General features: G+C 34.0%; 7 protein-coding genes and 2 long non-coding RNA genes across 13 annotated transcripts; 3 read left to right on the forward strand and 6 right to left on the reverse strand.

The window, feature by feature from the left end:
* Positions 1–21,475: 21,475 nt before the first annotated feature.
* LOC107917367 (stemmadenine O-acetyltransferase-like) lies at positions 21,476–22,777 on the reverse strand. Its single transcript, XM_041082835.1, has 3 exons — positions 22,329–22,777; positions 21,935–22,255; positions 21,476–21,662 (listed from the first exon to the last, which is right to left on the reverse strand). Exons 1-3 carry the CDS (start codon positions 22,775–22,777, stop codon positions 21,476–21,478), a joined length of 957 nt encoding a protein of 318 aa, XP_040938769.1.
* An 8,636-nt stretch (positions 22,778–31,413) lies between these two features.
* Positions 31,414–32,004, reverse strand: LOC107917369 (salutaridinol 7-O-acetyltransferase). The gene has a single exon (XM_016846727.1). It carries the CDS (start codon positions 32,002–32,004, stop codon positions 31,414–31,416), a length of 591 nt encoding a protein of 196 aa, XP_016702216.1.
* Positions 32,005–32,644: 640 nt separating this feature from the next.
* On the forward strand, positions 32,645–39,266 carry LOC107922064 (pentatricopeptide repeat-containing protein At1g76280). Of its 4 annotated transcripts, none has more exons than XM_016851894.2 (13): positions 32,645–32,929; positions 33,060–33,117; positions 33,254–33,447; positions 33,647–33,754; positions 34,078–34,260; positions 34,499–34,984; positions 35,183–35,278; positions 35,373–35,546; positions 36,137–36,364; positions 36,449–36,592; positions 36,692–36,880; positions 37,468–37,587; positions 38,353–39,266. In XM_016851894.2, exons 1-13 carry the CDS (start codon positions 32,864–32,866, stop codon positions 38,758–38,760), a joined length of 2,454 nt encoding a protein of 817 aa, XP_016707383.2. In that variant the 5' UTR covers positions 32,645–32,863; the 3' UTR covers positions 38,761–39,266. The 4 variants fall into 4 exon arrangements, with proteins under 4 accessions (XP_016707383.2, XP_040973445.1, XP_040973425.1 ...); XM_041117491.1 differs by having other exon boundaries at positions 32,685–32,929; positions 38,491–39,266; XM_041117511.1 differs by lacking the exon at positions 36,692–36,880.
* LOC107917966 (uncharacterized) lies at positions 39,214–42,731 on the reverse strand. Its single transcript, XM_041117570.1, has 7 exons — positions 42,228–42,731; positions 42,030–42,131; positions 41,358–41,438; positions 40,933–41,064; positions 40,100–40,318; positions 39,850–39,942; positions 39,214–39,609 (listed from the first exon to the last, which is right to left on the reverse strand). The coding sequence occupies exons 1-7, from the start codon at positions 42,447–42,449 to the stop codon at positions 39,448–39,450; spliced, it is 1,011 nt and encodes a 336-aa protein (XP_040973504.1). The 5' UTR covers positions 42,450–42,731; the 3' UTR covers positions 39,214–39,447.
* A 5,060-nt stretch (positions 42,732–47,791) lies between these two features.
* Positions 47,792–49,019, reverse strand: LOC121210924 (uncharacterized mitochondrial protein AtMg00860-like). The gene is made up of 2 exons (XM_041082929.1): positions 48,938–49,019; positions 47,792–48,090 (listed from the first exon to the last, which is right to left on the reverse strand). Exons 1-2 carry the CDS (start codon positions 49,017–49,019, stop codon positions 47,792–47,794), a joined length of 381 nt encoding a protein of 126 aa, XP_040938863.1.
* Positions 49,020–51,985: 2,966 nt separating this feature from the next.
* On the forward strand, positions 51,986–53,115 carry LOC107917679 (uncharacterized). Its single transcript, XR_001689794.2, has 2 exons — positions 51,986–52,380; positions 52,660–53,115. It is a non-coding gene; the product is annotated as an uncharacterized lncRNA (long non-coding RNA).
* Positions 53,116–61,291: 8,176 nt separating this feature from the next.
* On the forward strand, positions 61,292–75,234 carry LOC107917969 (O-fucosyltransferase 16). The gene is made up of 10 exons (XM_041117627.1): positions 61,292–61,709; positions 61,810–61,866; positions 61,984–62,074; positions 62,298–62,374; positions 62,948–63,036; positions 63,172–63,355; positions 72,861–73,045; positions 73,410–73,512; positions 73,913–74,244; positions 74,325–75,234. Exons 1-10 carry the CDS (start codon positions 61,542–61,544, stop codon positions 74,770–74,772), a joined length of 1,734 nt encoding a protein of 577 aa, XP_040973561.1. The 5' UTR covers positions 61,292–61,541; the 3' UTR covers positions 74,773–75,234.
* Positions 75,235–121,146: 45,912 nt separating this feature from the next.
* Positions 121,147–122,775, reverse strand: LOC121232166 (uncharacterized). Its single transcript, XR_005930406.1, has 3 exons — positions 122,495–122,775; positions 122,282–122,419; positions 121,147–122,208 (listed from the first exon to the last, which is right to left on the reverse strand). It is a non-coding gene; the product is annotated as an uncharacterized lncRNA (long non-coding RNA).
* Positions 122,776–124,196: 1,421 nt separating this feature from the next.
* LOC107916935 (uncharacterized) lies at positions 124,197–129,127 on the reverse strand. Of its 2 annotated transcripts, none has more exons than XM_016846310.2 (11): positions 128,462–129,127; positions 128,090–128,181; positions 127,761–127,954; positions 126,842–126,881; positions 126,598–126,679; positions 126,378–126,455; positions 126,149–126,274; positions 125,698–125,819; positions 124,909–124,948; positions 124,673–124,747; positions 124,197–124,583 (listed from the first exon to the last, which is right to left on the reverse strand). In XM_016846310.2, exons 1-11 carry the CDS (start codon positions 128,512–128,514, stop codon positions 124,442–124,444), a joined length of 1,044 nt encoding a protein of 347 aa, XP_016701799.1. In that variant the 5' UTR covers positions 128,515–129,127; the 3' UTR covers positions 124,197–124,441. The 2 variants fall into 2 exon arrangements, with proteins under 2 accessions (XP_016701799.1, XP_016701798.1); XM_016846309.2 differs by having other exon boundaries at positions 128,418–129,127.
* Positions 129,128–144,179: the final 15,052 nt, after the last annotated feature.

Raw genomic sequence — 144,179 nt, forward strand, 5'->3', positions numbered from 1 at the left:
CCGGACAGGTGATCCTATCTTGATATAGCCCTACCGAAGAATATGTGTAAAATGGATTTAGCCCGGACGGGTAATCCGAATTAGGGTCTGAATTTAGCCTGGACTGGTAATTCAGATCCAAGCTCATTAGAGTAATTGTCGTTGCAGGGGATTTAGCCTGGACTGGTAATCCCGACAATACTCTATGAGTTTATATTGTAGGGGATTTAGCCTGGACTGGTAATCCCACTGCAAGGTTGAGGTTCGTGGGAGTGTGCTCTCTGAAATGGAAATGTGCGCACATGAATATGAATTGACGGACCCGGAATTGTACAATAAAAGTGTACCTCTGAAAAATCAATCGAAATTCTGATAAATTCAACGGGATAAATATGGAAAAATAACAAGGAAATGGAAATCATGGTATTGATAAGCTCATGAATCATGGTAAATATTATTGGTACATGAAAATTATTGTAGTAACTTGAATGTTGAGTTTGTGCATATTAGGGTAATAATGCATTGAATGGATATATGAATGTTTATTGTATTGTATTGAAAATATTAGGTCAGTATAATTCTTGTTACATGAGCTTACTGAGCACGAAGTGCTTACCCCGTTTCCTTTTTCCATGTTTTGTAGTATTAAGAGCTCGGAGGTCAGATTTGATCGGAGACACATCACACTATCAACCTCAGGATTTCGGTATATAAAGAAACTTTATTTTGGAAATCAATGGCATGTATAAGCTAATAAAGTAAATGATTCTGTGAAATGAAAGTAAAATTAGTCATTGGTATAGCTAACAAATCTTGGTTTTGGGTATGTGATGACGTTATCTTATAAATATGCATGAATTTATCTTGAAAATATGTTGAATTGGTTTGGTTGAAGTTGATTGGTCTCGATTTAATATTGCAGGGAAGGTTAGATATTTATAAAAGGGCTATATTGAATATAAAAAAAATCGTAAACTCCGGTAATACCTCATACACTATTTCGACAATGAATACGAGTAGGGGTATTACATTTGTTGGTATCAGAGCTACGGTTTAGCCGGTTCTAGGACTGATGTAGCAAATACGGGATTAGCTATACATGCCATTTAAATTATTATTGATAGTGTGATATCTCCTGACCATTTAAAATGTGTTTTTCTTATAGTAAATGTTTACCGACCGAGCTCAATCTGAGGAAGCTGTGTGACAGTCCTAATTTGACCCTAGTCGGAATGTGGTTTCGAGACCACAAAACCGAGTCATAAAAAAATTTACTTTAATTTTAATTGCATATATTTAATGTGTAATAGTGTGTGTATGAAAAATTAATGTTTTAATTTAGTCTTAGGAATGTGAATTTTCTTGAAAGGACTTAGTTGAGAAACTTAGAAAAGATGATAGGTAAATTGTAAGGATCAAATAACAACAAGGTGAGAAAACTTGGGTTTGCATGTCAAGTAGCCCAAAACTCAAGTAGTGGCCGGCCAAGCAAGGATGATTCTTCCACTAAGTTGAATTTTTAATGTAATTCTTTTTATTAGTTAATGGTTAAAATAAATTAAAGAAAGGAATAATAAAAATAAAAATAAAAAAAGGAAGATGAATAAAATAAGAAAGCAAGAGAAAGTCTCCATCTTCTTCCTTTTGCAAGTGCCGTAAGATAGGAGAAAGAAGGAAGAAATTTTCTAAGACATTCGGCCATCCTAAGGGGTTGATTAAGGTAGGATTCATGTTAATTTTATTAAATTTTTTTGTGAAAATCTAGTTAGTAGCCAATGTCTTATTAAATCCCATATGTTAATTTTCTACCTAAATAGGTAATTAAATGGCATACGGTTAGGGGGAGGTAAATGCTAAGAGTATGGTGCTTTTGATGTTGTGAATGGAAATAGTAGAAAGGTGAAAGAAAATTTAGGTAGAAATGTAGTTATATGTGGATTTATATGATGTTACAAATAGATGTGAAGCTATGCTAGATTAGGAAAAATCCGGTCAAGTGTTCATGAGATGAAACTATGTGTTTAAATGAATTAAAAAAGATATTATAATTGATATTATATATATTCGGCCATCTAATTAAGTGTATAGGTGATGTTAAATCTAATTTTTGCACATTTGGCTATATAAGTATGCCCATTTGTGATATTACCTTTGATTGTATAAAATCGATTAAAATGAGTAATTAGTAAGGGTGGTTGCCGAATATACAAATATATATATCACCTTACTATCAATAATCCAATTACACATACATATATATATGTATGTGTAATTGGATTATTGATAGTAAGGTGATATTATATGGTTATTAGCCGAATGGCACAAAGGCATAAGGTAGAAAGATAAAAATTTACCATGTGTTTCTTATGATATGAAATCATTAATATTTTGATATAAATACTTAGCAAGATGGTTAAACTAGTTAATTTAAAGGAGGGGAATCAAGTAAGGGCAAAGCAAAGAACATCGAGTAGCCGAGTTGGAACCGTTTTACCAAACACAAGGTAAGTCATTAAGCAATTGTAAGGTTGATTAGTTTGTGCAAAATTAATATTAGTGAATCATGAAAGAATCCCTTTTGTAAAGTGTTCTTTTGACACGATATATATATAAATTGTTACTATGACCGTATATGTTAATTGAAGTAAGTTAATTGCCTTATTATAATGAATTAACATTGGCACTATGTGTGCAGAATTAAATGTCACTTTGTGTGCAGATTTTATATGCTATTCGAAGTAAGTTAATTGCCTTATTATAATGAGTTAGCATTGGCACTATGTGTGCGAAATTAAATGTCACTTTGTGTGCAGATTTTATATGCTATTCGAAGTAAGTTAATTGCCTTATTATAATGAGTTAACATTGGCACTATATGTGCAGATTTGAATGTCGATGCATAAGTGAAAATTTCAGGCACTATGTGTGCGGTTTAGTATGGCACTATGTGTGCGAGCTTAATTAGCACTATGTGTGCGAATTCGGGTGACAATATAATATGTGCAGGAAAAGAATAAAGTGATAGAACTATTAATTAAAATATCAAATTTGAGACATGAAATGTATATGTATGAATTTATCTAGTGCATCATTGCACCATGTGTTGAGAAAATGAATTTAGATCAATTGTGTCGTTTTGCTATTAGATTTAATAGAAGGACTTGTCTTGAAATTGAATTAATAATCTAAGTAACTAAGGTATAGTTCAGTATGGCTGGAGTAGTAAATCTTACATTATTTTCTTATGATCTTTTGTCAATGGAATATATTATATTGCTTATGATTTACTGAGATGAATACTCATTTGGCGTGTTTATTTGTCTTTTAACTAGATTTCTTCGGTCCATATTGTGTGCTCGGGTCCATCGTCGAAGTCATCACACCAGCTTGCAACTTTTTGGTACCCTCTTTTAGTTGATCTAGGTGAACATTACGGCATGTATAGGCTATTATGTTTTTGTTTGAACCTTGATATGTATATTTCAGCCATGTGAATATGGCTTAATTACTAAGTTTGAATTTGGTTATACTTAATCCTGGTTATAATGTTTAATGCTATTAATGAATGATATATATATGCTTGAGGGTTGAAAATGCTAAGAAATTTTGACTATGTATTTTTGGGGTGGTTCGATTATGACACATTTATATAAGTGATTAAGTTGCAAAGTAGCTATTGTATATGATCTTTTAGTTAAATCGAGACAGTATAATGGGTCGTCTGGTTATGTTTGAGCTTGAATATGAATAAGGATCGTGTATGGTAGTATATGGAATTATGCATTATTAAACATGAATATAGCGTATTGAAGATGTTAGAAATAAATGCGTGAAATTTTATTTTATTTGCTTCAGTAGTACCTCGTAACCCATTCCAGCGATGGAAATAGGTTAGGGGTGTTACAAGCTGGGAGTCATGCTCCGGCTTCAGTACAGAGAGAAGAAACTAGAAGTAGAAGGCCCGAGACAGAGGGTCGAGGGGAAGAGGCAAAAGCAGCCTTCTTTCAAATGATGAATGAATGGTTTAGTCAATACTTAAGAACTAACCCTGTAGTGCAGCAAGTTTAAGCTCCCCCTCCTACTCCTCCATCGGTTTCCGAAATCCCACAGGGTACAGGTACTGAATCTGTCAGAAAAGGGAAAGCTCCAGTAGATAAAATTTGAAAATATGGGGCCGAAGAATTTCGAGCAGCAGTTGATGATGATTCCGAACGGGTTGAATTCTGGTTAGAAAACACTACTCGGGTTTTAGAGGAATTATCTTGTACACCAGAAGAATGTTTGAAATATACCGTCTCACTGCTAAAAGACACAGCTTATCATTGGTGGAATACTAAAGCTTCAGTTGTTCCGAAAGAAGAAATTACATGGGAGTTCTTTCAGAATGAATTTAAAAAGAAATATATCAGCCAGAGGTTCCTTGACCAGAAAAGAAAAGAATTTCTTGAGCTGAAACAAGACAATAGATCGGTATCTGAGTATGAAAGAGAATTTGTTCGATTAAGTAAATATACTTGAGAATGGGTACAGTCAAAAGCTGAAATGTACAAAAATTCGAAGAAGGGTTGAATGAAGACATTAAGCTATTGATCGGAATTCTTGAAATTCGAGAGTTTGCTACATTGGCAGAGAGAGTTTATAAAGCAGAAGAATTGAGCAAAGAAAAGAAACAAGCTGAGAGGGAAGCTCGAATTTTTAGTAAAAGACCGATGGGAAAATCCCAGTTTTCTGCTTCAAAGAAATTGAAGAAGTACTAGAATCGTTCCAGCTCAGCCACTGGGTATTCGGGTAGAGAGCGAGGTTTTCAACGCATTAATAAAGCTCATTTTGGTGCATGTTGGCACTCCTAAGCCGAGATGCCAGTACTGTAATAAAGCTCATTTTGGTGCATGTCGATTAAAGAGCGGGGCTTGTTACCGATGTGATTCTTTTGATCATTCCTCAGAGATTGTCCAGAAAGGGGTGAAAAAGAAGCTGAACAGATATCGAAGCCGAGTAATCCAGTTTCGAGAGGTAGACCACCTCGACCATCTGGTAATGTCAGTGGTAGCCGAAGAGCTACGAAAGATATTGCAGGCAGGTCTGAAGCACGAGCACCTGCTAGGACATATGTCATCCGTGCCAGAGAAGATGCCTCAGCACCTGATATTATTACTGGTTCATTTTCTTTACTTGATACTGATATTACTGCATTGATTGATCCTGGTTCTACGCATTCATATATATGTGTTAAACTTGCAATTTTTAAAAATTTATCTGTTGAACCTACTGAATTTGTGGTTAAAGTCTCGAACCCCCTGGGCCAGCCTGTGTTGGTGGATAAAATTTATAAAAATTGTCCACTGATGGTAAGAGGTTATTGTTTCCTGGTTGATTTGATGTTACTGCCATTTGATGAATTTGACGTGATATTGGGCATGGATTGGTTAACCCAGCATGATGCGGTAGTAAATTGTAGACAAAAATATATTGTGCTAAAATATCAGAATGGTGAGTTGCTCCGGGTTAAATCTGATCAGACAGAAGGGTTATCTGATGTGATTTCAGTAATGGCAGCACAGACATATGTCAAAAAAAGGTATGATGCTTACTTGGCTTATGTACTCGACACCAAAGTATCTGAGTCAAGGATACAGGCAGTGCCAATAGTATGTGAATTTTCCGATGTGTTTCCAAAGGAATTACCAGGGTTGCCACCAGAAAGAGAAGTGGAATTTTCTATAGATTTGATTCCGGGAACTACTCCGATCTCCATAGCTCGTTACCAGATAGCTCGTGCTGAATTAAAGGAGTTAAAGACACAGTTGCAAGAGCTTGTTGACAGGGTTTTGTCTGACTGAGTCATTCACCTTGGGGTGCTCCGATTCTGTTTGTGAAAAAGAAGGACGGGTCTTTACGACTGTGTATCGACTACCGGCAGCTTAATAAAGTAACCATAAAGAATAAGTACCCGTTACCCCGGATTGATGATTTATTTGATCAGCTGAAAGGTGCTACTGTGTTTTCAAAGATTGATCTTCGATCAGGTTATTATCAGTTACGGGTAAAGGAGTCAGATATGCCAAAAATAGCCTTCAGAACCAGGTACGGATATTATGAGTTTCTGGTTATGTCGTTTGGGCTAACTAATGCACTTGCAGTATTCATGGATTTGATGAACCGTATATTCAGACCGTACTTAGACAGATTTGTAGTAGTATTCATTGATGATATTTTGGTTTATTCTCGGGATGAAGAAGAACATGCAGAACATTTAAGAATTGTGTTACAAATTCTGTGAGAGAAGCAGTTATATGCTAAATTTAGTAAATGTGAATTTTGGCTCTGAGAAGTGGGTTTTCTTGGACACATTGTATCTGCCGAAGGCATCAGGGTAGATCCAAGTAAAATCTCAGCTATTGTCAATTGGAATCCACCAAAGAATGTATCTGAAGTTAGAAGTTTCTTGGGTTTAGCTGGTTATTATCGGAGATTTGTATAGGGATTCTCTATGATAGCTTCTCCGATGACTCGATTATTGCAGAAAGATGTAAAGTTTGAGTGGACTGATGAATGTCAGCAGAGTTTCAACCGATTGAAAGATCTACTAACGAAAGCACCTGTATTAGTGCAGCCTAAACCGGGTAAGGAATTTTTTATTTATAGTGATGCCTCATTAAATGGTTTAGGTTGTGTCTGAATGCAAAAAGGTAAAGTAATAGTCTATGCTTCAAGACAACTTAAACTACATGAAAGAAATTACCCAGTACATGATCTTGAATTAACTGCATTGTATTTGCGCTGAAGATATGGCGGCATTACTTGTACGGTGAGAAATGTCATATTTATACTGATCATAAAAGCTTGAAATATTTGATGACACAGAAAGATTTGAATTTGAGACAGCGCAGGTGGCTTGAATTGATAAAGGACTATGATTTGATTATTGATTACCATCCGGGTAAAGCTAATGTTGTAGCTGATGCTTTGAGCCGAAAATTTCTGTTTGTTTTACGAGCTATGAATACCCGGTTGTCACTGATTGATGATGGTTCAATCATAGCTGAATTGAAAGCTAAACCGACATTTTTATAACAAATATGTGAAGCTCAGAAGAATGATGAGAAGTTACAGGTTAAACGAGCACAGTGTGAGTCAGGTAATGATTCTCAATTTTAGATTGGTTCTGATGGTTGTTTATTATTCAGAGGTAGGGTATGTGTACCTCAGAATTCAGAGCTTATATAGAAGATTCTACGCGAGGCTCACAGCAGTACTATGTCTGTACATCCGGGGAGTAATAAAATGTATAATGATCTGAAAAAAATGTACTGGTGGTTGGGAATGAAACATGATATCTCTGAGTTTGTATCAAGGTGTTTAATATGTTAGTAAGTTAAAGCTGAACATCAGGTACCTTCGGGGTTACTTCAGCCAATTACTATACCGGAATGGAAATGGGAAAGAATCACTATGGATTTTGTATCGAGGTTACCTTTGTCTCCGAGGAAAAAAGATGCTATTTGGGTGATTGTTGACCGATTGACAAAGTCAGCGCACTTTATTCCGGTACGTATGGATTATTCTTTAGATAAATTAGCTGAACTATACATATCTGAGATTGTCAGGCTACATGGAGTGCCTGTCTCTATTATATCAGATAGAGATTCCGGATTTACGTCTCGTTTTTGGGACAAATTGCAAGAAGCCTTAGGTACTCAGTTGTATTTCAGCACTGCATTTCATCCTCAGACAGATGGTCAATCTGAGCGTGTAATTCAAGTATTGGAAGATATGCTACGATGTTGTATACTAGAGTTTGAAGGCAATTGGGAGAGGTATCTACCTTTGATTGAATTTGCTTAAATAATAGTTATCAGTCCAGTATTAAAATGACTCTGTATGAAGCTTTGTATGGTAGAAAATGTAGAACACCGTTATATTGGACAGAACTCAGTGAAAGGAAGATACATGGGGTTGATTTGATCCGGAAAACAGAAGAAAAAGTAAAGGTTATTTGGGATAGTCTAAAAGTAGCTTCCAATCGTCAAAAATTATATGCCGACCTTAAACGAAAAGAAATTGAATTTCAAGTCGGTGACAAGGTATTCCTAAAAGTGTCTCCTTGGAAGAAAGTTCTTTGATTCGGTCGAAAGGGTAAACTGAGTCCAAGATTTATCGGGCCATATGAAATCATAGAAAGAATTGGACCGGTCGCTTATCGATTGGCATTACCACCGGAACTTGATAGAATCCATAATGTTTTTCATGTATCTATGTTACGACGATATCGATCAGATCCTTCACATGTTATTTCTCCGACAGAAGTGGAGATTCAACCAGATATGACTTACAATGAAGAACCGGTCAAGATATTGGCACGGGAGACAAAAGAGCTTAGAAATAAGAAGATAAATTTGGTGAAAGTATTGTGGCAAAAGCACGGGATTGAGGAAGCGACATGGGAACCGGAGGAGGCAATAAGGAAACAATACCCAAACCTCTTTACTGGTAAGATTTTCGACGACGAAAATCCTAAAGGGGGGGAGAGTTGCAATGGCCTATATTCAAGGTTATCGGAATAGTGGTTTCGTAACCACAAATCCGATTTAAAGAGAAATTTATTTCAATATTTTTGCATGAAAATTGATATGATAACAAAATCGTATGAAAATATTGATAGAAAAAAAAATTTACCGATTTAGCGGTTAGTTAGAAAAAGAAATTATTGAAGAAATTGGACAAAAACAAGGTATCGGGACCTCTATCTCGTAAAACCGAGTCAAAAATAATTTTATAAATATTTATGAAATGTTAGTAATGTGGTATTAAAATTTCGTTAGGAAGTTTTAATGTTTGGGTAGTCAATTAAATGAAAAGGACTAAATTGTAATAGGTGTAAAAGTTGCTAGAATGATTAAATAGCTTAAGAGTCTAATGAGAAAGGATTTAAAAGGAAATTAGACCCAAAATTTATTTGGGCTGAACGGCAAGGGCATGAAATCAGCAGGAAAATTGATAAATTAAGGGCAAAATTGGAATATTGCAAAATTAACTAAATAAAACTAGGACTAAATAGGAAATATCTAGATTTCTCTTCATTTCTCTTCAATTCCAGCAGCTAAAAATACCATAGGAGGGTTCTCTAAGCTGGTATTCCATAATTTTTGCACCAAGTGAGTTAATCCTTGCCTTTTTCTTGTAATTTTTGTGTTTCTAAGACTTTTACAACTAGGTCCTATTATTAAATTCATTAGTTTTTGATTTCATGGATGAAATTGAAGGTCACCATGGTTGAGTGCTGTAATTTTATGATGAAATAGAATGAAATTAAAGCTTTAATTTGTTTATGAGATGATTTTATTAGGTAATTTCAATAGAAATTAATTTTTAGGACCTAATTGTGAAAATGCTTGAAATTAAAGTCTATTGCTGAAATTCTAATTCCTAAAGGTTGTAAACTAGTTTAAGGTAATATAATAAAATTTTAATTGAGAAAAATCAGCTCAATTGAAAGGCTAATTGAGTAGGAACGAAATTATCATTTATTAAAAGCTTAGGGGAAAATTTGTAATAAACAGCTTGCACAAAAACAGTTTGGACAGCAGCAGTAGACTAACTTTGAAAAATCACCATAAATTTTATAAATCGAATTAGAATATGAAAAAAATATGGAATTAAATATTATTGAGTCTAGTTTCTCATAGAAGAAATAGTGTAAGAAATGGATTTGTAAATTTTGAGATATAATGAATTTTGTGAGACAAGGTGAGAATGAATTTGGGTTCCCCTGTTCTGACTTTGAAAAATCATAAAAAAAATTGAAGAAAAATAATTAGGGACTTAAATTTATATGTATAAAATCCTAAATGAGTCTATTTTTAATAGAAATAAACAAAAACATCATTTGAATCCTGTATGAAGAGATAATTATTTTTTAGTGAAGAAGAGTCAGAATTGTCAGACAGCAGAACAAGGGTGACTTTAAAGAATAAACTGTACTTATTGGCTAAACCAAAAATAATGAAAAGTTTATGGTAAAAATATATATGAGTCTAGTTTCAGGGAAAATTAATAGATCTTAATTTAGAGTTCTGTAGCTCGAGTTATAAATAATTTAGTTACTATGACTCAAATAGACAGCTTTGAATAAACTATAAATAATAATAGTTGAATTATAGAGAATGTTGCATATGAACATGAAATGTATTAAATTGATAATTAAATTTATTTATTTAGATCCAGAAGATTCAAATACGAAGTTAGATCGAGGAAAGGAAAAAGTTCGGGATTAGTAGATTTTTTTTTTTACAAACAAGTTTCAAGGTAAGTTCGTGTAACTTGAATTATATTCTTAAATGCTTGAGATTGTATGTTATTGATGTGAATATGATTTGAATGTTCATTGTATGAAAATTTATGAAACATTGATATATTTGATAAAATGGGAAGAAATCCCGGTTGAATGAAAAGAAAATTCGATGGATCTCTGAAAAGGAATTGACGGTAAAAAGGATCTAGCCCGGACAGGCGATCCTATCTTGATATAGCCCTGCCGAAGAATATGTGTAAAATGGATTTAGCCCGGACGGGTAATCCGAATTAGGGTCTGAATTTAGCCTGGACTGGTAATTCAGATCCAAGCTCATTAGAGTAATTGTCGTTGCAGGGGATTTAGCCTGGACTGGTAATCCCGACAATACTCTATGAGTTTATATTGCAGGGGATTTAGCCTGGACTGGTAATCCCACTGCAAGGTTGAGGTTCGCGGGAGTGTACTCTCTGAAATGGAAATGTGCGCACATGAATATGAATTGACAGACCCGGAATTGTACACTAAAAGTGTACCTCTGAAAAATCAATCGAAATTCCGATAAATTCAACGGGATAAATATGGAAAAATAACAAGTAAATGGAAATCATGGTATTGATGAGCTAATCAATCATGGTAAATATTATTGGTACATGGAAATTATTGTACTAACTTGAATGTTGAGTTTGTGCATATTAGGGTAATAATGCATTGAATGGATATATGAATGTTTATTGTATTGTATTGAAAATATTAGGTAAATATAATTCTTGTTACATGAGCTTACTGAGCACGAAGTGCTTACCCTACTTCCTTTTTCCCTATTTTGTAGTGTTAAGAGCTCGGAGGTCGGATTTGGTCGGAGACACATCACACTATCAACCTCAGGATTTCGGTATATAAAGAAACTTTATTTTGGAAATCAATGGCATGTATAAGCTAATAAAGTAAATGATTCTGTGAAATGAATGTAGAATTAGTCATTGGTATAGCTAACAAATCTTGGTTTTGGGTATGTGATGGCGTTATCTTATAAATATGCATGAATTTATCTTGAAAATATGTTGAATTGGTTTGGTTGAAGTGGATTGGTCTCGATTTAATATTGCAGGGAATGTTAGATATTTATAAAGGGGCTATATTGAATATAAAAAAATCGTAAACTCCGGTAATACCTCGTACACTATTCCAGCAATGAATACGGGTAGGGGGTATTACAGTAACCTGTCGTGTTGTCCACTAAAGTGTCGATATGAGGAAATGAGAAATTATCTTGCGGGCTGGCTTTGTTCAAATCTTTGTAGTCTACGCACATTTGTACTTTCTTATTTGTTAGGGACGGAGACAATATTGGCTACCCATTCTGAGTATTTAACCACTTGTAAGAAACCAGCATCAAATTACTTCTTGACTTCCTCTTTTATTTTTAGTAAAATATCAGGCCTCATCCTTCGGAGCTTCTATTGAACTGGCTTGTATTCTTCCTTCACGGGGAGCAGGTGTGCCACGATATCAGTACTTAAGCCTGGCATGTATTGATATGAGCATGTGAAAACATCCTTGAATTCTTGAAGCAACTGAATGAGGTCTCGCTTTATCTCCGTGGTAATGCGAGCTCCAATCTTTACCTCTTTTTCTTCTCCTAAGCTCACAATTTCTATAGACTCTTTGTAAGGCAGGGTTTGTTTCGCATCTTGTTCTACCATCCTTAACAAATCAGGAGATAGATCACAGGTTCAGTCATCTTCAAAATCTTGAGAATCCTCTATACACATATCTTACTCAAAAGGAGACTCTGAGTCAGTAGCAGCGTCGCTCATATCATTGATATCTGGAGACCTGTTATAGGGATGAAGGAAGATACAAAGAACAAAAGAATCTAAGAATAATGGTATGGTTACGAATAAAATGGAAAGAAAATTTGCTCAAGATGATACGCAAAGATGCATTTTATTGAAATACAAATGTTGGACATAAGCCTATTTCATAAAATGATTCTTATTGCTTTTAGACTTAGAGTAATAAGTGTGTTTTGAACATTACTCTGAATTAGCTCTAAAAACTATAGGAATCTCTTCCGCAGTCCAATTGTTTAGAACACTTCTAGGTTCATAGAGGCAGATGCCTGATAAATTTTTTCCCCCAATTCTTTCTTCGAAAATGGCATTGATGTTCAGATTCCCAATATTTCTTCAGCAGTTTCTTTTCTTGACATCTTCCATTTAGGGTGAATAGTTCCTCCTGACACGAAAGTTCTGGATATATGGGAAAGGTCATCGGTTTCCACTTGACCTTTTCCCTACTTAGCTGCGCTCTTCTTTTTCTTGTTTCTTCTCCAACTCTCTCTTTTTTTGCCTCGCATCTGGCTTAAATCCTAAACCAAAGCGGTCTCATTTGTCCCTCAACATCGGTGCTTCGACCTTTCCTTGTAGGCATTTTCCAAGTCCTCTCCCAGGCAAGGCTCATTTCCCAATCGTCAGTTGCAAGCCCATCCTTGTAGTTTTAGAGATTTTGAGCATTGGGATCGTGTTCCCTTTGATAATGAAAGTTGCATTCACAAATTCTAGCGATCAAAAGGAACATTCTATCGCTTCATCATATGCCCCTATATATGGCGCGTCACTGGTTACGGATGCAATAATGCCTTCTTCCATGTTTATCACTACCAGTCGACCCTCAGTTACCAACTTCAGCTTTTGGTGCAATGATGACAGCACTGCCTCAGCCGAGTGAATCCAAGGCCTCCTCAATAAATAATTATAAGAAGGCTTGATGTTAATCACCAAGAAATCTACTTCATACGTGTTTAGACCAATCAAAAGGGGTATTTCAATCCATCACATCATCCTCTTTTCGGTACCATAGAATGCTCTCACTATGTTTTGACACGTCTTCATATGAGAGCTATCCACAGGTAACCTATTCAGTATGGATAAGGGCAAGACATTCAGTATAGATCCATTATCAATTAACACCTCGGTAATATATATCCTTTACAGCGGGTGGTAATGTGCAGAGCCTTTGTAGATCCCATGCCCTCTGGTAGTATTTCGTCATCATTAAAGAATATGAAGTTTTCGGCACTTATATTGTTAACTAGGTAGTCTAGCTTGTTTACAGAGATATCATTAGTGACATAAGTTTCATTTAGCACTTTCATCAATACGCTACGATGAGTCTCTGAGCTCAAGAGCAAGGCTAGGACTGATATGTAAGCCGGTTGTTTGTGTAACTGTTCTACAACACTATACAAGCTATGCTTTAAAAATTTTAGGAATTTCCTAGCCTCGTTCTCAATTATCGGCTCGTTAACAGGCGATTCAAATATGACCATCTTTTCTTTCTTTTGTTCAACCGCCAAGGCTTTTCCTTTTAAAGGCTCAGCTCTTGCATTTGATGGATCATAGCATCTTCCACTGTGCGTGTAGAAACCCATATCTTGGCCTTCTTTTGAAGAACTAATTGAGTTCTCTTCTCCCAAGATCGTCACGTTGCAGTCATAATTTCAGGGAACCCTCTTGGTATCTTTTTAGGGAAAGGCTACAGGTTTCTGGATTATGACCCTTGGTGCAATTTATACTCTAGCTTCATTGCTTCTTGGTCGTGGAATAATAGCCACTGGGTGGTTGACCTTGTGGACCTTCTCCGTCGATTTTTCCTCTGAGGCGTATACATCTCCTTCTTCTGAGCTCTTAACCTCCTCATAAAATTCAATTTCTTTATTATCCATTAGATTTTGTACTAGGCCAGCCCTTACATTGCTGTTATGAACTGCCTCGATCTATACTGCCTCAACACAAATAGAGAAGTATATCCAACAACTCCCCAAATCCCAAGTAAAGGAACCCAGTTGAAATCTCCACACCGGTACAGAATCTCATCGGGGATCATCCAAGGGGCTCTCCATTCAACGTCCTTATCTTGGAGATTCTGGAGTATCGTTATCCATTTTTCTTTCGAAATGTCATCTCGCATCGGTCTAGTCACTAATTCTTTTAATGAAAAGTAGTTCTCGAAGAATACTCGATAAGAAACTTTTTCTACCCTCCAAAAGTGGCTATGAAACCATGCCAACAAGAGTTACGCACATCCAATGAATCTTCCTTCACCCATTCTCTGACATGCATTCAAAGGTCTAAATGTTTCGGCCAAAATTGCAGGGACGGACGTGACCTTCTTATCAAGTCTGCCGAATAAATCTGAAACTGCCTCATCTATGTTCCCTAATGCTTTAGAGAAAATAACTAGCCCGTAAATACTCAAAGCAAAGACATCGACCCTTTTCTTCATATCTGGGTGTACCAAAATTAAATCTCGCAAACTATTCCAATGGATACATTTACTATCTCCCTTTTGCTTGATTCGGGCTGCGACCCATTGCTCACTCATCCACGTGAAATTCATTAGTTTCTTTAGGAAAGTCAGGACATTGGCGGCTCTAGAATAAACCTTATTGGGTTGAATTTTAGGGGAACGAAGTAAGGTCGTGTATTCTTCCACAGTAGGTGCAAAATCTACTTTTCCAAAAGTAAAGCAGCTGTAGGCGGGATTCTAAAATTGAGCCAGAGCTCGAAACAAATGCTTGTCCACTTTGATATCGAATAGATAGAGCAAATCACTATAATTATTGTAAAATAGTTGCTTGATTTCATCATCACATTGGACCCATATCTTTTTCAATTCTTGGAGATTATTTTGGGTCACACTGATACGAGTGAAGTCCCACAATTCTAATACATACCCCTCTATCAGACTATCACATTTCTCTAGTTGCATTTTCCCAGACCGTATTCATACAGCCGCGTTATCTTCCGTTTTATCAAGAAATCTGTTTTCCATGGCAAGCTCTCTATTTAGTAACCGAATGTGAATCAACACCTTTTTTATGATGAAAATGTCATGCAATCACAGTCAAAGCAAAACAAAATAAGTTAGTTCATTTTATAGAAAGCTAAAGTAAGCGAGAAATAAAAATAAAGCACCTATTTGGGTGACCACTAGGGGTTCGGTGCGGTTCTACCTAGGGAAGGCTCTTAGGGCTCACTATATGCGGTTTGGTTCTAAAGTAAGGGTATCTGAACCGGTAGATTCCTCAATCCTCACCCATTATAGGCTCAGACGGACCTAGTTTAGTTCAGGGGAATCCATTTCCATATGGCTATACGGAGATGAAAATCTCAAGAAGACATAGGTACAGATATATGCAAAAAACGATCCCCTATCCTATACGGAGGTGAAGACCTCACGAAGGAATAGTTTCTCGCTCCCACTTAAAAGGGTATAACCGACCGGTTATGATGCAATATGCGGAAGTATATCCAAAGACTCGAACCAAAAAAGCAAATATATCAAAATGATGCAAACCGTAAAAATGAAATATAACGAAAGGATCGTAAATTTAAACTAAATTATCATTTTCAACAAAAAGATAAGAAATAATCAACTCGTGGATTGAATCTCTTATTTTATCCCAATGGAGTTACCAAGCTATCGAAGCCTTTTTTTTTAAAATAAACTTTTATTTTAAAAAATAAAAAATAAGAGTCTCCACCAATCTCTTTTTTTTATGAGGTGTGATCGGGTTACCTCGTAATTTAATCGTTTTAATAAGGGGTTTAATTTATTAAAACAACAATTTTTTGGTCTATAAACTTCGAGAAATGAGTTCGGGAGTCCGTTACACACGAGGAAGGATTGGCACCCTCGCAATGCCCAAAATTGGTACCTAATTGATTAATTAATGTCTTCATGTTTAAAATTGAAAACTTGAAAAGAGTTTAAAATACGATTCTTCTTTATATTAATATTATGTTTACTTAAAAATCTTAAATAAATCGAAAAGTATGTTAAAGACCCTCTCATCTCGAGGCAAAAAATTGTCACATCCCGTAAATTAGGATACGACACTTTGAATTTTGAGAATGAATTTGCCTTTTTTTTATTTGAAATCTCACGTGTTTTAATTTTAAAAGGATATTAGGTTATTTAGACCCAACGAGAAAAATTGAAACCCCGTAAGTTAAGGCACAACTTTCTCGAGTTTTCAAATACAGAACATTGTCTTATTTTGAAATTTTTGAATAATAACAAGTGTAATATTTAAACGATGTGTATTTTTTTATTTGGATATAATACATCAATGGACGGACGTATCTAAACTTAATGTATAGTGGTGATACATGAAATAATATAACATGAATATATTGATAGAATATTGGAATGATAAATAATAGGTAAATAAATGAATACTATAACAATAGTATAGCCTTAATAATAATAATAATATTAACAATCATATCATAGTAATAATAAATAAAATAATTTAAAATAAATTACATGAAAATGCCAAAAATAATAAAAGAAATAATGAAGTAATAAGAGTACACCAAAAAGAAAAAATAAAATAACAATGATGATAATAAAAAATGTACCAATAAAAACATGTGTAAAATCCAATTTACAATGATGATAATAAAAAATGTACCGATAAAAGCATGTGTACAATCCAATTTACGAGTATGTGTAAAAAAAATAAAAATAAAAATAATAAAAACAAATATATGATAAATATATAGGTACTAATAAAATAATAGTAATAAATAAAATAATGATAACAAAGGCACAAAAAGAAAATAAAAAAGATAAAAGAAAAAAAAGCACGATAAAGGAAAATAAAATAAAAAACAGTTTTAAATATTAAAAAATGGTAAAAAATAATAAATAAGTAAATAAGTAAATAAATAAATAAATAAAGGACTCAATCGCAACTTAAATAGAATTAAAAGGATGAAACGGGAAAAATAAATAAATAAAAGACCAAAATGAAAAGCGCGAAAACAAACGAGGACCAAATGAGAAATTATCCCAATCCTCTAGACACACGTCTTTTATCCAACAGATCAGCGAGCCAGGGACTAAAATGAAACATGCGAAATCTTCAGTAGCCAAATCTATAAAATAAAATAAAAAGTAAAAAAATGACTATATTGAAATGCGCTGTAAAAGCGGAAGGACGGACTGCGCAAATATACCCTTTGTTGAAAACATGTGGATCCTCTGAAGCGGGTAGGGTTGGAGCGCGGGTCAATGGTAAAACGACATCGTTTTGGGGCTATAGACCCCAAAACGATATCCTTTTAGGGGCCTATTTAAGTTAAATTTTTCACAAAATAAAAATCATTTTGATACCCAAAATAATAATAATAATAATAATAACCTCTCAAAAGCTCTCCCTTTTTTCTCTCTTAGTCTCCAGGTCCGGCCTAGGCTCCGGTCGTCGGACCACCGTGGCAGCCAGGGGCATAGCTAGGGGGGCTGGCATGGGCCCGGGCCCCCCTAAAATGTAAAATTGTATTTTAGGCCCTTAAATTTTTTAAAAAATTTTAAATTAGTAAAGGTAAAATTGCACTTTGGCCCCCCCTAAAATTATAAAAATTTGATTTAATCCTTTACAAATTATAAAGATATAAACTATAGAAAATTAAAATTTCATCCGGCCCTCTATAAAATTTTCCTGGCTTCGCCCCTGGTGGCAGCCACCGGTGACGGTGCCGCCATCCACGGTGGCCAGAAGAGAAAAAAAAGCTATTTTTTTATATTCTTCGATCCCAAAAATTCCATATTTCATCGGAGATGGCGGCCTCCTTCCCCTCAAGACGGTGCAAACACAAAAAAGGGTAAGATTCCGGCCCCTTTTTATTTTTGTTTATTTCTTTTTAAAAAAACAAGTAAAAAAAGGATAAAATAACAAGATATCAAATGAAAAACACCTTCGTTAGATTTTTCTTCGATTTTCCTTTTCTTTTTTTTATTTGAATCGTTGTTTTTTTTAATTACTCTCGTAGATTTTTCATCTCTGGTATTTCTCTTCTAAAAAAACCTCCTCTTACAAACAGTTCCATGGCTTTTTCTAGCTAGATTACACATATATTTTTTATTTTTCTCTATTGTTCTTGCTTTGCAAGGTGGTTGGTGGCAGAGCAGTTGGTGGCTGACATGGGGGAGCGGCGACGCCAGGGCTAGGGGTTTTAGGGTGCGGCGACTAGGGTTAGGTTAGAGGTTTTTTTTGTTAGTTGAAAAATTTTAGGCTTTTGGGCCATTTGGGTTTTTTAAAATTTTGGGCTTTGTAATTAATAGACTGTTTTTTTATTTTTTGGTTGTTGATTTGGGCCCAGGCAAATTTGGCCTGCTACATTCTGTTTTTGTGGAGTGATTCTATTTCCTCTTGCATTGCAAACATCCACTTTTCTGAGTCTTCACAGCTAACCGCCTCAGAATAATTTTATGGCTCTTGGTTTGCATCTATATCTTCAGCCACATTTAAAGCATAAGCAACTAGATCAGCCTCAGCATACTTCTTTGGAGGTTTAATTTCTCTTCTAGCTCTGTTTTTGGCGATAGTGTATTGTGATGAAGAAGCAACTTTATTCTGAATTTTTGTACTAGCTTGAGGAGTCGACTCTGTTGTAGATTCTAAATTAATCTAATGCTCCACCTGCTTTTGATTTTATTTATTGGAAGAGTCTATAAGAGATAAGTTAGGTAGCATAACAGTTTAATAAAAAACATCTCTGCTAATTACAACTTTTCTATTTTCAGGACACCAAAACTTATACCCTTTTACACCAACTTTATAACCAAGAAAAACACATTTAATGGATCTCAATTCAAATTTTCCATTATCAACATGAGCATACACAGGACACCCAAAGATCTTTAAATCAGAATAGTCAGCAGGATTACCAGACCATACCTCTTGTGGAGTCTTTTTCCCAATGGCAATGGATGGAGATCGGTTGATCAAAAAACATGCAGTAGAGGCTGCTTCAACCCAAAATGACTTTGGAAAGTTGACATTTGACAACATATATTGAACCTTCTCCATGATAGTTCTGTTCATTCGTTCTGCAACGTCGTTTTGTTGTGGAGTATGACAAACTGTCAAACATCTCACGATCCCTTCTGACTTGCACAGTTTATTAAATTCATCAGAACAAAGCTCTAAGCCATTGTCTGTGCGGAGGTATTTTGTTTATTCAATCATAGTTTTCTAAGACTTAAATGCGGAAAACACATTACTTTTCTGTTTTAAAAAGAACGCCCAAACTTTACTAGAAAATTATCAATAAAAGTTAGCATATAATTAGCTTTACCTCTCGAAAGCACTCTTGATGGCCTCCACAGATCAGAATGAATATACTCCAATGTTCCCTTCGTGTTATGGATTCCTCTAGTAAATCGAACTCTCTTTTGCTTCTTAAAAATGCAGTGCTCACAGAACTTCAGTTTGCAAATTCCTTGCCCATCAAGAAGTCCCTTTTTGTTCAATTCTGTCATGCTATTCTCACTCATATGCCCTAGGCACATATGCCAAAGTTTAGTAATATCATCATCTGATAAGGAAAAGGTTGCGACAACTGCATCATCAGTAACAGTAGAACCCTACAAAACATATAACTTGGCAGTCTTTCTATGCCTCTTCATCATAATAAGGGAACCTTTGGAAATCTTTAAAACTCTACTTTCAACTGTGTATCTGTACCCTTTTGAATCAAGAATACTCAACGAAATTAAATTTCTCTTCAATTCTAAAACATGTCGCACATCACTAAGTGTTCTAACAACTCTGTCAAACATCTTAACTTTAATCGTTCCATCACTTGCAATTTTACAAGAAGCATTATTTCCCATCAAAACAACATCTTCAGACACTTTTCATAAGTTGTAAACAAATCCCGATTAGGACTCATGTGGAATGTGCAACCCGAATCAAGGATTCACTCCTCATTTACTTTAAAATTTTTTATAGAAGCGACTAGAAGTTTACCATCGCTGTAGTCTTCTCCAACATCAGCTTCACCGAAATTTTCTGGTTGTTTTCCCTTTTGATTCGCAGCCTCCCTTTTGATCTTGTTCTATAGCTCATAACACTCAAATTTAATGTGTCATTTCTTCTTACAGAAGTTACAAGTTTTATCTCTGTTTGAAGACTTTGATCTACCCTTAGATTTATTGCGAGGATTCTATTCCTATGTCCTTCCATAATCATCATTAGCATTCTGATCTTGTCTCCCACGAATAATGAGACCCTCTCCCTGAGAGTCGGGTTTAACCACAAGATGCTTCATCTTATCATACGAGGTCAAAGAATCATAAACCTCATCAACTGTAAGAGACTCGCGGCTATATAAAATCGTGTCTCTAAAGGTTGAATAAGTCGGGGGCAACGAACAAAGTAGAATCAACCCTAGATCTTCCTTATCATACTGAACCTCCATGGCCTCCAAGTTTGAGGGAATTTCTTTAAACACTGTTAATGTTAATGTAAAAATGCACCTTCCTCCAAACGATGAGTATAAAGACGCTGCTTCATGTGCAACTTGCTGGTTAGAGTTTTTGACATACATATTTGTTTCAGCCTCTTTCATAATGCAGCGACGGTCTTCTCCTTCATCATATCCTGCAAAATCTCGTTAGACAAATGCAGATGTAATTATGTTAACGCCTTTCGATCCTTACACTTCTTCTCTTTATCCGTTAATGCCAAAGGCATCTTATTTATCCCTAGCAGTGCATCCTCCAAATCCATCGCGCAAGAACTGCTTGTATCTTAATCTGCCACAACACAAATCTGGTGTTGCGATCCAACAGCAGAATTTCATACTTTAAAAACATCATTACCGTGATCGAGATGAACAACCCGGAAGCTCTAATACCAATTTGTAAAAAATAAAATGTCGGTAATGATAATATATCACAAAGAAAAGAGAAATAAAAATAAAGAACACACAGATTTTTACATGGAAACCTTTTCGAGAAAAAAACCACAGGCAGAGGATAAGAAAATTCACTATGTCGAATTCGAATAATTTACAAGAAGAGTAGACTATGTCTATTTATAGGCTTATAAAACCATATTCTAATAGAAGTGTGTAAGATTGAAACACCTTATTCTAATCAATATCAAATAGATGGAGTTTAATAAGGTTTAAAAAACCTTATTCTAAAATAAAATAAAAGAAGTGTAGTTCTATATGGATTTTACTTTTATTTTATTTAAATAAGGATTCGGGTCACTTAATTCTAACACTTGATTTTTTATATTCTGATCAGATTTTATTTCTTTCAGTCATCTCAAATAGAGTAATCCACTTTCAAACTCAATGGACTCCGTTCTAAGTTTCCAAACGCAAGGAACTCTTGGTTCTACTCTAGCATAACCATGTACTGCTCCTCCAAGAACACACATGCTTCAATTCCATTTTCCATCTTTGTATCTATCAGAACAATTGTATTCATGAACACAGCTTCTGATTTGGTAGAAGCAGTGCAGGTAACCCAGGTTGGCTTTCCCCAACCAAAATCAATCTCATACAGACCAAAGTTGCACCAACTAGTAAACCCAATGAAATCAATCTCACCAGCTTCACCATTCCATTCCTTACCTATCTCTTTTATGTACTCACTAAATTTAAGTCATCCACCATCTCCTTGTAGGGCAGTAACAAAATTACCGTCAACTTTTCTTATTACTTTCCTTAGATGGCAAACTAAGTTATCCAACCCTGTTTCGTTTGCTCTCACTAGTGCAGCTTCCATGCATAGGAAGTTTCCCATTGAATGTTTTGAGAATTGTGGTACTACCCTTTGAAAAAGATTCACTACAGGGTTATAAGAGTTGACTTCTGGATGCCGAATTTTACTTTAAAAGTAGCCATATTACACTTGCAGAGGACAGCTGAGACAACCTCAACTCTTGTTGGATCCCGTACACTTGAACTTGTTGTTTTGACCTTTAATAAATCTGTTGCTGAGGCATCAAAAGCAATTCTCATTGACCTACATATTTCTTTTTTAAGAAATGGGCTAAAAATGGCTGAAAAGGTTGCCTCTCTAAGGTATGCCACGCTTTGTGGGAAGACAAAAGAGGAGTCAAAATTTGGAGATCCAGCTTCTTCACCACATTTGCGAGTTAGTGCAGCCCAACTGCTGATAAACGTTATAGCGGCAGGTTCATCAAAGATAATGTTAGAGAGAAATGAGCCAAGACTAATGCCACCGCATGCAAAGGTGGTGACTTTGTATCATGGCTATATAACCCCCTGCAGTCGTCGCTGTCCAAGTACCTTCAGCAAGGAAGACTTGAGAAACATAAGATGAATCAATGTGGTTGAGAAATTCACGAAGTGGATGATTAACTCTAGCATCTATGTAGTAAGCTCCCTCATCATTATAATCGATGGAAAGATGGTCATTGATCCTTCCAACCAAGGGATAAAAGAGAGTTAAGGTTTCTGATAGAGATTCCTTAAGTAATTGTGACCTCCTAGAGTTGGATGTAGCTGCTGGAATGCTCTTTTCTTGGTCCATATAAAAGAGGACCATAGGGACATAAATTGAAGGAAGGAACTGATCCAAAAAGGAAAGCAAGTGTGTTCTAAGATGATGGGGTGTTGGAGGAGTAGGTTTGATAAACTCTTTGGAAACTATTTCGACCACCATAACCATTTTCTCAGGTTGTTAAAAGTAAGTACTCTGTAAGTTGGATTTTTTACCCCAATATATTAAAGAAAAAATTTATACACGAAAATGGGTTGTCAGCCGATTAATTACGAAAATGGTATACTTTTTTAGGTCGCGCCTACTTGACAGGTGCAACCCATTTTTTTAATATTAATTTTTTTTCATTTAAAAAATATTATTATTTTTTAATATTTATATTAATATATGTGTAAAAATGCAGGTTTTATACGGGTAAAAAATACCTGAAACGGGTCGAGCCTATCAGGTAGGCGCGGCTAGTCACGCCTGACAGGTAGGCGCAACACCCCTCATGCTGCTGCTGCTGCCGCTGCTTTTGCTGCCTCTAGATGCTGCCCCTATTTTCACCATGCATGAGTCATATCATCATGGGAAAAAAATCTAATGGGGGACCTTATAAGCGTGGTCCCCCAAGTTGAAGCAAGCACCACCGAATGTGAAAAAGAAATGAGAGAAAGAAAAAGGAGAAGAAGAAAAAAAAGGTAATGTATTATTTTAGTAATTTATTATAAAATTGTTGTGTTTTGTGAGTTTAGTAATGTAATTTTTTTAAAAAAATAATTGTATAGTTATTTTGTTAGTAGTATGATTAGGTTATAAATTGTTAGTGTTTTGTATTTTGTTATAGTTATTTATTTTGTTAATAATTTATGGGATTAGGTTACAAATTGATAGTGTTTAGTGTTTTAGGGTATTAGTGTATTGTGGTTTTTTTAATAATATATTTTTAAAAAATAATTTTATAGCTATTTTATTAGTAATTTATGATTAGGTTACATAAATTGCTAGTGTTTAGTGGTTTAGTGTATTATGATTTTTTAGTAATGCATTTTTAAAAAAATAATTTTATAGTTATTTTGTTAGTAATTTATGATTAGGTTACATAAATTGCTAGTTAGTGTATTAGTGTATTGTGATTCTTTTAGTAATAATATATTTTAAAAAAATAATTTTATAGCTATTTTATTAGTAATTTATGATTAGGTTATATAAATTGTTAGTGTTTAGTGGTTTAGTGTATTATGATTTTTTAGTAATGTATTTAAAAAAATAATTTTTTAGTTATTTTGTGTTAGTAATTTATGATTATAAATTTTAGTGTTTATAGTTTAGTGTTTTGTGATTTTTTTAATGTAATTTTTGTATAATGTAATTTTATATTATTATTTATTTATTTGATAATTTTTATTGATTTATTAAAATGTTGATTAAATTTGTTGGTATATAATTTTATAGGTTATTTGAAAGAAACTAATTAGGTATGTTTCTGTTCTTTTTTTTTAATTCGTATGTTTTTTATATTTAGATAAGTTATATGTTTTTAATTATATTATTATTGTTATCTAACATAAGTTTTTTATTGTAGGTAAATAATGGGAAATTATGAGATATTTACCGTGTTTGTTTCTAAAATATGAAATAATTTATTTTATTTTTTAAAATAAATTAAATGAATTCAATTTTTTAATTGCAGATTTGCAACAGATGGGTTTTTTTATTGATAATAAAAATCACACATCAAGTACCATAAATGAGATGGTAATAAAATTTTTATTTGATAGTCATGTTATTTGTTGAATTAAATTATATTGTATTAACTAATTTGCTAATATAATAATGTCAGAGCCCGTACCGCGTATTGAGGGGTCGTGTTAATAGTGTAGGGTTTCAGCCAGATGAATGCCTAATACCATTCTAGGAGTTAGCCGGGTTTGGATTAGCAGCATTAATCCGGACTTTTGATCTACGATATGACTTGATTTCCGCTTTAGTCGAGCGATGGCGTCCGGAGACCCACACATTTCATTTGCCGTGCAGGGAGTGCACCATCACTCTAGAGGACGTTGCACTACAGCTCGGGCTCCCCATCGACGGGAACGCGGTCACGGGCACAAGTTCGATTTCCAAGCCGGCTACCATTTGCTATGAATTACTTAGACGCTCGCCAAGTGAGGGGAAATTTGCCAGTTTGAGGTTTTCATGGCTAAAGGCCAATTTTGAGTATTTGCCGAGTACTGTCAATGAACGGGAGGTGATGCAGGCCGTTCGAGCTTACATTATGCACCTTATAGGGGGTGTACTTATGCCGGATTCAAACGGCAATACGGTCCACTTGATGTACTTACCCTTATTATCTAATTTGCATAACACACGTTCATATAGTTAGGGGTATGCAGTGTTAGCCATGTTGTATCGCGAACTTTGTCGGACGACAGATCCTTCTGCGATGGATATAGGCGGATGCCTCATACTGCTGCAGTCGTGGGCACTTTATTGGATGCCATTCTTGGCATCCATTAGCCACCAATCATATATATTTCCACTCGTTAATAGGTGATGAATTTTTATTCGTTATAACAATTAGTTGACTTTTTTTCAAATTATGTTGTTTTAACAATTTGTTTTCGTAGACGGAGCACGAATCCGGGTATCGGGAGGTTATACATGATTCTGATATACCGTCTGATGATCGAGAATCATTCTGGAGAAGAGGTAAGTTTTCCCAATATCAATTTAATTTTATTATTTTATTTCACTTGACCCGCGTTAATATAAAAATGTAATTAACTGTGCAGTTCATTTGGATGTCGTATTTTGTTCCAGAAATTATGGCGGTTATTCCCTCGTCTGCCCACATCTACTCAAACTTATGTAGCATTAGCGCATCCGTTATCAATTTTCAGATAGTGGAGTGGTATCATGGCGATTGAGTTCTTCGGCAGTTCGGTTGTATACAATATATCTCGACACTGCCAGTACAATTGGGGGATATCCATGGGATGAACAGGAAGAGGAAGCATGGGCTTGATTAGGGAGATCTGCATAAAGAATATATTACGATGTGGAACAACTTATTTGGGAGGGTACCTCAGATGGATCGTGGTTTGGATCTCCAGCCCTCGTTGGAGTACTTACAGGGGTACTGTGAGATAGGGAAACCATTTTTGTTTGGTGGGCGGTCGATGGTAGTCCCCCCGCATACGATACAAATTGGGCAACATCTTCCAGATCCGCATCATGCACCAAAGCCGAAGCCAGAGCCGGTGCCAGAGCAGGAGCTAGAACCGAAACTACACTCTGGGGGTAGTTCTTATCATCCAGATTTGGGGGGCAATGACTATTTCCCAGGCTCCTAAGGCCACGGATATCATTCAGAGTTTGATATCTTCAGCCCACTACCACCTCAGTACTCCAGTCATCCCGACTCATATCTACCTCAGTACTCCGACCCGTATCTACCACCGTACTCCACTCCTTAGAGCCGTATCCACTGCCGTACTTTACTCCTCTCGGCCCGTATCCACCGCTGTATTCTACTCCCTCTAGCTCAAGTTCATCAATGGCATTTGAGACATATGATTTTTTGTCTATGTTTCGCACACCCCCACATACAGATGAAGAGAACGTTGATCGCCGAAGCCGCCCGCAACGTGAATGTCAAGGTCCACAAAAATATACCCCTAGAACCACACTATCAAACCATCAATTTTAGGGGGTTTTGTAATATAAATAACTTCATTTTTAAGTAACAAATTTTTTGGCATTTTATTTATCAATTTAATTTATTTTTTTGGCAAATTAAATAGTCAACGATGACTATTTATGTAATGAGTTTTTTTCCATTTTATTACAAAGGATAGTCATCCTTCCCCCAGTTGAAGAACGTAATTATAATAGTAAATGAAATACATAATAAATCCGGGTTAAGTATGGATGAACACGAATAGTCATGCTTCACCCGGAATAAGTATGTAAATTGTACGTAAATATGTGCTTTAAAGGCGAATTTTGGATTTGCTTGGTTTGAAGTACATAATAAATAAAAAAAAGAGAGAATGAGTATTAAAAACAATCAATTTTATTAAAAACAATTAATTTTAAAATACTTAAAAATTAAAGGGAATGACAGAAATGTAAATCAATCAATTAATTCATTTAATGAACAACATCTCAATTTCTATCCGATCGCGACGATTGTCCAATATGGTAGTTTTGGAGCGAGCATTTACTCTAATTATGAATGGCTAATCTGCATACTCCACACAGCTTCCCATCAGATTTCTCTTTAATGTCCATTTCGTTACGGATTCTGGATGATTGCAGACGACCTTTCGGGTTCCTAAGCAACTCTTTGTCTGGGACAAGCTCGAAGGTTGTTGGAGGAACCTCCCAAGTAGATAGGTCAGGAAACACGGGAAACTCATTCTCCCATACGCGCAATGTGCGTTTGAGGGTATACACTTCATCGATAAATTGATCTACATTGAGCGAAACTTTAGCACAAGCTGCCACGACATATGCATAAGGATAATGAAGTGTTTAGAACCTCCTGCAATCGCATCGTCTATTTCTAAGATCAACTCCGTAGGACTTAGGTGGTATACCAGGTCAACGACCGATAGTCTCTGTAACTTGAAACGTTTCATTACATTGTGAATATACTTTTACATTCATCAACCTCGCCATCCGATGGTTTGTAACCATTACATCCCTGACATCTTCGACAAACACGTATCCTGCCTCCATCTGGTTGACTTGTTGCTGACCCATTATTGGCATCAAGGTATCCAACCTGTAGAATGTAGCCGAAAAGACAGATGAAATCGAAAGATGTCGTGTTTTCAACAACACAGCGTTGATGCCTTCCACTAAGTTTGTGGTCATTTGACGGTAACGAAAGCCCTCGTCAAAACTTGGAGCCCATTGCTACGACTCCATGATACCCAACCATTGTCGTAAAGATGTGTTCGTCTGACCTTCCATGTCACTCTCAAGTCGAATCATCCTTTGTCGGAAAATGTGTGGCTCAAGCTCGTACACTGTGTATGTATTAAGAAAATATAAGTTATAGTTTTGCCACAAAACATTAGGTTATATATTGAAAGGATAAGGATATTATTTACCTATTTTCACAAATTGTCTCTTCCAGTCTGGATTCTTATAATCTCGATGGAAGTTAGCAACGATATGCCGTATGCAGTAAACGGATCTTCATGGCACACTAGAACGCCTAATGGCAGCAATTAATCCTTTCCCTCTATCGGAGATGATGCAAATATTATCATTATTAATAACATACCTCCGCAAGTTTGTAAGAAAGAATTCCCACGACTCCATGTTCTCCTTATCTACGATGGCAAACGCAATTGAGAGCACGTTCTTGTTCCCGTCCTGAGCAATCGCAAGAAGTAAGATTTGTGTATATTTACCTATAGCCATGTCCCATCTACTTGCACAAACGACTTGCAGTGGGGAAATGCATGCATACATAGATCAAACGTCTAGAACATCCGTTGAAAAATTTTTTTTCTCGGTTGTAGTTGCTTATCTGGGTCGTAATAAGGTCGTGTCTGTAACTCAATGATAGTCCCCGGTATGTACTCCCTCATAGCGGCAATCTATCCCTGCAACTCATTGTATGATGTATCAAAATCTCCGTATAATTGCTCCATTGCCATTTGTTTAGCTATCTATGCCTTCTGATATGATATTCAACACTAGAATCGTGTCTGCATTTCGACAATCAGTACCGAAACTTTAATGGTCGGCATGTCTTCAACCATTGGCATGATGCACGTACAGATAGTTTTGGAATCAAGTTTCCGATGATCTTCTGTCATACGTGTTGAAGTACATGTGTGAGGCCCAACAAATTTTCTTATCTCCCACATTTGCGACTTCTGGATAAATGCAGCTCGAATCCGCCAATTGCAGCCTTCCGCCGACTTCCAACACTTTTCAATATATAATGTCGATTTAGACACGACGACTTTGTAGTCTACTGATATATTCATACTATACCGCTTAATGGCAAATATGAACTCTTCCTTACTTTCGAATCTCTGGCCCACGAACAACTTTTCAGAATCAGAATATACGGCTATCCGGTGAGCAGGTAGTATTTCAGGGTACTCCGGGAACTCGACTACATGCGCCATATCGGGGTCTATTCGAGACATGTGTGCCCCAGGATTATTGTGTATCACAATACGACGAATTTGGTTCCTGACTGAAGACACATTAACATTTCCATCCTCATTCACGCCTTCATCGTCAATACCATCCGGGACCTCATCCACGTCGGGATCACTATCACTATCGACTTTATGATCAGAAGGATCACTACTATGGTATACATCATCACCAACCACAACAGTCTCGGGTGTAGCATTAAGATCAATGTCGATATCATGTATAGTTGATTGATTACCAACGTATGATACCGGAACCATCATACACGATTCTTGAGCTCCAGCTTCTTCACCCAATGCAGTGGGATCTTCAGTTACCTCCACATTAGCTAACTCAACAAATAACTGAATCGGTGCATTTTGGTTGCTCCAAGTCCCACAATAAAGAGCGACCATTGTCTCCACGTCTTCATCGTCTACAATTTCCATATCGGTGAATTTTATGGGATCTATCGAAACTGAAAACTTGTAGAAAAGTTTTGAGATCCTTCTCCCACAACGTCTATAAATTTTTCACTAATTTTTTCCTTCATATCGCCAAACGAGGTATTTCTATTAAATCTCATTGCTATTTGTTTTCGACATTCAAATATACATCCCACGCTTGTTGTCAAAATTTCTTCATCGAAATAAACGCATACGAAAAACTGATTCTCCATCTTCAATACTAGATTTGTTAAAAAGATTTCAAAATTCTCAAAATAGTTTCGAATAGCAAAAAAGTTACATTAAATTTTTAATGCAAAATTTTTCATTCAGAAGCTAACAAAATTAATAATCTAACAAAATAACTTTTAAATAATAAAATTTCTAATAAAATTCTATATTCTATTTAAAAATAAATAAACTAAAATACATTATCCTTCTTCTTGTTTTCCTTTCTTTCCTTCTTCTCCCTCTCTTTTTACTTCTGTTCTGCTAAATTTTGTGTTTTTTGCAATGCTAAATTTTCTGTATGTTGCTCATCTAATTTTCAGGAGAATATATAGGGGAAAATGAAGCTTGTGGGCTCCACTAGTCGCGCCTACCAAGAAGGCTCAACTAGTTGCGCCTGTTTGAGCAGGTAGGCGCAACCTATATGCATATTATTCTTGTACATATACACGGGTTTTATATTGATCCGAAAAATAATAATAATATTTTTTTAAATGAAAAAAATTAATATTAAAAAAATAGGTTGCGCCTGTCAAGTAAGCGCGACCTAAAAAAGTATACAATTTTCGTAATTAATCTGACTGATAACCTATTTTCGTGTATAATTTTTTTTAATATATTGGGGTAAAAAACCCCTGTAACTTCTAGCACAAACTTATATCTATATGATCGTATTGGCATGCTGTTTTTGCTTCCATTAGCATTCGATGTATTCGTTATAAAATCTTTAACCCAGATCGTGAATCAAATAAATAACCAAGGATAGTTTTCCTTCTTTGTGCATGTTTTGGTTAATAAATTTTACACAGTCAAGGCACTTTAAATGCAATTGATTACCAGCAGATTTTCTCGTCTTTCAAGAGTGAATTGCATTTCCCTTTTTCCTTGATTGACACTTCAATATTTTATTATGTAATAATTATTGATGCATGTTATATAATACATCTTAATTAAATTAATCAAAATTTTTAAAAAATTTGTAAATAAATATTAAATAAATTTTTAAAAAATTTATTAATATTTATTTATAATAACTATAATTATTATTTAATTATGTTTAAATAAAATTATCCTTCATTGTATACAAAGTTGTAAAAATGTAAAAACAAAATTTGGTCTATTCTTACATTTGTCGTCTCGTTTGCCTAAAAAAAAAAGAGAAAGCCTTTTCTAGCAGAATCTAAAAACAAAAATAATTTACCAGGACAAGCAAGAATAAGCTTAATACTGAGGTTGAAAAGGACTTGGATCCAGGGCAGCAAATGAGAGTATTTCTGTTTGACTTTGTAATACTGCCATGTCTTGTTCATCCAAGGTCACCAATGCTTCTATTCCATCACCATTTCTTGTTTCAATCAAAAACACCAAATTCTGAAACACTAATCCATCTATGCCACCAGGACTCACCCACATGGGCTTTCCCCATCCAAAATCAGCTTCATATATACCTACTTTACACATGCTGCTAAATGCAACATAATCGGCTCCTCCATTAGAGTGAACTTCCCCTAACTCTGTGAGACACTTGAGGACCTTTTGGAAACCTCTTTCACCTTGTAATTCTTCAACAAACTCACCACTAGTTTCCATTAAGGATTTCCTTAGCAGACCCACCAATGACTGCAATTCTAAGTTCACCTCTGCATCACACTGTGCAGTTGCAATCCATAGAAGATTCCCAATTGAATGTTCAGGCAATGATGTTGCAGTTTTTCCACGCAAATTTACTATATGAGACAAAACAGACGGCCGTCGGGATCCATATCTTATTCTGGAGGCGGTTGTAAAACATATCCATATGAAGGCTGATACAGACTCGACACTGGTAGGATTTGGCACCACCGACGAGCTCGAAGCTTTGGCCTTGAGAGTTGCTATGGCTGAAGCATGAAACACAAATCTGCTCGTAACACACTTGCCAAATTTTAGTAAGGAAGGCCATATGGCTAACATTGTATCTCTTGGCAACAAATAATTCTATGGGAAAAGCAGTGGTGCAATGAAACTAGGCCTTGGAACTTCACCTGAACCTCGAGCAGAAGCCGCCCAGGCCTTGAGAAATGTAGTTGAAGTAGGGCCATCAATGATCTTATGCGAGGTTTGTGTGCCAATGACAATGCCACCGCATTTCAATATGTTTACTTGAATCATAGCAACAGGAATTCCAGCATCCGAAGATACCAATCGGCTAATGTTAGAAGGAAGCAATTTCCGTATCATTAAGATGTCAGGGTTGCTAAGAATTTCTGATAGGCAACAACTAACCTTAGCCTCAACATACTGAACTCCATTGTCGTTGCAATCTATGTAAAGACCATCTTTGATCGTTCCTGCAAATGGGTAAAAAATAGTTAAGGTCTCTGATAGAGATTGCTTAAGCCTCTCTAATCTTTCACCGACTATATTCATATGGTTAGAGTCACTATTTATGGGGCTATAAAAGAAGATCATTGGAACGTGAGCTGATGGCATAAGCTGATCCAAAAGTGAAAGTTTATAGGTTCTCAAGTGATATGGTGTTGGGCAAGATGGTTTGATACTTTCTTTAAACATGATTTCAACCACCATGTTTTTTTTTTTTTTTTTTGCTTCTGATTTCTCTTACAAGAAAACTTGCTCAGCTTTTTAAAGGTAAGTTTGCGTGGGTTCCGAGGAAGAAGAATAAAATTTGACATCATTTTTATCTGTGTTTTTTACAATCAGTTGTTTAAGATTTTCACTGGTTTGTTTAAAACTATGAAGGATAATGAACAGTGAGCTGCAATCTAGAGATAAAACCACATAGCTTGAGACACATCCAGCATAGATTTTATCACATTAAAGTTGGGCTGGCCGGCTTTATCTGATTTGCTTCTCAGTGAATTTTCAAATTGGTAAATGGATATTGATATTTTAATTGGTATATATATTAATATGTACAGTCTCATAATTATTATTTGAATTACTACTTATGAACGAAAATTTGGCGCTTTGCTTTTGTCAATAAAGGATTTAAATTTGGATTCGACTAAAAAATATTTTTAAATTACAACTAATAATTTTATTAATTTGGATTCTACCAATTTGTCAGGTATCTACGTTGGTCTGCTCAGACATTTTGGGCTCTAGAGGTGGATCATATTGTTAGACAATTACATTGGGCCAAATATTGACTCAAAGGCCAACCACATTGTGGGATTAGTGGAATGCCATACAATCTCGATCCGCTGAGTGCGGGTGTATGTATGTATGTATATATCTATATCTGCAAATCAGCTAACTCCGTGTTCCAAGCAGCGAAGGGAGGAGGTTGAATTGAACGCCGTTAATTGTTTTGTTTTTACTGCTTATGAATCCTACTAATGTATGTTTCAAAATGCTTAAACCCTAAAGGGAAAACCCACTGAAAAAGCTGAATTCTTCATTCAACACTGTAACATTAAAGGGAATGAGGATTCCTTTGCGCTCAATCGCAGACACCTTATGTAGATTCAAATCGGGTGAACTTGAACGTGTAAGTCTTTTTATTTTTCTTCTTTCAGTAATCAGATGTTTCTATTTGCCAATATATATTTTTATTCTAAATTATGGGAAGTTTGTTCATTGTTCCAATTTATTGGTTGACTAATCAAATGCTATTTCAGGGACGAGGAAATTTTATCAGAAGAGTGGCATTATGTAGAAGTGTTGCAACTATTAATGGTCATTAGCCAAACTCTTCCATTATTTTAATTATTATTATTTAACTGAAGAAATTGATAGCTGCAGCGTAAGCTTTTGTTTGTCTGTGTATGCATATATATCGAATGAAATCTTTAGAGTAAGCTTGTGAACGCAGGTAATGTGTTTTTGGGATATGGAGGAGAGCCATTAACAAAGTCCATTCAAGTGCAAATTGTTGATGCCCTTCGCTTAGGTGAGAGAAGTAGAGCTTCTAGCCTGCTTTTAGACTTTGGTAACGGAAACCAGTCGTTAAAAGCCAATGACTTCGTTTACATTCTTAACTACTGTGCAAGGTCACCGGATCCTTTGGTAAGCTGTTCAACATGGAATTTTAGCTAGCTGCATGCAACTGTGTAAACCTCAATGTGTTTCTCTTCTCTAGATTTAAGCTTAGGACATAGATAATGTGGATATTTATAATATTTGACAAACTGGAAAAGGAAGAAAAGATAGCACCAATGGTTATACTTGGCAGTAACAGTTGTGATTTTTTTCCTGTCCTGTACAGTTCGTTATGGAAACATGGAGATTAATGGAGGAGAAGGAGATTGACTTGAATAATACATGCTATTTGCTTATGGTCCGAGCTCTTTGTAGGGGAGGTTACTTGGAGGAGGTATGCCTTTTATCTACTGGTTTTGTTAGATGTTCTGTTTGTTCAATTATTAAACACTGATCTTCTAAATGTATTACCTCAGTGTATCTTTGGGTGTTGATTCATTTAACTTAACTAGAACAACCTACAACCTTTTCTCTGTGTAATTATGAGCAATCTTTTGTCATTGCTGCATGGTTGTACTTACAGTTGTTCTGTGTAGTCATTAATGTTATTATTGTCCTGAATCACATTAAAATGTATGTAGAACGATGCTTATGCAGTTTCTCTTCCTCAATTTCCATTATAAGTTTTATCATTTCTTCTTGTTTTATTTCCATCAGGCATGCAAGTTCATGAAATTCCTTAGGGAGAATCATGGCACCTATCCTCTTCTTCCCGTATATAACTGTTTCTTAGGAGCCTGTGCAAAGATGAAAAGCGTAATCCATGCTAATCAATGTTTAGATTTGATGGAGCTGCAAAGGGTTGGGAAAAATGAAATTACATATTCAGTGCTTCTCAAGGTGTGTAGAAACAGTGTTGATCTTGAATTTTTTTTTTCTTTTTATTGTAGATTTGTATTACTAGGTTTCCTGTCTTCCCCTTCAGAGCTTGTCTATTATGTAAAATATTGAAATAAGTGGTTAGCTATCTTAAAGTTTGTTTCGTCATTCATCTATTGAAAGTATTGACATCTTATAGACAGATCCATCATATTGGTAATCTTATCTGGTTGCTTCTGCTGTTCCCTTAATCTTTCAGCTTGCAGTTTGGCAGCAAGATCTATCTGCAGCCCGTGATATTTGGGAGGACTATATCAAACACTACAGTCTAAATATAATTTCTCTTCGAAGGTTTATCTGGTCCTTTACAAGATTGAAAGATTTAAAATCTGCATATGAAACATTGCAACATATGGTGGCTTTAGCCATTAGTGGGAAGCATTTTGTTAGTAGGACTGATGAGGGAAGGTTGTATTCTTCAAGATTAGACATCCCCATACCATCCAAAAGTGAATTAGGATCACAAAATGTTCAATCAGGAGAGAATGAGCAGTCTGTTGCCTTCAAATTTGACACTGATTCCTCCAACATAGAGAGATCAAAGTCAATCAGTGCTACAGTTGGCATGCTGAATAACTATAAGAACTTGCCTGTTATGGAAGTTCTGAGGTTGTCCATCAATGATGTACTACACGCTTGTGCACAAGCTCGAGCTTATGGACTAGCAGAGCAATTGATGATGCTTGTAGGACTTTTTCTCTACCACAAACTTCTGGTTTTTCTATGCAATAGTAATAATGTCTGATTTGAAGACCATAATTCTAGGATAATGATTCTTTCTGAAATTATCCTGTAGGGAGATAAATTTCATATCTATAGTAACTTGAGAGATATGTCTCTCCTAATAGTTAAAATCTTTATTTTGATCTTTATGTTTTTCTAGATGCAAAATCTTGGATTGCAGCCATCAAGCCATACATATGATGGCTTTGTGAGAGCCATTATTCAAAGAAGAGGATTTGGTGCAGGCTTGGAAATGGTAGGTTGTATTTATTTAATTGCATGACTAGTTATGCTTTGGTGATATTTCTTATTGTACCAACAAATTTCCATTTGGCCTCAATTCTGTGCAGTTAAAAGTAATGGAAGAGAGAAATCTGAAGCCTCATGATTCAACCCTTGCAGCTCTTTCGGTGCAATGTAGTAAGGCATTAGAACTTGACTTAGCTGAGGCTCTATTGGAGCAAGTTTGTGAATGTCCATATCCATATCCTTTTAATGCTTTTCTTGAAGCTTGTGATAATATGGTAAGTGGACATAAAACCAAATTGTTTGTTTCCTCCCTGGCTTGTTTAAATTTTCTCTTCAATTTCATTGATTATGCATCCATGAGTGCATAAGCAAGTTTTTGCTCATGAAACTAGAAAAACAGTAATTATTCCTCCATTCTATTTCTGAGAATGTGGGAATATTGGTAGAGTAAGTTAATCAATCAGTTCTCTTCTTTTTTCTTTTCTTTTTTTTCCCAATCGGTCACTTAATACTAGAACTTGCTTTCAAGGCCTCACCTGTTACTAACATGCTTCAGAAACCTTTACTGAAGGTATGCTCCTGTTGCTCTTGTTTGGAGCAAAATTGTTTATTTGGCTCTGGCTATCCTGCAGCAAATGAGAATAAAAAAGTACATATAGCAACAAGGATGATAAACCATTAAGTTTTAGATTTAAGAAGCATATTAGTTATTAATGAGATCAACAGCCACTTGATTGTATAAAATTATATATGTATTCAGTAAATGAGGGTATCAGCACAGACAAGGACCAAGGAACCAAAGCAAACAGTGAATAAGCATAATTTATCTCCTTTGGTGCAAATTCATGTTGCATTGGTTTTGCAGGATCAGCCAAAGAGAGCTCTTCGGATATTGGCTAAAATGAGACAACTAGAGCTTCAGCCAGATATCAGGACATATGAGCTATTATTTTCAATGTTTGGTAATGTGAATGCTCCTTATGAAGAGGGGAACAGATTGTCACATGTTGACTCAAGAAAACGAATAAATGCTATAGAAATGGATATGGCTAAAAATGGTGTTCAACATAGTCATTTATCAATGAAGAAGTTGGTAAGCTTCCTGCTGATGTATTTTCTGTTTTATATGAACTATGACCAATCTTATATATGAGTTACTTGCCTGGAAAATTTTCAGCTAAAAGCACTTGGAGCTGAGGGGATGACAATAGAGCTGCTTCAGTACTTACATGTTGCTGAGAACCTTTTCTGCCATACTAATACTAAGTTGGGAGCACCCATCTATAATGTAGTTCTGCATTCACTTGTTGAGGCTAACGAAGTGAGTGCTTCTAACAATGTAGTTTTACTGTTTGCAATTTTGGCAGTTGTGTTTTATATATAATATTTGCATAAAATTATATTTTCCCTCCATGTGCAGAGTCACATGGCGATACAAATATTTAAAAAAATGACATCATCTGATTTCCAACCAAATGCTGCAACATACAATATAATGGTTGATTGTTGTAGCTATATAAAATGTTTCAAATCTGGTTGTGCTCTAGTTTCCATGATGGTGCGTCATGGGTTTTATCCGGAAACAAAGACATACACGGCACTAATGAAGGTATTCTTGTTTTGTCTTATTCCATCTATCAAATTAATTATGTGGCAATATTGCCACCATTGTATGCACATCGAAGGGAAATGGATAAGAATTTATTCTGGATGCCCAAAATATCTCTAATTCATTTGCATGCTGTTATCCTGAACTTATCTCCCAAACTTGTTTTATTAATTTTTAAGTATTCAAAGCTTCAAGAAAACTTGGGATTTGAAAAAATTATAATCCTTATACATACTGGAAAATATTCTTCCGTAAGTACAAAAATAGAGAACTTGGCATCATTATGCTATGGTGCATTTCATATTACACTTCAAGTTAAATATTCAGATCCCTATCCTTAAAATGTAATTTTTATCTTTTAGTCTTCACTAATAAACTTCTCTTAGCTGTCCTGCATATTGTAACCATAGTACGTATGAAATGGATTTGCTTAGAATGTGCATCCATCTAAAGCAAAAGATTTTATTTGCACCTGTAGGTACCATACTGTGAATGCCTCTTTGTGAGTAACAGAGGGAAGCATTTAGTTTGTACTTATTATACAGTTGGTAAATTCATTTTCTAACACTTGAGTTCATTTTATGAAGATATTGGTGGAATATGAAAATTTTGATGAAGCATTAAGTCTTATGGATCAGGCAAGTTTAGAAGGTCATCAATTGGATGTATTAATGTATAATACCATCCTTAAAAAAGCAAGTGAAAAGGTATCTTTCCACTCTCTCTCTCCTTCACTTGGGACATATCGCCTTACTTCTTCTGCAAATGCATGCTATTGGAAAAAGTAACCCACATAAAGTTTTGCAACTGAATTTACTGTTCTCTCCATTTTCTGCCTATGCATGTCTCTTTCATCATCTGAACTGATTGAGAGAAAGGGATTCTACATCCTTTTCTTGAGGATGCCTTAGTAAGCATCTGCATGTCTGAGCAATCTCCTGTCGTTAGATAGGGTTTTATCTTGGGTATTCCTGTCAGATTTTACTGGTTCTGTCCCGCTAGATGCTATTCATAAATACATTTTATGGGTGAGAATACTCAAAATGTGAGTTTTTGTGTCATCAAAGGTACTCCAACTCATAGTTGGCTTGCTGGCTTCTGTAGGATGTCCTGACACATTCTAATACTAACACCCTGAAAATTGTTTATGTTATAATGCAAGAATTCATTCTCTTATCTGATATTCCCTGCTGCATCTCTAAGGTGTTAGAAAAATCCCTTACTAGAGGAATTTACATGTTTTTTCTGTAAAGAATTAAGAACATGCCATTATTGCTGTAAGACTGTTGAAAGTGTACTGTACCTAGGATTCCTTTGCTAAAGTTTCTATTTCTTTCTTTATTTGTAACAATATTGTGTGCAGAGAATAAGGTTGACAAATGTAGTTACTGGACATTATTAGTCTGGTGATGTGCTTCTGCTTCTGTATAAGTTCTTGGCACTGATTCTGGATTTTCATGTATGAATGTCAGGTAAGGATTGACATAATTGAATTTATTATTGAGCGGATGCACCAAGACAAAGTCCAGCCTGACCCTGTAACCTGCAATTATGTATTCTCTGCATATGTTGATGGTGGTTTTCATAACACTGCCATGGGAGCATTGCAGGTTTTGAGTATGTGGATGATCTCTTATGAAGACATGACACTGGAAGAAAAGAAGATAGAATTTGAGAAAGATTTTGTGAGTTCTGAGGACTTACAAGCTGAGTCAAAGATACTCCAAGTCTTTAAGGATTATGATGAGCATCTAGCTGCGGCTCTTTTGAACTTACGATGGTGTGCTATTCTTGGGTTTCCAGTTTCTTGGTCACCGAATCAAAGTCAATGGGCTACGAGATTGTCAACTAATTATGATTCAACTAGAACTGTTTTATAGGCGTTTCCAGCTAAAATACCCTAGAGCTTATGAAATGAGCTTATGCAGATTTCGTTGAATGGTTTGTGACAGTTTTGCTGAGTATAAAATGGTGCTCCTGCTTAGTAGAATATGTAAACAGCCGTAACGAGAAGGGCACCGTCAATATCCAACCGGATTTCAAATATGGTTGCGTGATTCTTCACAACTTTGCAGGCTGTAGCCATGATTTGGGGGGCAGACTGCGAGTCCTTGCAATGATTTGGAGCAGGGGAACATCGTGCAAGGTAACTTGCACGCGGACCATAAAAACCATTCCAGGGTTTTATCTAATGTTCCCAATGATAGCTATGGGATAAAGAAAAATTAAAGATCGACTTAAATAGAAACCGTGGTGATTAGCATCCAAACAGAGATGTCGATAAGGAAATTGATATTGACTTGTAATAGATGAGCATTTAAATTTTTTCCATGTTGGACGAAAACCAAATTCAGTTGTATTTAAAGGTTAGAGTCACTGTTGAAAAGACTTGTTTCATAATAAGTTTTAAAGCTACTATAGAAGCCAAAAATGTAAGGCATGCGCAAAATTTCCACGTTTTCTACAGCAGTAAATCACTCTGAATGAACCCCTTCTCCACATAAATAATAGCAGGTTAATGTGATCCAAATTTGCTATCGAGTATATTTGCAGTTGCCCACCAGCACCTAAATATTTTCACCTGGAGGCAACTCGGCAAGTTTTGGAGGAGTGCCAAGTACCCTTTCCATGTCAAATCGAACTTCAATGTTCCGAAGGCTGTATCCAACCACCATGAGCCAATAAAGAAGCTTGGCTAGTTCCGGTGCACTCGTCTCAGTTACACTTGTCTGTAATACAAAACATGGTAAAGTTAAAAAGGATGTCTCTTTCAAATATTAGCTGAAATTGTAGTATGCAAGGATTACACATTTTTTCACAAGGTGCATGTATCTCCCGAATCAAAAGGTGGGACTCGGATTCTCATTCTCCAAAACAAAGAGCAAGAAGATGAATGGTAACTGGTTTCCTCTTATGAATGAAAATTTAAACCATAATGCCAAGACTATTTAAAGTAATATAATGGTAACCTTCATTTGGTCAGGATCTGAAACAGCTAAAAGACGCTTGATGAACGTATTCATTGCAAACACGACATCCTCCCCAGCACTACTTGTCAACTCCTACAGAGCATGCAACTAGAGTTAAAAATATGTGGATAAATCTCATGTAATGCAACAAGTATTCATTAAGTTATAGCTATAATCAAGATGCAAATGAACCACAGAATCAACTGTTAACTAAAACCAAAGCAATCAAATTATAAATAGCTTTATTTACCTTCAAATTTTGTGGCTCAAGAGACTTGAGATATTCTAGCAGTTCATTTGGACCATTTGCAGAATTTCTACCAACTTGACGATTTAGTTCCTCGATCTCTGCTTCAAGTAATTCAATGTACTTTTTAGCATCTATTTTCTCTGGGCCAGAAACATTATTCCACCTAATAACTTCGCCAGACACATTCTTTTGAGTACCAGGTGCATAATCGGGAACATCCTGTAAAGATGAAACCCTTTAGCACCATTGAAAAATATTTGGACAATTAAGAATTAAGAGTTTATCGATATAGATGACATTGCCATTAAGCAGTTCAGTCAACATGGTGAAAATTAAATAAAGAGCAGTGTGCAAGAAATTGAAGAAATCAATCAGTAATTGTCACCAAACTTTTAAACAAGAAATACACACAAAAAAAATTACAAGTTTTGCATTGTTCGTCACTTCAGACAAACTAAAGTTACAGTAAAATCAAATTGGACAAATTATCTCTCTGGAGTAAAACACAGCACAGATAACTTGATAGGATTCAACGACTTAAAGAATAGATATTAATCAAAACAGGTATGTTCTGTATATACACCACTGACCCATGCAGTTATATCACTAAAATGAAATACATCATGCTATCCCACCTAACTATGTTTTGTTTCCCATCAGAACAGGCCATTATACATGGTTCCAGAACAAACCACCACGGAGATGATGTGATGGGAGAACCGAGAACCAATACTTTTGGGGTATGGATTCAGCGGCAAAGTAACAGCAGCAGCCTCGAGATAACAGCTAGCATCTTGGTTTCTTTCAAGATGCAAAAGAGGAAAAACACATACCTTTTTCTCTTGCACCTCAGGAAGAGCGGCCTGCTCTAAACTTCGTTGCAATTCCAATTGATACTGTGCATTCTTAAACATATATCCAGTCATCATAACACTGTACATAAGTTGTGCAAGATTTTCAGCAACCTAAAGGGAAATCAAAGAAATCCAAATGATTGTCTAAACCAACAATAATAAAGTTCAATAACACTAATAAATATAATCAAAATATCCACAAAGAACATATATTGTGCAATGCATTCTTACATATATCCAGTAATCATAACAGCATACATTAGTTGTGCAAGATTTTCAGCAACCTAAAAGTGAAACTGAAGAGATCCCGATGATTGTCTAAACCAACATGCTTATGGTTCAATTACACTGATAAACATAGTCAAAATAAAAACAGAGAACATGTCTTATCACAATATACTTACAGTGGTGACTGTCACAGCAAAGAATTGCGGGGGAAGTGTTCCAATCATGTTTGTCACCGTTTGCCGCATAGCCTCAACAACCTGGAAAAAAAAGTAAGTCCAATTATGCTCCCAATCCTTGTACTCTTCACACATTTGAAATTTAGACCACTACTTTTAATTCAAAAGATCTAGTCCCTTTACTATTTTTTATTTAACAACTGAATTCTAATTGATAATATCGTCAAAGAACTTCCATTAAATTGGATTATCTGGTATATTTAAAATAAAAGAATTTGCTCACAAGGCCAATTTAAAACGAGGAAAAGCCATATAAGAAAAAAAAAAGTATTTAGACTTTAGCTGAAGAAGCTTACTACCCTTGATTCAGAATTAGAAACCTTGCAACCCCATGTATAAAATTTTTATGCTTATTTGGCAATTTTTTAAACTTAAAAGGAAGTCCTTTGAGGGTTTTATCAATTTGACTTCAAATATATTAAATCAAACGAGTAGAGGTACTAAATTCATGGGATTAAAAGTAGAGGGGCTAAATTTCAAATATGAGAAGAGCGCAAGATACAAGTACTGAGAGCACAATTTGACCAAAAAAAGCAACATTTGAACTTTCAGTTTCATTTCATTTCCAAGGCCTAAGAAATTAGAATCCTTAGCAAAAAAGAAAAATCAAACCTGTTGAGGGGCTCGTTTCACGAACAATTCCATGAATTCCGGCTGCACATTTTTCACATACTCCAACAGAATATCTCGCCTGGCCTTAGGCTGCTGATTTTTCTTTATAAAAGAGGAAAGAGAAAAAAAAGGGAACACTTAAAACGACATGCATAAAACACCCATCCAAGAAAAACCCCATAAAAGAGAGAGAGATACCAGGGTGCCATTGGGAGGGTTGGAGTCACCGTTGGGCTTAGAGGCATCATCGCTTTTGGAAGAATCATAAGCTTTAATTCTCAAACCCAATCTTGTGTTGCTTTTAATATTAGTTGGGAAGCGAACCGAAGGAAAGGATTGTTTAGACTTATCGTAGGAAGAGAAGACGGTGAAAGAAGATTGCAATACAAAAGAAGAGGGTTTCAGGGTCAAGGAATTCATCTTTAGCTTAGCTCTCCCTCACAGCTATATTTCTTCTATTCACTTTTGTATTTTCCTTTCAACAAAACAACCAATAAAAATGAAGTTTAATAGTGGTATTTTTATAGTGTAGACATTAGCAGGGGGTATGAAGTAAAGAGGAAGTGAAAGTGGTGAGTATTTTGGCAGTTCCGAAAGATGAGGGTTTGTTGGTTGGTGTGAAATTGGAAATTGCAGCAGGTTTATGTTTCATATCATTCACCAGAAGAGCGTGGACTAGCACCTACAGGATTACCTATAATGGAGCGGGTTCGTCGTTCGGGTTGCATCTCGGGTTTATTCAGCTACTGAGATCTGTTTTGGTTAAGCACAGGTGTAAACCAAAGGAGTAAACATTATCCATAAATAAAAGGCTAAACTATAAAATTAGTTACTTTTGTTTGTCTCAAATTACATTTTAGTAATTTATGTTTGAAATGTTATGTTTTAGTCATTTACGTTATTATTTTTTTACGAAGTGGTCACTCTATCGTTAAACTCTGTTACCTCCCTAACGACAGTCCTACATGGCAGTCCAAATGGATTTTAAATGCCAACTTGGATGTCCAGTTGCTAGATGAAAATAAGTTTTTAATTTAATAAAGTTAATTTAGACTGCCACATAGGACATCCAAGTTGGCATTTAAAACTCATTTGGACTGTCATGTAAGACCGCCATTAAGGAGATATCGGAGCTTAATAGTAGAGTGACCACTTTGTAACAAAACGATAATATAAGTGGCTAAAACGTAACATTTCAAACATAAGTGACTAAAATGTAATCTAAGACAAATAAAAGTGACGATTTTTATAATTTACCCTAAATAAAAAGTAAATGAGTGACTTCGAAAATAATAATTTCAAAATTAAATATACTTGATGTAACACCCCTAACCCATATACGTCGCCAGAATAAGGTTTCGGGGCATTACTAAAGCTTATCTATCTAATAGACATAAATTTGATATCATATAGATATCAGGTCAAAAACCAATTAAATTCATACATAATGTCCCTTATTTGAGCCCTGAAGGCCCAAAATGCATGTTAAAAACAAATCGGGACTAATTCGGAAATTCAAAGAATTTTTTTCGAAAAATAATCAAATTTTGAAAGCTGCAGGGTTCACACAGCCGTGTGGTCAAGCCATGTAACTCACACTGTCAGGAAACATGCTCGTGTCTCAGGCCATGTGGGCATTCGAAATAGGGACACACGGCCGTGTCCTATCCCGTATCTAAACCCGTGTAACTCTCTAACTTGGGTCACACGGCCAAGCCACACCCCCGTGTGCCAGACCCTGTGCCCTTTCGAAATGGCCTTGCACGCCAGTGTGCTAGCCGTGTGGACTCAAAATGTAGCTTAAATAACAAGTTTACCATTCCCTCCAAGCTTGGACAATAAGCAACTCAAAATCATTCATTTAACCAATTCAAAACACGATCAAACACATTCAAAACATGTCAAAACAATCATCCTAGGTGCCTAACCAATGTACCCTCATTAGTACCACAATTATATCATCAAATCATATCATCAAAGTGTCATTCAAGTCCAAATTATAAACATGCCTAATTTAATTCATTTTACCCAGTTTATGAACACTTAAAACACCAATTTAACATGCCATAATAAAACTTTAAAAACAAAACACATGGATATATATATACCAAACTAATATTAAGCTTATAACCTCATTTACATTCAATCCAAAAAATAACTATTGATTAGACACCTTAGGTACATGCTGACACAAAAAGGATAAACATCACCACATTTGAGTTCGGGACCGTTGTTGGATGCTGAATCGGCGATCAAAATTAAGTACCTAACCTGCGCACGAAAAACAAAACCGTACGCTGAGTAAAAACTCAGTGGTATTTCTATAACCCAAATATCAAAAGTTATGAAAACACAAATTTACAATCTAAATATTACAATAACCATATCATATTTCATTTGTTTCACAACATCTCAATTCTCATACTTGCTATATAAATAACTTTTCACAATATAATACACATATCATTTAACATCAATCATAAAGCAATTTCAATTAATTACCCCTATTAACACAACTTGGACTCAGACAGATACACGGATCCAACCAAACATACTAGTTTGGCACCCAGTGCCTTATCAGATAATTCGAAGTAATAATTTGACACCCAGTATCTCATCGGCTAAATCAAAGTAAATTGGCACCCAGTGCCTCATCGAATTAATCCGAAGTAGTAAATTGACACCCAATGTCTCATCGACTCGAAGTCGAAGAAATCCCTGAACTCTTCCAATCATATGGCATGCCATCTATATTCGACTCAACCCGATACAGTTAATAGGGTTTAATTTCACAATTCAAAAACAATCAATATCCAATATCAATTTTTTATATAATCATATATATATAAATTCAATTCAATATCAAAATGCCAAATACTCGTCTCAATCACTTACCATAAACATTTAATCAAAATACAATAATTAATAATTAAGTTCGGATTATAGAAATACAAACTAAAAATTCCGAGCTATTCCTCGTCGACTTTATCTTTCCCCTTTTTAGTAGAGGATTCTGGAACGACGTTAGCTACGGAATTAAAACAATTAAAAATTATCAATACAACACAATTTAATTTCATATTGAATATTTCAATTTTTACTCAAATATTGCCTAATTTCCAATTTAGTCCCTAAATCGAGACTAACTTTTATTCTTCACCTTTAATTCTTTATTTTCATGAAAATTCCACTTTAGACTAAATTCAACTCCCAATTTTTACATAAAATCCTAAATTTTGAATTTTTCACAATTTAGTCCCTGTTACACAAAATTTACTATTCGTTCTACAATTTAATCCTTTTTCATTTCTAACTTAAAAATCTATCAATTTAATATCTAATACTAAAATTGTTCAACATAGACAACACTTAAAAACTCAATGATTCCAAAAACATAAAAATTACAAGAAAAATGGACTAAATTGACTAACCAATTGAACTTGAAACTTTGAAATCCCTAAGGTCCTTCTATTTCTCCTTTCTCCCTTTTCTTTTTCTTTCTTTCTTTCTTTTCTAATTCCTTTAGCTTTCTTTGTTTCTTTCTTTTTTTTTATATTATAATATATATATATACTTAAACATTAAGATTTAATATTATAATATTATAATATATATTTTAACTTTAAATTTTATAATAATATACACCTTAGGCCACCTCATTTTAAGATAATGGCATAATTACTTTTTTAGTCCCTTTAATTTTTCTTTAATATATAATTCAATTTTTATCCTTTATGCAATTTAATCCTTATACCTAATTACTCTTAATTCATGCAAATTCACCTAACCAAAACCTATTTAACCGCACAACTAGCTTCGTAAATATTTATTATTTACGGTAACAGAGTTTCAAAAATACACTTTCCCACAGTCCTGACTATCGGGTTATTACAATTCTCCCCGTAAATAATTTTTGTCCCCGAAATTTACCTGAAAAGAAGTGGGGGTACTGAGATCTCATTGTCTCTTTTGATTCCCAAGTCGCTTCCTCAATACTATGACTACGCCATAATACTTTCACTAACGGAATTCGCTTATTACGCAATTCTTTCACTTCTTGTGCCAAAATTTTAACTAGTTCTTCTTCGTACGACAAATCAGGTTGAATTTCAATATCCTCTGTCGAAATAACATGAGATGGGTACGATTGATATCTTCTAAGCATTGAAACGTGAAAAACAACATGAATTTTCTGTAGTTTCACAAGCAAAGCTAAATGATATGCAACTGGTCCCACTCTTTTCGTGATCTCATACGGTCCAATAAAACGAGGACTCAGTTTCCTTTTTCGGCCAAATCTCAAAATTTTCTTCCAAGGCAAAACTTTAAGAAATTCTTTACCGCCAATAGAATATTTAATATCTCGACATTTCAAATCTGCATATGATTTCTGTCTATCAAAAGCTGCCTTCAATCTATCTCAATTTTTCTTAACAATGTCTTCTGTTTCTTAGATTAATTCTGGCTCGATCATTTTTCTTTCATTCAATTCTATCCAACAAACAGGTGATTGACACCTACAACTATATAAAGCTTCATACGGAGCCATTTGAATACTTGGTTGAAAACTATTATTGTATACAAATTCAGCCAAAGGTAAGTAACACTCCTAACCTGATTCAAAATCAATAACACAAGCACGAAGCATATCTTCCAAAATTTGAATAACTCGCTCAGTTTATTTCATCAGTCTGTGGGTGAAAACTTGTACTAAAATTAAGTCGTGTACCAAAAGATTCATGCAACTGTTTCCAAAATCTCGAAGTAAACCATGGATCCCGATCAGAAATTATCGATATAGGAACACCATGCAATCTCACAATTCTTGAATATAAACTTTAGCGAGCTTTTGAAGGGACCAATTAGTCCTGACTGTAATAAAATAAGCTGATTTCTTAACTCGATAAACAATTACCCAAATAGCATTTTTCTTACTTGCCGATAATGGTAATCCCGTTACAAAATCCTTTTTGATACAATCCAATTTCCATTCAGGAATAATAATAGGCTGAAGTAATCTGGCAGGAACATGATGTTTTGTCTTAACTCACTAACAAGTTAAACATTTAGCCCCATATTCAACCACATCTCTTTTCGTTCCTGACCATCAATAAAATTCTTTCAGATCGCGATACATTTTTGTTCCACCAAGATGCAAAGCAAAAGGGCTATTGTGAGCTTCGCGAGGTATCAATTCTTTCAATTCAGAAACATCCGGAACACAGATTCGGTTATGAAATCTCAAGCAACCACAATCACCAATGCTAAATTTTTCTAATGTACCATTCTAAATCATTTCTCTTTTCTTTACCAACTTGTCTTTTTCTAGCTGCACTGACTTGATCCGATCAAACATCACCAGTTTGATTTTTAGTTCAGCTAATAAGCTTTCATCATTATTGATACTGAGCTGAGCAAACATTGCCCGCAATTCAATCGTTATTTTTCTACTCAACGCATCAGGTACAACATTGGCTTTACTAGAGTGATAACTAATAACACAATCAAAATCTTTTAGAAGATCTATCCAATGACGCTATCTTAAATACAACTTCTTTTGAAATAGAAGATACTTGAGACTTTTATGATCAGTATAAATATAACATTTTTCATCAACAAGTAGTGTCTTCATATCTTTAAAGTAAAAACCACAGCAGCTAGTTCTAAATCGTGTGTCGGATAATTACGTTCATGCGCTTTCAATTGACGATACGCATAAGTAATCACTTTCCCATATTGCATCAAAACACAACCAAGACCGCTCAAGGAAGTATCACTATAAATGACAAAATCCTTTCTAGTTCTGGTAAAGTCAAAACTGGCATTTCCGTCAACATCTGCTTCAATTTCTCAAAACTTTCTTGACATTGATCATCCCAGACGAACTGAAAATTCTTATGCAACAACTTTGCCATCGGCAAGGCTATCTTCGAAAATCCATTTATAAATCTTCTGTAATAACCAGCTAGTCCAAGAAAACTACGAACCTCTGACACATTCCTTGATGCTTTCCATTGAACAATTGCCTCAATCTTTTTCGGATCAACTCTAATTTCATTTGCTGAGATAATATGACCCAAAAATACAACCTCTAATAACTAGAATTCACGCTTACTAAGCTTTTCATATAATTGTTTCTCTTGTAACACTTGCAAAATAGTTCTGAGGTGTTGTTCATGCTCGGATTTAGATTTTTAATAGACCAAAATATCATCAATAAAAACTACCATAAATTGATCCAAATACGGTTGGAAAATACTATTCATGAGATCCATAAATACTATCAGAGCATTCATGAATCCAAAAGGGATCACTAAAAATTCATAATGACCATACCGTGTACGAAATATCGTCTTCGGTATATCACTTTCTTTCACTTTTAACTGATAGTAACCCGATCTCAAATCAATTTTTAAAAAAACAGAAGCTCATTTTAGTTGATCAAATAAGTCATCAATACGGGGTAGAGGATATTGATTCTTAATCGTCAACTTATTCAATTGTCGATAATCAATACAAAGCTGCATCAAACCATATTTCTTTTTGACAAAAAGCACTGGAGCTCCCTAAGGTGATACAGTAAGGCGAATAAAACCATGATTCAATAAGTCTTGCAATTGTAATTTTCATTCTTTCAACTCTGTAGGTCACACACGATAGGGGGCATTGACACTAGAGCCGTACCAGGAAACACTTCAATTGTAAAATCAACCCCTGATCTGGTGGTAATCCCGGTAATTTCTTGAGAAACACATCAGGGAATTCACAAATAGTTTAAATTTTATTGCACTGGCTCTCAACAGAATTTGAATTGATAACATAGGTTAGAAAAGTTTCACAACCTTGATTAAGAAGTTTATTAGCTCGAATTGATGAAATGATACAAGTTGAACCACTTGTTCGAATACCATTCACCTCAATCTTATCACCGTTTTCACTCTGAGCAACAAACTTTTTTTTACAGCAATCCAGAATCACCCCATGCTCCATAAGCCAATCATTTCCAAAATCACATCAAAATCACAAAATGCAATTGTCAACAAATCAACAGGGAAAGTTATATTCTGTATCATTAACAGATATCTCCTACACATCTGATCCACTAATATAGATTGTCCCAATGGACTAGACACCACTATTGATACTTTAGACGTCTCACATTTTAAACTTCCCAACTCAACCAATTTAGTATTAACATATGAATGCAAAGATCTTGGGTCTATCAAAGCACAAACAGGTTCTAAATGTAGTAAAAAATACCTGTTACAACATCATTAGCATCACCATCCTCACGAGTCTGCACAACATAAGCTCAAGCTGGCGTTCTAGCCTCCGACTGTTGAATAACAACATCATTTCCCTTTCTAGCACCACCTCTCGAAAATGAACCACTTCGACTCGACCCGCAACCTCTAGAAGCAAGCATAGATCTCTAAGAAGTAATAGGTGTAACATTTTCATTCTTCGGACAATCTCTAACAAAATGTTTTGTAGATTCACAACGAAAACAACCTCGAGTTAATTTCTAGCATTAAACGTGGTACTTTTTTCCCACAATGCTCGCAATTCGGAATATCAGTATCCCTAGATGAAACTCGCACACTACCCGTAGATACAGTCGGTTGTTTATCACAATTTCTATCAGTTCTATCTGACTTAAAATTTGATCTCCAACTACTACGAAATTCTCTTGATCTCTTTGGTTGTAGATTTGAACTCGCAACTCTAGCACGCTTTCTAATAGTACGGGTATTCTCAGTCTTTTTATCAAAACCCAGAACTTGCTCTACCATTCTTACCTGTTCAACTAAATCTGCAAACTCAGTAATTCTATGCGATACCAATTGTACTTGTAACTCATCGTGTAGACTGTAGAAACCACCTTTTTTTTATTTGAAAAACAAATGGGGATCGACTTTTAAAGCAAAATATGGAGTCGCCATCAATCTTTTTATTTAGATGTGATTAGACCACCTAATAAAATATTTTGTTTCATTTAAATCAATTTTGGTCCACGTAAATTTAAAAATGGGTTCGAGAGCCGGTTACATATGAGGAAGGGTTAGCACCCTCTCTACGCCTAAAAATCAGTACCAGGTTGATTAATTGCTGTCCTTATGTCTAGGGTTTTTCCAACAAATTTGAAACATGGTTCCTTTTAAAACATTTGAGTGGTTTAAGCTAGTCGTCAAAACTTTCTCGTTTCAAAGGTATAAAGCATCACATCCAGCATGATAGGATATGATCCCTTATACTTTTGAGAACACGATCGAGTTTCGACTTCCAAAAGCTCTTGGTTCAAAAATTACAAAAGGGTGTCCAAATATTTAGTCCAACGAAAAATCGAAACCCAGCACGGTAAGGCACGATTTCTCGAATTTCTAAATACTGAACATTGCCTTATTTTAGGATTTTTAAAAAGATTTGTAAACTCAAAACATATTAATTTTATTTGAAATACAATGGAATAGTTGATTTTAAAGAGTTGGGAATTATAAAGCAACATTTTGTAAACCAAAAGAAAAATAATTAACATGGGATAATATACATGCATAAAATACAATATTTGGTGAACAAAGATAACATAACCTTACTTAACCAACTAAATCAAATAATTGAATATAGCTAATCTAAGCAAAATGAAACCATCCTTCCTAACATGTATGAAGAACAATTGAGATAACAATAAAAACGAAAAAATAGCACAACAATAATATATATAGCCTAACATAATAAAATCAATACAAAATATACAAAACGAAATGAAACTTTAAAAAAAAACACTATGGTATAAGACAAATTTAAAATAATGATGAACACATATAATATATGAATTGATGAATTTGAAATTATTTGTAAAAACAAACTAGAGATATATATGTAATCATTAAAATATGTATTATAGAATGAAGATTTTTAAATCAAATAATATACAAAGTGTCAAAAACATTGGTTAAAATACATACAATAAAGGAAAGTTTAATAATATATAAAATATGAAAGGATAGCAAGAATACATAATAAAATATAATTTTAGGAAATACAAATAATATGTTTTCCAAACATATATATACATAAATAGATTTAGGAATAATTATTTATAAAAATAGCATGAAATTAATAATGCATATAAAATTAAGTTAATTTATAAATTATATATGTAAAAATATACATAAAAGCATTTAAATGAGATACTATATAAACTATTAGAATAATATAATATAAAGAAGAATTCCAAAGTAATAATTTTATAAACACAAAAATGAAATTCCTAAAATAGCTTTATATATACATAAAAGCATTAGGTGAGTCTTATAACAGTAAATATTTTAAATAAAAACTCCATTAAAATAATATACGTACAAATATACACAAAAAATATTTAAACAAAATATTATATAATAGTCAAAATAATATGATATAAAAATAAATTTCAAAATAATGATTTTATAAAATAAAGTAAAGTGATCAAAATGATTTAACACACATATAAAAAACTAAATGGATTTTCAAAATCATAATAAATAGGAGACTCAATTAAAATAATATAGGTACAAGTACATAAAAAGACTTGAATCAAATACTATGCAAAATGTTAAAATTATATGTTATAAAGAAGAAATTCAACCTAATCATACAAATAAAACAAGAAAAAAATATTAAAATAGATCAACACATATATAAAAAAAATTAAATGTATTTACAATAATAAGTCATACAAATACAAAATTTAATTAAAATTGAAAGAAAATAGAAGGGATAATTTTTAAATAAAATAAGTCATTAAGGTTAGAATTAGGACCAACGCGCCACGCATGCGAATGCACAGGGACTAGAACTAGAAACAATCCAAGCCCCAAAACGTTGTGTTAAGGCATGGATCCATTTGCAAACATGCGCAAATTACAGAGACAAATTTAAAAATGAAACAAAACATATTAGATGCAATTGAATGCTTGTGTGAAAGGAAAGGATTAATAGCGTAAATAACCCTCCCAGGCCCAAGACGCGCGGATCTGGATGTGTCTAAGTCGGGCCCTCGGGTCATGTTAACTATGAGAAACCGTTTTGAGCCATTGGAACTGGCTTCAAACGGTATCATTTCATCCTGTTTATAAAGGGGAAGAAACCCTAAAGTATTGATGAAATGGGAAAACAAAAACATTCTAACTCTCTCCTCTCTATTCGGCTGATCCAATCAACCCTTCATTCGCATGCCCTTACTTTAATTTAAGCAGTGATTTGCGATGTGCAAAGGTACCATGGAGAATCATCGAGGATTATCTGCTTCAATTTCAAAACCCTATCCCTACTTCGATTGCGACGAAGAAGACGGATCTCGTCCACTAAGGTAAATCCTTTTCTTTCTTTTATTTTCTTATGTTAAAATTTCGTGCAAACCCAAAGAAGAAAAACAAAAAAAAGAAAAGAAATAAGACTGGGAATCACCTTTCAAATACTTTCGGCTTGATTTTTTTGGTATTTGTGTATCCGTAAAAATTGCATAGTACATTCAGTCCCTTTTTATAGCTGAAAAATGAAAATAAAATAAATAAGAAAAATCAAATTGCTTTGCTGTAATCTACTGCGTATTCTGTTATTTGCTTATTCTCGTGTGTTCCATTTGCAGAATAAACAGTACAAAGGCACGAGCAGAGACGCGTGCGAGGGACTGGTGGGGCACGTGTGGTGTTCGTTTGGATCACTGGCTGCGGCGCGAGAGGGAGAACCCTTTGGGTTTCTGGAACAATCACTTGGGCCAGTCTTGTATTTGGGTCATGTATCAAATAGACTAGGACTTTGGGTATTTGTTAATTTTAATTTTGATGTTTTGGGTTTGGTTTAGTTTAATAATTGGGCTGTTATTATATATATATATTTGGGTTAAATAATCTGTAAATAGACATTAGTTTATTTTGGGCTGTTTATTGTTTATTGTTTTTTATTTTGGTTTTTTTAACTTTATTTTGGTTTATAATGGGCCGGGCGAATTGGGCCTATTATAGCTACCCCTCTTTGCTCATTGTCGTGTAATGAGAATAAAGTAAAGATTTTAAAAGGGCTAATTTTGCCCAGTTTTGCTGAATCTTGTCCTCTTTAACGCTCTTCTTCTTCAAGTAATCTCAATTAGTCTCACCGTCTTCAGGGATATACTCCGCTAAAAATCGTCGACTTTGATCTATTTTCTCAAGGAAATAAGATCTACAATCAGTCTGTTTCCTTACTACCTTAGGAAGATAAAACTACAATTGCCAATCTGCTCTCTTGCTTTCAAAAAAATAAGGTTAGTGGCTAAAATCTGCTCCATTGCTGATATATGGTGATAAGATTCGCCTCTTTTGATCTGCTCCACTACTGCTTTGGGAGATAAGATCTTCAATCTTCAGTCTGCTTTCTTGCTACCTCAGAAAGATAAGACTCAATCTTCAACCTGCTCTCTTGCTACCTCAGAGAGATAAGGCCAGTGGTAAAATCTGCTCCATTGCCGATACATGTAGATAAGATTCACCACCTTCGATCTGATCCCCTATTGCTTAGTTTAATAATTAGGCTGTTATTATATATATATTTATATATATTTTGGGTTAAATAATCTGTAAATGGACATTAGTTTATTTTGAGCTGTTTGTTGTTTTTCTTTTTTCTTTTGGTTTTTTTATCTTTATTTTGGTTTATAATGGGCCAGACGAATTAGGCCTATTACATAGACCACACAAAAATTGCTTGCAACTATCAATTTTAGTCAGTACAAATTCAACAGCATACTTATTAACTCGCAAAAATTCCCGTTAATAATTAACCACAAACATCTCAGCTTGTTTCAGCATCAAAAACTCTTATTTTCTATCTTCAATATACAATTCACCCACATATTCCTTTTGAAATTCCTTTTGGAAGAATTCCCAATTTACTTGATCTGTGGGTACATGACGTGTCACTGATTGCCACAAGGTATATGCTTATCCTTGCAGTAGAGAAACAACACATATTAAACTTTCACGTGGATTGCATTCAAGTTGTTACAAAATATGTTTAATAGATTCAATCCAAATTTCAGCTGCAGAAGGATCAACTCCTTTCAATCCTAAGAATTATGTTGCACCATATTTACGTAATTCTTTTATCAGAGCTCAACGAATAGTAAGGGATGTTGTAGCAAATATAGTTCCCACCATTCACTGAAGAGCATCAGCAATAGCTCTAAGTAACTGTGAATCATCTCTTTCCCCAATATTACCTCGTTCAACATTAGGTTGTTGATTACTAACTGGATTAACACTCGGTGTTGCCGAGTTGGTTTCATCTAATTCATTGAAAACATCATCTCCGATATACATCTCTTGACAATACCATCATTATAATCATCCGACATTTTCAACTATAAAACAAAAACAAGTATATATCAGCATTCAAATCCTGACTCAATTTGACTTAATTATGGCATGTACCTCTAGACTTAATTCTGAGCTCGATTTAGTCTGAGAATCGGTTAAACCTGTAAAACTCTGATACCACTAAATTATAACACCCCCAACCCACATTCATCGCCAGAATAAGGTTTCAGAGCATTACCAAAAGTTATCGATTAAACGGACATAAATTTGATATCATATAATATTCAAGTCAAAAACCAATTAAATTCATACATAATGTCCCTTATTTGAGCCCTCAAAGCCCAAAATATGTGTTAGAAACAAATCGGGACTAATTTGGAAACTCAGAGAATTTTTTTCGAAAAGTAATCAAATTTTCAAAGCTACAGGGTTTACACGATCGTGTGGTCAGGCCATGTGACTCACACGGTCAAGAGACACGCCTGTGTCTCAGGCCATGTGGGCATTTGAAATAGGGACACACGGCCGTGTCCCAGCCTGTGTCTAAACCGTGTAACTCTCTGACTTGGATTACATGGCCAAGCCACACGCTCGTGTGCCCTTTCGAAATGGCCTTGCACGCCCTTGTGCTAGTCGTGTGTCTCACATGGCCCAGTCACAAGCCCGTGTGTCTGGCCATGTGGACTCAAAATGTACCTTAAATAACAAGTTTACCATTCCCTGCAAGCTTGGATAATAAGCAACTCAAAAATCATTCATTTAACAAATCCATAACATGATCAAACACACCCAAAACATGTCAAAACAATCATCTATGTGCCTAACCAATGTACCCTCATTGGTACCACAATTATATCATTAAATCATATCATCAAAGTGTCATTCAAGTCCAAATAATAAACATACCTAATTTAATTCATTTTACCCACTTTATGAACACTTACACCAATTTAACATGCCATAATAAAACTTCAAAAACAAACACATGTATATATATATACCAAACCAATATTAAACTTATAACCTCATTTACATTCAATCCATAAAATAACTATTAATTAGACACCTTAGGTACATGCCGACACAAAAAGGATAAACATCACCACGTTTGAGTTCGGGACCGTTGTTGGATGCTAAATCAGCGATCAAAATTAAGTACCTAACCTGCACACGGAAAACAAAACCGTACACTGAGTAAAAACTTAGTGGTATTTCTATAATCCAAATATCAAAAGCTATGAAATCACAAATATACAATCTAAATATTACAATAACCATATCACATTTCATTTGTTTCACAACATCTCAATTATCATACTTGCTATATAAGTAGCTTTTCACAATATAATACACATATCATCTAACATCAATCATAATGCAATTTCAATTAATTACCCCCTATTAACATGACTTGGACTCGGACGGATACACGGATCCAACCAAACACACCAGTTTGGCACCCAGTGCCTCATCGGATAATTCGAAGTAATAATTTGACACCTAGTGTCTCATCGGCTAAACCGAAGTAAATTAACATTTAGTGCCTCGTCGAATTAATCTGAAGTAGTAAATTGACATCTAGTGTCTCATCGACTCGAAATCGAAAAAATCCCTGAACTCTTCCAATCCTATGGCATGCCATCTATATCCGACTCAACCCGATTAATATCCGACTCAACCCGATACAGTTAATCGGGTTTAATTTCACAATTCAAGAACAATCAATATCCAATATCAATTTTTCATATAATCATATATTCATATAAATTCAATTCAATATCAAAATGCCATATACTCACTCTAATCACTTACCATAAACATTTAATCAAAATACAACAAAATTAAGTTCGGATTATAGAAATACAAATCAGAAATTCCGATATATTCCTCGTTGACTTTATCTTTCTCCTTTTTAGTCGAGATTTTGGTACGATGTTAGCTACAAAATTAAAACAATTAAAAATCATCAATACAAAACAATGCAATTTCGTATTGAATATTTCAATTTTCACTCAAATATTGCCTAATTTCTAATTTAGTCCCTAAACCGAGACTAACTTTTATTCTTCCCATTTAATTCTTTATTTTCATGCAAATTTCACTTTAGACTAAATTCAACTCCCTATTTTCACATAAATTCCTAAATTTTGAATTTTTCACAATTTAGTCCCTATTACACAAAATTTACTATTTGTTCTACAATTTAATCATTTTTCATTTCCCGCTTAAAAATCTATCAATTTAATCCCTAATACTAAAATTATTCAACACAGACAACACTTAAAAACTTAATAATTTCTAAAATTTTGACATGGGTCGGGTAGTATTTAACACCAGGATTCCAAAAACATAAAAATTACAAGAAAAATAGACTAAATTGATCAACCAATTGAACTTGGAGCTTTGAAACCCTTACGGCCCTTCGTCTTTCTCCTTTCTACCTTTTTTTTTCTTTCTTTCTTTCTTTTCTAAATCGTCTGGCTTTCTCTGTTTCTTTCTTTCTTTTTTTTTTAAGATCAAAATTTAATATTATAATATTATAATATATATATTTTAACTTTAAATTTTATAATAATACGCACCTTACTTCGCCTCATTTTAAGACAATGGTATAATTGCTTCTTTAGTCCCTTTAAATTTTTTAATCTATAATTCAACTTTTACCATTTATGCAATTTAGTCCTTATACTTAATTACTCTTAATTCATGCAAATTCACCTAACCAAAATCTATTTAACCATACAACTAGCTTCGTAAATACTTTTAATAAATATTTATGAGTCCAATTTACGATAACTAAAAAACAAATATTTTAGTAAAACATCATCATTAATATTTAGATTATATTAGGTACTAGCTGCTTTAACCCTTTGACATCTGTATTATATTTATTTATATTTCTATGCTATGCTTAAAAAAGCACTTAATTGAGTTATTATTACATATAATAAAATTTGAATATAAGATATTAGTTATTTTAATTTTATAACGATTTTAATTAAAGGTCATCTCATTTTTATATACATTTTATATAAAATTTTCACTCATATTATGGATGTGCCATAATCTAATTTACTATAAATAGTGTAATTGCGTTTAGGGTCATAAGTTAAAAGACAACAATTTAATTAAGTAGATTAAAAAAAAGTCTAAATTAAAGTTTCTAAGAGATGACTAGAGATATTTAGAACATGTTTGGTTTGACAAAATGGCCATTCTATTCCATCCTTATTCCACGCTACAATGCTGTATCTATTTGGTTGAAATTTAACTGTCGAATCAGTTATTCCATGCGGGCCCTATTATGTTCACACATACCCATTCAGAGGGTTGAGCTCTTAATTGCCTATTCAATGTCTCTTGTGATAGCTCTTTTTTTTTTTAAAGACGAAAATCTCCTCCCACCTTTGCTCATCATTCCTATAACACTGGCAAGAGATCTTCTTTGGTTTTACATAAAACACATTAGAAGACTCTCTACTTTTGGGCTCTGCTTGTGATGGAAAATGTGGAGAAATTGATGTTAGGGGCGAAGCTTTCCAAAGTAATGTGCACATCTCCTACAATGCATTCTAGCAATTGTAGGAACAAAGATGCTCTGATCAACGATAACGTGAACGTCAGGAAGGCCGATACTTCTTCGACTACTGTCACCGTGGCAATACCCATAGCTGATAGTTAGTTCTTGTTTTCTACTATTTTATATTGACATATATATCGTTATTTTAGTTTAATTTAGTTAATTTGGATTTGCATTTGAGTTTTTAGATGCGTTCTTTCACTTCTTACTTTTTGATTCTTGAATTTACAAGTGTCGTTTGAGTGATTTTGATTCTTGAAGCGTTCTTTTTGGCTTTTTTTTCAATTCATAAGTGTCATTTTGTTTAAAATTGGATTTGGTTGTTTTAATGGTTCAGCGCCAATTGCTTTAAACAAAGGGATAAGTTCATTCTTTACATGGACTATTGGCCAGAAACAGAATCCAAATCCTGAGACTTCTGCACCTTGGTGCAAGCTTTTATCACAATCGACATTAGTAAGTTCAAACATTTCTTTAAGAAAAATATCTTCTGTAGCAGTTAGTCTTTATTTAATTGATAGTTGACAGATAAAGCATTCTCTCTTATATTATCTTAAAACATAAAGAAATAATAGCAACATGCCAACAGTGTAAATGAGTTCGAGACACTTCTCTTATAAATCAAAGGCAAACCTTTAAAACCATAAAAGAAAAAAAAATAGAGAGTTAAAAGAAAAATAGTTCAAAAATGATGGAAATGATGACGGTTGTTACCTTTGAGTTCTCTATCAAGAAGCAACAGTGGTGGTTGGTGAACAATAATGGACCGGTGGTGACTAGAGTGGTTAATAATGATAGTGGTGGTTAATGGGTGTTGGAGTGAAGAATGGATTTGGATGTGTTAATATTACTATGTTAAGGATTAGAATTAGGAATTTAGGGGAGGGTGGCTAAGGAAGCTGGGAAAGGAAAAGAAAAGAAAGGGTGGCCTATTTAGCCATATGGTTTGGGGGGCTGGGCCCGGGGAAAAAATCATACCTGATTCATTTTGAAAACAGGTTTATTTTTTGTCCAATTCCATTTTTTGAATTTATATTTTTGTTCAAATCCCTATTTTTCGAGCAGGCCTTCAGGTCGGGTCGTTTGACCCATGGACAAGTCTGCTACAATTATATGCAATTAGTGAGACTCACTAATTATAATGGTTATCCAAACATGAAACCTTTATATAATTATAAGTAATTAAAGCTAAATCTAATTACTAGGTGAAGTTTCAAACATTACCTCAATATTTTTTAACTGAATTGATATTCAGTTGATTTGTGATACAAACACTATTAAATGCTTAAATATAAACATAAATGCTTAACTCTAAGTTATTGCTAATAAAAATAATGAGTTATTAAAAAAACATTTTACCTATTTTTTTTAGAAAAATCTGTTTGAAAGTGTATTTAAATAAAAAAAAACTTTACAAAATTTTCAAAGGGTAAACTACTAAAAATAGTCACTTTTCTTTGCTTCAGGTTGCATTTTAGTCATTTATGTTTGAAATATTACATTTTAGTCACTTACGTTATCATGTTGTAACATTTTGGTTACTGAGCCGTTAATTGCCATTAATGGTCTAACAGTAAGTTGACGTGACACGTTAAATCATCATTTAAATAAAAATTTTAGGTTAAATTCTACAATTGATCCCTATATTTTTTCATTTTGAGCAATTTAATTTTTTTTATGTTTTTTAACTTTCCCCTTTTTTATCCATTCTCTTTTCCTTCTCCATCTATTTTCCTCCCTTTTTCATTTTTTTAACGTAGTTTTTCTATGTTTTCTATTTGTTAAAACTAGTCCACAAGCTCGCCTCACTCGAAAAAATTAAATTGTTTAAAAAAATAAAAATATAGGGATTAGTTTTAACAAATGAAAAACATATAAAAACTACGATAAAAGAAATAGAAAAGAGAGGAAAAAAAAGGAAAGTTAAAAGAATATAAAATAAAAAATTAAATTACACAGAATGAAAAAAATATAAAGATCAATTGTAGAATTTAACCTAAAATTTTCGTTTAAAATGATAATTTAACATGTCGCGTCAGCTTACTATTATACCATTATTGACAATTAATGGCTTAGTGACCAAAATGTTACATCATGATAATGTAAGTAACTAAAACGAAACATTTCAAACATAAGTGACTAAAATATAATTTAAGATAAATAAAAGTAACTATTTTCATAGTTTACTGAAAACTGTTTAAAACATAAATGAGTTTCGGTTCATATTAATTAAAAAATTTAAATACTTCGCATATGCATGTTTTCAAAAAAAAAGTCTAAAAACAGTTATAAAATTATTTAAAATATTATATACTATCACACTATTATTTGAATGTATTATTGATCAAATACTTTATTATTATTTGTAAATTCCCTATTTAATAATTATTAAATTTATTAAATCCATGCATCGCACTAAAATTAGTACAATATAAGATAAAATAATATAAGTAATTTATTTTTTAAAAAGTATAAAACATACTTCGTTATTTGTTTCTATTTAAAAAAAAAATCATGTTTTGTAATTACTATTTTTTGCTTTTTTGAGAGAGAATTATCGAGCTTCTTTTAATTAGGGCCAGTTCTGCATTGCTTTTTAAAAGCACTTCTGGTTCCAAAAGCATTTTTGGAAGAAAAGCTGTGCAGAACAAGTTACTTTTGACTGAAATTTTTAGCTTTTCAGAAGTGCTTTTGAAAAGCATTTCTGAAACGGAAGCTTTTTCTCTCTCAAAAGCACTTTTAGTGCTTAATTACTTTTTTACCCCTTCAATAATAGAGTACTTCTCTTTTTTTTCTTGGTACTTAATTACAAATGTATTAAAATCATTAATTAAAAATAAAAAAATATTTTTTAAAATACTAATTACAAATATTTAATAGTTATATTTAAATATTTAAAATATAATTTATATACTCTAATTAAATTTTATAAATAATTAATATTTATTGCTTAAAAATATTTAAAATTTATATTTTATATATTAAAATATTAACAAGAGATTATAATATATTTTTTTATATTCTTACTAAAATATAATAACATTAATTAATTTAAATATTATTTAAATGTATATTTGTTACTTGATAATAATATGTCTAAAATGGATATTTTATTTCTCAAAAGTACTTTTTGACAGCAATGCTAAACACTCAAATTTTAAATCAAGTTTTTCAAAAACACTTTTCTACAGCATTTCTCAAAAGCACTTCTCAAAAGCATTATCAAATTAACCCTTAATCGTTTTATTTTTTCAGTTTTCACCTCATTTTTGAGGCTGGTAGTGAATTGTGATAGTAAAACACTCGTATTCTTTTTTCTTTTCTTTTTTTTAAAATGAAACTGGGTAAAAGCCAGATCACCACCGCACTCACCCCACCTGTTATTCATTTCGTCTCGAGGTGGTTTTTGTTCATACTTTTTTTTACTTCTCATTTCATTTTGTCCTTATCGGGGCCAATGGCAATACTTTGTTACTATTAATAAGCTTCAAGTTATGGCGGAGTCGTAGCAGAGAGAGATCAATCACTTTCTCACTCTCTCCACTTTTATTTCTTGCTTGGAAGAGAGTGAAAACCGGCGTCACCTGAATCCTTGCAATGGCCTTGCCACGGCGGCGAAACCTTTCCTACAACCGCTTCCGCTCTCTGGTTAAGTTCATATCCGCCATTTCCGGTGTTCTTCTTATCCTCTTCGCTTTCCTTTCCTTTCTCGCTCCTTCTCCAAACGAATCGCAGCACTTTCACCTTCGCCATCACCACAACTCTGTATTTCCTACTCTCTCTCTCTCTCCTAGGTTTTAATTCGCGTTGAATTTATGTCTGGTTTTTGTTTACGCATAACTTCATCTTTTTTCCCTTTGTGTAGTTTAACGCAGTCGTTGAGGATCCTGTTACCAGTGGAGATTCAGTTTTCCGTGTTCCAGTTAGGCTTCATTCTTTTCTTGTATTATTATTTATAATTTTAGTGATTATGCGTTTTGATTTAGATTGCATTGGATACCAACCGTTGATTTAATCTAATATTGTTTCCGAGAATCAGAGTAGCGGAGGAAAATTAGATCGGGATATATGGAGTTCGAGAAATGCTAAATTCTTTTATGGATGCAGTAATGTCAGCGCAAAATTTGCAAGTGCGTGTAATCATTTTTTTTCTCTAATTTAATTGATTAATTGTACATTTTTATACAGAAACTTTGGGTTCCTTTGATAATGGATTTGGGAAACGTCAAATCGTCAACGATAATGATAAAAGGATTGTGATGATTTAGGGTTTTTATACTGCTTTGAACAGTTATGAAATTGCAGATACACTTATGCAACAGAAAAAGCATTAATGCGTTTATTGTATTGCAGAAGCTGAAGCTGTTTCACATCCCACTAGATATTTGGCTATTGCCACTAGTGGAGGCTTGAACCAACAAAGAACCGGGGTAATTGTGATAGCTACTTCTCAATACGGTTATTTTATCTGCAAGGATGATGTCTTTTAGCATTTTACTGCCTTAATTTTGGGTTCAATGTCCTAATTAGCACAAGAAGCTGCAAAGCCAGCAAGTAAAATTCATGTTTCTCTTGCTAAATCCTCATAGAGCTTGCAATGGCGGAACTTAAAAATGCATTCTCTTGATTGGTCAGAGTGGAAATATAGTAGTTTAGTTGTAATTGTAAGTGGATATAAATATGGAACGAAATTGTATAGTGGAGTGTCTGCTTGAAGGATTGCTCAATTGGAAACTAAACTGTTTAAACAGAAAATAATGTGATGCGCTGCAAATGAATCAAAATCTGTAACAAGCATGGGGCATTGCTTTCACCTGCTTCTGTCTGATGGAAACTTTAGTGATCTACTGACATGCTTAAAGCTATTGGTCCTTTAGTCCCTAGTTTGAACTTTCTGTTACTGACTTATCATCAATGTCTTATGCCCAAAAGGATTGGATCATTGTTTTATCGCTCTATTGATGCCATTTTATGGTCAAGCTTACTAGCAATGCATGTGGCAGATTACAGATGCTGTTGTTGCTGCTCGCATTTTGAATGCTACTCTTGTTGTCCCAAAGCTGGACCAAAAATCCTTTTGGAAGGACGCAAGGTGTGTAATGTAATGAAAGATATTTAGCCATTTGAATTCCTAATATCATTTAGCCATCCATATTAAATGGAAGAAGTTCTGCATGAATTCAGTTGTCAATATGTTATGTGACAATTTCTGCTTTCTCTTGTCCAGTAACTTCTCAGAGATCTTTGATGTTGATTGGTTCATATCATCTTTGTCAAAAGATGTTAAAATTATAAAGCAGCTGCCTAAAAGGGGAGGGAAGAGTTGGACTCCATACACCATGCGTGTTCCAAGGAAATGTAGTGAAAGATGTTACCAAAATCGTGTATTGCCGGTTATTTTGAAAAGGCATGTAAGTTCCTATTCTCCATATTTTTAATGGTCAGTTTATTCGTGTAATCCTTAACTGGTCAGGAGCTGCTTTTGGATTTCTTTATTTACTTTTACTTTTTCTTTTCTTGTGACTGTATAGCTGCCTCTACTCTTTCTATCTTTTCCTTCGTTATGGAGAAAAATTAACAAATATGTTTCTGAAATCAACCATGCTTGTAAGCAGAAGTTGGTTTGCTGGTTCCTGGAGCTGGATAGGATTTTGAAGAATTAGAGTAATAGTGATGTGGTTTGGGGAAGAAAACAGCAACAATAGAAAAGAATTAGGGCTGAACAAACAAATTGGAAAGAAGATGGAACTCTAGAAAACTTAGGGTTATAGAAAACCTCTAGGTTTCTTTATTAACTTCAAGGAAATAATAATAAATGTCTGCTGCCGTCAATTCTATTACAGCATATTTATAGGAGACTTACTTGCTAATAAAGTTTCTACTCTTCCTTGATAATAAAGTTTAATTAATAATCCTAGACTTAACCCTCAAGCAATATTAATCCTAACTGTCAGAAAAACATATCTAATACTTTAAACTAAATAAAATAAGCTGAAATAATAAAATATATTTATTTATTTTTTAATTTTAAGCTCCTGCGTCATTCTCCCTGGTCTGGAAAACTTGACTCCGGTAAGAGAACTTTCACCACTTCAGCATAATTTTCTCGATCAGCTCTTTCCAGTCTCTCCTTCATGTAATTGTCCTGGATCATATCAACAGTTTGAAAAGCTTCTCTACAGGTAATAATTAAAGCATGATTTTGGTTTTTATGATTTCCTTCTCCTACTTTATATGCCCATGCAACTTCATTCCCAGATTTCCTGGTCAAGGTTATTGGCAGCTTTAACCATTAGAGAATAGTAAACTATCTGATCTCTTACAAATTCTTGAAGTGCAAGAATGATAATTTCAGGTGCCTTTTCTCCTGGAATTCTGACAAGAGTATAAACATCTTCTATGCTCAAACCTTGATCACCAACCTTCCGAATTTCGGTGCAAACAGCCTTGTCCAACTCAGGATGAAAGTGGCTGCCTTGTCCTTCATCAGAAAGTTTTGACAACAGATGCTCAGTGTAACCATCCATAGCTTCCCAAGGTGACTTGCCAAACTTCAATGCTGTGCTGACATTCTTTCTAAACTCAAGCATTTCCTTCATCTGATCCAAACTAGTTACACTTTCATCATTCAAAAGCTCAAGATTGTACGTCTCCTCATCTTTGAACAATTCTAAAGCATTGGATGTGGGAAATCTTGTGCTATATACGGATACCATGATACCATGAAAGCCTTTTTCTTGTCGTGAAATAAATTCACCTTGCGTGATGGATTTTAGTTTCTTAGCCATATCCACATCATAGAATTCAGTATCCTCAGCTATACGTTTTAATCTTCTCAACTTTGCTGTTTCACCCACACCTTCATATTGTAAGCATGGGAAAACAAGAAGTGCACCAGAACTAATGAATAATTGGAAGGCATCACCACATTGCAAATCTGCAGTCACATTAATCCCCCCTTCTATAAGATTTTTTCCTCCATGAATCCAAGCAGAAAAAATAACTGCTCTTTTTCTTGCATTGCAAGGAAATGTAGTCTCAGACATATTGTGCAAAAACTGTTAAGAAAGTACAAACAGTTGATCACACGTACTGCCATCGCGATTTCTTGTGATTCTATTGTAAAAGAGGCAGCGTAAGAGAGGATGGATGATTTATCAGATAATGTACTAAGAGCACATGATCTGAATGCAACGATGAGAGAAAAAAGAAGCCTGTGTATGGTCTGATGTTTTACGGTGTCATTGCCTTGTTGTTTTCCGACACCATCTGAATTAGACCTTCCATGTCCAGATGGCTTGCTTTCAACACTTGATTTCTTGGACCTGCCATGTCCATATGAGTTGCTTTCAACACTAGTTACACTTGATCTCCAGAAATATGATCCATTACTTTTAGCAAGATCATTAGCTTGGCTCAATATTTTTACATTGAAGAAACCTCCGAACTCATCAAAATGAATTCCATTGGAATGTTGATTCTGTGTTACTAACAGCTGTGCATCAGATGCATTTTTACCGATAGCTACGTACTCCTTGAAAAGGGCATTCTCCTTTACATTATTGGAATCAATTGATTGAAGTGCCTTCTTTAGCTGATTAGGCTGTGTAATCGGTGTAACAGAAATGGAAGGCAAAAAATTGAATGAAGTTTTGCTTTTCTTATGATCAAGCCAGTGTAACAGTGGAGGCACTTTCCCCAGTCTAATTGGCAGTGTTAAGCTGATTTGAAATCAGCAACCAGTTGGAAATGTGTGACCTATGCATGCCAACAGTGACCTTTCATCAAGCAAAGGAGTCCCTGAAGTCTTAGCCGATACCAAGATATTAGTCTTCTCAGCTAAAACTGACTTTTTAAGTGAAATAGCATTAGCACCATAGCTGATTGGTGTTCCACTGAAATTAATGAAGTTCTCATGATTGTGCACGTTCAGAATAGTTAGTTCTGCATTTAAGGTAGCTATTACAGCAGCTGGATGCTGTTTTGTAATGCGTAAGTTGTCTACTTACCTCACTCATGATCCGCCTAAATGTGTTTGGCGTTACTAACCACTCATAAAGGTCATCTATAGTCTTAAAAGTTGTCTCGGAGAAAAAATGTGCTAGACCAAGAGGTTCAAACAAATATTTGTTGTCTGGATGCCAAGGAAAACGGTCATGTGAAATTATCAACGAAAAATCCTCATTCTTACCTCTTCACGAAGACTTTCCTATTTTAGCAACGCCTATTTCACCCGAGATAATTGGACCAAATTTTCAGTAACACCTTTTGCTAACTTAGCTTTCACATCGAGTGCAAGTAATTTTACTCTAAAAGGCTGCATCACCTTTACACTGTTACTTGCCTTCAAGTTTTCTTGCTTTTTATTGAGTTCAACATTGGATTCTCTCTCAGAAGAATCTTTTTTAATTGTAGAAACTGAATCAGCTTTTTTTTATTTCAGAATTAACATTCGGACATAGTTTCCCTTGAGATATCCAAAAGATTTTCAACTTGCCTCCAAATCTCCCCTTCTTCTAAAGATGTGTCTATGATTGTATGAACAACCAAAGACTCTCCATGAACCGTATGAACATTAATTGCTTCACTTTCTTCAGGATATTCGTCATAAATCAGTTCTAACATATCATAATCTTTCTCTTCTACATGCATTTTGCTAAGAGAATCAGCAACTTCAATGTTGATTCCACCCTTGTTTACTTGAAGGGCATGCATCAACCACTCATTCAATCCACCTCGTGCAACAAGGTTTGCAGGTCCAGCATCATGAAAGTTGTTTTCTTCATCACCAAAATCAAATTTATCAGCAAGACTACCTTCCGGTATTTCAAATTGGTTGCGGGCACCTTTAGGAATCTCCATCAAGGTTCCCTTTTGTTCCTGTCCCAGCCAAGCATAAACTGCACGCGAAAATTCTTCTGTCGCACGTCATAGCGCAGCCAATTCTGTTTCTTGACACTGTTTTTGTCTTCCTCGACCACTAATGCATAAAACTATGGCTTAATAACAAACCCTAATATAAACCCTAGAATCTAATTAGGCTCTGATTACCAAATTGATGTGTATTGGGGAAGAAAACAGCAACAATAGAAAAGAATTAGGGCTGAAGAAACGAATCGGAAAGAAGATGGAACTCTAGAAAACTTAGGGTTATAGAAAACCTCTAGGTTTCTTTATTAACTTGTAGGAAATAGTAATGAAAGTCTGCTGCTGTCAATTCTATTACAGCATAGTAATAGGAGACTTACTTGCTAACAAAGTTTCTACTCTTCCTTGCAAATAAAGTTTAATTATCCTAGATTTAACCCTCAAGTAATAATAATCCTAGCTGTCAAAAAATCATATCTAATTCTTTAAACTAAATAAAATAAGCTGAAATAATACAAATATATTATTTATTTTTAATTTTAAGCTCCTGCGTCAAATAGTCTTATCTTTCTATGTGCTATATAGAATCTGAGAGTAATTAAGAGTGGTAGCTAAAAGGCTAAAAATTGGTGATGCATGGAAACCTTGCACTCATAATGACAAACCTTTCCTTAATAGGAATAACCATGAAGCTATGGTGGGAAATCAGCTTGAGCTTTTAGATCCTTTATAAGTAGTCTTATTATTACTGGAAGCAGAAAGTGTCTAGAGAACCAGCATACACAACTTTCAGAATGCTAATAAGTTTTATTGGAAAACTTTTTGAAAATTTGAGCTCATATCTCTAGTCCCTTTATTGGATGGCTTTTATATTTCTGTTGACATTTGTTTCATTGTAAGTCTCAACATGTTTTTGTTTCAACCATGTGATATAGATGTTTTCATTGGAAAACAATATCAACAGAGGAATAGGAATTAGAATTCTACATTTATTTAATTTCTTTAGGAGTTTTAGTTTTACTAGTTTTTTATTTTCTTATAAACTTTAAATTAGGAATTCTATTAGGACTTTAAATTAGGAATTAGATTAGGATTTTCCTTTGTAATTAACAGCCTATAAAAAGGCTCCCAATATGAAATAAAAGGGGAGTTTATTTTTTATCACAAACGTTAGTTTGGGAAGGGGGTTCAGTCAAAGACGAATCTGCCTTTGAGTAACCATAGGTCGAAGCAAGGATACTTTCTCGTCTAGACCTGTGACTAGATCTTACGCCAAGGCGCATAACAACTTGGTATCGGAGCCAGCTGTCATGGGTGACGAAAAAACTTTGACAGCCAAGCTGGAGGCATTTATGGAACAAATGGCTACAAGGCAACAAGTATTAGAGGAGCAGATGGCGATTTTATCTCTTTCGGTCCAAAAGACAACGAAAGAGAATTTAGAAAAAATAATGAAGAACAAGGCAGCAGTGGAGGCAAGAAAAGAAATTCAGATTCACAACACGGTGGGGGCATGGTGCCAAGATACTCCAAGATGGAATTTCCCACTTATGATGGTGTTGGTGATCCTTTAGGATGGTTAAAAAGATGCGAAAAGTTTTTTGGCAATCAGCGGACCAACGAAGAAGACAAAGTCGGCTTAGCTTCATTCCATCTCTTAGGAGAAGCACAATTGTGGTTTGATCAAATCGAGGAAGAGGAGGCAAATTTGGATTGGGAGCGCTTTAGAGAGTGTTGTCATGTCAGGTTTGGGCCACCTATGAGTAATAACCCCTTGGGGGAACTTGCAAACTTGAGACAAACTGGGACGGTAGAAGAATATCAACGTCAATTTCAATCACTATTGGCTAGGACTACTGATCTTAAACCTCGACAACAAGTAAACCTTTTTACTGCCGGATTAGTAGAGGAACTTAGAATTGATATCGAGATGCAACAACCGGGAAACCTTGGAGTTGCAATGAATATGGCTCGAGCTTTGGAACGGAAACAAAAAGTCTCTTCCAAGATGTTATCTCAAACCAATCTAAACTGGTCAGCTTCCCAAAACACTGGCAGCAATTCCATTATTCCAACAACTAAGAGCTTTGCAAAGGGAGGAGGACAAACAACGAAACCAATGGGGAATAACAGCAAAATAGGTTCTTCCGCACCATTTATCAAAAGATTGACACGAGCAGAGATGGCGGAGAGAAGGGCTAAGGGATTGTGTTATAATTGTGACGAGTCTTACTCCATGGGGCACAAATGTAAAAGGCTATTTTGGATAGAAGTACCAGATATTGAAGATAAGCAAGATGATGAGGTAGATGATCTTGAAATTTCCTTACATGCCATTAGAGGAACTTGCAATTCATCTACTATGCAACTACCAGCAAAGGTGTCAGGAAAAACAGTGTTAGCTCTCGTTGATTCAGGCAGTACACATAACTTTCTACGCGAAGGTCTAGTGCCAAGATTGGGACTGAAAATACAAAAGAAAAGGGGGTTGCAAGTATGTGTGGCAAATGGAGAACGGGTTCCTAGCATTGGCATTTGTAAATCAATACAGTTCGTTGTGGCCAATGACAACTTTCAAGTTGATTTTTATACAATACCATTAGAAGGGTTTGATATGATTTTGGGGGTTAAATGGTTGTGTACCCTTGGTCCAATTTTATGGGATTTCAGCTCCTTAATTATGCAATTTGCAGTAAACAAGAAGAAGATACTCTGGCAAGGGCAGCACCCAGAAGAAGTTTCACGACTCAGCTTGATACAGGGACAGGATTTAACTAATATAGTATTAGATAAGCTACTGGTAGAATTTGCGCATTTATTCCAAGAACCGTCTGGGTTACCTCCTAACCGCAAATGTAACCATCGTATAACTCTCAAACCAGGAACGGGACCAATTGTAGTCAGGCCTTATCGATATCCACATTTTCAAAAGGATGAGATTGAGAAGCAGTGTGACCAAATGTTACAACAAGGAATCATTCGACCCAGTAGATCACCATTCTCTTCTCTAGTACTATTAGTAAAGAAGCATGACGGGTCATGGCGTTTTTGCATCGATTATCGAGAGCTTAATGCTTGCACTGTTAAAGACAAATATCCGATTCTTGTCGTGGATGAATTGTTGGACGAACTTCATGGGGCAAAATATTTTACAAAATTGGATTTACGATCGAGATATTTTCAAATTAGAATGGCAACTACTGATGTGGAAAAGACAGCCTTCCGAACCCACCATGGACACTTTGAGTTTCTTGTCATGCCATTCGGGCTTACCAATGCCCCTTCCACATTTCAGAGTTTGATGAATGACATTTTTCGCCCTTACTTGCATAAGTTTGTTTTAGTTTTCTTTGATGACATATTAATTTATAGCAAAACATGGACTAAACATATGCATCATGTAAGATTAGTTTTTGAACTTTTGCGGGATAATATGTTGTTCTTAAAGAAATCCAAGTGTTTCTTTGGAGAGTCTCAGGTAACCTACCTCGGTCATGTCATCCATGGTGAAGGGGTCGAGGTTGATCACACTAAAATTAAAGATGTCACCGATTGGCCAACTCCTAAAACTACCAAGGCTCTACGAGGCTTCTTGGGTTGGCAGGATATTACAGAAAATTCATCAAGAATTATGGACAAGTGGCTGCACCCTTAACATCTCTTTTAAAGAAAAATGCCTTCAACTGGACTAAGGAAGCTGATGTTGCTTTCACCCAATTAAAAACTTCTCTTTTAGCAGCCCCAGTTTTGCAATTACCCAACTTTGCGGAGGAATTTGTGGTTGAATGTGATGCTTCGGACAGCGGGTTTGGAGCTGTACTATAGCAAAAGGGACACCCCATTGCCTTTTTCAGTTGCAAGATTGCAGATCGACACCTTAAGTTGGTTGCCTACGAACATGAATTAATTGGTTTGGCAAAGGCAGTGACTCATTGGCGACCCTATCTTTGGGGAAGGCATTTCCTCATCCGTACTGATCACTTCAGTCTTAAGTATTTGTTAGACCAACGACTTACGACATCCCCACAACAACATTGGATCAGCAAGCTAATGGGGTTTGATTTTCGAGTGGAATATAAAGCAGGGAAGTTGAACAGGGCTGCAGATGCTTTATCTAGAAAAGACGAAGACTTACCACACCTTATGACTGTTTCATTCCCTCAAGTTGAAATTCTTAAAGCCATCAGACGAGAAATAGAAGCTTCCCTAGAATTATCACAACTCCAGCAAAGAATTCTACAAGGAGAGTTGGGGCCCGATTGGGTTGCACAAGATGGGTTGATTTTCTTCAAAGGGAGGTTGTACCTTTTACCTACCTCACCAATTATTCCCACTCTTATCTCCTCTATACATGCTATGGCACATGAAGGGGAATTGAAAACATTGCATCGTCTTCGCCAAGATTTTTTTTGGAAAGGAATGAAGCTTGCAACCTCAGAATTTGTGCAACATTGTTTAGTATGCCAACGCCACAAAATGGAAAAATTTACAGCCCGTAGGTTTACTTCAACCTCTTCCAATACCACAACATGTTTGGGCTGATATTTCTATGGATTTCGTGGAGGGTCTACCCAAAGTAAAAGGGAAATCGGTACTTATGGTGGTTGTGGATAGACTGTCGAAGTACGCTCATTTTTTACCTTTGTCCCATCCATTTACTGCTATATCTGTTGCTACCGTCTTCTTTGCAGAGGTATTCCGACTTCATGGCTTGCCGGAATCCATAGTTTCAGACCGTGATAAAGTTTTCCTCAGCCTGTTTTGGAAGGAATTATTTCGTCAAAGTGGTTCTAAGCTCGCTTTTTCCTCAGCATACCATCCCCAATCTGATGGTCAGACAGAGGTAGTTAACCGAACAATAGAAATGTACCTACGATGCCTCTCTAGTGATCGTCCACGACAGTGGGTCGATTGGGTTCCATGGGCTGAGTATTGCTACAACACCTCATATCACACTGCCCTAAAGGCCACTCCGTTCCAATTAGTATACGGTAGGGATCCACCTCGACTTCTCTCCTATTTAGCTGGTTCTACAAGGATTGAAGCTGTGGATAAGGCTCTACAAGATAGGGATGCACTTTTACACAATGTTCGGGATAGACTCTTGCAAGCTCAGCAACGAATGAAAGCCACTTATGATTTGGGGCACAGAGAGTTGAATTTTAAAGTCGGGGATTTGGGTTTGGTTACGGCTTCAACAGTATCGACAATTGACGATAACTAAACAGAAGCATCACAAGTTATTGCCAAAATATTTTGGTCCTTTTAAAGTCTTGAACAAAATAGGATCAGTGGCCTATCAGCTTGAATTACCTACAGGCAGCAGAATACATGATGTATTTCATGTTTCTTTCCTCAAAGAATACAAGGGACCTCAACCAGATGCGGTAGGAGACTTGCCCTTAGTATTTGATGGCAAGGCCTTGCCTACTCCACAAGCTATTATTAATACCAGGCTTAATCGGGGTCGGCAGGAACTATTAGTGCAATGGGCAGGATGTCCTCAAGAAGATGCCACTTGGGGACCAATTGATAATTTTCGAGCAGCTTATCCTGAATTTGAGCTTGAGGACAAGCTCAACTCCGAGAGGGGGAGTAATGATATAGATGTTTTCATTGGAAAACAATATCAACGGAGGAATTAGAATTCTACATTTATTTAATTTCTTTAGGAGTTTTAGTTTTACTAGGTTTTTTATTTCCTTATAAACTTTAAATTAGGAATTAGATTAGGATTTTCCTTTGTAATTAACAGCCTATAAAAAGGCTGCCAATATGAAATAAAAGGGGAGTTTATTTTTTATCACAAACGTTAGTTTGGGAAGGGGGTTCAGTCAAAGACGAATCTGCCTTTGAGTAACCATAGGTCGAAGCAAGGATACTTTCTCGTCTAGACCTGTGACTAGATCTTAAGCCAAGGCGCGTAACACCATGATGTCACTCTTTCTATCTAATGATAAAATTCAGGGGAGTTGATATTATTTTTGTCTTTTAGAGCTATCTAATATATGTTGGTTTCACTAATGGCACTTGTCTTGTTATGCGAAGCATGCAGTTCAGCTCAACAAGTTTGATTACAGACTTGCAAACAAATTGGATACAGATTTGCAGAAGCTAAGATGCCGAGTTAACTACCATGCTCTGAAGTTTGCTGACCCTATTCTAGAAATGGGGAAAACACTTGTTCATCGAATGAGGATGAGGAGCAAGCGTTATATTGCTTTGCACTTGAGGCATGTATCTTTATACCTCTATATCTATCATGCTTAATAGCTGTGTGCACAAGCATCCCTGGACTTCATATTTTAGGATTGAAACTGCTGCATGCATAATACAGTTACAAAAATGAATAATACAACTAACTATACACAACCCTCCAATTCCTTTATAGTCTGTAAATGGCAGCATGGCCATTTGCTGGAAGGTCAAATATCTGATGTTACAATGAAAATATGTTGCCTGTGTTAAAGATATGCCTTCAACCATCATTATAGATGTGTCCACATTAGGCAATGAATGAATGTGTCGTTATCTTTTCTATTCAATAATAAAAGGCAGGTATAAGATCATTGATGCAGCAAAATGTTTTTGTTACAGGTTTGAGCCTGATATGCTTGCATTCTCAGGATGTGATTATGGTGGAGGTGAAAAGGAAAGGAATGAACTAGGTGCAATACGAAAGAGGTGGAAAACTTTACATGTAAGGCTCAAGTTTCATACTCTTAGTCGTTTAATGCATCCTGATTCTTATTTTTTTACAGACAAAGAACTTGCAATTTGGAAAGTAAGTTTAGTAATTTTTCAGATTATAAATACTGTTGTGTACTCCCACCAATGGAAAGGGGGGGGGGAATGCAGTTCTTTCTATTTGCATGACATATTAATTGTAAACATTATAAAAGCTTCAAGTGGGTTAGGATTTTATAAAGAACAAGAGAGGGAGAGAGATGCAGAGGGAATTCTTGAAGTGACTGCTATTGTGAGAACAGAAACTGCAGTTCTTTTAAATTATCCAATTTGTATTGTTTGTGACTCGCATCATGCAGCTCCAATCCCTGATCTGATGCAAATGCTGTATGGATCTGTTTATTGGCTTGCAGAAAAACAATCCTGATAAGCAAAGGAGGCAAGGAAAGTGTCCACTTACCCCAGAGGAAGTTGGTTTGATGCTGAGAGCTCTAGGATATGGCAGTGACGTTCATATCTATGTGGCTTCTGGTGAAGTGTATGGAGGGGAGGAAACTTTGAGACCCTTAAAATCACTCTTCCCGAACTTCTACTCCAAAGATACCATTGCCACAAAGGAAGAATTAGCACCATTTTCCTCATTCTCTTCTCGAATGGCTGCACTTGACTTTATTGTTTGTGATGAGAGTGATGTGTTTGTCACCAACAACAATGGTAACATGGCTAGGATATTAGCTGGGCGAAGGTAAACAAGCCTGCTTCCAGTCTCTCTGTTCCGTAACTGTAAATGCTGGCCAACTTTTCTCATTGTTTGTGTTATTGCAGGAAATATTTTGGACATAAGCCTACTATTCGTCCAAATGCTAAAAAACTATATCGGTTATTCTTGAGCAGAAGCAACATGACATGGGAAGCATTTGCCTCTAGAGTTCGTATATTCCAGAGAGGCTTTATGGGGGAACCAAAGGAGGTCAGGCCAGGAAGGGGTGAGTTTCATGAGAATCCATCCGCTTGTATATGTGAAGATTCAGAAGCCAGGGAAAAGGCAACTGCATATTCAAGAGGCAAGAAAAATGGGAAATTGGAAAAAGAGGTTATGGTAAGTGATGATCAGAATGATTATGATGATAATGATGAACCAAGATGGCCTGATCTGGATGATGATGAGAATCAAGTTTGGCCTCAAGAGAAGCTCCATTATAATGGAACAGGTTCGGATTATGATGCAGTCATCTCTGATGAACCTGAGTTGGAAGAGATGCTTTCAGACTGAACAGAATGAGTTCCTTCTTGAAATTCCTCGCCCTTTCTCTTGGCCATCTGAGGCAGTCATAATTTTGCGATGATAATGCAAACCCTGTCTATTAAAACCCCAGGTTATCAATGGTTGCGTGTGGGTGTGTTTGTTTACTTGAGTTTTAGATTTGAGGAGCATTCAACTGATAATGAGGCATACAATAGACAGCAGGTCAAAAGATGGAACTTTCTCCCCTTTAGGTTATGTTTCATAGCATAACAAAGGGTCCTCAATCCAAATACCATGGCATGGGAAAAGAAAAGGTTGAAATGCAGCTGTGGTTGTTACTGATACTGGTTTGGTTTTGCATTTTTAGGTTTACCTTTTTTTAATCTTTACTGAGACCATACATTTCGGATTTGAGAAAAAGCTTATGTAAATTTCGGCATAGTTGTATCCAATAGAAAAGCGAAAGTGATAGGCGGCGGATGTATGTAATTATCAATCCTTAAATTTTAATTACTCCAGGAATCCGTATGTTAAAAGCTTGGGCCTTGGACCTTTCCATCATACGCACTCTAATCAAATCCTCATGGAGATGAATTTGACTACGGTAAATCCCCACCCACAACCATCTCTCCACTACTCTCAGTCTTTCTCCTTCTTCCTTACCATTTAACAATAATGTAAAGCAAATAACAACAATTATATGGCTAGTTATCAAATTTACCGAATACGAATGGTTGTCAAAACTTCCAACATTTTACATAAAAGATAACCTCTCCACTTGTTCAAAATTCTACCATCTATGATAAATGTTGATCACAAAGCAACAATGGTAATAAAAACACTTCCAAGTTTCTCTTGCCATTGACAAAAGTTCAGAATATCCAGCTAAGAATATCAAATATAATTGTAGTCCTCAAAATAAAATATCAGATTCATGACATTACAATTATTGAACTAAAAAAATAAAATAAAACGTTAACACAATATTTAACTTATATCAAATGAGATATCCAATAAACCATTCAAATAAATCGATATAATATACTACAGAAAAAAAAAAAACAACACTTGAAGATTTCCATCTTGTATGAAGCTCTTGCATTTTCATACTTCTTATCAATCTTTTTCAATTCATCAAAAATACTTTTTATTTTTATTTCAAGATCATTGGTACTTTTTCAAACAAAATCTTATAAATTTTAACTCGAAGAGTTGATCAAGTATAATCCCCAAAGTCAAAACTAGACGATATTTATCTTGATATTTGTCCAAATATTGTTTCATTGCTAGAGCCATATTTTGCAAAAAGCTATCTAGGCTTCTAATTTCTTTCATAAGATTCAACTTAATTTGATACACATGTCAAAATACAATTTGGTAGTGGGATAAGTTGCTCTTGAAAATAAAATAGCAATCTTATAAAAAGGTTTCAAGAACTTAAAAATTTGTTTCAACCTATCGAACTCTCCTCTTGTTGGGAGATCTTAAGCTTATTGTATGCATCATCCGTTGCCAAGTATGCATAAGCATTATAATAATAAAGAAATTATGGAGCGTGTTTCGCATTTTCAGATAAATCAGAGTCAAAATAGAGGTGACATCGCGATGTGAAATCACGCGATGTCGCAACGACGTGAAGATGAAATAGAACCAAAGCAGGGACGACGTCACGACAAGGAAGCCTACGATGTCACCACGACGCGATGATTTCCCAAATTAAAAAAATTGTGTATTAGGCTTTCATTAGAGTTATTTTTCCCAGTCCAACTTTGATTATACCAAAGTTATTTTAGTATGATTAGACCTCTAATCTTAGCCTATAAAAAAGGTGTAACACCTCTTAGCCCCCTGGATGACATGGTGTATACTAAACAACCAATCAAGCCACCCAACAGACTAGGGGTGTTATTGATAGACTCAGGTTCTTTGATATTACTTAAATCCTTGAGAAAACAATTATAAAGATTTCCCCTTTAAATAACAAACCATTTTTCTTCTCTCTATATCGGTAACGCATATTTAAAGTAAAAAACCATAGGGGGTTATAAAGTCAGCCAATTAATCATCCGCTGCCATCATTGGCGATTACGTGTAAAAGAGATCACAATCTGCAATTCAAGAAAGCTTGGTGTACACTTCAATGATAAGGGTAAATTTTTTTTTAAAAACGGAACAATACAAACTATAAAGTTAAATACAAAAGTTGATTATAAAACAGATTTATGCGCCACCCGCCATTGTAGCCATGCATGATACAAAAATTAACAAGTGGCTCACTTGCAGGCACAATTCTAATGCACTCCCCTTCTACAGATCTTCTTCTACTAACCAATTGCTTGAGAAAAAAAAAGGTACTAGAGTAAGTTCAATTGAACTTAGTGAGCTCCAGATAGACACATAATGTTGATCAAGTTATCAATAATCGACCCAAAAATAAAGGCATTTTCGAGACTCAATCTTATAGACAGATTATGCCAAGTTACCAGTACAGTTTTTTGATAACAACACTTCGTCAAAACAACGCAAACAATATCCTTGGCAGACACATGCTGCCAAATGTTGCCTATAACCTAACCTTGTGCCATCCTCAGGCCCATTTTCAGAATCCAGAATTGCATATCAAACATAATCATATTTGTTTTCATATTCCTTGTTAAATTGAACATGTTTTCTCTCACAAGGTCAGGCCGTGATCTGCCAATCTGGTTTGCAATAAAGATGCATTACCGAAGGCATCACAAATAAAACTTCTTTCCACATTTTCACATATCACGAATAGTCTGACAGTGGGCTCGCACACAATATGGTATTTTTACCTCAATTATGGTCATGCTTACACACACAACACGGATTTATTTTACATATGTTAAATATGACTATTATTTTCAGTCAAATTTGAGAAATAATCTTTCAGTTAAACTCTGTTTACTTGTTTCAATCAAACACTGATTAGTTTAGATTATTTTACGATTATTTGACTTATGAATTTAGCCTATAAATAGGTTCTTTTATAACCTTAGAAAATATACCCATTAGATATTAGAACTCATAACACATTTAGAGAATTTTGTGTTTACGTTTTGAGGGTTCTTTGTTTTTGGGTTTTCGGGATTTAGTTTTTATCTCCATCTTTTGTACTCTTCGTTCTTTTTCTGTTATAGTAAAATTATCTTTTCCCGTGGTTTTTTATTCTCTTTGGAGGAGTTTTTCCACGTTAAATTTGTGAGTTCAATTTCTCAATTTTTTTACTTTTTTTCTTGTTCGTTATTTGATCGGGTCAAAATCCTAACAAGTGGTATCAGAGCTAGTTCAATTTTCATAGATCAGCCCGTTCAGAGATGGCAGCAACAAGATTTGAAATTGAGAAGTTTGATGGTGAGACAAATTTCAACCTGTGGCACGTTCGGATGATGGCAATTCTAGTTCAATCCGATTTGAAAAAGGTTGTTACTGGGAAAAAGCCTGATAATCTAAATAAAACAGAATGGGAAGAGCTTGATGAAAAGGCTTTGTCTGCAATCCAGTTGTGCCTCGCAAATACGGTATTGCAGGGGGTATTGATGGAGAAAACCTCATCCGCCTTGTGGAAAAGGTTAGAAACTCTTTATACGACTAAGTCTCTGGCTAACCGTTTAGTGTTGAAACAACGTCTATTTACGTTTCGCATGAACGAAGGTGAGGTTCTTAGATATCACATTAGTCAATTCATTAGTCTTTTAAATGATTTGAAGAATGTTGAGGTTCATATTGACGAAGAAGATCAGGCTATGCTATTATTGTGCTCTTTACCCCCTTCATACAAGTCTTTCAGGGAGACCCTGATTTATGGCAGAGACAAACTCTCGTTCGAAGATATGAAGGGTCATTTGTTGAGTAGAGACAAACTCGAAAATGAGTTTGGTTTGGATAGCAAAGTAGATAGGCAACCTTCCGTTTTGGTAGCATTAAAGAAATGAGACAAAATGTGTCACTATTGTAAAAAGTTAGGTCACGTCAAAGAAAATTATTATAAACTGCGAAATAAAAGAGCTGCTGAGAGTAACGAGGAAGATGTAGCTGGTGCTAATTTGGCCGATGAAAGCGGTGATGATTTCTTGTTAGTGTCAACTAGCGATAACTCCAAGCTCACGTCTGAGTGGATCCTAGATTCTGGATGTTCTTTCCACATGTGTCCCAATAGAGAATGGTTCTCCACATACAGTTTAGTTGAAGGTGGAGTTGTACACATGAGAAACGATTCATCTGGTAAGGTAATTGGTATTGGTACTATTGAAATTAAGATGCACGATGGGACACTTAGGACACTCTCAGATGTCAGGTATGTACCTGATTTACAAAAGAATCTCATCTCCTTGAGTATTTTAGACTTGAAAGGATGCAGAATCAACATCGAGTCGAGCGGCATTAAAGTATCTTGTGGAGCTCTCGTTTTGTTGAAAGTTAAAAGAACTTGCAGTCTTTATATTTTGGAAGGTTCTACACTGACCGGTGAAATCGGACGTCCCTCGTCTGTTACGGAGTTGAAGTCAACTTGTTTGGAGCAGAGGCAACTTGGTCATAGGAGGGAAAAAGGTATGACTATTTCGTTGAAGAGAGGTTCTCTTTTGAATGCAGGTTTTGAAAAGTTAGGGCACTGTGTTCGTGAAAATCAGACCCGGGTTAGTTTTGATTTGCCAGTGTATAAGTTGAAGGCTAGAAGTCTTCCAGTTTCTAAACACAAATTCGACTTAGTTAATTCCCTGCATAGTTCAAGATAGGCTCGTGGCGGGCTTTGGCAAAGATGGCGTTGTGGAAATATGAGTCAAGGTGGAGATTTGTTAAATATGACTCCTATTTTCAGTCAAATTTGATAAATAATCTTTCAGTTAAACTCTGTTTACTTGTTTTAATCAAACACTGATTAGTTTAAATTATTTTACTATTATTTGACTTATGAATTTAGCCTATAAATAGACTCTTTTATAACCTTAGAAAATATACCCATTAGAGATTAGAACTCATAACATATTTAGAGAATTTTGTGTTTACGTTTTAAGGGTTCTTTATTTTCGGGTTTTCTGGATTTAGTTTTTATCTCCATCTTTTGTACTCTTCGTTCTTTTGCCATTATAGTAAAATTATCTTTTCCCGTGGTTTTTTTATCCTCTTTGGAGGAGTTTTACCACGTTAAATTTGTGAGTTCAATTTCTCAATTTTTCCGCTATTTTTCTTGTTTGTTGTTTAATCGGGTCGATCCTAACAACATACGTTAATACATACTGCCTCAAATCGTCTTCAGTAGAGACAACTTACCTTACACAACTATATATCATAAAAGTTTCATAATTCAAAGGAAGTAAGAAGGAACTCACTAGAGACTTTAGGACAAAATCTACTTCACTGGTCATTTGTCTCTATTACTAAGATCTTCACAAGCTTCTTAAGCTAAATAAGAAAAAAAATCATAATTATCAAACTATTTATCTATTAAAATTATATCATGCATGCCCTAATGCAAAGACGTAAATTCCCTCAACATCAAACTTAGAGTTTTTCAGAAATTACCAGGCAAGTGGTATTTATCAATAACATTTTGACAAGCTTCTAGAAACCCTCTTCGTCTCATTTAGAAAAGATAACTAAAAAAAATTCTTAGAGATGCTGGGAAGAACATAGAAAGGAACAAAGGTGAAACATGACGACTACATGCATCCTTTTATAGCACAAACAATGAAAAATAAGCTTAGTGGGAAGGTTAGAACCCCCACTATCGCTCTGGAAATTTGAGGCTGAGCTTGCCTAACAAGATTTGAAATCTAATCTTTTACCAAACGCAACTACTACCACTAATTAGAGTGGTAAAACATTGTTTGTACACTTAAGCAACCAACTAAACATGTCATTTACCTAAACATATCAAGCTGTCATCTAAGTATCTAGTTCAATTCCAACATGGTTTCACCTAGACTCTATCGATACTCATCGGGTTATCATTTCCACAAAAAATAATTCTATCACTCTACAAACTAGCAAGTTCACCTAGAACATCTGAGGTTGGCGGATCGTCTCATAAATGAGTTTGCCAAACCTTGGAGTTCGCCAAACAACGAATTCTAGCAAGGTGTCCCCAAAAGGGCATACTGTTAAATTCATGCAACACACCCATCAAACACTTCAATTAATAATCCACCCCTTTTCTACGCTAGCTTGCTCAACTATATGCCAATAACATATCGGTATGATCTACGTCAAGCGGGTTGTTACAAAAAGCCTTTAGTAACCCTAGAATGTGAATAACATTGAATAACATTAAGAGATAGTCTTTGAGAGCTTTAAGATAATTTTGTATTTTAGCCAAATAGCTTTGTTTTCGGGGTTTAAGGTTTGGTTTTTATTATCTCCATCTTATACTCTTCGATTATTTTCTCATTATTGAAGTTTACTTTACCCGTGATTTTTTATCCTCTTGATCAAATGACTTTTTCCACTTAAATTTGTGTGCCTAATTTTCTCCATTCGTTCTTGTTCATCATTTAATTTGGTTCTATCCCTAAGAAACTGGTATCAGAACTTGATTAGGATTTCACAATCAACCTGTTCAGAGATGGAAACAATGAGATTTGATATTAAAAAATTTGATTGGATCGCAAATTTTAGTTTATGGCAAGTTTGAATGGCTGCAATTTTAGTTCAGAACGGTCTAAAGAAGGGCATTCTAGGGAAAAAGCCTGTAGATTCGAATCACTCGGAATAAGATGAGCTTGATGAAAAGGCACTGTCTGTAATTCAGTTTTGCCTCATGACAAATGTGTTGCAGAAGGTCTATTGGAGAAAACGATATTCGCCTTATGGAAGAAATTAGAAGCTTTAGCCTCCATTCGAAACTGTCTGTGGTATCACGATACTGACCCATGAGTATCATGATACCACTATAGTATACCACAAAATTCTTAATTCTTCAGCCTAACTCCCATCTACACAAAATTAAACCTACAAAATCCTAAACTTAAACATGCAACAAATTTAAAACCTAAACTAAACAAAAGTAAACCGAGTCCCAACTCGAATAAGTTTAATTATTTACAAAATAAGTTTAAATTTAAAATTGTTCTCCGACGATACGTTATGCCCCCGAAGTGGAGTTTTCACGAAGTCTTTTAGACTTTGACCATTCTAGTTGATTAAGGCGTCCTTTAGTAAATGTACATATCAATCCTGCGTTGACTTAGGCCATTTTGATATGTACATTTTGAGCCATTTCTCATTGAAACCAAACCCACTCCTTTGCACATTCCAAGGGATCATCAATTCTGGGATCACAAACTTAACTTTTTTTTTGAGTTCTCCACCTCTATTTGAACATGCCCCTATTGGAGTACTTCCTCGATCGATCCTGTCATAGGGTTTCTTCTAAAACATCCGAGAAGTGTGGTGGCTCCTCCATACTTACCTCATTAAAGTCTGGTATTTCCTTTTTAACATTCAACTCGTTACTCAATTCTCTGCCTTTTGTCTCTTGTCAACAACTGATCCTCAAGTCTTGTTGCTCAATGATTTCATAGGGGCTTCCTCTTCCACTTCAACATTTTTCGGCTCGACACATTTGTCTACTAGAGTTGCTTTTTAACTCGACATCGGACGACTTCTAACACAAGGTCCAATTGATTCTGTATGGTTTTCAAATTTTCTTGGCACTCAGTCATACCATCCTCAAATGTGCTACCCTGAGTGGTTTGGTAATGATCTTCATTAAGTTCTTCCCAATACGCACCCCTATTTTCATAAGAGTACGAGGAATACGGGTTGTACGGGTCAAGTGTCAATTGACTACCTTCCCATACTTGGGTGTCGTTATCCACTAGACATGCATAACTATACGAATTATAAGAAGGATCGTATCCTTGCCTCCCTTAGGGGCCGTAATAATCCCAACTAGGCATTAAAGTGCCATTTGCATTAGACACGAACGAACCTTCGAGCCACCTATAACCGTCATTAAACATGAATATCAGTCAATTATCAATAAGAAAAAATAAACAAAACCATAAAAATAAAATGATGTATCTATAAACTTAACTTTCGCAAATCATCTCCCTAACAAGCATGCAATAATCAAACAAAAATCACTAAATCTTGCACTGACTCCCTGGTAGCGGCGCCCACAACTTTGACCACATGCGTACATGCGTATAAAATAAATGATTTTATAAATCAAATTTAAAGTGCGATTTTGCTGCAAGCATACAAGTCAGTTGTAACATTTGTAGTGTTACAATGGAACACTAAAGTATTCCAATGATCGAACCCAAAGGAGTCAGCGATTTAGTGATTTCTATTGAAAAATGCATGTAAGAAAAGAATCTAGCTAGTTACTCACTAATTGCTATAGTACAACAAACCATTAATTTAAGAGAAATTAAACTACTTGATAACCTAAAATAGAAAATGACTAAATTGTAAATAACACAAAATATAAAACTACTAAATACGATAACAAGCAATGGTTGGTTAATTTATGTGTTGTTGATTAATCCTCAAATTAGGGACCTAAATCACTCCCACTCCTGAATTGGCTCCATTTTACCTTTCTGTTTCAACTTTACCAACTTAGAAATTAGTCTAGTTTATCTCTCGATCTCACTAGTTAACCCGAGACTAAAGAATTGGTGCCCAATAAGATCTCCTCTCAGTCTCACTTATCTTGACATTCTCTTAGGGTCGTCAATCTTAAGTTTTGAAGTCTAATTGATTTAGTCCAGTTTTGCGATTTAGTCTCCAAATCCAAAAACTAATCAAATAACATTTCCATCAACCAACCACATAAAGTTTAGTTACCCATTACCATATTAAAGCCAACAAACATAAAAGAAACAACTATGGAAGCCATTAACATAAGCTTGAACAAAAAGATGAAAGCTTTGATTTTTACTTGAGAAATGTAAAAGTAAGTAAACTAACAACAAGGTGAACAACAAAAAGCAATAAAGTTAAGATCTTTGGAAAATGAAAAGAAAACAAACTGATGTAACATTAAACTAAAGATTAAAGAGTGATTACTAAAGATTAAAGAGTGATTACAACTACTTTGGAGGTCCTTAACATGTAAATAGAACTAGCGACAATAATAACTAAACTAACTAACTACCTTAACACTAAGAAGAAGAAGAAAATGTGCAGGAAAATTAAACTACCCTAAACCTAAACTAAAAGATGAAAGAAACCCTAAAATTAAGGAGCTTTCTAACCTAAACTACAACCTCCTTTTTCCTTAGCCAAGAGTGGCTTTTAATAGTTGATTTTTACTGCAAAAATGTTGCACAAAAGTGCTATTGACGCTGGCTTTTGATTAATCCTTTAGGTGGACAAACTCTACCCTTGATGTTATTTTTTGTCCTTACGACAGGGATATCGTGAAACATGAAGTGGGTATCGTGATACCCTAGTCAGAATACACAAATGAGAGTATCATGAGGTGGGTATTGCAATAGCCTAAGGTCCCAAATCTTTTATATTTCGAGTCTATCGATAGTATTGCGATTCCCTAGGTCCAGTATTAGGATGCCCCTGCTTGTGGCTTGAAATCCACTGCATTTGGACTAGCTATATATCCCTATAATACTCAAACACATTAGGGTCCCTAATGGCACAATTGGCCATTTTAGATCATAAAATAACACAAAATAGACATAAAATGCATTAAGCATTTATTAAAACCAAAGAATGTAAATTAAGTAAAAACGAAAAAAAAGACCTTGAAAACAAGCTCATTAAGTGCAATGGAAGCCTAATTTGACATGTCAAATTGTGGTAGATCAATGCTCCTAACCAATCACTTGTATTCCTACAAACTCGAGTATAAACAAAACAACATCAAAAAAAACTCTAAATATTACTAAAAATAACAATGAAAAATAAAAAAATATTAAAAATTCTATATCACCCCATACTTTATTTAGTACAATGTCCCTAATGTGCTCGAAAATAAAATAAAGAATGAAATTACTCGATTTAGCATGATAGTGCCGCTCGTGATGTTGGGAAATCACGTCCTTCCCGGTTGAGCTTAAAAAATAACATACCATCCAAAGTTTGGAGTTTCTACACAGAAATTAGATAACAGAAAAAATATAATTTAGTAAAAATTCTAACCTAAAAGCAAAAATATCAAAATCATCCAAAAATTAAAAATTACAAGTCCAAAATAAATAAATAAAATTAAGCATTATTCATAATCCTGGATCCAACTCCTCAATCCTTATCCTCTTCGGGATCTTTTTCCTTATCTGGATCTTCCTCCTTAGGATCTTTTTTTTCATTCTCAGTATTGCATTGTCCCGAACTGAGTGGAAATTGTGGTACTGCAAGTTATGCCTTTTCGCATAGTTGACATAGCTTTGTCTGACCTCTTTCGTCCATCGAACTACCCATTCCAAATCCTCTTGGTTTTGTTGACCTTTGAATTCCCTTTTTTGTTTCAAGGACTAAGGACTTTCTCGTTAATTTTTTTCTATCATTCCGCTTTTTCATTTGGTTGACTTGAACCTCCAAACAGTGTTTATATATGGCATCGCTGATAGGATTCTTTGATGGTTTAAGCCAAATGTCGGACTTGTCCATAGGCGCCTTTTCCTTTTTGCATAGGGTCATCACAATATGTGAAAAGATCAACCCTACTTTCTTTTCACGAGCACAACGAATCATACTTCTATATATCTATACCTCGATGCAAATCTTTTCTTTCTGTAACATAGAAAAAATAATGATAGCTCGAAAAGTATCGATGTTAGAACTATTCAAATAAGAGTATATCCGAGTGCAAATAAATTGTGACATCATCTTAGCTTGAGGAGACATGCTACTTTGCTTAAAGGAAAGTGGAAGATTTGTACTTGATTGTCGTTTCCATTCGCCTTTCCTGTCGGTTAAACAATTTATTACTTTGTCCATGTCTATATTTTGAAATAGATTGAAATCTCTTCTTTGCACATAATCATAACTATAACTTGGAACATCGTAGTGCTTGCAAATTTCTGACGCTAAAACAAATATTTTCTTTACCAAATATCATCAAATTTCGTAAAAGTTCGAAAAAGGAAAGTACAGATTTTGATACTATGTCACGAAACAGGGTGTGCATATCGTGACACAACTTTTAATTTTCAGATATTTGGTTGGAAGTTGCGTGTCGCAACTTAGAGAGCCATGTGTCGCGACACATACTAGAGTTATTAAGAATTTTTTGTTTCAAAGTTCTCTGTCGCAACACAAGGGTTTCTAGGTCGTGTCACATGTTGGGAAGTTCAAAATCAGTATTTTTAGGTGTGTTAGACTGCTTTGGTCGTGCCTAATCACTTCAAAACACTTCTAAGTTACTTTAGCCTTATTCTAACCCAATTACCAGCCTAACTAAAGTTAAAAATCCATAATTACAATATTAAAAATCTGAAAAAAAACTAAAATATTTACCAAAATAAAATGCGATGATTAAAATTAAGTGTGACTACCAGACTCGTTTAGTAACCCGTTGCTATCCATCGTCGACTTTTTATTTTTTTCGATCATCGAAATCAATCCATCAGAGGTTTATTAACTCTGAATCTTTCCACTTGTCTCATTCCCTTGGATCCTGCTTTTTTAAACACATCACACTAAAAAAATACCTCCATTCAAGGTTGTTAGGGATAGCATTAAATAATACAAAACATTATTTCCCTAATTGTTTTCCCAATCCCTCATCTTGGGAATCATAGCCACATCTAAACACATCTATCTCACCATCGATTTTCATTGTTAATTCATTTTTCTTAAGATCGATGGTTAATTTAGAAGTGGTCAAAAAAGCCCAACACAATAGTATGGGGATCTCTTAATTTTCTTCAAAGTCAAGTACTACAAAATCAACAGAGACGATCAAATTCCTCACTTTAACCAACATGTCCTCGAGTACACCTTTTGGGTTTACTAAAGACTTGTCAATTAATTGTAGTGTTATCGAAGTATTTTTCAATTCCCCTAATTCGAGTTTCCTATAAATAGATAGAGGCATTAAATTAATGTTGGCCCCTAAATAAAAAAAATGGCCTTACTAAAATAAATGTCCCTTATCTCTATCGAGATTGTAAGACTACCAGGATTTTTCAATTTCTAGGATATTTTCTTAGCAACGATAGCACTACAAGAGGCATCAATGTTAATTTGTTCTCCCTTTTTCATCTTTTTATGCCTAGACATAATTTCCTTTAAGTACTTGACATATTTTGGTATTTTATCGATTAATTCCAAAAAGAGTATTTTAACAAAATCCTTACTTATTTGGACAAGAGAAATAACAAAAGGGATTTAAATAAGTTAGGAAAACTTAAAAAAACCTCTTCAGCCCTTTTTCGTTTGTCCTCAATCCACAATAGGAATGGTATTTCTGTGGTTGTGGAGTTTGATATCACCGACTTATCCATCGATCATGCTTTTTTTTGTTCATGGGTTCCTCAACAGATTTTTGTAATCTTTACTTATTTTGATAAGAGAATTAATATCATTAAGAGTCTTGCCTGATCGCAAGGCGATAGCGTTCATGTGCTACTTTCCCTTTTTACGAGGATTATTCTTCCTATCGCTGAGAACTTTTGTACGAAATTTCCTTTGCATGTTGCTTATCATTTCCATCATTTGGCTTATTTGATTTTGAATACTTTCTTTGAAATCAGTCAATATGTTACGAGTTAAAGTACACTTAAACTGTACCTTTCGGATGTCTGTCTTCATTGAATGGATTTCCCCCTTTATCTGATCGAGTTGTTGACTGTTAAGAGTAATGCAGTTGTAACTGCATGCAAAAAGTAGCTAGTTTGTTAAAAGCTGGTGTTAGTTAAATAGCAGTTACTTTGCTTACGTCAGTTAGACTTCACTTGTATAAATGCATGCACGTATCAATTTTGAAAGCAATAAAAAACAATAATTCTCTTCTTGATCTTTTATTTCTTTCTGTGTTAGTTTCTATTTGCTTTAACATGGTATCAGATTAAGGCTTCTCCTGGGTCAGCTTTCTCGTCTATCCGCTGTGCTACTCTTTTGTTTTTGTTGTCATGGATTGTGCTGCGGCTGATGGTGTAGTCGACAATAGGTTATTTTCTACAAAGAAGATTAGTATTCTTCTTGATGATAATACCTATTTGCTGTGGAGGCAACAGGTTCTCTTGGCACTAAAAGCGTATAAGCTTCAAGGGTTCTTGGACTCACAGCAAACTCCTGTCCAGTTTATTGCAGGTGACAATGGTGGTCTTCGGGAAAATCCAAAATTTGAGCGTATGAACAGCAAGACAGTGCGCTTGCATCGTGGTTGCTATCTTCGATTAATCCAACTGTTCTTCCTCATCTCATTGGTATGGACACCAGTGCTAAAATCTGGGATGCTATTATTGCTTTATATGGTACGCAAACAACCTCCAAATTAATGTTTCATCGAAGATCTTTGCACTCCCAACGCAAAGGTGACTTGAGTATGAAAGAGTTCTTGATGAAGGTTAAGAGTTGTTGTGATGCTTTGGCTAGTTATGGTGAAGTTATCAGTGAGCGCGAGCATGTTACAGCAATCTTGAATGGTCTTTCTGCTGAATATGAATCTGTAATTTCTATTGTTGCAGCAAGTCAAGTTCCTTACACAGTTCAAGGAGTCACGTCCATGCTTCTTGATACTGAAAATCGGCAACAGGTTGTGATCTCTGATGTTTCTAGCTCAGCCAACATGGTGTCTCATCAGAATTCAGAAACAACTATTGTTGACAATAGTTCCGTACCTGCTTACAAATCATCAACTAGTTCTCGGGGCCGTGGTCGAGGGCGTTTCTCTGGCTCAAAGATTCAATGTCAGCTATGTGGAAAGCCTGGGCATCTAGTCGACCGCTGCTACCATCGGTTTGACTCCACTTACAAAAGTAGTAACTATCGGCCTCCTCCTCAAGCAAACGTTTGTATGGTCAACTCCAGTCCCACTACAATACCGTGGTCATCACCTCCTCAACAAAATATGCAGTAGTTTCCACCAGGTTGGTGTTTTCCAATTCCCTCTCCATCTACCTGGCCTAACCCGTGTGTTGGTAGCCCATCTCAATAGGTCAGCATGCCTTCCTCTGGCGTAGCACAATCTCAGGCTTATGTGGCTACTCCTGAAACAGTGGCTGATAACTCCTGGTACCCAGACTCAGGTGCCACACATCATCTTACAAATTCAATTACTTCTCTTAGTGACAGTGACTCACACAAAGGACCAGGTAAAGTGTTTGTTGGCAATGGTTCTGCTCTTCCTGTTCTGTCTACAGGGCAGTCATCACTAATTACTTGATCTCGACCATTGTATATGAGATCCTTGTTGCTTGTGCCTAGTATTACTAAAAATCTTTTATCTGTGTTAAAGTTTGCTAAAGATAACAGGGTGATGTTTGAGTTTTTTCCCACTCAGTGTCAGGTCCGTGATTTGCAGACTAGAGAGGTTCTCCTGAAGGGTTCTGTGCATCATGGCTTGTACAGACTTCATCTCAACAAACTTCCTCAAAGTGGACTGTCTTCAAAACATGCTCAATGTCTTACAGTTAGCAAAATGCTCCCTTTAAATGTTTGGCACTCTCTGCTAGGGCACCCCTGTCGTGCTATTCTTACAAAAGCTCTTTCACATTGTAATATTCAGTTTACTGATAATAAAAAGCTTGTTGAGTGTGTTGCTTGTCATATGGGTAAAGAGCATAAACTCCCTTTTTCCAAGTCAACTACAACATACAGCTCTCCTTTACAGTTGATCGTTGCTGATGTTTGGGGGCCAGCTCCAATTGTCTCTAATGGTTTTCGTTACTACGTTGCCTTCACTGATGCCTATTCTCGTTATACATGGCTTTACTTCTTGAAGAGCAAGTCAGAGGTTGCTACTGTTTTTCCTCAGTTCCATCGTCAAGCTGAACGAGTTCTTGGAGCAAAGCTACATGTTTTACAAACGGATGGGGGTGGAGAGTTTCAGGCATTAAAGCCCTATCTAGCTCAGTAAGGGATTGTCCAGCGTCTCTCTTGTCCATACACTTCTGCACAGAATGGCCTTGTTGAGCGCAAACACAGACAGGTGATTGAAACAGGTCTGTCCATGCTTGCTCATGCTACCATGCCTTTAAAATTTTGGAATGAAGCTTTTTGCAGCGCAGTCTTCCTGATCAACAGGTTACCCTCTCAGCCTTTGGGAAATATATCACCTTATGAGAAGCTATTTAAAACAAAGCCAGACTATGCATTCCTTCGAATTTTTGGTTGCCTGTGCTTCCCAAATCTTAGACCATTTAACAAAGTCAAACTCCAGTTTCAGTCTTCACCCTGTGTGTTCCTAGGTTACTCATCATTGCATAAAGGCTACAAATGCCAGGACACAACTGGAAAAATCTATGTAACACGTCATGTCACATTTTATGAGCACATTTTCCCATATAAAGTTTTTTCTCCATCACTTGTCTCGTCTAACCCAGTGTCTCACTCTAGTGCAAAACTTCTGGTCCTACCTCTCAAACAAATATCTCATGCTACCCCACCTACCACCACTTCTTTTCATAATCAACCTACACCACCTAGTCCCTCACCTACATCACCTCTTTCCTTGTCTGACCATCAAGCTGTACAACAACAACCTAACCCCACTATTTCACCGAATTCACTTTCACCTCATACGTTAACACCTATCACCCCTACGTCAGCCACCTCATCAATGTCACCTACACCTCAAACATTACAAGCTTCTCATTCAAATTCCCTCAACATACATCCCATGGTTACCAGAAGCAAAGTTGGAACTTTCAAACCAAAGGTTTTTATGAGTACAGTCCAATGCTCTTCAGCAGAGGTTCCTTCTGATATTCACATTGCAATGACATCTCCAGACTGGCAAACAGCTGTTCGTGATGAATTACAGGCATTGACTCGTAATAACACTTGGACACTCTGCTCACTACCAAGTAATCGGAAGGCAGTCGGATGCAAGTGGCTGTTTAAGATAAAGAAAAAGGCTGATGGATCAGTGGACAGATACAAAGCTCGGCTGGTAGCAAAAGGCTTCTCTCAACATGCAGGATTTGATTTCCGTGACACGTTTAGTCCGGTGGTTCGAGCCTCCACTATTCGCACGGTTCTTGCTCTTGCTGTTATAAATGGGTGGTCGTTAAGGCAAGTTGACATTAATAATGCCTTTCTCAATGGAGAACTGACTGAAGAGTTGTACATGGAGCAACCCCCTGGTTTTGAAGTATGTGATTCCTCGGGTCAGAAGCTCGTTTGTAAGTTGCACAAAGCTCTCTATGGTCTGCGACAAGCACCCCGTGCATGGTTCCAAACTCTTCAACAGTACCTTGTTGATCAGCTTGGTTTTCAAGCATCCAAGGCTGACTCCTCCTTGTTTATTCGTGAATCTGATGGAAAGAAACTTCTGCTCATGGTCTATGTTGATGACATTGTTCTCACAGGTAGTTCTGATCAAGAAATGGCAGATGTCATACTTCACCTTCATAGCAAATTTGCTCTCAAGGATATGGGAGAGCTCAATTTCTTTCTGGGAATTGATGTTCAGCACACTAAACAGGGAATTCTACTCAGTCAGAAGAAGTATATTGTTGACTTACTTAAAAAAACTGGGCTAGTCGAGGCCACCCCCACACCAACACCTATGGTAAGCAATCCAAAGTTAGCCGCTTCAGTTGATAGTCCTCCATTGGTAGATGTTCACTTGTACAGAAGTGTTGTAGGGATGCTACAATATGTGTGTATAACACGGCCGGATCTGTCGTTTAGTGTCAATAAACTCAGCCAGTTCATGAATGCTCCAAGAGAAGCTCGTTGGAGAGCACTAAAACGGGTTCTGAGATACCTAGCTGGTACCATAGATCATGGTTTGTTTCTAACACCCAGTCAACTCAAACTAGTATGCTACTCTGATGCAGACTGGGCATCATCCATTGAGGATCGACGGTCAACCTCCGGGTATGTTGTGTTCTTAGGCTCAAATCCTGTTGCTTGGTGTTCAAAGAAGCAGCCAGTTGTGTCAAGATCTTCTGCTGAAGTAGAATATCGTAGTCTCGCAAATTGCGTTTCTGAGCTCTTATGGCTTCAACAATTGTTGGCTGAAATAGGCATTTTTCCATCCAAAGTGCCAGTTGTGTGGTGCGACAATTCCTCTACAGTCTCTGTGGCTGAGAATCCCACGCATCATGCTAGAATGAAGCATGTTGAAATCGATCACCATTTTGTCAGGGAAAAAATCCTTGCAGGTCACTTACAAGTCAATTTTGTGCCAGCTGATCAACAAATTGCAGATGTTCTAACTAAACCAATTACTCCTAAGATGTTTTCTACATTTCGATATGCTCTTAGGGTCTTGTCGCCTGATGAACTTAAAAATCAGAAATCGACTGACTAGAGGAATGTTAAGAGTAATGCAGTTGTAACTGCATGCAAAAAGTAGCTAGTTTGTTAAAAGCTGGTGTTAGTTAAATAGCAGTTACTTTGCTTACGTCAGTTAGACTTCACTTGTATAAATGCATGCACGTATCAATTTTGAAAGCAATGAAAAACAATAATTCTCTTCTTGATCTTTTATTTCTTTCTGTGTTAGTTTCTATTTGCTTTAACATTGACGACATACAGTATAGTCACTCCCCATGGATCTATCTTGAGATTTTTGTATGTGTGAAGGTTAGTAAGGAAGGTTCACCTAATTTTTTATTATATTTCCACCTTGATTACCTCCCCGCCTTATGTTCAAGTGATCCTTCCAACCGGGGTTATATGTATTCGAATAGGGATTTCCACCCCTATTACCTACGTAATTAACCTTGTCCGATTGATGCACTAAATTTTGTTCACAATTTTAGGGCAGCTCCGTGATAATTGGTTTAGAAGCCACTTCCAAACAAATCAACTTCTTTAAAATTACTTAATAGGCATCCACCTTTTGGATGGCTTTCTCTGTTGGTGGTTTTGGATTGTAAGTGGACCTCTCTTTTGACCACATGTACGATTTCATAGCCACGTCATCAATTATTTTACAAGTTCACTCATATGTGTGCTTCCTCAGGGCACATCTGGATGTGCCATCTAATAAGGATCTCATATTATTGTCTAAATCGTTGTAGAATATTTGCATCTAGAGCCACTATTGCATTCCATGTCAAGGACACTTCTTCAACAGTGACTTAAATCGATCCCAAGCTTTATATAAGTTTTCGCCTTTGAATTGATTGAAGTTGGCGATCTTATGATGAAGTTGAATAAATCTACTATTTGAGAAAAAATAACGTAAAAATTTCCCTGTTAATTCATCCCAAGTGGTTATGGAACCTGGTTCTAATGAGACTAACTAATCAGCTGCATGGTCGCATAGAGAAAAGGGAAATAGACAAAGATGAACAACGTCGTCTGTCGAAACCATTTTTAAAATCAAGTTTTGGAAAATTGGAATCGACTTTAAGAAACGAAAACAGGAGTCGCCACCAATCTTTTTTAAGTGTGATTGGATCACCCTTAAAACATTTTGTTTTAAAATCATTAGTTTTGGTCTACGAAATCATAAGATGGGTTCGGAAGCCGGTTACATACGAGGAAGGGTTAGCACCCTCGTAATGCCCAAAAATTGGTACCTAATTGATTATCAAGTGTTTTTAATGTCGGAAATTTAAAAATTTTAAGATGTAATCCTCTTTAAAATATTTTGATTTTGTAAATTGGAGTTCACTCGTATCAAAGTATTGACACTAAGTTAGCCTTTTAGAAATCTCCATCTCGAAACAACAAAACGCCACATCCAATAAGTTAGGACATATTGCTTTACAATTCTAAGACAGTTGCTCACATTTTGAAAACCTTTAAAAACTTAGAAGGGTACTTGATTATTCGAACTCAACGAGAAAAGCTGTAACCCAATAAGTTAGGGTACTACTTTCTCGAATTTTCCAAACACCAAGCATTGCCTTTATATTTTTTGAAAACTTTGGAGCCTTTTTTTTTTATTAAAAATGATGCGTGGGGAATTGTATTGCATTACAAATCATACATAGTAACATTTTATTGTAGTAAGTAAATAATACATGCATTTAAACAAAATGATGGCAATAATATAAAGATCGTGCATTAGATACATACATATAAAAATAATATACATATATAGCAAATATTAACAATAAACAAAACATACAAACATACGAAGTAATAATTAAATAATGCATGATATACAAAAAAAAGTAATAATTAAATAATGCATGATATACAAAAAAGAGTAATACAATATCAATGTACATATTCATGAAATGTAATATTAAATAATAAATATAAAATAACATATAACACGTGATATATGCAATATAAAAAAATGAAATGAGTTATTATTAACAAAATATACATATAGCACAAATAAAGACATAATATTTAATAATAATTTTAAAATAGTATTTGCTATACAATATATAAAACATAGTAACAAAATATTTATAAAAGAATAATAATTATATATAAAATATATGGGGTTTAAAAAATATATATAAAATAAAAGTATGTAAAAGAATTTATAAAATAACACATAATATAAAAATATCATTTTAAAGTAAAATAATACATAACAAATAAATAATTAATTAATAATTTAATATGTGTATAATATGAGTTAAAAATATAATTTAATTTACAAATTTTAAATAATATAATGAATAATATAAGCATAAATAATATAATAGATAATATATGATATACATAACATATATAAAAAAATGATAAGTAATATAGAATAAAAATAAAAATATAATAAATGTTATATAATAAAATATAATTTAAATACATATAGAAAATAAGAAATATAATAGATATAATATAAAATAATGAAAGTATATATGTAAAAACAATATATATAAATAATTAATAAATATAATACAAGTAAAAATATAATAGTAATATAAAAAATAATGATGTAAAATAATAATAATAATTTGTGAAAAATAATAGATAATGAATAATATTGATATATATAATAAAATAATCTTACAATATATAATATAAAAGAAAGGTTAAAAATAAAAACAAATAACAAGATATGAAATATATATATAATAATAAATATATAAGGCTAAATTTAAAGTTCAGCAAAATTACTGGGCGAATTTAAAAGAAATAAAATTGAATTTAGGTCCCAATTAAAACGCGCGTAAAAAAAAGGACTCATTGGGCAAATTGCCCTATTCCCAAAACGACGCTGTTTCCCAGAATGTGCTTTAACCGTTGGGACTAAATTGAAACAATTGTAAAATATTAGGGCTAAATTAAAAATAGAATATAACATAATTATAAATTAAAAGAGGTGGAAGGACCGATTGGGTAATTAACCCAATTCTAAAAAACACGCGGATCCTCCCCGGGTAAAAAGGGTCAACGCGCGGATCCTAGCCTTAATATGACGTCGTTTTAAGCTTATTGGATTAAGCTAAAACGGCGTCATTCTGTTGTGGCTATATAAGCCAAACTATTAGTTTTAAATCATTTTGAATCGGTTCTGAGAAAAAAAGAAAAAAAAGCTCTCTGAAAGAGAGTTGGGGAGGGATATTCGGAGGGTCACCGGACCTCCATCTAGGGGTCTGTACGAGCTCATGCGCCCTCGTCTTCTCCTCCACATGCGGTGGTCGGAGGTTTAAAAACCTCGCATTTCAACGCCGATTAAAGGTATTGCTTTCTCTTTTCATTATTTGCAGTATATATATGTACATATATCTAAAAAATTTCACCTTTGTGTATTCAATCGATTGAGATGCTTGCTCTGTATGTGTGTACAAGAACAAATTCTTTTGCTGAATCTCTCAACTTTTATTGATTCTCTCTGTGTGTATTCTTTTTTCGAACGTCCCTCTTTACATCATTTTATTTGGGCTTTTATAGCCACTGCTTTGTTACATAAACTGGGAAAGAAATCTTCGATTTCTTTCCATTTCTTGTAAACTGTATCCACCGTATCTTTGATTGTGATCTGTTGAAATCCTTTTATTTTAGTTTCCTTTTTTGTTTTTCTGTATCTGCTGTGTTTCCTTTTCTTTTGCAGGTACTTGCGAGAAATCTGGTGGTGACGAGGGCTGGTGTAGATTCGCGCGCTGATTTCGAAGGCAGAGTCACAGCGCTGATGGCCTCGATTGGGAAGCTGGACAGACGCTCCTCGAACCTTCCAAAACCTGTTGTGGCGCGAGGGGAAAGAGCTAGGGTTGAAAACCCTAGTTGATAATTTTAGGCTTTTGGGCATCTGTTGTTTGGTTCTAGGTTGTAAGTGGGTCCATTGGGTAGCTTTAGGCCTACTAGGTGGTATCCGGGTAAATGGGTCTGAGATGTTTGATTTTGGGCCCACTGTTTGGGCTTTGTAACATGGACTGTTTATTTTTGAATGGACTTTTAAAATAAATAAACATTTATTTTTTTTGTTTCTGTTTTAGTTAAGGGCTTGGTCAAATTTGGGCTATTACATCGTCGGTTACCCTGTTGCACTTGAAAGTGTTGCACAATTGGAGGAACTGGTTCAAGTGCTGGTTTGGATCCTCCATTATATTCCCTTAGAGCTACAATGTGTTTTGGATAATTTGGATCGTTGCCATCTTGATCTTAAAATTATTGGCGTTGATTGCCAACTGTTAGATACTGCCTCGCACGACATCTAGAGTTGGTAATGCATACTTGTGCAATGTCCTTTGAGCCATCAGTAGCTCCCCATGGATTTGTGCTTGTGGTTTAGGTGGATTGTCAAACAGTAGATTTTCCTGAGGTAAATCAACTACCATGGGTGGACCGTTTTGCATAAATTGACGATTGCGCCTCAAAATTCTCTTCGAATTAGGATATGGCTCGATTGGAATGCATCAACTTCGGGTCATAAACTGAAATAAAAAATATAAAAAATAAAAAATAAAAAAATTGAAATAAATTAAAAATTGTATCTATAATTTTTAATTTTCCTATTTATCCCACTGGCCGCATAAAATAAATTTAAAAATAATGTCAAAACCTCATCGGAAATGACACCAACAACTTGACTGCTTCCAAACATGTGAATGTTTAGAGTAAAAATCGTGCAAATAAATATATATATTAAGTGCGACATCTGTAAGTGAACAATTTAAATTGGAATATAGTTTAGTGTTACAAAGGAACACAAGAAGTATCCGAGGATCGTATCTAATAGAGGTTGAATTAAATCTAAAAATATTATCTATAGTAGAAGGTCAGTAGTCACTAAAAATAATATTACGAAAATGAATATTAAAGACCAAGATGATAAAATAAAAAATTAAACTACTAAAACAAAGTTAACAAATGAAAATCTCTCAAATAACAAGTAGAAGATTAACTCGCTTCAATGGTTGTAATTAACTTCAGAATTCGGGTTCTATTAGGAAGTTAGTTATTATCTAAATAATATCACATCTCGGCCTCTCCTACTTAACAAATTGACCAGTACACGCTTACCTCTCGCCCTTACTTTTCTGACAGAGATAAATCCACGATTTACTTGGTAAACTTATCTCTCGGCCTCGTTTATCCTTGATTTCTTCCTAGGGTTGTCAATTCGTTTATCCTTGATTTCTTCCTAGGGTTGTCAATCCTAGTATTTAAAACCACATGAATTAATGCCAACTAACTCTATTAGAAAAACCCTAATTCTTTTGTTAATCACTCCCATATCCACTTGTTCATCTCTCTAAGGATTTAGCCACTCATCGTCTCAAAAACCATCTTTTCTAGAATTAAATTAATCATGTAAGAACATAAATTAATATAAAAGATAAAGAGATAGAAATTGTCTATTTGCTGACTTGATGTGCTCGAAATAGCGAAATCCTTTAATAGTGCTCGAGATCTCGTCAATTGCAAACAAGAAATAAAATAAAATAACTAAAATATTTAATAACAAAGGCTTGGACTCAAATGAAATCCAAGTCGAAGAACAAGAAATTAAAAAAAAATTAAAATAAAAGAAACCTAAACTAAACCTAAATCTACTAAACTAAAAATCCTAAAAAGGCTTGGCAAAAAACTCCTAAGCCTTGCCTCAACTTAATTATTTATAGAGGAGTTTAACAGCTTTAATTAGGTAAAATACAAGCCCTAATTACATTAAGTATATGTGTTGTGCGAACAGAAACACCCTTCCTTAACTTTTGGCCTATGTCGTACCTATGTCGCGACACACAACTTAGAATGCCAAATTCTGAACTAGCTCAATTGTGTTGCTACTCCAAAAGCTTACATCACTACTTGACCGTCGTTCCTCATGCTCTTGGGTTTAAAGTTAGGTGTCCTACACACTCAATTGGCTAATTAAAACCACCTTAAGGTCGGTATTTGTCCAATTAGGTTAACTAACTCGAAATAATGTGTAAAAATGCTTATTTTACAATATTTGAATTCTAAAATAAGAAATGTGAAAATGCAAGAAAAGATATAAAAATAACTAGAAAATAAGCTCGTTAAGTGCTGAAAAGTACTTAATTTGGCACTACGATTTGAGGTAGGTCAGCGATCTCTAGACTTTAGGCCATAACATGACTAGGACCCCCGTCGTCACAACGAGGGCCAAGTCAATATGTCACGTCGACGAGGAACTCCCTCACATTGCAACGTCAACCTAAAATTTTGTAATCTCTGCAAACTGGTCTTTGTTTGATTCCAGGCTAAATTTAGAGCCTGTGTAGCCTCATATAAGACTCAGGAATGGTTGTATATCATGGTTACTGTTTGAAATTGTTTTGCTATATGCATTAAGTTGTTAATTGAATGTTAATTGTTTGTAGTTTCTCTGGCAACGAGTGTGACACTCTGTAGCTCGAACCTGACTACCGGTTCAAGCGAGGGGTGTTATAGTTTGACCAAGCAACCGTAGTGTTTAAGAAATCTACTGTAGTAACCATAAAGCCTTTCAAATCCTTGATAGATGTAGGAATAAGGCCACTTAGCCAGACATTTCGCTTTGGCTTGGTCCATGGCCATTTTCCCTTGAGATATGACATGGTCGAGATATTCAATTTGAAAGGTGCCAAAGTAACATTTGCTTTGCTTGACGTAAAATTGATGCATTCTTTATAATTGAAAGACTTCCTTAATGTGGATGAGGTGTTTTGGCCAAGTTGTTGAGTAGACCAGGATGTCATCAAAGAAAACCAAAAGTGATTTTTTCAGCAATGGTTTAAAGATAGCATCCAAGAGTGCCTGAAAGTTGGAAGGGGTGTGTGTGAGGCCAAAAGACATTACCAAAAACTTATGGTGGCCCTCATGATTTTTTAAAGTTTAGGCTCCCACATCCTTATTTCGTCATATCCAGACCTTAAGTCCAGCTTGGAAAATACCTTGGCCTATCCCAATTCATCTAACGGCTTTTCAATGATTGGTATAGGGAACTTGTCCTTGTTTGTAAGCTGGTTGAGTTGGTTATTATAACACCCCCAACCCTTTTCTTTCGTCAGAATAGGGTTACAGAGCATTACAAGACAATACAGATCAAATACGAATAATTACATAATTATTTTAACATATACTTCACAATTTAATCATAATGTTCATTTATTAAACTCTTGAGGCTCAAATCACGCGTTAGAAACAAATCGAGACTTAATCGAAAGTCCAAAATTTTTTTTGTAAAATTTTAAAATTTTTCCTAAGTACAGGGCTCACACGCCTGTGCGGTCGAGGGGTACGCCTGTGTGACCCTAAACACGCCCGTGCCTTAGGCCGTGTTCGACCCCGTGTAACTCTCTGACTTAGGCCACATGGCCAGCCACACACCTATGTGCTAGGTCATGTACCTCACATGGATGAGACACACACCTGTGTCTCTGCTTGTGTGCAATTTCTTGGACATTCTGTTTTAATTTTTTAAGATGCAGGGGACACATGGCCTATCCACACGCCCATGCGTAAGCCATGTGTCTCACACGGTCTAGTCACACGCCCGTGTGCCAAGGCTTGTGGACTCAAAATGAACCTTATTCATCAAGTTTACCACTCCCTGCAAACTTATACACCAAGAAACTCATTTCTCAATCTTTTAATCAATCCAAAACACATTCAAATATATCTAGAACATGTCAAATAATCAACCTAATGAGCTAACCAATGTACCAACATAGGTACTTTACAAATACTATCCATTTCAATTCATTTAACTTCATTCAAGCCAAATCAAATTTTATACCACATATCAACCTAAATTTGCATATGTTAAGTTCATTCATACTTTAACCAAAATATACCATTTTATAACCTCAACATAACACATAACTTATATTTATGTTTATAAGGAATTAATATCATTCTATAACATTATTTACAATCATTTTCCAAAATGACATACATATAACATCCTAGGTACATGCCATTTTCCAAAAAGAAACATACTTCACCACATTTGAGTTCGGGATCGGAGTTGGATGCTAATCAACAATTTGACTTTAACCTAACCTGTGCACGGAAACAAACCGTACGCTGAGTATGAACTTAGTGGTATTTCTATAATCCAAATGCTTTAAAAAAATATCATTATAAAACATACACTTTTAGCCATATAAAAACATTAGCCAATCAATAATTCAATTCATCCATTTTACTTACATTTCTCATCAATAGCTAATTTAAATAGCTTTTCTCACTTGATTCACATATGATTTAACAATAACAATACTCTTTTCATGAATCCTTAATTCATGCATTTCAATTGTATAGTTCAACTCAATGTCCAATTCCAAATTCACATACAATAAAATTCAATATCAATCTTATTGCCAATTCATTTATTTACCCCTATTAACACAACTCAGACTTGAACGAATACATGGATCCAACCAAAACACACTAGTATGGCACCTAGTGCCTCATTAGATAATTCAAAGTGATAAATTGACACCCAATGTCTCATCGGCCATGCCGAAGTAAATTAGTACCCAGTTCCTCATCGAATTTATCCGTAGTAATATTGTAACACCCAGTATCACATCGACTCGAAGTCGAAGTATCCTTGAACTCTTCCAATCCTATGGCATGCCAACTATATATTTGACTCAGCCCAATATAGTTAATAGGGTTTTCAATTTCAATATCTCAATTCAATTTCAATCAAAATCCACACCAATCACAAATTCCCATAATTTCAATTCAATATCAAGATGATAACACTCACCTCATATACTTACCATAAATATTAAATTAAATTATAAAAATTAACAACTAAATTTGGATTACCATAATACCCGAGCTACTCCTTGTTAAGCTTGTCTTTTCCTTTCTTAGCTGAGGTCATCGGCTCAACGTTAGTTACAGAATTAAAATAATTTAAAAATCATCAATACACACAATTTCACATTGAATATTTCAATTTATACTCAACTTTGTCTAAATTCCAATTTAATCCCTAACCAAAACTAACTTTGTTTTCTTCACAGTTTATTCTATATTTTCATTCAATTACCACTTAAAAACTAAACTTAACTCTCTAATTTCACCATAAATCCATAAATTTTAAACTTTCCCAATTTAGTCCCTATTACTTCAAACTTTTAATTTGTTTTATAATTCAATCCTTTTCTCAATTCTAACTTGAAATTCTATCAATTTAACCCCTAATATTTCAATTTATTCAACATGAATAACATTTAAAAATCTACTAACTTTCAAAATTTCAACATAAATCAAGTAGTATTTTGTTCTAGGATTCTAAAACATCAAAATTACAAGAAAATGGGCTAAATTGACTTACCAATTTGAATTTGAACCTTAAAACCCTAATTTCCCATTTTCTTTCTTTTCTCCTTTCTTTCTTTCCTATTTCGTTTCATTCTCTATTTCTTTCTTTATCTTTTGTTTCTTTATTTTATGTATTTTATGTTTAATTAATATAATATAATATATTATAATATAATAATATTTTATATATGCTTAAATATTAAGTATGTATATAATATAAATAAATATATGTATATTATACATACACATAGAATTATATTTTACCATACACTTGTTAGATAAGGATTAATTGCTTAATTAGTCCTTTATTTTTTTCTTAAATCTCTAATTAACCTTTTATCCTTTATGCAATTTAGTCATTATACCTAATTACTCATAATTCAACCTAATTCACCTAACCAAAACCTAATTAACCTCACTACTAACTTCGTAAATATTAAAAATATTTATGAACCATTTTACGAAAATGAAAACCCGGAAATACATTTCCTGATTACCTGACTATTGGGTCATTACAGTTATAGTTCACACAGAGCCTAAAACTTTCATCTTTTTTTTTTAACCATGACAATTGGAAAGGCAAAAGAGATGTAGCTATTCTTGATGATGCATGCCTGTAGCATTGATAAACCGTAATTTATATTAGGTTCGACAATCCGGTCTTGCTAAAGCTATACTACTGTTCGATAGGTACACTTTCCTTCATCGTGATAATAGTTAGTTTTAAGAACGATTAATTATAAATTTTTAAACCTGTCGCGAATATCACGTATCAAGTTTTTGACGCCGTTGCCGGGGAACTAAGATATTAGGAACACTTGATTTTTATTACTTTAGCTGTAACACCCCTTACCCGTATCCGACGCCGGAACAGGGTACGAGGTATTACCGGACTTGAGTACTTGTAATCATTTAAAACCGAGACATAAAATTTCATCAAATTTTAAACTTTTCAAAAATATTCAAGCTGTCCCTTAAAAAAAACTTACAAGGCCCATATCATGCTTTAAAACCTTTATATATCGATCAATAGTTTGATAGTCTGATTTAACCTCCGGCAACCTCCAACTCGAGCTAACATCTGCGACACTATAGGAAAAAGGAAAGGAAGGGAGTAAGCATTATAGCTTAGTAAGTAAATATGTAAATATTAATAAACAATACATTATCATACATTAAACAAAGTCATAATATGTTCCCGGAATATCACCATCACAAACACACATACTTTCACTATTACAATTATAAACAGGTTCAAAATAGGCTGTCTAGCAGAGTACCAGCAGCTAAATTATTTATTTCTGGAGCTACAGAACTCAAAATTACAAATCGTAAATTTTACTTGAAACTTGATTCACATATATTCTTACCATAAAATTTTCAGAATTTTCTATCTATCCAATTAGTACAGTTTATTCATTGAAGTTACCCCTATTTCACTGCTCAACTGCCCTGACCACTCTTCACTACAAATAAATTTTATCTTCATACAGAACTCATATGATGTTATAATTTATTTTATTTGAAACTAGACTCATTAAGGATTTCAAAAATATAAATTATATCTCATAATTATTTTTTTTATAATTTTTAATGATTTTTCAAAGTCAGAACAGGGGATCATGTAGTCATTCTGAACCAGTCTCATAGAAACTTAAATATCTCAGAATATAGAATTCCTTTGCTTGCTATGTTTCTGTTATATGAAAATAGACTCATTAAGATTTAATTTGATATCTCATTCAATCTCTGATTCAATTTCTATTATTTTTGGTAAATTTTTAGATTCTCGTCACTGCAACTATCTAGAACAGTTTTATTGTCAATTTTGATCTTTCACACTTCAATTGTATTCATCACTTACCCATAATAATCTTTCCAATTTCCAATCACATATCGAGCATATTGCTCATAAGTTACACACGTATATACTTACACTTATCATCACAAAGTCATACACAATTTCATTTAATCAATTTCCCAGTTGAACGCTTCGGAATAATAACAGATACACGATGGTATCGCACACAACCCACCTTTAAAATCGAAGCTCTCTTATACACATAGTGGCCTTCACTTAGCACCACTCATGTGACCTAGCTCGATTGTACACATAATTTTGGCTCTCTTGTACACATGGTGAACACTTAGTACCACCCATGTGACCTAGCCACTTTATCTCGTAGCTCTCTTGTTTACATGGTGTCCTTCACTTGGAACCACACATGCAACCTAGCTACATTTATCTCGTAGCTCTCTTGTCTACATGGTGTACACATAGTATCACCCATGTGACCTAGCTACATATATCCCGTAGCTCTCTTGTCTACATGGTGTACACATAGTATCACCCATACGATCTAGCTACCTCATAATGTCTCGTAGCTCTCTTGTACACATGGTATACATCCCGTATTACACATGTGACCTAGCTACATACCATCTGTATCTTTCGATTCCGAAGGTTCAAACGGGAAGTATCTCACTTTTCAATACTTTATTTCATTCTTTAATAGTAAATTATGATTCAAAAATCAGCTACAATACATAAAATATGCTGAAATATAAAAACGTAATAAAGATAATGTATTATTTACATACAAACTTACATACATGTCGAATTAATATTGAACATTTAAATCATCATAATTATACTTACTTTCAACACCTCGGCAATCATAGTAAATATATCAATTTTACATTGAAACATGCATAAATTAATGCTAATTATACATATGAACTTACCTCGATACTAAAACAGCCATTTTACCAACTTTCTCAATTTTCGATTTTTCTCCCATTCTAGGTTCAAATCTCATTTTTCGGGATCTGAAACATCATATTTTACTTATTTAATTAATTTAATATTAAAAACAGTCCTTAACTCAAACTTTTGAAAAATTACAATTTTGCCCCTAAACTTTTGCATATTTACACTTTTGCCCCTAGGCTCGGGAATTAAAATTCATCCCTTATTCTTATGTTTTATGACATGCTGATCATTTTTCCCTTCTATGGAAACATCAAATTCTCACTCTAACACATAGTTATGAACAATAACAACTTTTATCGATTAAGCTGCTTTACTCATTTTTGCTTAAAACCGCTTAGCAAAAGTTGTTTAACATAATTTCAGCCTTCATATTCTACCATAAAACATCAAAATAAACACATTTCACCTATGGGTATTTTTCCAAATATGAACGCTAGCTTAAATTATTGCTAGAATAAGCTTAATCAAGTTACCGGGATTCCAAAAACGTAAAGAACTTAAAAAACGGGGCTAGAACGGACTTACTATTGAGCTTGGAAAGCTTGAAAACCCTAGCCATGGCTTCCCCCATGCTAATTTCAGCCTCCATGAAAAAGATGAGTCAATTTTGGCTTTATTTTCCCTTTTTATTTCTTTTAATTACCAAATGACTAAAATGCCCTTAAGGCCTTTCTTTTTTGTCCTATTCATGCCCATTTTTGTCCAAACGAAATATAATGGTATAATTAACATTTAAGGACCTCCTCTTTAAAACCCCATTTCAATCAAGTACTTATGAATTAGAACACATATTTTGCAACTTTTGCAATTTAGTCCTAAAAGTCCAATTAAGCACTTTATCAGTAAAATTTCTTAACGTTATTTTTACACAATATTTTAATCAATAAATAAACCTTAAAAATTAATCGAAATAAATTTTTTGACTTTGAATTCGTGGTTCTAAAACCATCGTTCCGTTTAGGCCCTAAATCGGGCTGTTACAGCAACTTCTGCAAATAAGCCCTAATAGGCAACTTAAACATGCAATATATAAAATTTCTTATCAATACTCTAACACATGCATCTAATCACTCGGTAAATCATAAAAATTAATCGAAATAAACTTTTCTATCTCAGATTTGTGGTTTCGCAACCACTATTCCATTTAGGCCCTATTTCGAGATGTTACATTAGCCATTTTACTTTATTTGCAATTTAAATTTTTATTTTATTTTCTAATTTTCTCCTTTATTCGCTTCTGGCAGGTTTTTTTATAGTGTATGACTAGAAGAAACCCGTCGGGACCATTACTTTTTGATAGTGAGATCGACCGCACAGCTCGTAGAAATCGAAGAGAAATAAGGCGTAACTTAATATACACAAAGAAAGAGCAAGAGGACGATATTCAAACCACAACCGAGGAGATGGCCGAAAATCAAGAAAATCTGCTACCTCCTACGATTGCTACTAATCCAGTACATCAGAATCCTGCTCCGCTCACTATGTATGATTATGCCAAACCGAATTTAATAGGAACTGAGTCAAGTATAGTTAGGCCTGCTATTGGTGCAAATAATTTTGAACTAAAACCTAACATGATTCAAATGATACAACAATTTGTTTAGTTTGATGGTTTGCAGGATGAGGATCCAAATAATCACTTGGCGAATTTTCTAGAGTTTGAATCAAAGGTAATCACTTAGATGAGGGGAGACACCTATATTTTCGGGATAAAATGCTCAACTTGGAATGTTTGAAACTTTGTTGTTCTTCTAGTTGAATTCTCAATGTATGATTACTTATGGATTATTTTGAGATATTATTGATAAGGATTATAAGTTGAGAAGAATTTATTTTGATTGTGAGTTGAGGATTTTGCTTGAGGGCAAGCAAACGCTTAAGTGTGGGGGTATTTGATAAACCATAATTTATACATATTTTTATCCCATGCTTAGCACATTTATGGATGATTTATCCTTAGATTTGGTGAATTCAATGCTCTTAATACTTTAATTTCATGTTTTATACTTAGGTGAGCATAGGAGCATAAAAAGAGCGAGAAACGGGCTAAAAACGGAGAATATGGGCCAACGTGGAAAATCAACACGGCCTGGACTTCCTCACACGGGTAGACCACACGGCCGTGTAGTTCTAGCAGGCTCTAACACGGCTGGGACTTTTTCACACGGGTATACTACACGCCCGTGTTAATTTCACAGAATCGACACACACGACTTACACGAGTAAGCCACACGCCCGACCCTATTTAACACCTTGAGCACTGATTGAAGAAATCGCGTATGGGCGTGTCACACGGGCGTGTCTCTGTCGAGCCCAAGTCTAATTATATTCAGAAAAGGGCACTCTTTAGGGCTTTTAGGCATTCTAAAGCCTATTTAAACACACGAGAGGAGGATTAGAAGGGACACACAGAGTAGGAGGCAAGGAATTACTCAAGGAAAGCCGATTGATCCATCTCAGAAGCCGGATTCATCGTCAAGACTGAAGATCTCTCTTTAATTTCCTTTAGGAGTTTTGGGTTTTCTTTATTTTTTTTATCTTTATTCTTTTAAGATGTATTCTTTCATAATTATGAACTAAACCCCTTAAATACCTAAGGGGAATGAAACCTAATACGGATCTTGTTATTATTATCTGAATTGTATGATAAATATTTGACTTGTTCTTAATTATGTGTTCTTAATTCTTGTTTTAATATTCTAGGATATTGATTCAAGGTAATGCGCTTATTTAGAGGAGAAAAAGTCCCTGTCTAAGAGTAAATTTATCGTAATTAAGCGGAGTTGATTGCACGCCTAGAGATGGGGTGACAAGATTTTGCCGGATTAGGGTGAAACCTAATAAGGGAGTTCATAGATCGAGTTAATGCAATACTAGGGTGTTAATTAGAAAGAGATTTCAATAATCAACCTAGGGTTAGATGTTATTAGTCTCGAGAGAGATAATAATATAAGTTAGGGATTTCTATGGATCAAGTCAAATGAATAAATTGTCTGATCCATAGTCAAATAACAAGTGAAGTCTAGGTGGATATTTCCTTGGATATTGTCTTAATCAATCGAGTTTTCCCAAAACTTTTCCCCAATTTTCTCTCTGTGCACCCTTAGTTTAGTTAATTAGTTTAGATAAACAAATCCCTTAATTTTTAAGCTAGTTAATAAAAAGGAAGTAATTACTAGTACTTTTGGTTCCTTTGGGTTCGACAATACGGTCTTGCTAAAGCTATACTACTGTTCGATAGGTATACTTGCCTTCATCGTGATAATAGTTAGTTTCAAGAATGATTAATTATAAATTTTTAAACCTGTCATGAATATCACATATCAAGCATTTCTTGTATTAGCTTTTCTATTTTAGTCTTTTGAACAATTGGATATTTATAAGGCTTGATCTTGATCATTGAACCTCCATCCTTTAAAAGGATCTTATGATCTTGTAACATAGGAGGAGGCAACCTAGTAGGAGTTTGAAAAATATCTACATACTCCTCTACAAGGTTTTGTAGCTCAACACTAGTGTCTAAAGAAGATGTTGACAAACTGAGTTGAGCAGAGAAATACATAACCATGGCACATAGCCCCAACTTCAGACCAATAGTGGACCACCTTGTAATCTCGCAAATATGAGTAGTAGCAATGGTGTAACCAAAAAATCTACTATGAGATCCGAGGCACGAGCACCAGCTAGGGCTTACGCTATTCGCGCACGTGAGGATACTTTTGCGCCAGATGTTATTACCGATACTTTCTCTATTTATGATACTAATGTTACTACTTTGATTGATCCGAGATCAAATTAATTCGGGATCAAACCATTCATATGTTTGCATAGATTTAGTATCTAGTAAAATTTACCTGTTAAGTCCACTGAATTCATGGTTAAAGTATCAAACCCCCTAGGTTAGTATGTGTTAGTTGATAAAGTCTACAAGAATTGTCCTTTGATGACTCGGGGTTATAGTTTTCTAACTGATTTGATGTTATTATTGTTTGATAAATTTGAGGTGATTGTGGGTATATATTGGTTAACTCTGCATGATGCTGTTGTAAATTGTAGACGAAAACTTATTATTTTGAAATGTCAAAACGGTGAGACACTCTGTATTGAATCAGATAATTCGAGTGGGTTGCCTATTATGATATCAGCTATGTTAGTGCAGAAACATGTGAGAAAAGGTTGCAATGCTTATCTTGCTTATGTATTAGATACAAAAGCATCTGAATCGAAGGTTGAATTAGTGACAGTGGTTTGTGAGTATCTCGATGTGTTTCTAGAGGAGTTACCTGGATTATCGTCAATCAGAGATGTTGAATTTGCTATTGAACTTGCATCGGGAACATCACCAATATCGATAGCACTTTACAGAATGGCTCCAACCGAGTTAAAAGAGTTGAAAGCACAGCTGCAAGAGTTGATAGATAGAGGTTCTGCTCAACCTAGCTTTTCACCTTGGGGTGATCCGGTTTTGTTTGTTAAGAAAAAAGACGGATCGATGAGATTGTGTATTGACTACCGTCAGCTCAATAGGGTTACAATCAAGAATAAATATCCACTACCTTAAATTGACGATCTGTTTGATCAGTTGAAAGGTGTCACGATATTCTCAAAGATTAATCTTCGATCTGGCTACTATCAACTACGAGTGAAAGATTTGGACGTGTCGAAAACTACATTCAGAACCAGGTACAGACATTATGAATTTCTTGTGATGCCATTTGGTTTAACTAATGCACCTGCAGTATTTATAGATTTGATGAACAAAATTTTCAGACCACATTTAGACATATTTGTTATGGTATTTATTGATGACATTCTGATATATTCCCGAGATGACTCCGAGCATGCTGAGCATTTGAGAATTATTTTACAAACTCTGCGAGATAAACCATTATTTTCAAAATTTAACAAAGGTGAGTTTTGGCTCCGAGAACTCAGTTTTCTGGGACATATAGTGTCAGTTGAAGGCATCAGAGTTGATCCGAGTAAAATTTTCACAGTTGTTGATTGGAAACCACCGAGAAATGCATCTGAAGTTATAAGTTTTCTGGGATTAGCTGGCTATTACTGAAGATTCGTCAAAGGGTTCTCAATGATAGCTACGCCAATGATACAGTTAGTACAGAAAGATGTGAAGTTTGAATGGTCTGATAAATGTTAGCAAAGTTTTAATCAGTTGAAAGCACTATTGACAGAAGCATCAGTTCTGGTTCAGCCTGAATCGAGTAAAGAATTTGTGATATTCAGCGATGCATCTTTAAATGATTTAGGCTTTGTTTTGATGCAGAAAGGCAAAGTAGTAGCTTATATTTCCAGACAGTTAAATCCACACGAAAAGAATTATCCAACACTTGACTTAGAGTTGACAGCTATTGTGTTTGCATTAAAAATTTGGCAACAGTATTTGTTTGGAGAAAAATGTCACATATTTACCGATCATAAGAGTTTAAAGTATCTAATGTCGTAGAAAGATCTAAATCTGAGACAATGCAGATGACTTGAACTATTGAAAGATTATAAGTTGATCATTGATTATCATTCGGGAAAAGCAAACGTAGTTGCTAATGCTTTGAGTAGAAAGTCCTTATTTCCTCTGCAAGCGATGAATACACGACTGACATTATCTGATGATGGCTCGATCTTAGCAAAGTTAAAATCTAGATCGATGTTTTTACAACAGATCTGCGAAGCTTAGAAATATGATAGTGAGTTGCTAGCTAAATGGATACAATGTGAGTCGACTTTAGATTCAGATTTTCAGATAGGACCTAGTGATTGTTTATTGTTCAGAGGTAGAGTTTGTGTACCGAAGAACCCAGAGCTTATACAAAAAATTTTGCATGAAGCTGATAGTAGTAGTTTATCTATTCATCCGTGAAGTAATAAAATGTACATTGATTTGAAACAAATGTACTGTAGCTAGGAATAAAATACGAGATTTCTGATTTTGTGTCAAAATGTTTGATATGTCAGCAAGTTAAAGCTAAACATCAGGTACCTTTAGGACTGTTACTACCAGTGATGATATCGGAGTGGAAATGAGATAGAGTTACTATGGACTTCATATTAGGTTTACCCCCATCACTGAAAAAGAAATATGTCATTTGGGTTATCGTAGATCGCTTGATGAAGCCTGCACATTTTATTCCAGTATGTATAGATTTTTCCCTTGACAGATTAGCAGTGTCATATGTTTCTGAGATTGTCAGATTACACAGAGTGCCAGTCTCCATTATTTCGGATAGAGATCCGCGGTTTACCTAACGATTTTGGAGAAAGTTACAGAAAGCTCTTAGTACACAGTTGCATTTTAGCACTACATTTCACCCTTAGACTGATGGTCAGTCCGAACGTGTGATTCAGATTCTCGAAGATATGCTTCGTTGATGTGTATTAGAGTTCGAAGGCAACTGGGAGAAACATCTATTGTTGGTCGAATTCGCGTATAATAATAGTTTTCAGTCGAGTATAAAAATGGCACTGTATGAGGCTCTGTATGGTCATAAATGCTAAAATTAATTATATTGGACCAAGCTTAGTGAGAAAAAGATACACGGGGTTGATTTGATTGGAGAGACTGAGGAAAAAGTAAAAGTAATCCGAAATAGCTTGAAAGCAGCTTCAGATCGTCAGTGATCGTATTCGGATATTAAATCTAAAGACATTGAATTTCAACTCAGTGATAGAGTGTTTCTGAAAGTATCACCCTGGAAGAAAGTCTTTCAGTTTGGTCGCAAAAGAAAGCTAAGTCCACAATTTATCGGGTTGTATGAGATTACTGAAAAATCAGACCTGCTGCATATCGATTAGCTCTACCGTCAGAACTAGAAAATATTCATAATGTCTTTCATGTGTCTATATTACGACGGTACCGATTTGATCCTTCACATGTTATCTCCCCAATGGATATCGAGATTCAATCAAATATGTTGTACAGTGAAGAACCGATCAGAATTCTGACACGAGAGATAAAAGAATTGAGAAATAAGAACATAGCTTTAGTAAAAGTTCTCTGGCAGTGACACGGAATAGAAGAAGCCACCTAGGAACACAAGGAAGCTATGAGAAAGCAATATCTAAACCTATTTTCTGGTAAAATTTTCGGGGACGAAAATCCCTTAATAGGGAAAAATGTAACAGTCCGTTTTCAGTGCAATCGGAACATTGGTTTCAGGACAACAAATTGAAGGAAATTTTTATTATTATTTTATGGTCTACAACATGATAGTATTATCGTATAAAATTTTCATTAAGAAATTTTACCGTTTACATGCTTAATTTGATAAAAAGGATTAAATCGCGTAAAGTGCAAAACTTGTGTTCTAATAGCTAAAGGTATTTCATAGCTATAGAACTTTAAAGTTGAAGTTCGTATATTGTAATTAGACCATTTATATGTTAGTGGAATATGATGGATTGGCAATTGTGTAATTATTAAAGTTTACAAAGGTTAAATTAGTAAAAAGGGTAATTAATGATAAAAATGAAAGAAATAAAATTAACCATCATCTTTATAAATCATCATCAATCAATTCTTCACAAAAAAAAGAAGTCATTTTCGAAGCTAGGTTCGGCCAAGCTTGTAAGCTCAATTGGTAAGTGATTTTTGTCCCGTTTTTAATGATATTTATGTTTCCAGGATCGTTGTAGCATAACCTAGCTAGCCCGGGGACTAATTTGTGAAACTGTTAAACTATTAGGATTGAATATATATATATATGAGTTTTGAATTTTAATGGTAGAAAATGAATGGTTGTTGTTAGATAAACAACTTTTGTAAAAGAATTTTTGATGAAATTATCAATTAGGCGCTAAATTGAAATATAGAAAATATTGTGTGGTGAAATTGTGAATTTATGAAATATATGGGCTACTACTAATATGTATAAAAATCGGCTAGGCTTGGGTAATGGTTAGATTACATGAATTTCATTTTTCGAGCCTAGAGACTAAATTGTAAAGAAATTAAAAGTACAGACACAAAATGGTAATTTTTCCAAAAACATGTTTTGGACTAATTTGAATGATAAATATATTAAATTGAGTTAAATTTATCTATACAGATCTAGTCAAACATCATATGAAGTTAGCTAGAGGCAAAGAGAAAATCTCGGATTAATCGCCTCCATATCTACATATACTCATCGAGGTAAGTTCGTGTAATTAAATTGTGTATTTATATGTTTTAATTGAATTATATGTATGTAATTTGTATACTTGCCATGTATAAATACTAATCGCATATCTAACGACGTACGACAATTACCGAGTCCCGTTTGAACATTAAGAATTCGTAAGATACAAATGACATGTCATTAGGGATTACCGATTGCAGCTCGTGAGAGCTTACAATTCTCAGCTCGTATGTGCTTACTGATTCTTAGCTTGTATGAGCTTACTGGTTTACAGCTCGTGAAAGCATACTAATTCACAGCTCGTATGAGCATACATGTATAGGAATTGACGGATTATAGCTTAGCACACTATGTGTGAGCTATCCCGAGTATCCAACGATATTCTAAATAGTTCAATGGGCACTGTTCTAATATGAGATAATAAGAGTTTGATACGAACTATTATAGGTATATACATGAATTTTATGGAAATATTATTACTTAGTATATATGAACATGAAATGGATGAAACATGTATATGAAACTTGATTAGTTGTTGTGTTCATCCATGATTATTGGCTATTATATGTGTTTTACATGGCTAACATGTTGATGAATATATGCTTAGGCATTTTACCAAATTGTGTTGGGATATGCTATGTTTACTTACCTAAATTGTGACAAAATGGTAAGTTAAATTCTATGTCATACGAACTTACTAAGCTTAAATGCTTACTCTGTGTTATTTTTCGTGTTTTATAGTGAATCAGAAGTTCGTTCGAGTTGGAAGCTTTTCGGAGCTATATCACTCTATCCATCGGCTCTTTTGGTACATTCGGTTGTTTAATTTTGGTTATAATGGCATGTATAGGTTAATTTGGACACTGCTAGCCTACATGTTTTGTTGTTATTTTGGCCATCTATTTGGCTTGTGTCTTGGCACTTTGATAATAGTATGAGTTTAGTATATGGTATGTAAATATTTACTCTCTAATGGTTGATGTTTGGATTGTTAGGCTTGAATTATGGAATATGAGAACTATGGCATGAATGTGCATATTGTATATGTGTTTTGTGATAGAATGAAATTATGGTAAATTAACACTTTTGTAGATATGATTTATATGGTCATTTGATGCTAGTTTTAGAATGGTGTTTTGGTACCAAATGGTTATGTTTTGGTAAGAAATTTACATGGAAAGATTTGGTACAACTATGCATATATGTTAGTTAATCAATTAGGTAAGTTTGAATACATGGTTGACATGTTTATAAATTGTCGTTTGAGGTGCCTAAGGGCATATTGGTTGTATGTGATTATACTATTTGTATAAGGCTAGAAAATGCATGGTTTTGGCACCTTATTATGGTTGGCATATATGCACAATTTTGGGTGTAGGTACATGTCAAATTGGGTGAGAAATATAGCTTGTAAAATGACCTATTTTCATCCACACGGGCAGAGACACGGGCGTGTGTCTTAGTCGTGTGTGACACACCACCAGGTGACACGATCGTGTGTCCCCTGTAGCTTTCAAAGGGTTGCAAGTCAGGCTGTTACACGGATTAGCACACGGGCGTGTGAGACTACTTCGAAGGATAGACAGCCTAGCACACGAGCGTGTGGCTTGGCCGTGTGGCCCAAGTCAGTGAGTTACATGGACATGGATACGGGCTGGGACACTACCGTGTGTCCCTATTTTGAATGCCCACATGGCCTAAGACACGGGTGTGTCTCTTGGCCGTGTGACCCCTGCGGCTTTGAAAATTTTCAAAGTTTTCTGAAAAATTCTCTTTAAGTTTTTGATTTAGTCCTGACTTATTTCTAACACGTATTTTGGGCCTTGAGGGCTCGTATAAGGGACAATATGTATGACTTTGATTGGTTTTGATGTAATTATTAATATTTTATAAAATGTTTGAAATTTCTGTCCGTTTGATTTGTAATCACCAGTAATGCTCCATAACCTTGTTCCGATGACGGATTCGGTTTAAGGGTGTTACATTGCTAATATGGTCTTTGGCTCCCACAGACACAAAAAATGCCTTTTTACTTCCTTTCAACAATCACAGTTGGGGTCAGCCCCTTAGGAGACACCTTGGAGCTACTTATGCCAGAGGGAAAGCTAGTGGTAATAGGGGATACTGGTTTACCTAAAGATGTGGACTGGGGTGATGTAGGTAGGAATCAAGGTGCATAACCAAAACTAATGAATAGACTTTTTCTTAGGGGAATTAAAAAGAATACTCTCCACTTATCTCACAATCTAAAAGCCATCCACTAATGATTTAGGCTCAAATAGTTACAAATACTGACCAATCTTCAACTTTAGATTACTAAAAAAAATACTCAAGGCATACGAATCAGGCAATTGCAATTGGTTTAATAAACTTACAAACACATTATCGTATTGCTCCACTATAATAGCCCGTTTTTAGGTTAAATTGAAACTGTAGTTTTGGGACCACAAATTCGAAGTCAAAATATTTATTGTATTATTTTAATAAGGTCTATAGCATGATAGAATTATTGTGTGAAAGTTTCGTAAAGAAATTTTACTATTTGAATGCTTAATTAGGTAAAAATGAATAAATCACGTAAAGCGTAAAACTTGTGTGCTATTAGTTTAATGTGCCTAATAGCTATGGTTTATTAAATTAGAAGTACTTATGATGTAATTAAATCATTATTATTGGTAATAGACATTTATGGGCTTATAATATGTAATTTAAATGTTTTAAAACAAAGGTTATTAAAGTAACTTAATGAATTAATAAGTAAAATAATAAAAACAACAAGGTTGTCATTTTTACTAAGCCATTTCTACCGAAAATTTAGAAGAAAGAAAGACCATAGATGCATGTGTATTCGGCCAAGCTTTCTAGTTCATTAGGTGGGTAATTTTTGATTCGTTTTTAATGATTTTTACGTTTTTGAGATCGTTGCTTCATATTCTAGCTAACCCGTGACCTAATTTTTGAATTTGTTAATGAATTCATGAAGTGCCATTGTTGAATATTTGAGATTTTAAATGATTGATGATAGATTTTGAATAGTTAAACTAGTTTTGTAAAGTGATTTTTGACAAAAATATCAAAAAGGGATTAAATTGATAAATGTGTAAATAAATGCAAAATATCGGCTAATAGGGACCCCATTGAAATTCAGCTACCATGGGTTATGGCCTAATTGTGTAATTTTGCATTTTTATATGTTAAGGACTAAATTGTAAAAATTAAAAAGTATAGGGGCAAATGTGTAAATTGCCAAAAATTATGTATTAAGGGCTAAATTGAATTAATTAAATACTAAAGGTACTAAATTTGATAATATATAGATCAAGATAAGCCGAGATCAAGTTTAGATCAGGGAAAAGGAAAGATCGACGAATAGCCGATAGTTTTTATCCGAGCAATATGAGGTAAGTTCATATAATTAGAATCGAGCTTTTAATTGCTTGTATTTATTTGAAATGTATGTATATAATTGAGGAATTGATGTACTTGGAATATGAGTGCCTAACTGATATACATATATTGATGGTTATCGAGCCTCGTTGGAACCGTAAAAATTCATAGTATACGAGTGACATGTCACTAGGGTTACCGTTTTGGTTGAGCTCTTGCATTTGTTGCGGACTCACCATAGCTCGTATGAGCTTACCGATATATCAGCTCGTAAGAGCTTACTATTTTCAGCTCATTGGAGCTTACCGTTTCAGCTTAATAGAGCTTATTGTTCATCAGCTCGGGAAGAGCTTACCGATCATGGCTCGAAAGAGCATAAATGATAATGAATTGATGGATTACTGATGTTATTCACCCGAGTATCCTTTGAATTTCTAATAGGTTCAACGGGCACAAATACTGTTTATACGGATGGGTTACAGTTTATAAATGTTATTAATGTTATATATGATATATGAATTTGGAATGATGCAAAGTATTGTATTAATGGATGGTTTCATGTTTTTTTTACAATGACTAACATGTGATGAATACTTGTGATTAGGTGTTTGTTAATTGAATTGGTTGCACTTTAAGTATTGTTTTGATTATATATAATGGTAAGTTTAATTCTAATTTATTAGGGCTTACTAAGCTATAAAGCTTACTCAGTTTCTTTTTCTATGTTTTATAAAGGTTCGTTAGCTTGCTCGTTTCGGACAAGTCGGAGTTGTACATCACACTATCCAATTTTCGACTGGTACTTTTGAACCTGTGAAAATATGTAAATATGGCATGTATAGACTAGTTTAAATGGTGTTAGTTATGGTTACTTGAAAATTATGCTTTTGGTATATTTTGTGTATGAGCTAAACGATGTGACTTGGCTTATTTTGGTATCATCTTTGGTTGTGTATAAGTGTTCAATTATGGTATGTTTTGGAAAAGAATAGATGGAATGAAAATGTGCAAATGATGTTTTGATATATATTTGGTATATGAATGGATTATGCATGATGTTGATTAGGTAATTGGGTATGTAAATGTTAGGTTTAATATGGCAAATAATGTGCATTGAAATGGTTATTATGATTGCCAATTGAGTTATGAAATGTGGTCATTTATGCTTGTGAATGCTTGTGTGTATTGGGAGGCAAAATGGCTTTGTAAATAGCCTATTTTTGTCTACACGGGCAGGGACACATGGGTGTGTAACAGTCCGGTTTAGACCCTAGTCAGAATAGTGGTTTCGGGACCACATATCCAAGTCAGAAAAATATTTAAATAATATTTTTCCATGTTTATGATTTGTGAATTAGCATGTGTTAAAGTCTCGTATGAAACTTTAATCGTTTATGTGTTTAATTTGTAAAAATGACTTAATCGCGTAAATTGTAAAAGTTGCCCTGCTACTTGTTAAAAGTGCCTAATTGTTATATCTTCTTAAATGATAAGTCCTTATGTTGTTAATATACCATTTATATGGTAAGTGGACAATATTGACCTTATATGTTAATGTTTAGAATATTTATTAATTATGGGCAAAATGGTAAAATGCATATTAAAGTAATTATAATAAAACAAAAGCATGAAAATAAGCTCATTTCTTGATCTAGCTAGGGTTCAGCCAATCAAATTGTTGATCTAGGTATGGTTTTAACTCGGTTTTTGATAATTTCTACGTTTTTGTTGTCGTTGCTTAGTAAACTATCGAACCCATGCCTCAATTTTTGATTTTTTTAATGATTTTGAAATGTGTCATGGATGAATTCATAAGCTTTGTGATGTTATATGTTGAAATATGAAAGCTTGATGTTTGATTTACACGTTTTGTCTTCGGATTTTTGATGAATTTGAGTAATTTTGGCTAAGTTGTAAAAATGTTATTTTAAAGGACTAAATATGAACAAAAAGAAATGTATGGACTTGTTGAGAGCTATGAAAATTCTGCTAAGCTTATGTATAAGCAAATTATGTGTACTTTTTTATTTTGTGAATTAGGAACTAAAGTGTCAAAATGTAAAAATGTGAGGGCTAGTTTGTAAAATGCCCTAAATGTGTGTTTGTGGATTTTTTTGAATGAATGTGTGATTAAATAAGTTAAATTTGAATTTATTTAGATTGGGAACTAAAGAATATGGAATTAGATTGGGGAAAGTCGAAAGTCATCGAGTAACCCATTCCATCTATCCGACGAGGTAAGTCGATATACAAATAAACTTGTTTGAATTGAATTATTATTATTCATTTGATATTGAATTGTGATGAATGAATGTCCGAGCTAAATATGTGCTATCCGAGAAAGTATCGACAAAGTTCCGACGTATTAAAAGCCCCGTACGAACTATAGGAATAGTTAGGATACATATGTCATGACATAGGGTTCCGATATGTGTTATTGTGTAAGACCACGTCTAAGACGTTGGCACCGACTTCTATTTCACGTGTAAGACCATGTCTGGGACATTGGCATCGTATCTGATTTCGTGTAAGACCCTCTCTAGGATAGTGGCATCGATGTTTAATTACATGTAAGACCACATCTGGGACGTTGGCATTGTATATGCTTTCTGATCTATCCGCGTATCCTTATGTTTCCGAACAGTTCAAACGAGCATTCCGAGATAATGAATAACTATGTGAAATTTTATATTCGACTCAGGTATATTTGCTTTGTATAGCTTATTTGAGAATGAAAGGTAAGAGTATGAATATTAAATTTGATTTAGAATTTGTCTTCAAAGTGTAAATGATTTGATGATGTTTAATTGCTTTGAATGATATGTTTATTTGTATATGGCTTACTAAAATTTTGAAAGCTTACTTTGTGTGTGTTTGCATTGTTTTATAGATATCGAAGCTATTGTGAGCTCGGAGATCGTCGAGGATCATCACCACACTATTGAATCTCATTTTGGTACCTTTTGAAAATATATTTAGTAAAGTATGGCATGTATAGGCTAGAAGTATTTTGGATAGGTTTTGTAATGTTTATATTTAGCCAAGTGATATGGCTTGATATGGTTGTGTTTATCTTTTGATTTTGGTATATGAAATGTGATGAAAAATGTTCTATTTGATGTGTTCATGTATGGATTAGAGAAAGGGTAAGTTTGGCAAGTTTTGGTATGAGATTTGATTATGAGTTTAGAGATTATGAAACCATATGTTTTGATATGATTTGGTCTTATGTTTTGGCACAATTAAGCTGAGTTTATAAGCATGTAAATGATTGATAATGTTATGGCAAATGTTGTATGGATTGGTATGGATTTTGGCTGAAATGGTTGTGCAATTATGCTTGTTTCTTTGCTTGTAGGATGACCCAAATTGAGGTGGCAAATTGGTTGTTCAAATGCCCTATTTTTATCCACATGGGCAGGGACACAAAGTGTGTCTCAGCCGTGTGCGACACACGGCTATGTTGCATAACCGTGTGTCCCCTGGGGTACCTTATAATTGTAAGTCAGGCTCAAGCACAGCCAAGACACACGGGCGTGTGGCTAGCCGTGTGGCCCAAGTCAGATTCGACCACAGCCAAAGCATACGGGCGTGTCTTGCGGCTGTATGAACAAGTCAATACGTATGCCCTGTTTTAACACCGTTTAGACACACAAGCGTGTCTAAAGCCGTGTGAGGCACACGGCCTATTCACACGAGCGTGTGACCTATACTTATTTGAAAAATGTTTAAGTTTAGAAAAATTTTGTATGCATTCGGTCTAGTCCAGACCCATTTCTAAAACATGTTTAAGGTATCGATGACCTATATAAAGGACTCTATATTTATGATCATTCTTTAATCTTTAATGCTTATGAAATGAAAGTTAATGTTCTGATTTTGTCCGGTAATAGCTTTAACCCTAGTTCGGCAACGGATACGAGTTAGGGGTGTTACAGTGTGTCTCAGCCATGTGTGACACATGGTCATGTTACACGGCTGTGTATCCCCTGGTGTTGAAATGATATGGAAGTAAGTATGTTGATAAGTCAGTTTACCTTACAGTTTTAGCACAGCTTGATACACGGGTGTGTGTGGCTATTTCGAAGGGCACATGGGCTAGACACACTGGCGTGTGGTTGGCCGTGTGACCCAAGTCAGTATCCTCTCAAGTTTTCACATGGCCTGGCACACGGGCGTGTCCTTGGCCGTGTGACTCAAGTTAGTATGTATGCCCTGTTTCCACACGGTCTAAGACACAGGCGTGTCTATTAGCCGTGTGAAGCACACGGGCGTGTGACATTTGAAATGTTGAAATTTTTCTAAGTTTCCAAAACTTTAATATGTTACTGATTTAGTCCCGAATGTATGATTTAAGCTTTATATGTTTGATTTAAGTACATACTGAATGTGAGTGAATGATATTTACTAAAATGAGATGATATTTGATAAATAATTGTTCTAAACTAGGTTACAAGTCCGGTAATGCCTTTTAACCTATTCCGGTGATGGTTACGGATTAGGGGTGTTACATCCACGGTTTCCTATTGTTTCAAAGTGACTAGTTCAGCTATGGGATCTCGGAAGGAACTTGAACCAAACCTCTCCTAGTGTACATGCACCGAGGCTATGAATCAATAAAAATACAATTATAAATATAGTGGTGAACTGCAAGTGTGATAAGCCAGTTGTAATATTAGTAGTGTTACAATGAAACACCCAAGTATTCCAAGGATCGAACCCAAAGGATTGCCAAATTGGTAATTATGTTTATCAAGTTAATTACAAGTTAAGCAATTACTAATCTAATCAAGTTAGAAATTATTAGTGCAAGTTCAAATAAAATAATATTTGAGCTATATCTAAATTAACACATAAAAATACCAAACTAAATTTCTTCCTTTTTACTAGAAACGATGCAAATTGATTGAACTAATGGTTGAATGAGTTATGGATTACTAACTAATATAATAAACCTATGTTGATTATTTTGTTTGCTACTCCTAGCTAAGAATCTCTTGTCGATATCATCCTAAACTAAAAGAAATGACCTAAGTTCTCCTCTCGGTCTCACTTAGACATATAAATCTCCTCTCAGTCTCATTATTCGACACAAATGTATCAAAGTCCTAAATGATAAAGTCTCCTCTTAGTCTCGCCTATCTAAATCTTCCACTAGATGCATCAATTCTAGTGTAATATAAAATTTAATACACTTGAACAAATAATCAATCAAGGCATAGATAATAACTTAGCTATGTAACTCACTTATCAATCAACCAATAAAACAATTTGGTACATGATTAAACTTCAATTCTATACAAATATTGTAACAAACACATGGTAGGCATAAAATATAAAAGATATGGGTTAAGAAAATACTCATTAATAGATAATCATCTGATGAAGCGTGAGCATTTAATAAATCTCCATCCACAATCTTCTAGCAAAAATGAAGAAACAAAAATACTACAACAAAAACAAAAAGAAAATTGAAAATCTAAACTAAGAAATATGAAAAGTAAAGAACAAATGTTCAGCCAAAAAAATCCATCTTCAAAAGATTATGAATTAGAAGTTATAGTTTACTAACATTTAACCTAACATTGAGCAATGCCCTTAAATGAAAAATAAAAGACTTAATCTTGTTTGGACACAAAATTGCCCCTACAGTTTTTCACCCGTCAGGCAGCAGTGTCAAGACATTGAGATTTCAGTGTCGTGACATCCAAAACATTAGCTAACTTGTGTATCTTGGGGGTCTTGGTGTCATGACACCCACTCTTCGGTGTCTCTACATCACTGGAGTTGGCCTTAATTTCTCCACTTCATCACCTTCATGGATACCATAACTTCGGGGGCTCGGTATCATGATGATGGTTCAATGTCACGACATCCATCCCTTGGTATTGCGACTCCTACGACAGTTTGCTCCAAGCTAATTTTGTGTTGAAGTTTTGCATCCTTAAGGTGAAAAGTCCGGATGTTGTGACTTTTATGGCATCGGTGTCGCGAGACCCACTCTAAGTGATGGTGCCCTTCGAAGTTGGACCATTATCTTCTCCCTATACTAACTCAATGACATTGTTAGGTTTCCTATGGAATCGTTTGGCCAATTTGAGTCTCAAATGGGTAAAACTAAGCACAAATGTTTATTAAGGCTTGAAACTAAAAATCAAAAAAATATATAAAAGATAATTAAATTTCTTGAGAATAAGCTCCTCGAGTGTATTGAAGAGCCTAATTTGACATATCAAATTATGACAAATCATAGAGCAAGTCCAGTTCAACATATATAGCCCTTATTGCTTTTAAACGTAGAAATGGTACTGGTCCAGTGCCTTCCCCTCAAGATGCAACATTACCTTTCGAACCTTAGCACTATCTAAAAGTCCTTCTGCCTTAAAGTACTACTCGAGCTTAGACTACCACCCTCGTAAATCTTACCTGTCAAATCATAAACAATCAAGCTTGTGAGATCTATCATTGCATTACATAGGACTTGATCAAGACTACATACTCGTACTCCCTATTGCCAATGAAGAATGAGTAGCCATAGACTCCTTGGCCTGAAAACCAAGAGGAACCTCCAATGGTTCTTTTAGAGGAAATCTGGGTGAAAGCCCTCCTAAGATCCTCTTGCCCTTAACCTGAACAACTGCATTGCTTGCAACGGGCGTTAGGTTCCCAAAATATTGTTCAAACAGATTGGGAAGCTAAGACCTCAACTCACCTTTGAAATCATCCTTTAACTCCTTCAGTCAAGTTTCCAACTTAACAGCTCATTGTGACAGTTCACCTTGGAGCTTGACCACCTCTTATTGCAGAAGTCCCATATCCTTTTGCAAGCAAGTAGTGACTTCGTCACCATCCATAGAGGATCGATAAGGCTTTGATACCTTGGATGCGCTTGAACTAGAAAAGATGAGAAAATAAAGAGAAAAGATAGAGAGAATAGAGAAGAAGAGAGAGTGAGGAAGAAAATTGTGTTTAACAAAATTGGTAATTGTTTCCCCTCTCAACAACAAGTTAAAAGAGGAAAGGAAGAGTTGTTACAAAAGTTAGTTAGGCCATACAACTGTGACCTTTACTCTCCAAACGCACCGATTCATTAAAATAGCACACGCCAAAACGCAATGTTTCACCCTCATTATATATGTTTCCTGTTTTCATATTTAACCTATAACACAATTCTTTTGGTTAATTCAAATTAACTCTTCTTACATATTGTTTAACCTTTGTCTTCAAGATTCCAACTCTTCAATATATTCAACACTATCCCTTACTTTTTTTAAGGTTTTACCAAGCACTTAAAACCCTCTTAAACAACAAAATTCAGAATTTGAGCACAACGGATATGAAAAATTACTAGTAGACAAAAAAACATCTTGTTGTACAAAATTGTTCTGGAACAAATCTTGCGTGTTATCCATATTCCATGTGTTGTCTAAGATGATACTAAAATTTTCTTCTCAATCCCTTAGTCTATTAAGAAAGTATAAATAGTATTAAACAAGACACTTGCGAAGGTAGAATATGACACAAATTTAAAATCACACTTTTCAACTTTCAACTCCCATCCACATCGTGTACAACAAATAAATCCTTTATCTGAGCATGATATCCACAAATCACTGATTAGAAGAATTTTACCAAAACTCTTATCCAAAATTACCGTAAGGTTTTGTTTCATTTTGTGATGCAGTTTCAAGCAATCAACTCTAATAGTATTACTACTAATATTCTTAATATTATTATCCAATAAAACACGAACCTTCCTATTTCTTTCACATGCAAACCTTTAAAACGAGCTTTTTCTGATCTTTTACAAGCTCCTTCAAGTTGTAATAGTTTGTGTAATTGGGTAATGTTTTGTGTATCTAGTTTTACACAGAACATTAAAGCCACCTTCGGTACTCTTGACGTGACAGAGAAGTGTTCTATAACACTAAAATTTCAAAATGATGGATGTAAGATAGATGTTACTGCATTAAGGTGTTTGATATCTATTCCTCCTCTTACATTATATTTCCTATGGCTTAAAATATAAATGTTATTTGTTAATATACCATCTTATGTTTAAGATAATTAATTTTAAAAAATATTTTTTTAACAAATAGTTAATATTTTTCTTGGATTTAAATAAAAAACTTAAAATAATATATATCAATTTGATCAAATTAAACAAAATTAAGTGTCGAATTATACAAAAGAAATTCAGATAAATATTAAATATATTAAATATTCACTGAAAAATCAAAGGTGCAGAATAAATCACTTATCACACCACTAAGCTAACCAAACATGACATACAAGATTTGCACTAATTTGCAATAATCCAACCCAAAAAAACCCTAATCTTTAAACCCAAATTTTCATATGTTGAAAAAAAAATAAAACAAGAATTTATCTAATTCAAACTTAAAATCAACTCATCCAATTAACGTTTCTAAATTGCATTACGGGCCGCGGATAGTTTTAGTCCCGTGACATTTATAGGTATATTGAAAAATATCCACCCAACATTTTTCAAATTTATAAGAATTAACCAATCCAACACCAATAATCCAAAAATGTTCCGCTACACATACTGCAACTGACAACTAATAATAGTTAAACTGATTTAAAACCTAGGGGGAAAAAAGCCGCCTCCAACGCAAATTGAAGTGGGCAAGGCTAGTCAGGTTTGGTCATCAAGCTGAGGAGGCGATGATCCAAAATCAAGGTTTGGGAAGACACCAGGCCGCCTTGGCCGAGGTTGGATCGTTAGCAACTGGCTTGAGTCGCCCACCACATCTGCCCATCCATAATGAGGTTCCGCCCTTCAATAATTTGTCAATACTTGTCAATTTTCTCTTCAAATACATAAGTACATGCATAGAAATGCAGATACGAATTTGCTTCGTCTTACTCATAATACGTCTCTTCATGAACAATTAAATCCCAGCTTTCACCAGTTGTGCTCTTCCCATATTTGTGAACTTTCCTGTTTTCCAACCAAAGGGAATTTTAGTCTCTCCCGTGTGGAATTGAATCAAAGAGAAATACAAATGAAAATGATAAACAAATAGATAAACACGGTCCAGTTATGATTCAGAATGCAATTTAGCACATGGAAGTTCTAAAGCTAACAATGAAAGTCGTTACCCATTTCCGAAATGCTCCTCACCCCATGTTCTTGACCAACCTATTAGACCAGAATACCTTAGTTACAAAAGTTACAATAAATGAATCAATTCAATGAGCAAGGCATACATGAAAAACCATGACGATTGAGCTTTATAGTGTGTAATCTCAGGCATAAAATCACTGAGGCCACTTCTATACCAAGAGTAACAAAAGTTTGTAAACGATTTCCTTTTTAGTGACCCATTAAAGCATAGCTTGTACTAAGCAGATGTGATAAGATCATAAGAGCGATATATTATACAGATCATTATCAATGCCATGAAAGGGAACAACATTGAACCAATAGGCCTTTACTTCCCATTGAAGACAAAAGAACACACTTGTTCAATGCCTATACATAAATTTCAGGTCTCCTCATCCGTGGATGAATAAAAAGTTGCATTGAAAAACTAAAATAGTCTTCCCAGAAAATCTTGTCACAACTCAAAACAGTTAAACAATCCAGTTCAGTTGTGCATTTCACTTTGACCATTAAGATTTAAGTCAAGTGCCTGGAGAGATGCTCAAGAGAATGTTTATTTTCATTGCGCAAACTGAAACAGGTTTTGGCCTACGGCTATGGTGGTCATCCTAAGTGCACACTTTAGAGAAATACCAAAAGTAGTTTTTGCTTAAGGAGCATGAGCAAATAATAATAATCAATGGCTACTCATCCAACCTATGAGATGCTATGCAAAACCCAAATTTGAAATAAAAAACAATCACATTATGCATCAGAAGTAGAAAAAATCAAATGAATATACATACGGTCGCCACTTGCAGATACATGCCACGTCTCCCCTTGACGTGAACCAACAACATCAAAGAATTTCTCTTCCCACTTATCTCCCCATCTTGTTCCCACTTCAGTCTTAGCCCATTTATCTGTCCTGAAAATTATCAAAAAAGAAAATTTAATGCAACCACAGGAAAGTGCTTGGGATAGGACGGTGATGCTAAGTAGGAAAGTACAAGAGAAGAAAAGTGTATAATCTCAATATCAGAAAAAGTTTTCTTATGAATATAAAAGGAAAGGTCGTTGAAATTTCCATCAATGTAAGAACAATCTTCCCAGAAAAAACATGGCATGTATCGTGGTTTCTCTCAAATGACCATTGGTGCAAAAAAGATCATGAATCTGAACTACTAAATTAATTCAAATCTAGTAGTCAACTAGCACACTGAGTGGTTTTGCATAAAAAGCTTAATTGAAAATTACCATTTGAGAACAGATCCTCTTCCATCATAATGCTCTCCCCATTTCTCCCACCATGACTGTTCATTCAACCTACCATACTTATGTGCCCCTTTCTCTGTCCACCCTTTAGCATCATACTTCTCCCACCTACCAAACTAAGTTTATCATCAATAGGAAGTATTAATAGTAAAAATATATAACAAGAATGGAATCTAATATCATAAATTCCATACATTGATTTATAACTTACCATTTCTCATGCCAACCCGCATTTTCAATACCTGATTTAGCTTGCTTCTGAGCACTCTTCTCTATGTGTGCTAAATTGCTGCATTTTTAAAGATGTAGTAATGATTGCACTGATGAAAAATTGCTTGCATAGTAAAGTGGAAAGATCATATTTGCCTCTATGTGATAATTGACAAAATTGAAGTATTCACTGATCAGGTGAATGATGTGGAAATAAAGACCTCCATTCATCTTGATGAAGCAATTCTTGCCAAGTTTCCCACCATGAATCTCCTTCAGCATTTCTTCCTGACTTCTCAACACCTATGAAATATAAACTCTGATAAAAGTAACTCAAATACATGCTCAGATGATTTTAGAGTCATTTCGGCAAGAATAAAGCATGAGAAATTAATTAACACAATTAGGTGATACAATAAAGCAATGGAAGTGGTGATAGAATAAAGCAATGAAAAATGCAAGTACCTAATTCTTTGTATCCACTCCAGTCACTTGTCTCCCACCACTGTCAAGGAGATCAATAAATCCAATTAAATACATCTGGCAAGGATAATACTTACTGGGGTTATAATACATGTTAAGTAACAGAATTTTAAAAAATTATGTATTTTGGTAGTAGATTTGAAATTCTATAGTCAAAATTTTTAAGAATCATCCTTTCTTCCTCAATTTAACTAACAGTTAACGTCAATGTCCCCTTCTGGTTGCTTTCATCTCTCGAACTACAACTCAAATCATTCTCGAGTTTATATAATCTTACAGAAAAGATGATTCATTATACAAATACCTTAGCTCCCCACTCCCAGAATAGAAAAAATATACACTTGGCTGATTAATTTGTCATTGTTGCAAAGCTCTAAAGAATAAAATATTCTAACTAATTTGAATTATTTCATTCACATTATAATAACAGACATATTTTAAATCGTTCCACCCAATATATCAACCATTTAATACAGAAACAAATGTTAGGCACCAATAAGGCAATAACAATATGCAAAGCAGGCTGGCCGAGTAGAAAAATTCATGTTCAACATGAATAATTTTGAGTGCGCATATTGACCATTTAAAATACAGAAATAGATGTTCAAGAAAAGATCAATATAGAACATGAATAACTTGGTGTTCTTTAGAATTCTTAGCAAATGATGGCCTGTCAGAAATCTCTTCCAAGTTTGGAAAAATACAGAAATAAGTTTCTCACAAGAATGAGTTCTCTTCAAACAACCATGGTGGCAAACATAATACCTAATCGTTTTAATATACAGTCATAAGTTCATATATTGCGTTTGTTGAAAGAACTTATGAATATCCGCTCAATTGCAACTAGAAGATCAACAAAATTCATACATCAAAATATCATGAAACAAAAATGATATTATACCGTTTCCATCCATTCAGAGGATCCGTCATGGGATTTACCACCCATCATTGTCCATCGACGCAAGTATCCATTTTCACCAAGGTCCTCTCCACTTTGTCGATACCAGGTACTGCCATCTTCATTTGTGCCAGACTCATTAACATTCTCATTTAACAAGCTAATTTCCCAGTCCTCCTCATTTGCAATACCCGTGTCTACCATGAAGAAACAAGCAAACAATCGTATCCTTTATTAGCCATGGTCATCTAAATGCCATCAGAAACCTAAAATACAAGAACATGGAGAATTCCAGAATAAGATTCAACAGATGAATGAGCATTCTGTGTTACCTCTTGTCGGTAGAGTATCACGAGACTGAGGACCAGAATTTCGAGGCGTACACTGAGGGTAGAACTTTTGTTGTTTGGAAGAAAATCGAGATCTGTGACAAGCATAACACGATATCAACATTGCATTACAAGCTTTGGTAGCGAACAGAACATTTTAAGTTTTTGCATACAAATCAATAAAAAGGAACAAACAAATTAACTTCCGCAAAATAAAATGCGTAACTAGCAAGTCACTTATCCTTTGTTTAGATTCTTTTTTTAAAGAAAAAGAAGATACAGTCTTAAGATTGAAAGGAAAAAGTATAGCATGCTAAAAGCAGTGACGTACTGAGCCGAAGCAAACGACATTGCAGGAGAGGGCAGAACTCGGACCTTGTGAAGGCTATTCTTGGAGTCCAACCGCCAATTCTCCCCCTTCTTCTCATTGCTATTAGCTGAACCGTTGCCTCTCCGGATTGGGACGAGGGGGTCGGGGTAGCAGCAACTGATTCGACTCAACACAGTGAGCCGAAAGCACATTCTCTGTTTTTTACGCGGCGCCAATCCATGGGAAAAGTTTAGCTTGGAGAGGTTGAACTCAAACAGAGTTGTGAATCCTCTGTCAGTCCTCGACATAGATTAAGAAAATGCCATGGACGAGTTGCGAGAAAAGAAAGCCTAAATATATAAAGTGTTAAATTTCAAAACAAAATGAAGGGAAATTTGTTAAATGAGGGAAGTAGATTTGGGGGAAGAGGAGGAGAGTTTCGAAATATGAGGAAAGTGGGGGTTGAAAAACATGACAAATGTAAGAGAAAATTTCGGTAGAATCTTTGCGTTTGGTATGATGCATTTGACGGACAGAGGACTTGTAAACAACACTGCAATCAACTTTAAAATAGCATCAAGAAATATTAAAGGTTTTAAGAGAGGCGCTAACGAATATGTGTATGTGTGTGTGTGTGTGTGTGTGTGTGTGTGAGAGAGAGAGAGAGAGAGAGAGAGAGTTGAAGATGAGATCGGTGGCCCCTCGCGCTCGGGCTATGGCTGGCTTTGGCTTTGGCAAATTCGGAATCCCAATCCGGCGATTTAATCATACACGTAAGCACCCCCGGGTCCCCTTTTGCCTCTGTTGATTCGCCACGTGTTTTCACATCAGTCCTCACAATTTTCTTTTCTTTTCTAATTTTCTAGAAACACATGTATTTGCGCAAAATATGAAATGTTAAAATATGTTATAAATTCCTATATTTTTTATAAATTTAGAATTTATTTTTATTTCTAAGCATTTAATTCTTTTATCGTTTTACTTTTTAGATTTTAAAATTTAAGTTTAATTATTAACATTATTAAAATTAGGGTAAATTGCATCAACAGTCACTCTAATTTCTATTCAGTCACTAAACTTTCAAAAAATAACAAATCAATCACTAATGTTATTAAAAAGTGATAAATTAGTTACCCATTAACATTTTCCATTACCGGGCTAACGGGACAAGTGATGTGGCCAATTAACTTCCATGTTGGACGAGACAAGGTTGAGTGATTGTTTTTTTCCCCTTCCTTTTCAATTTTTTAATAAATAGCTCAATATTTTTACTTTTTGCATAAATGGCCCAATATGTTTATACTTATTCTTCTCCATCCCAATAATCTTTGTTTTCACAGATGGTGATCTGCTTCAATCTACTATCAATCTCTTTTGTCTCATTCTCTACCTTCCAATCTCTCCCCATCCAAATTTTGCCATGCCAAAATCCAAACCACAGCTTCCAATCTATGCCCTCGTGGCCGCCATTATTGTGTCGCCAATTTCAGAAACAAATATTGCAATCCAACTATGTGGGGAAATGTCGCAATAAGCTACCCTTTTCGATTATCAACCCAACCTCCCAATTGCAGCAACAACCTTATCGTTTTATCCCTAAACCATGGCATATTCTACGTCCAAAGCATCTGGTATGAATACTCTGTGTGTAACACCTCTAACCCAAATCCGTCGCCAAAATAAAGTCTTAAGGCATTACAAAATAAAAGCACAATTCCGAATCATTATTCGTATATACACGAATAAGTCTCGAAGATTCGTCAAAATTTATTTCACAAACTAACAACTCTTAAATTTTGAAACATTTCATAACATTCAATACATTATAGCATATACAAATTTTAACAAGGATTTGATATAAACGTAAATAATTAACCAATTATTAAAATACATGAGTAAACATTGACTTTTCATATTAACTAATGATAACTTACTCAATTCCAAACTCAAGCATCACTTAATATCTAATATCAATTGAATTTTGTACTTACAGTCACATGTTAAAACATTGTTCAAACACATATCTTAATATATATTTTCAAAGTGACTATCCCAATTAATGCCGTATATTTATGCATATTAACACCATGTAATGGTTCATTTATGAAACTATCTTTTATGACTTAAAGAAATGCTTTGTCATGGTAACCGAACATATATACTACTAAAGACATATGTTTCATACTTAGCAAAGAACGTAGGTCATATCTGAATTACTAATCACCTTATTCCAAACATTTTTGTCTTACAAGTATATAATCCAAACACTACATTAAACCTATTTATCAACCATACCTATTTTATCAATTATTTAAAATATAATACATGTATTTTCACATCCATACAAACCACCCCAAATTGACTAATCATTCATTCGATTACATATATATAAATACCATATTCGAATCAAATAATATGCTTTTGAACAAGTACATATATTTGTACCATGACCGAACATATCATTTTAAACCACATATGCCACCAAAATTTCTATCAGCGAATTATCACACTAAACTTATTAAACATTAAATCTAAGAACATACTAGGTCAAACAAAGCATAATAAGCATGTTCACCTATATACCATATTTAGTATATAAACACTTCCAAACCAAACAAACATATTTATAGCCAATTCATTTATGCCACTTTCAAGTTCATTAACCAACTTTAATGCTCAAACTCATATCACTACTCATCCATTTCCAAAAAACATATTATCCATCACCTATGCCATTCATTCGTATTTCATAGCATAATAACTAACACACTTTAAACCACAATCAAGCACAATCAAAACCAAACTTAGAAGTAAGCCATTTTTGCATGGCTTTAATCTTACATATCTGAATTTCAACATTTCAAAACACATTCCAGCCTATACATGCCATAATTCAAGTTTAAATTATAAAAGTACCAAAATAGCTAATAGTGTGATGAACTTTGTTCACAGTCCCCGAGCTCGTAGCTTGACTCCAAAATCTATAAAACAGAAACAAGTATACACACAGTAAGCTATTATAGCTTAGTAAGTCATAAGAAAATAAACATCACAATGATTTAATCAACTTATTTTAAGCTAACCCAAATTTCATTATCATTATCAAGCTTAACCTCAAACCTACAAATGAGATAAATAATACATTTTCTTACATAAATTCTACCTTGGCCGATTACTCACTTAATCAATTTGTCCTAATATCATTCAACTTTCTAAGCCAAAATGTCTTAATATAATCAAACATACACATACACATTTATATAAGCTCAAGAACCATATTATAACATCATGTAGATATACCACTTATATGGTCGAATATACATGATCACATATATACACATATCCAAGAATCAATTCTACAATATTCATACTTTTTTATTTACAAAGCCGAATGCACTTACCAAATTCACATATGATATTCATTTGTATCACACATAATTAGTACTAAATATCAAGTTACTTATTAACCTTATCTCAAGAAAACAACAAGCTATCTCATACCTGACCATTTAGCTCGTTTTACACATCCGTTCACGATTTACCTTTGCCGATGAACCACTTGGAATTGGATAGGACACTCGGATAATCACATATATCATACAATGCCAACGTCTCAGACATGGTCTTACATGTAATTTTATATCAATGCCACTGTCCCAGACAGGGTCTTATTCGCACACATATATCAGAATCCTATGTCATGACATATGTATCCTAACTATTCCTAAGGTTCATACTGGGCTTTTGGACGTCGTAACTCGGTCGAAACCAATTCGGAAACATAGTAATCAAGCTTATTCACATTCAGCTTTACCATAAATAAAATTATATATTTCATTTCAGCATATATACCTTGCATTTAATTGAAACTATGTATGTCTATTTGCTCATAAACTTACCTCGGACGATACAAAACGGAACAGGGCAGCTAGTCGACAACTTTCGCTTTCCCACGATCCAAATCTGATTTCTTTGGTTCTTGATCTAAACATATTCAAATTAAGCTCATTCAAACATATTTCATTCAATTTAGTCCAAAAACACATAAATAGGCAAATTACCATTTTACCCCTGACATTTACATTTTTTACAATTTAGTCTCTATTGCACAAAACACAAAATATACAAAATTTCAATATACTCATGTTGGGCCAAATTTTAACCATACTCATACAAGTCCATATATTTAATTTATTTCACATTTTAGTCCCTCAAATTATTATTTTTGCAATTTAGTCCTAATTACTCAAAATCATCAAAAACTCCAATACAAAACATTTTAATCTAAAACATATATCTTTCATATTTCATCATCAAACAACAAAAATCACAAGCTCTCAACAATGGCATAACTCAAAATATTCACCAAAATAAAAAATTTAAGCATGGGTTTTGTAGTACTCGAAGCAACGATCTCAAAAACGTAAAAATTATCAAAAATCGAACTAGAACTTACCTTGAATCAAGTTGAGAAAGATGACTAAACCTAGCTTCTCTTATTTCTTTTCTTTTGTTTCTATATTCGGTGGATGAACATAATAAAATGATAGCTTATTTTAATCTTATGTTTTATTATAAACATTTTATTACATAATTTAACTTTTTAACCTTGTTTAATTTTATTCATACTTCACCTTCCTATGGCTGAATGTGCCCATGCAAACATCCAAGGGTATAATTGCATTATAAACACCCCACATTAAAAGAACAACTACTATTTGGCCCTTTTACTACTAACCTTCAATATTTCATTTTATGCGATTAAGTCCTTTTATTTAATCGAGCAGCTAAACGAAAAAATTAAATCACGTAAATTTCACAGATATAAATTCACACAAAATAAACACAAAAAATAATTTTTAAATATTTTTCTGACTCGGATTCGTGGTCCCAAAACCACTGTTCCGATTAGGGTCTAAATCGGGCTGTTACACTATGATCTGAGCTATCGGTGTGGCTAGTTAACAGAAGAAGAAGAAGAAGAAGAAAAAAGAGGAAATGGAGATGATCTGAGATGAGATAAAAAAGAGGAAATGGAGATGATCTGAGATGAGATGAGATGAGATGGTGCCTTTGGCCGAATATGGCAAAGAAAAGCTATTGCCTATTGTCAAAACTATTCTTTGTGAAGCTTGCCCTACCACTGTCGTCGCAATCTACAACCTCATGTTGTTGTTGAACCACTCTAGAATTTTTCTCTTCTTCTTCTTCTTCTTCTTCTTGCATAGCGGGATGATAGGTCATCTTTCCGTTACATCTGTAACGTAAAATGGTTAGTAGGACTGATTTGTTATTTTTCAAAAGTTGAGTGACTAAATTGAAATCAAAGTGACTGTTTTGTCAGTTGCATCAAAGTTGAGTGACCGTTGGTGTAATTTACCATTATAATTATTATATTAAATTTAGGTTCTTTACTTAGTTATATTGCTACCAAATGATTTTTTTTTCAAAATGTCACACTAACAACTTTAATAAACTAAATAACAGTGTTAACAATTGTATCTGGATTTTAAAATCTAAAAATCAAATGGAACTAAATTTATGAAAATAAAAGTTTAAAGACTAAATTCTAAATTTGTGAAAACTATATAAACCAATAACATATTTTAACTAATATAAAACACTATCAGCCTTTCAATGGAGTGATAAGTAAGATAATTTGAGTGTTAAATAAAAATTAGTAAAGTATCTATTTTCTTTATCAAGGTTTATCTTTGATTTTGTTATTAAATTAAATAGCTTGTGTTATTGTTATTAAACATAACATTGTTATATATATATATATATTGTTAAATGATGATAAATATTCATAAAAACACTTATTTCAGCTTTAATATATAAAGAAATAAGAATACGGATTTTAATTTAATTGGGTAAAAGAATGGAAGAAAGAAAAAATAATTACTACGATGACATTTAATAAATCGATATTTTATTCATATAATGATCAAAATCATTTAATTTATTGTTTTAAAGGTAAATTCATTAATTCGTTTAATGAACGGAACCATACAATTCAAAGAAAAAAATAATAAATACTCGCAGATGGTGAAGGACAAACTCCATCAACATAACAAAGACTTTAACCTCAGCATCAATAGAACATTATAACACGTTAACAATTGCCTTTTTCACAACTCAAGCACGACATATGTGGAGTGATTGCAAGCACTTAATATGATAAGGAAATTAGCCTTGGATGGTCCAAAGCAGCTTGCAAAAATCGACAAAAAAATCGAGCATTCACTGAAGTAAAGAGGACGACAACAAAATCACCCCTAAAATCACTTGTAAAACTAAGAATACATGCATAAGCAAGACTAAAAAACGTGCTACAAGAGCAAACAAAAACTTCTAAAACTGAAGACTTATTAAGAAACGGAAAAACAAACAAAAAACATATAAAACTTAAGACAACACGAGTCCAAATTGACACTGAAATCATTTATTATTCTAAAATACTCTCAAAACATAAATAGATTAAGAAGTTGACGAAGAGCCATCCAATTTCCAAGAAAAACTACTGGTGGTCGATGGAGTTTTAGCGAATGACAAGCATTGTCATTTGTGCATCACAACTTGTGAAGACAACAAATATACCCACAAAATAGATTTGCAAACTGAAAAGAACGAAAACATGTGTAGTGAATGAGAAGAAGAAATAAAGGAATGGCTAATGAGAGAGGAAAAAGGCAGGCGATAGCCAGCCCGGAAGTTGGCATTATCGCTGAGCAAAACAAAAAATAAAAAGCAAACAAATCATTTAATTTCTTATATGCCCACAATGAGAAACTACTATATTTTGGATTTTTTGATAAGATTAGAATTTTTTGTCCATTGTGATCGAGGGTAAATTTAGGTGAGGTTGACAGTCACTTCAATGCCCTTAAAATGGGAACTTTCTATTTTAGTTCTTTTATAATTTATAAATTTTTAATTAATAATGACAAAATTGTAAGTTAACTTCCAAAAATGGTAAAAACAATTCATTTAATACTTTAAATTTTATAAAAATATAAGTTATTAAACTGGTGAAATTACATTTTAAATATTATAAATATACAACTTAATTTCAATTCCCCTAAAAAAATTTTCTAGCTTCACCTGTAACGACCCAATAGTCAGAGATGTCGGAAAGTACATTCCCGGGACTCCATTCCTGTAAATCGGACTCGTAAATATTTATTTTAAATACATATTTATGAAGCTAGTTGTGTAGTTAATTAGGTTTCGGTTAAGTGAATTTACTTGAATTAAAAGTAATTAGGTATAAGGACTAAATTGCGTATAGGATGAAAGTTGATTTATAGATTAAAGAATAATTAAAGGACTAAAGAAGCAATTATGCCTTATTCCATTAAGTGGATGGCATTAGTGAATTATTTATATAATTTATGTGTAAATTTATTTTAAATATTATAATAGTTAAAGTTAAAATATATTAAAATATTAAGAATGTTAATAATTAAGTAAATGTATATATAATAATAATAATAATAATAATAATAATAATAATAAAAAAAAAGAAAGAAAGAAAGATAAAGCCATACAAATTAGAAAGAAAGAAAAAGAAAAAAGAAAAGAAAGTCACGCATGGCTTTAGGGCTCCAAATTATTTAAAGTTCAATTGGTTAGTCAATTTAGTTCATTTCTTGTTATTTTTATGTTTTTAGAATTCTAGTACCTAGGTTACCCGACCCATCTTGAAATTTTAAGAATTATTAAGTTTTTAAGTGTTGTTAATGTTGAATAATTTTAGTATTAGGGATTAAATTGATAGATTTTTAAGTTAGAAATGGAAAAGGATTAAATTGTAAAACAAATTGTAAAATTTGTGTATTAGGGATTAAATTGTGAAAAATTCAAAATTTAAGGGTTTAATTGAAAATAGGGAATTAAATTTAGTTTAAAGTGGAATTTGTATGAAAATATAGAATTAAATGTGAAGAATAAAAATTAGTCTCCGTTTAGGGACTAAATTGGAATTTAGACAAATATTGAGTAAAAATTTAAATATTTAATATTTAATATTCAATATTCAATATTCAATATGAAATTGAAATAGAAATTTTATTGTATTGATGAATTTTAATTGTTTTAATTCCGTAACTAACGTCATACCAGAATCCTTGACTAAAAAAGGGAAAGAAAAAATCAACGTGGAATAGCTCGGAATTTACGGTTTGTATTTCTATAATCCGAACTTAGTTGTTAATTGTTATAATTTAACTTAATGCATATGGTAAGTGTTGAGGTGAGTAATTGATATTTTGATAATTGATTAATATGGATTGAATTAGTAGATACATATTGAATGTGTTGATTATTGAATTGAAATGAATATATGTGTTAATGTGAAAGTTGGATATTGATTATTATAGATTGAACTTAATTCATTTATATATATATATGATTATATGAAAAATTAGTATTGGATATTGGTTATATCTGAAATATGAAATTAAACCCTATTAACTATATCAGGTTGAGTAGGATATAAATGGCATGCCATAGGATAGGAATAATTCAGAGATTTCTTCGACTTCGAGTCAACGAGGCACTGGGTGTCAATTTTCTTCGGTATAGCCGATGAGATACTGGGTGTCAAATTTATATAGTGCTGGACGGAGTTACTACTTCAGATTTATCCGATGAGGCATTGGGTGCCAAACTGGTGTGTTGGTTGGATCCGTATATCTGTCCGAGTCATGTTAATAATGGCAATTAAATAAAATGGTACTATGATTGATATTGGATGATATTGTATGTGAATTGAAAATGGGATAGTGATTTCCAACATGAAAATAAGATACATGAGTTATGTACTCATGAATTGGATATGGAATGGATAATGTTATTGTTTAAATGATATGTGGATCAAATTGTGAAAAGCTATTATATAGCAAGTGATGAGAATTGAGTATGGTATGAAATGATGTATTCATGAATTGAGTATTGAATAGCTAATGTCATTGTACAAATAAATGTGGTTTGATATGTGAATAACTATTTATATAGCAATTGTGTGAATTGGGACATTGTTTAACAAATGAAATATGATAGCATATGATAGTCATGGTACTAGACATTAGTATGTGCTTAAAATTCAATTGTGCATATAATATTATCTTGTCTTTAAATATTCAGATTATAGAAATACTACTGAGTTTTACTCAGCGTACGGTTTTATTTTTTCCTTGCGCAGATTAGGTACTTCACTTTTGATCATCGATTCAACATCCAACAACGATCCCAAACTCAAATGTGGTGATGTTTATCTTTTGTGTCGGCATGTATCTAGGACATCTAAATGGTAGTTATTTTGTGAATGGATTATAAATGTAATGTTGATTTGGTATATACATATAAACATGTGTTTGTATTTGAAGCCATATTATGGCATGGTAAATTGAACCAAATCTAGATATGTGCATGTGAATTTAAGTTAATGTTTTAGGTAGTTTTGAGTTAGGCCAAATTGATGAATTTTGACATGTTTATAATTTTAAGTTGGTTGATCTTTTGATGATATAAATGTGGTACCAATGAGGGTACATTGGTTAGGCACCTAGGATGATTATTTTAGCATGTTTTGAATGTGTTTGATCGTGTTTTGAACAGGTTAAACGAATGGTTTTTGAGTTGTTTAATGCCCAAGCATGTAGGACTTGATAAATTTGTTGGTAAAGGCATATTTTAGGTCCCCATGGCCTGGCACGTGGGCGTGTGACTTAGCCGTGTGGCCCAAGTTAGAGAGTTACACGGGCACAAACACAGGCTGAAACACGGCCGTGTGTCCCTACTCCGAATGCCCACATGGCCAAACACACGAGCGTGTGACTCACGCGGCCTGACCACACAGGCGTATGAACCCTGCAGTTAAAAATTTCCTAGCTTTTTCCAAAAATTTTCAAATATTCCCGATTTAGTGTCAAATCATTTCTAAAGTATTTTCAAACTCTCAAAGACTTATTAAGGGACTTTATGCATATTAATTTTGAATCATTTTATGATTTTTGAAATGTTTGAAATGAATGATTAGATTACGATTACTTGGTAATGCTCTGAAACCTTATTACGGCGACGAATACGAGTTAGGGGTGTTACATCACCCCTCATTGTGATGAACAAACTTGTATTGATGAGTTAGAATATATAAAATTACTTTCTTTTTTTTTTAAGTTGTGATGAAAAACTTGAAATTAAATTGGAAATCTCAAAGTGATTAATATCGAAAAATAATTAAAGAGAAAACAAAGATTCTCAAGTCTTGAGAACAAAATAGGACTTTGTTTTTAACTTATATTATTTTAAATGTTTTTAAAAAGTTTTCTAAAATTGAATTTAAGCAATGATAAGAATATATTTTTCCTAATTTTAACTTCTATTATTTTAAAGAATTTAATTAATTAAATGTAATAAAAAATATTAAAAAGTTAGTACATTAAAAATTTTAAAATATATGTTTAAAATCTACATTATGCTAGAAATTATATTGTGCCAAAAGGAAAACTTTTTTTGCAAGATTATAAGTCAATACAAGTGGTGAAAACAAACAATATCAACCAAGCACTTTGCAAGTTAACTTGAATTGCAACAAATTTTATTAGAGGGGAGGTATGGACATTGAAACGATGGGATCCGATTATTGATTGGATCGAATTATTATTAATTAAATTAATCAATTTGTTTTTTTTTCAAGTACATTAATCAAATCAAACTTTGTATGTTTTTGTCTTTTGATTAAAATAAGTATAAAACATATAAAAAAGACATTGCTAATGTTCAATCTCTTTTTTTTAATATTATATATAATATATATTATTTATTTTAGTTAATTATCTGATTTTGATCCGAATTAACGATAACATAAATTTCAAAAAGTCATTACCGACCTCTGACTGAATTAAATTCGACTACCGACTGATTAACCGAATTAGATTGGTTTGACCAATTAATTCAATTTTAACCGAGCTATGAATACCCCTAGGTAGAGGTGCTCATGGACCAGGTCAGGCGAGTATAAATATGATATTAACATATGTTATGTTTGCCCAAGCTTGGCCCGGAATATATACCTAAAATTTTATCCAAACCTGCCCATATTATTTTTTAAAAAATATTTATATTATATTATGTTAATATTTATTAATTTTATATAATTTTTATTTATTGAAAATTTTATATAGTCATCTTAAATCATTTCAATATTTACAATAGAATAGTATTATATTTTTAGTATAGATTTATTTTTTTTAATGTGTTCTAAATTACATAATATATAAAAAATAACATAAAATAAAGTATTATAAACTTAAAATAGGTTGGGCTGGGTCAGGCTCAAGTTTTGAATGTTCAAGCACAAGTTCAATCCATATTTTAAACGGGTCTAATTTTTTCAAATCCCTCTTTCAGGCCTAATATTTTTATCCAAAAACTTTTAAATTTTAAATAGAAGAATTAACAAATGTAATTAGATGGTGATGAACTTCCTATAAGAAAGAAGATAAAACAAATAGAATTAAACAACGATTGGACCTTCGGTAGATGAAGCAATAAATCAATTTTACATTTTAAATAAGTCAAAGTGCATCATGTTGAAAGGAATGAAAATAAGGTGGCATACGCTTGATACCATGATATCAGTCCATTATGAATGGTGTACTTATTTTAAGTATTTGATTTTTAATTAATTAGATATCATTCTTTAAAATAAAAAAAATAAATATTATAGTTAATGAATAATATTAACAATAAAAATAATAAAAAATTGTAAAATAAAGTTAAAAAATAATGAAGTCAAGCCCAAAGTGGGCTTTATTCCTAATTTCTATATATTAATAAAGGAATTTATATAGATTAATAAATTAGCATGAGACCTTCAAAAAAGAAATTAGTAATGAGAATATTATCCATTGTATATTCATCATTGTTTATTAAAGATTTGTATTTTGAGGAGTATAATTCGGTTTACTCTTTATTCAAATCGATGTCTCAACTATTATTTAGACAGATATTTGAATATACATATAAATAAAATAATTTAACAATAGTTTATAAACAAAGAGTAAGTCAAAGAGAGAAATCAATGCACCATATTTGTTAATACAGTTCGGATTCATCAATCCTACTCTGCTGAATCTCTCTCAGTGAATGATTTTACTTAACAAAAGTTCAGATCCCTTATTAGCTAAAGTTCAATCTACCATTACACAAACAAGTAATTGTAGCACCAACAATGAACGCATTATTACAAACCACTCACCCCAAATAACCTCACTTACTATCAATAAAAACTTAACAAGAAAGTTAAAATAACAAGTGAAAACAAAAAAAAAAAACTATTTACAAAATACACTTATAAACTGCACCTTGATGTGCAACAACCAACAACCTATTTATAGGCTAACATAAGAGTTTTTAAGCAACATTTTAATAAGCTTAAAACTTTGGTAAAAAGTTGAATTTATCTCTTGAGATTTCTTCAATAATTATCCCATAACTTCATATACAAGTAAAACAACCAACTTGTTCTTCAAGTGAGATAAGGATAAGGCTTTTGAGAATGTGATTGTCATCCTTACTCCTCATTCTTTCCAAAATTCGACCAACATCATTGAGGGTGGATTAAGATATGACTTGAGGATCATTTGCTAATGGAGTCATGCACTATGAAGATCAAAGTAAAAAATGTCAACAATATACTACAACAAATCTATCAAATAGTGACAAATTTTTTATGTGACGCTCAAAATAATGTTACAAAATACACCTAAAACATGACGAATACAAAGAGCCGTCATGTTTAATATTTATAGTATATCTTATATGACAATTTGAAAAACTGTCATTAGTTTATGTTACTAATTGCTAGGCACCAACGTTTAGTTTGTGATGTCTTGACCAAGTTAATGGCGATTATTTAACATCACCAATGTAAAATATTAATAGTGACGAAATTTATATATATTTTTGTTTTTTAAGGTTTTTTTTTTATGTATGTCACTACCATCAATAGCCTTTATTCGTGACAATTTGATTTCTCATGTTCATCATACATAAAAAAGTGACGTGTTATTTTTATTTATTTAAACATAAATTTTTACTCACAATTTAATCTATTTTGTTTTATTTTAATATTATGCATAGTTTATTATATGTTATTTTTAAACACAAATTTATATTCTAGGTGCATAGTTTTCTCATGTATATGCTATACGTGTGATAGAATTTCTAGCAAATATAATGTGTATTGCATTTTATATATATATATATATATTTATTTACTTTTATATTATGATTACTTTTTCTTGGTTGCTTACATCTTAAGTAATGCTATGACTTATAATAAAAATTATCCAAGAAGTATACATATATGAAAATAATATATTTCTTTCTAATTAGTATAAATATTTTAAATGTATATATTATTGCAAAATATTTAATAATCAATAAAATATCAAATTGAGAAAATGGATGTTAAAGTTGACCTCTATAATTGATAAACGTGGATAATTGAAATTTTATAATGTTTAAAAAAATTAACAAATATAGTGATTATCTAGAAGTTAAAAGACTATCAAATATTTATTCAAATTAAATAAATATTAGTGGAATCCAAAACATAAAAAAATAAGTTAATTTTTTTTTATGTTATAGAGGTTGACCCCATGGTAGAGGTGTTCATGAGTCGGATCAAGTCAAGTTTAAGTATGATATTAACATATTTTATGCTAGTCTAAGCCTGGCCCGACTCAAAACATAGGCTTAAAAATTTACCTAATTCCGCCCATATTTGTAAAAGATTGAGCCAAGCCCATTTTAGGCCCGGCCATATTATTTTTTAAAATTTTTAAAAAATATTTATATTATATTATTTTAATATTTAATAATTTTATACACTTTTTATTTATTGAAACTTTTTATATAATCATCTAAACATTATTTTAATGTTTACATAAGAGTTGTATTATATATTTAGTATATGTTTATTTTTTAATGTGTTCTAAATTACATAAAGTATAAAAATAATATAATATAAAGTATTATAAACTTAAAATCGAGGCGGGCTTGAACCTAATGTTCAAGCATAAGCCTGACCCATATTTTAAACGAGCTTAATATTTTTATCCAAATCCTCCCAAATTTTGAGCGGACGTTCGCGCCTAGATAGGTAACCCGACCCATGAATAAATCTATCCCATGGTCTCTAAAATTAAGAACCTTGACACTCTAAATTAAATATAAAAAAATTAACGTTTAATAGATAAAATATTATCAAATAAAAATGAAATGTTAAAAATAAAATAAACAAAAAATACTGTAATCTCTAACTCAACTTAAGTAAAATATTATAATTAAAATAAAATTGTCACCATGCTAATAAAAATTAATAATAAAAATAAAATAAATCCCAATACAAAATAACTCATGAAAGTTGAAATAAATTTATAATATATTGGTAATCTAATTTATAATGTATAAATTTATTTATTTATAATTTATATGTTAAAAGTAAAAAAATAAATATATTTTATAATTAAATTAAATATTAATTTTTATAAATACTAATTGCATCTAATCAAATTGATTCGGTTCAACACAAATCCTTTATAGATAAATAGTATAACTCATATCTATTTGAGAAATTAAGATAAAGAAAATCGATAAATTAAAAATTAGTATTTTGTATTATCTATATTTCTCTTTTTTTTTTTAAATCAATAAAACCAAAAATATAATATAAAATAATTATATTAATAAATTATTAATAATGTTTATATTAAATCTTAAATATAAAATTACATCCAGTATTAGTAAAATAATTATTTTATTAATAATATTTTCATTATTAATATAATAGTTATTATCACTTAACTATTAATAATATAAAGTATTAGTATTAATAATGTTTATAAATTTTTATTCATGTTCAAATGATAAGTTATTTTTATCTAATTACTTAATATTTTACTATTGATTGATTCTCACCTTTTTTATTTTCATTACTTTTAAAATATTATTTTATTCTTTCAACTATTTTTAAAATTAATACTTTTATGGTAAATTATATCAATTATCATTTAATTTTTAAAAATTATGTAAATATATTATTTAATAAATTTAACAAATAAAAACATAAAATCATATGCAACACACGTAGCTTTAGAACTAATTCAAATAAATACTACAAAAGTAACTTCTAGCAAATTAAAAAACAATCAAAAGCACAAATAATTAAGATATAACAATAATTAAAATAGTCAATTGAGTTTTAGTTCAATTGACATTAACATTATTACCAATGCGGAGGACGTAGATTTGAGTGCATTAAAGCGTATTATACTCGTATTTATAAGTTGAAGATGGACTATGAATTATTCTAAACATTATGTAAAAAAACAATAATTAATAATTAATTAAATTTTATCAAAATATCTAAATTGCCTTTAATTTTGAATATCTAAATGACCCCTACTCCTAACTTCTAATACTTAAATTACCCTACTTAGTCCTAATTTCTAATGACCCAAAAGAATATTACATATAGAATATTTTGAATTTAATTTAAAAGAATATTTATTTCCCTTTACTTTTACTTTTTTTCAAATCCCATTAGAAACCATTAAAATAATTTCATTTTCTTTTATATTTAAATTTCAATTTTTTATAATTTGAAAAAGTCAGTTAATTACATATGATTTATTTCCTTAATTTATTTTCAAGGAATCAACTAATAGAGCAATTTGTTTTTATTATTGCAATCTTAATAAAAACGAAATT

This window comes from Gossypium hirsutum, chromosome A01 (assembly GCF_007990345.1).
Source record: "Gossypium hirsutum isolate 1008001.06 chromosome A01, Gossypium_hirsutum_v2.1, whole genome shotgun sequence".
NCBI classification, from domain to species: domain Eukaryota; kingdom Viridiplantae; phylum Streptophyta; class Magnoliopsida; order Malvales; family Malvaceae; genus Gossypium; species Gossypium hirsutum.

Bases quoted from the DNA above. Each gene is read 5' to 3' on its own strand.
- LOC107917367 (XM_041082835.1), bottom strand. From the start codon at position 22,777: ATGGTTATGGTGGTCGAAATAGTTTCCAAAGAGTTTATCAAACCTACT. The intron at 22,256-22,328 runs GTGGCATTAGTC...GTTTATCAGCAG, and splicing joins AGTCACCACCTTTGCATGCG to TTGGGCTGCACTAACTCGCA. The intron at 21,663-21,934 runs GTAGTGAATCTT...TGGGTTTACTAG, and splicing joins AAGTCAACTCTTATAACCCT to TTGGTGCAACTTTGGTCTGT.
- LOC107917369 (XM_016846727.1), bottom strand. From the start codon at position 32,004: ATGGTGGTTGAAATCATGTTTAAAGAAAGTATCAAACCATCTTGCCCA.
- LOC107922064 (XM_016851894.2), top strand. From the start codon at position 32,864: ATGAGGATTCCTTTGCGCTCAATCGCAGACACCTTATGTAGATTCAAA. The intron at 35,547-36,136 runs GTAAGTGGACAT...TTGGTTTTGCAG, and splicing joins TTGAAGCTTGTGATAATATG to GATCAGCCAAAGAGAGCTCT. The intron at 36,365-36,448 runs GTAAGCTTCCTG...GAAAATTTTCAG, and splicing joins ATTTATCAATGAAGAAGTTG to CTAAAAGCACTTGGAGCTGA.
- LOC107917966 (XM_041117570.1), bottom strand. From the start codon at position 42,449: ATGAATTCCTTGACCCTGAAACCCTCTTCTTTTGTATTGCAATCTTCT. The intron at 40,319-40,932 runs GTATGTGTTTTT...TCATCTTTACAG, and splicing joins CTGAGGTGCAAGAGAAAAAG to GATGTTCCCGATTATGCACC. The intron at 39,943-40,099 runs GTAAATAAAGCT...CATGCTCTGTAG, and splicing joins TTGAGCCACAAAATTTGAAG to GAGTTGACAAGTAGTGCTGG.
- LOC121210924 (XM_041082929.1), bottom strand. From the start codon at position 49,019: ATGGAGCATGGGGTGATTCTGGATTGCTGTAAAAAAAAGTTTGTTGCT. The intron at 48,091-48,937 runs GTATTCGAACAA...ATATTATCTCAG, and splicing joins TGATAAGATTGAGGTGAATG to CAAATGAAATTAGAGTTGAT.
- LOC107917969 (XM_041117627.1), top strand. From the start codon at position 61,542: ATGGCCTTGCCACGGCGGCGAAACCTTTCCTACAACCGCTTCCGCTCT. The intron at 61,867-61,983 runs GTTAGGCTTCAT...TCCGAGAATCAG, and splicing joins ATTCAGTTTTCCGTGTTCCA to AGTAGCGGAGGAAAATTAGA. The intron at 74,245-74,324 runs GTAAACAAGCCT...GTGTTATTGCAG, and splicing joins AGGATATTAGCTGGGCGAAG to GAAATATTTTGGACATAAGC.
- LOC107916935 (XM_016846309.2), bottom strand. From the start codon at position 128,704: ATGTCGAGGACTGACAGAGGATTCACAACTCTGTTTGAGTTCAACCTC. The intron at 126,882-127,760 runs GTATAATATCAT...TCTCCTTGACAG, and splicing joins CCTCTGAATGGATGGAAACG to TGGTGGGAGACAAGTGACTG. The intron at 124,949-125,697 runs GTATGTATATTC...CTGGTCTAATAG, and splicing joins TGTATCTGCAAGTGGCGACC to GTTGGTCAAGAACATGGGGT.